Here is a 112276-nt window from a genome sequence, read left to right as displayed (position 1 = left end):
TAGCTTTTTGCTGTCGGATTTTGTCGGCTGCACATGAACTTTTCAGGCTGAAATAAGGAAATGAAAGGGAAATGTTTATGCATTTAATCCTAGAGCAGTTGAGAAGAATTCTTGTGCCATCAGTTTACTAGCGGGCAAGAGAGTTTTGCAGCTGTTTTCTCTTTAAATCACTCACAACCTCATGAGGGTGAAAGGTCCAAACAGCAATGTCACATTTAGAGCATGTCCTGGCATTTTATAGCTGATTAGGAAGGGAAAAATAATCCAAATTTTTCCCCCACTCCAGTTCACTAAAGACTAATGAAAGGACCCAGTGCACTTTAAATTATCTCTGAAGAAAGCACCAGGAATTGTTATCCAGTATTGAAGTGAGGAAAAAATCATTGATCAGAAGGGAAGGCCGACCTGTACTCTTGCCTTGCCACGCATATGTACCCCAAAACCAAATTCAGCACCCTTAAAATTCCCTGGGTGTATATATGCGAAATATTCACAACGATGCACAATCATGCGGTGATGCTATTTAGATACATTTAATTATGGCGTTCCCATAAAGCCTTTAAATAAATATGGGCTTGAAGTGCTGTATAGGATCCATCTGCTTCCTCTGTAGTTACACCCCATGTAATGTATTTGCTGCAACATATATGTCCATGCAGCTTTATAATTTCCCACCCTTTGATTTGATTGCCAAAGTAACGCTAGCGAAGCTTCGCCAGCGTTTGGCGCCCTGGACGCAACTTTGCATTTTAGTGAATTAGCATTGTCCTAGAAAATTTACGTCTGGCGAAGTGTTGAGATCCATGCAAAGCTGTCGCTGGCGAATTTTTGCCAGTTAGTGAATTTGCCCCATAGTATTCATAACCTCGTTCTTTGTTGTGTTTTGGTTCTACTTTAAAGGGATATTGTCACGATTTTTATGCTGTAGTTTTTATTTACAAATGACACTGAAAATAATTCACTCTACAATATAAAATTTCATTCCTGAACCAGCAAGTATATTTTTTTAGTTGTAATATTGGTGTGTAGGTGCATCTCAGGTCATTTTACCTGGTCATTTGCTTTCAAAAAGAGCCAGCACTTTAAGATGGAACTGCTTTCCTACTCAATGCTTTCCTACTCAATGTAACTGAATGTGTACAGCAGTAGAGTGACAGAAGTTTATCAGAGCACATGACCGGGGGCAGCTGGGAAACTGACAATATGTCTAGCCCCATGTCAGATTTCAAAATGAAATCTAAAAAAATCTGTTTGCTCTTTTGAGAAACGGATTTCAGTGCAGAATTCTGCTGGAGCAGCACTATTAACTGATGCGTTTGGAAAAAATTTTTTTCCCATGACAGTTTAAGTAACATCAGCATTAACAGCTGCAAAGCACCAATTATCTGGTTGCAGAAGGGAAGGTTAATTAATAAACCTCAAGGCCTCTTATAGTGCCATTACTGATGTGCAATGCTTTAACCCTTTAAAAACTGCTTTAAAAACGGAACAGACTGCATTAAAATGGATAAATAAGTTACTAATACTTATGGGTAACTGGTAAATCTAGGTTGGATTCAAACAGAGAAAAGGGTTGCCTTGACAACCAAAAAAAAAATAATGTATAGTTGTGTAGAATGAGAAAAGAGACAGTAGAGATTATCGGGACATTGTAGGAGAACACAATCGCATTCCACAAAGGAAGACTTAAAACCCAGCAGATAGTTATTACTGATAGTGGCACAGTTCACACATTCACTTCCAATCAGCCCTTTGATGTAGAGACATAATGATACTTTATTAGTCTTTTCAGAGACGGGTTTTTGGCAACATACTCAGAGTTAGCAAGAACCCACGCTTCTACTGATATTCTAAAATACCAGGGAATATGTTGTATGACAAATATGGTATCATTAGCGGTACGTTTCTTTTGCATGCTAATAATGTTGATAAAGGTCTTAGAGACAGACCGAAACATTATCCGGTTCTGTTTTAATGTAACCAATAAATATGAAGTTTTATTTTTAAAAATATCCTGGTGTGCACGTCTCTTTTTGGATAATATATATATATATATATATATATATATATATATATATCTATATATATATATCTATATATATATCTATATATATATCTATATATATATATATAAATCCAGGGTTGCCAGCACTCTCAATATGCCTGGGTGCAGAACCAAAAAATTATCTGTAACTGCTACAAGAAGATCCGCACTCACAGGGCTTATATAAAAAAAAAAATTTATTATTACATGGGACTTGTCAAGATGAAATCTGATTAGGGTGACAAATTCCATGGAAATCATAATTTTGCCATGCTATTAACAGAACCTGTGCTAATGTTTTATTGGGTTATTTCCTTCAGTAAGCTAAGTAAGGGAAATGAGCTAAAAGCTAAATCCATATGCTATAACAGTTTTTCCCTTTTTTCTAACGAGTTTTATAGTTAGATTTATGTACAGGTATGGAACCCGTTATCCAGAATGTTCAGGACCTGGGGTTTTCAGGATAAGGGATCTTTCCATAATTTGGATCTTCATACCGTAAGTCTACATGAAAATATTTTTAACATTAAATAAACCAAATAGGCTGGTTTTGCTTCCAATAAGGATTAATTAGATAATCATTTGGATCAAGTGCAAGTTACTGTTTTATTATTACAGCGGGAAAGATAAAATGGAGCCTATGGGAGATGGTCTTTCTATAATTCCATAATTCAGAGCTTTCTGGATAACGGGTTTCCGGATAACTTCCTGTCTGTGCTATTACAGCACTGAAAAAAATGTACAGCGTTGCCCATAAAAGCAATGCTAGAAAGTTTTTCCGACATGCGGCTGGGCAGGACCAGAGGAAGAACTATGAGAGCCCTGAAGTTTGGGGCCCCAATTTAAGGCACATCAAGGAATCTTGTAATTCAGGGATGTCTAGCCTGTTACACGGCAAATTAAGATATGCTTAATCCTTATTGGAAGCAAAACCAGCCTATTACTTTTCTAGTAGACTTAAGCTATGAAGATCCAAATAACAAAGATCCAGAAAAACCCAAGTTACGGACATTGTGTATAACAGGTCCCACACCTGTACAATATCCAATATTGTTTATATGATTTTTTTCTAGGTGAAAACACAGACTTCATTGTCATTAAATGTATCAATTTATACCAATGTAATTGTTTATTTTATTCATTCTATCAAATACATTAGTGAAAGATTTCAAACGGTCTAAATATATTTAAAAAAAAAAAATCATAGTTTGGCTATTGTTACAAAATTATGTCAATCAAGGCTTTCAAGTGTATTTTCATCTCCGTCACTTTAGGATCCTTTTGTTTTTCGGATTAATTGTTCTAACATGTCCCACTGATCATTGGTTATCTAGAGAAACAAACAATGAAAAGGATGTTAGAGATATGAAAGACATAGATTAACATATAAATATAGGATTTTTTCATACATTAAAAAGGATAAAACACTGCAACACTTGACTCTTTAGGCATTTATAGGTTAGTCTGAATGTAAAGTCTACAGCCCTTCTCCCCAAAGCCAACATTATGCATTTGATTAAATTAGAGTATCCACTCATTAAATCGGTTGTTCACCTTTGAGTTAACGTTTAGTATGATGTAGAGAGTGATATTCTGAGACAATTTGCAATTGGTTTTCATTTTTTATTATTTGCGGTTTTTGAGTAATTTAGCTTTTTATTTAGCAGCTCTGCAGTTTGAAAATTCAGCAATCTGGTTGCTAGGGTCCAAATTTCCCCAGTAACCATGTATAAGAGACTGGAATATGAATAAAGAGGCCCCGAATAATATAAAATAGCACTTTAAATAGATTTGTAGCTTTACAGAGCATTGTTTTTTTTTAGATGGGGTCAGTGACCCCCATTTGAAAGCTGGAAAGAGTCAGAAGAAGGCAAATAATTTAAAAACCAATAATGATGACCAATTGAAAAGTTGCTTAGAACTTGCCATTCTAAAACATACTAAAAGATGACTTAACTGATTAATTGCAACCGACCTTTAAAATGAAGAAGAGTTTACAGAGATTGGGCAGATTGGGGATCAGCCCTGGCTCACATCTGATGTCCCAATTCACTCTACAGGCACTCGAGTTGAGGTTGATTATTTAGGGTTGAGGTCAGGGCTTTGTATGCCAATTTATTCTACTCCCATCTTAGCAAATCCATACTGTACCACCTTACTTAGTGCATAATGCATTATTGTGCTGAAACTAGAGAGAATCTTCCCCATGTACAAATTAATTACTGCTTTGGCCCCAAGATGTACCTCACATCTTTCCAATTGGCCCTTATCCCTGTGATGTGGATGGGGAGCCCGGTTACCCAAAAATAGATTTTTATGGACCGTTGCAGGCTATCACTCAGAAAAAAAGAAAAGACGCCAGCATTTTTTGGGACCTACAAAAATTTGCACTAAAAACTGGGGAAGTCCTATGCACTCCATTGCACTTTGCCTGGTCTGAGCTGGCGAAGGCAAGTCTGGCAAATGAGGTAACATTCAGTAAATCTGCATCTTAGTGAATTTGCGGAGTTACGTCCTTTCGAAAATTTGGCTGGCGTTAGAGTGGGATGCAACGCTAGCGTTTATGTCCTTCGCTAGCGAAGTTACGCCTGCGCCTGTTCGGGAATCGGCGAAGTTCCGAAATGACGTCACAATGGCGAATTCTCGCTAGCATTAGTGACTTCGCCCTTTAGGGAATCTGCCTCTTAGTATGATGTAGAGAGTGATAATCTCAGACAATTTGCAATTGGTTTTAAATTATTATTTGTGGATTTTGAATTATTTTGTTTTCTATTCAGCAGCTCTCCTTTTCACAATTTCCGAAATCTGGTTGCTAGGGTCTAAATTACCCTAGCAACATGCATTGATTTGAATAAGAGACTGGGATATGAATAGGAGGATCAGTAATGATCAGTAATGAAAAGTAGCAATAACAAATTGATAGCCTTACAGAGCATTTGTTTTTAGATGGGGTCAATGACCCCCATATAAAAGTTGGAAAGCCTTAGAAGAAGAAAACCAATAATTAATGAATGAAGGCCAATTCAAATTGCTTAGAATTGGTCATTCTAAAAGTTTACTTAAAAGTGAACCACCCCTCCCGAGGCAACTGCCCAGATTGACTATGTGTAAATCTGCCATGGCCTTCCCAAACTAGTTGGTCATAAAGAAGGAAGCATAGAACTGTCAATTTATGATGTAGCGCAGGGGTGTCCAAAAGGTGGATCGGGATCTACCTTTAGTTGGTGATCAGTAGATCTCAAGACACTGTCAACAAACAGGTTTACTAAATCACTCTCCTGTTTCATTCTTTTCATTCAGATATTTATTGTTACATAAGAAATCTATGTATATCTAGGGGCCCATTTACTTAGTTCGAGTGAAGGAATAGAATAAAAAAAAAACGTAGAATTTCGAATGTTTTTATGGCTACTTCGACCATCGAATTGGCTACTTCGACCATCGAATTGGCTACTTCGACTACGACTTTAATTAAAAATCGTTTGAATATTTGACCATTCGATAGTCGAAGTACTGTCTCTTTAAAAAAAAACTTCGACCCCCCTAGTTCGCCACCTAAAACCTACCGAAGTCAATGTTAGCCTATGGGGAAGGTCCCCATAGGTTTTGCAATCTTTTTTTGGTCGAAGTATAATCGTTCGATCGATGGATTAAAATCCTTCGAATCGTATGATTCGAAGGATTTAATCGTTCGATCGAACGATTTTTCGTTTTCAATATTCGAAGTCGAAGGATTTAACTTCGACAGTCGAATATCGAGGGTTAATTAACCCTCGATATTCGACCATAAGTAAATTTTTCCCCTAAATATAGAAATATAAATCCTCTCCAAAATCAATATCATATTTAAGTAATATTTTCCATGGAACAGAATGCTAACAATGCTTTTATGAGTAAGTAGATCACACCGGGACAACATTGCTAAAAGTAGACCTCGCATTAGTAAAGTATGGGCACTCCTGATGTAGTGGCACCTGTCGGATGATGGATGTTCCCTAAATAGCCAATTTCAATAATTAAAAGGGATGCCCATGATTTTAGCCATATAGAGTACATTTTTATATCATTTAGGAGGCGAAAGACTTAAAATAATACATTTTAGGTAAACAGGACTGTCAATGGGAAATGAGCTCCCTATAATGCACTGTAGCAAAAATCCCTTAAAAAGTGGAAAACAGATTATCTAGATAAATGGATGAGGGGCTGAGGTCTACCTTTCTTCTCTTGCCGAAACACTAGGGTTTAGATCATTCAATTACCGAGAACATTTTTTCCCTCTCATCTTGAAAATGTATTTGTATACTGATAAACAAACGCTAATCTTGTTTCAGAGCCGTGACTTTTCATTTCGTGTCCCCTAGTCCTTTTCATTGGTTTTGCTTCAAAATGTGAGAATTGCCAATGTGCACATCAGAAAAAAGAAATAAATCCCGCAGCAGAATTACAATTCAATAAGCCGAGCAATAAAATCGGGTTTAAATCTGAATTGATTTCGGGCATGCATTCATAAAGTTATTTTGAATGTAAATAAGTTACTTATTTAGCGCAAGAATCAAGAAGAGTTTTTCTTATTCCGTGTGTTACAAAAAAAAAAAAAAACATGCAATGTGTTAAAGGAACTGTAATCTTGTGGTTGAGCAAATGATTTTATTTAATCCCATCAGAAAACCCAAATGGCTACGCAAAAACATATTTACTCCCTCTCCATTCTGTCCTCCAAAAATCTCATCTTAGCCTGGAGGAGCAATTATAGTATATTATATATTACCTTGAAGGGTTTGTTCACCTTTGAGTTAACTTTTAGTATGAGTGATATTCCGAGACTCTTTGCAATTGGTTTTTATTTTTTATTATTGAAGGTTTTAGAGAACTTTTTTTTTTTTGATCGAATAAAAATCCTTCGATCGATCGCTTAAAATCGATTTTTATTCAATCATTTGATCTAAGCATTTGCACTAAAATCCTTCGAATTCGATATTCGAAGGATTTTACTTCGAGGGTATTTTAACCCTCGAAATTCTACCCTTGATAAATCTGCCACCCAACGTTGTTACGCTCTTTTTATTTTGCTCTGTAATAATCTACATGTATTTTTTTCACCCTTTTCCTTTGTTGGGATTACCTTTGTCAAACTATTAAACTCGCCAGCCATAGACACATATTCACCGCCATCCAGTCGAATGATCTGTAAAACACACCATGAGGCTTGTTATTTGTACAGTAAACAGCAAGGGCTAATTCAGCAAACAGGAATTTAGTTTCATGGGGAAAACAAAAAAAATCACAAATAAGCAAGGGAATTTCCTGTATTCCTTATTATCACACAACTTTATTCATCACTCGTGTGGCTTAATGAAAGTAAAAATATATACAGGTATGGGATCCGTAATCCCGTTATCCAGAAAGCTCTGAATTATGGGAAGGTTGTCTTCCGTAGACTCCATTTTATCCAAATAATCCAAATTTTTGATAGTGCTTCCCTTTTTCTCTCTGTAATAATAAAACAGTAGCTTGTACTTGATCCCAACTAAGTTATAATTAATCCTTATTGGTGGCAAAAACACCCTATTTGGGTTTATTTAATGTTTAAAGGACCAGTAACATCAATTTTTTTTAATTAAAATATTCGTTAGTGTAGAACGAAAAAAAAAATCACAAAGACATATTAAACTTTTAAATCGTTAAGTCTTTATTAAGAAATAACTTACCGAAACTCTACTTGCGCTCCTCTTCAGAAAAGGCGATCCGCCGATCCATCGTGCGGCGCTCGATTTCTCCCTGCCTTCCTTTTAGGAGATAGCCAGGGAGGAGTAATCGAGCATGATGGATCGTCGCTGTGTCCCTAGGGTTGCCACCTTTTCTGGATAAAAAATACTGACCTTCCTATATTTTTATGGTTTTTCCCTATAAATAACATCAAGCAACATTTTTACCGGCCAGGCTGGTAAAATACCGGCCAGGTGGCAACCTGACGTGTCGCCTTTTCTGAAGAGGAGCGCAAGCGGAGTTTTGATAAGTTATTTCTTAATAAAGACTTAGCGATTTAAACGTTTCATTTGTCTTTGCGTTTTTTTTTCATTCTACACAAACAAATTTTTTAATAAAAAAAATTGTTACTGATCCTTTAAAGGATTTCCTAGTAGACTTAAGGACTGACGATCCAAATTATGGAAAGACCTGTTATCTGGAAAACCCCAGGTCCCGAGGCATCTGGATAACAGGTCCCATACCTGTATATAAGACTAAATGACTGTGATAGCAGCACAGACAAGTTATTTTATTCAACTGACAAAGCCATTTTGAAGAGAAAGAGACATGAATGTGGCTAGTGGCCACAGAGTATTAACAGGAAGCACAAAGGGCAGCTGACAGTTGGAGAGCCCTGACCAAAGAAATGTATACATCTTCAGTAATATTGCTTGGAATAAGTAGCCCTCCGTCCTATGCTACTAATGTACTTGAAGGTCAATGGAAAAAAATGACAAATGATAATAAAAATTGCCTTCAGAAAAGACTGAAATATTAACATTATAATAAAGCTGTATCTATAAGAGATGAGAGAGCTGCTGTTTTTATTGAATTGCAGCTGTGATATACACATATGTCCTTGGACTGTGGTGGGTTATTTATTCAATATTCCTGATGTTTAGTGACTGCATTAAATGGAATATAAAATCTAGAGAGTCATAGGAAATACTGGAGAACCATATCTGGAGACTGGTTAAAAATGAGCATAGTCTGCAGAGAAGAAGAGAAGTCAGTGACTTAACCATGCAATCAGGGCCACCATCAGGAGGGCCAGTCTTCCTGGGCCCGGTGGCTTTTGAGTTTTAAGGGGGATGTGGCTGTGCTGCACTTCGCGGATTAGCCCTTGAGTCGATGAAACAGCCGCCAAAAGGAGCAGGAGAAGAGGAGTAAGTGAGGAGAATAAAGACCACCTACCAAACTTTAAAAAAGGTAAGTTCAACTGAACATCAATGGCCCTGGCCACCAAATTTTTTTCTATTTTTACTTTTATGGGGGGTTCAGGCCACCAGTGTGTGTTTTTTTACCAAGAGATTGTTCAGTACAAAAATTAAAACTAGTAAAATAGATAAAGGCTGGAGTGACTGGATGTCTAACATAATAGCCAGAACACTACTTCCTGCTTTTCAGCTCTCTTGGTTTCCTCCACTGATTGGTTACCAGGCAGAAACCAATCAGAGACTTGAGGGGGGCCACATAGATCATAACTGTTGCTTTTGAATCTGAGCTGAATGCAGAGGATTTATTGCAAACTCAATGAACAGTTGTTTCCCATGTCGCCTCCACTTCAAGTCTGCCTGAGTTAGGGAGCTGAAAAGCAGGAAGTTGGGTTCTGTTAGACATTTTTTATTTTGCACAGTCTATCTATTTATCCTATTATTTTTACACTGTTCCTTTAAACCAAATGGTTCTTATTTGTACATTAGAAATGCAGACTCATTTTAAAACTAAGTGCAATTAGGTTAGATGAGGTACCTACTTAACGAGTCTACCTTGAAGTGGAGGCAGGCTTTAACATTGTTTTACTGTTTAAAGAAACAGTACCACCAAAACAGTAGTGTTTTAAAGTAATGAACATATCATGTAGTGTTGCCCTGCACTGGTAAAACAGAAACACTACTATAGTTCATATAAACAAGCTGCTGTGTAGCAATGGCGGAAAACTGAAAAAAAGGCTATATGGCACAGGTTAAATAGTGGATAACAGATAACACCATTATGTTCTACAGAGCTTATCTGCTGTGCAACCTGAGCCTTTTCTCTGTTGAATGGCTGCCCCCATTGCTACACAGCAGCTTATTTATATAAACAATAGTAGTGTTTCTGAAGCAAACACAACGGTTTTACCAGTGCAGGGCCCAGAACATTTTGTTGTACAGGGCCCCATGATTTCTGTTGGCTGCCGTGCACGCGATAAAGAGAACTCACCGCCCCATTGAGCCAGTTAGCATAGTCGCTACAAAGGTATGTGGCAAGATTTGCAATCTCCTCAGTTGTTCCCAGACGTCCACATGGAATCCGTTTCAGCATTTCTGCCTCAAATTTCCCAGTAGGGTCAAGGCGACTGAACGCCCCCTGAATTGAGAAAAAGGGCATGTCATCAAATGCACCCACTGTACGATGTGCAACAGCGATGTATATCTGATAGTTCAGTTTACCTTTGTTCTAATAGGTCCAGGCTGTATCACATTAAATCTCATGCCGTATCTCCCCCACTCAGACGCAAGGGATCTAGACAACAAACAAACAGCATAAAATTTATGTAAAAATAAGCAAAAAGGTAAAACCAATGTTATTACTCAGCAGCCATTGTACAGAACGGCTCTGCATTGAATATTCTCTTTCATTAGGTGCCAGTATCGGACGCTATTCAGTACGGAGTGCTGTGTGTATTAATATTTTTCATTACATCAGGAATAGCAACTAGTACTTTTACATTACCCATGATTAAGTGGTCACTGCAGACTGCTCATGGGGGGAAAAAATTCAATTATCTTTAAACCGCTGGCTTCTATCTTTATGGTAACGTATGGGAAGCAGGCAAAGAGAAATGAAAGCTTTACGTGATACGGGCGATTAATAAGCAAAGTGAATAAATATTAAAACATGAGGATCATTACGTACAATTTTAAAAGATACCCCATTTGTTTCATTGCCAGAGATGAATACAAATATTTATTATTGTTATACTGAACAATTCCTTTAATGGGTGCTTTTCTCCTCTATAAATGCAGCATTTGATAGCACATAAACAAAAAAACAAATGCCATTGATACCCAAGTGCAACTTTACAGCCACCCTTTTGACTCTGTAACAGACTCACTTGCACATGGCTTCCACTCCTGCTTTGGCAGATGCACTCGGTACTACAAAGCCAGAACCACTCTCGGCATATACTGTGGTGATAGCCAGAAAAGCTGCCCCTGGGAGAGAAAATATAAAAATGACAATAACAATGTTTTGTGAATATGATGCATGCTATTGCACAGATTCCACGTTGCTAATTTCTGAATTAATTATCGACTAGTTTAAAGGGGAACTATCGCGAAAATGAAAATTTCATCTAAGCCCCATCATACTGTTGGGTTTTATACATAGTAACATAGTAAGTAAGGTTGAAAAAAGACATGTCCATCGAGTTCAACCTTTTTTTTTTTTTGCTTATTAACTACCTATCTGCCAGTTGATCCAGAGGAAGGCAAAAAACCCCATCTGAAGCCTCTCCAATTTGCCTCAGAGGGGGAAAAATTCCTTCCTGACTCCAAAATGGCAATCGGACTAGTCCCTGGATCAACTTGTACTATGAGCTATCTCCCATAACCCTGTATTCCCTTACTTGCTAAAAAGCCATCCAACCCCTTCTTAAAGCTATCTAATGTATCAGCCTGTACAACTGATTCAGGGAGAGAATTCCACATGTTCACAGCTCTCACTGTAAAAAACCCCTTCCGAATATTTAGGCGGAACCTCTTTTCTTCTAATCGGAATGGGTGACCTCGTGTCAGCTGGAAGGACCTATAAATTCATTAACAGTTAGATCCAATATTTCTTATAGGGGGGGGCTCCTTTTGCCTAGAAGATGTATTAGAGCTCACTCTATTAAAAGCACCAGACATCATGTCTCTCTACATGCAGGATTTGTGCAAAAGGCAGTTATTTTGTTAGATTTTGTTTGTACAAGTATAGGATCCGTTATCCAGAAACCAATTATCCAGAAAGCTCCAAATTACAGAAAGGACGTCTCCCATAGACTACATTTTATCCAAATAATCCAGATTTTTAAAACTGATTTTTTTGTACTTGATCCAAACTAAGATGTAATTAATCTTTATTGGAAGCAAAACCAGCCTATTGGGTTTATTTAATGTTTACATGATTTTCTAGAAGAATTATGGTCAAATTACCAAGATCCATTATCCGGAAAACCCCAGGTCCCAAGCATTCTGGATAACAGGTCCCATACCTTACACCCCACTGCTGCATGAAAAGAGAATGAAGAGAAACAGACAGTGGCGTAACTAGATGTTACTGGGCCCCATAGCAAATTCATTTTATGGCCCCCAACATAACCACAAGTTGCCCTTTTTTACCAATATATTTTGAAATTGCTCATTAATTAGGGCCTCATGGGGCACCTATACCTCCTGGGCCCCCCTGCAGCCGCAGGGTCTGCTTCCTCTGTAGTTACGCCCCTGGAAACAGATGCAGAGAGAGGGATAGTGAAGATAAACTTAATTATTTAAGAAGCAGTACAGAATTTTTTTATTTCGATATGCTGAAACTTATATTAAATTTTCATTATCGCGATAGTTCCTCTTTAATGTCCCAATAAAATGTAGTGTGACATAACCGGAGAAACTCTATTCGATGGAGTCTATGATAGATATTTCACTGATGTGTTTTCCACCTATTCTTGACTTACTCTGTAAAGAGATTAAGTTACACATTACTGGGCTTGGAATTGACTTTACAGCATTTTGATTTCATCACAGTCGGGGATCAGCGGCCATGTACAGTTAATGAGAAACGCAATGCAACAGTAACTGTGGGTTATGTGGGGAACACCCACTGCCCTTACTGAAATGCCAATTTAAATGTCAACACCTCTTCAAAGTATAAGAAATATTCCTTCAATTTCCTTGCAAATTTGTTTCTGGAGATAGAGAGTATATTTATCAAGCTTTTGGGAACAGAGCAGTCAAATGCTGTAGTCCAAAATCTGATGGAAGAACTTTGAAGTCTTAAAAACAATGTAACGGCGCGACAAAGCGGAACCAGAGAATATTACTGGAATAATGTTTCAGACTTTCAGCGCCAAGGAAAAAAAATAATTTTTCATGACTAGGGAAAATAAATTTAGCTAGACAGTAAGCAGCCTTTCCATGGAAATTAGAATACAATCTGCCGTGAAGCAGCTTATTCATTTTTCAACAGCTTTCCACTCCTGCCCTTCCCTAAACTAAATGCATTCACAAACTATTATTGACAGCCCAGCATTTTGAAAAGATTCTCTAGCAGAGACATAAAAATAAAGATGTCCAGCTGCTGATGGGAAGGGCAGATTTCTGATCGATATGCAGTGTGCGGAGGAAATCCAATATCACTCCTAAAATGTCAAATTTCAAGGAATACCCTATAGGCCACAGCCCTGACAATTACAGCCAGGCCAGCTACTGACCAGATCCCAACTACAGACCGATTTCACTCTTATTGGGGCTCATCAGTACAGTGTCCCTATGTGACACAAATGAGTCCAAATAAGTGCAAATCAGTCTGTATTTGGGATTAGTAACTGCCCTCGCTGCACTCTAAAACCCAATGGGTGAGTTTTAGCCAATAGAGTATTCGATTAAAATGTATATTTTAGGCACCATACCGCTTTCTATACATAGGGCAGTTACAGAATAATAAAGGGGGGGGGGTGTGCAAAACTAAGAACAAATCAAAAAATTATATTTTAGGAGTCATACTTGCTTTCCTTTCCAGAATTCCTTTGAATAAAGGTAGATGATCACATTGATATATTATTATGTGAAATAGGTTATATTCTCCAAGATCTGAGTAGTGGGGTGCATTGTAGTCATGACACTGAATACTACAACCTGATTGGTGCATCTATACATAGGGCAGTTACAGAATCTAACAGAGGGGCGAAGCAAAGCTCGAAAACAAATTCTAAGCAAAACAAATCATAAAAATGAATTTAAAATTCTTTTGACCACGGCACATTAAAGTAGGTTTTGTTGAAGCTTAGAATAGCTAGAAAGTTAGAACATATTGTTTGGGCCACTCTTATTGGTGTTCATCAGTACAGTGCATGGTCCCTATGTGACACTACTGAGCCCCAATAAGTGTAAAACCGGGCTGTATTTGGGATTAGTAACTGTCCCGGCTGCACTCTAAAACCCAATGGGTGAGCTTTAATGTATATTTCAGGATCCATTCTCTTCCTTCCCAGAATTCCTGTGTCTAAAGGTAGAAGGTCGCATTCTTAAATTATTATGTGAAATAATTATCTTCTGAAAAATCTTAGGAGTGGGGTGCGTTGTAGTCATGATACTGAATACTACAACCTGATTGGTGCATCTATACATAGGTTACAGAATCTAACAGGGGGGGGGGGAAGCAAAGCCCGAAAAGTTCTAATCAAAACTAAGAACAAATAAACAAAATGTATTAAAAATTCCTTTGACCACGGCACATAAAACAATTGTCTTATTGAGAAAAGTCCTAAAGTAGGTGAAACTTAGAATAGTCACAAATATTGTTATTACTGCTATTTAGGGAAGCACCGAATCCACTATTTTGGATTCAGCCGACCCCCGAATCCTTTGTGAAAGATTCGGCCGAATACCGAACCGAATCCGAACCCTAATTTGCATATGCAAATTAGGGGTGGGAAGGGGAAAACATTTTTTACTTCCTTGTTTTCTGACAAAAAGTCACGTGATTTCCTTCCCGCCCCTAATTTGCATATGCAAATTAGGGTTCGGATTCGGTTCGGCCAGGCAGAAGGATTCGGCCGAATCCTTCTGAAAAAGGCCAAATCCTGGCCGAATCCCGAACCGAATCCTGGATTCGGTGCATCCCTACTGCTATTACCTATGGCAGCTGCTTTCTATTCTGTATCCCATCCATTCTTGAATCATTAATAACAAGAATCACAAAAGCAATTTTAATTAGTCTACCTGCCTAGTAGATAGCCATACAAAATGTAAAAATATATATATGTATAGAGGTGAGAGAGATGCTTCCATCATTGTTTAATAAATGGAGTCATGAAGTATATCTACGTTTACAAGGATATGCCTAGGGGTAAGCTACAATACTGCAAATGAAAAACTGCTGAGATTTATTTTACTCTTGTCATGTCAGAATGTGTTGCAATAATGCTGGAAATAATCATAAGGCAAGGAGGAGCAGTACGTTAGGAAACAAGGAACATAAAACACTGAAATAACCAAAATCTCAGGAGAAATACAAACTAATGTTCCAAGGGCCAAGGCTATGGCACAGCAGGCATAGGAATAATAACATAGATTTTATGTAAGCCTGAGGATGCTCTGATATAATAACAAATAGTCCAAGGTAAATAAATATATGTCTTTCATCTTGTAACTTCACATGGATGTACTTGCTGCATCAGGGTCTAGCATAAAAAGATGTATACTGGAGGGTAGCTGAAAACCACCTTTCAACACTGATCCATCTCACTGCAGGTGATACATGCATATGCCAAGAAACAGCCAGGCCTGAAATTAGCCCATGGCCCAGATTCAATACAGAGTAGCATTATAATGAAATCATTAGTATTACTGAAAAGCAGCAAGTTTGCATGGCATTCACTCACATATGTATAGCGTGCTAGAGTGTGAGTGTTAGAGTGTGAGTGTTAGAGTGTGAGTGTTAGAGTGTGAGTGTTAGAGTGTGAGTGTTAGAGTGTGAGTGTGTCTTTTTTCAATTACTTTCCATTTTTTATTATTTCTTCGAGATATAAGTTTAAAGTTCAATGTCCCTGTCTGGTGTTTGAGTCTGGCACCTCAGTAATTCAGGAGCAGACTCTAAACTGTTACAATTTTGCAACATTTAGTTGATACATTTTCAGCAGCATCTTTGGACTATTAGCAACTATTGTATCAATTCTAACAGCTGCCGTTAATGAAACCCAGAGATTCTGCTCAGCAGGGACAAAGATAAGAAATGTATCAACTAAATGTATCCATTGAGAACAGTTTAGAGGGTCGGCGACCCAACTTTAGAAGGTAAAAAATGACACTTCAATATTAGAAAAACAATCACACACAGAAAATAGAAAGTCATTGGAAAAAGTTTTTATTTCTGTGGATCGGTCTGAAACAAACTGAAAAAAGAAGGTGAACAACCCCTTTAACTCAAGCCCCATGGGTTCCTGCACCAGCGGAAGAATTTGTGGTATGTAAGTTGGGGGGAGAATAATCAGATGCTCCCTATGTCTTGGAATACAGCCAAATTATGGCTGAACAATCCTTAGGACCCATTCCAAAAGGCACAGCAGGCAAAGGTCAAGTCATATGAAGGTTTACGCACATCTTACCTTTTCCAGCCTTAATGAGCTCCTTCCCAACCTCGAGTGTTACATAAGCGGTGCCATTAAGAACAATGTCTGTAATGGTTTTCCAAGCGTTTGCAGACAGTCTTTCGGAGGGAGAAATGAAATTCCCGGCTGCATTGTTTATCACAACCTATGAGATGAAGGCAATTAATTACAGCGGTTGCGGCAACATTTCACAAATGTGATTGAATCTAAATGCAATTATTTTAGCTCTCAAGCAATAAAAAGAAATGCCTGGACTAGGCACATCCTTACTGGCATACTGTACCAGACTGAGGCTCCTGAATGCCTGCCGGAGCTGGGAGCTCTTATATATAACCAACCTGCAGGAAGAAATGCTAAGAAACCACTGGAGATACAAGAAAAAATGTAATAAAAAATAAAATAATCACTACTGCTGGGTACCTAGGCAAAATGCTTTATGTCTTCCCTCAGCTACCTTTGCTACTCATCAGACAGGGTCACATATGAATTATTCAGTAGGTTGGGTGCTCAGCGAAAATGCAAGTAGGCAGCTGCGAGTAGGAGTGAAGGTCTGTGGTTCAGGTCAGGTGTCAGGTCATGATATCTCGTTTAATCACTTCTGGATTAATGGTGCCCCAGGGAAGTGGGTAAGGGTTTCTGATAAAGCTGTTGTGAGTTGCATGGTTATTGGGCCTGAGCAGATAAAATAAATGGGTTGCAAATCTGGTAGGGGTTGCATGTGGGTCTACACCTGTGCTTCCCACACTGTTGGGCTGGCCGCTAATGGGCATCAGAGCCTTGGTTGGAGGTACCAACTTAAAAGCCAGTTAGGAGAGTTAAACTAGCCTTACTTAGGTCAACTTCACCAAATGAGCAATTCTCTCCCCAATATGTCCACCTTGAAGTTAGCGATATCGGCTGTTCAGATCATTAGGCCCTAGGGCCCAATGATCTGATCACAATAAGAAGAATATGGGTGGTCAGATCGAGGGCCACATCAACGAACCGACGCAGTGCTCAATCCAACAGGATTTTTAAAGGAAAACTAAACCCTCCCCCACAAAAGTCCCCATCCACAGCCATCAAATGAGCCCCTCTCTGCTTCCTCCTCGCAGAATCTATTTCAATAACCAGTGCTGTTGACCTCTACAAGCAGAAATGCGCAGTGAAGGTAGCAGGCGCCATCTTCTAAATCTTCATGTTCTTTTTCCTGATTAGTTTAACAATGTGGAGCTTGCTGGCGGGTGCACAGTTGAAGGTAATCCCAGAGTATATTCAATTGCGCATGTGCCAGCAAGCTCTGTGTCGCTGAACTGCGCATTTCTGCTTGTATAGGTCAGCTTTATTATGAGAGACGCTTGTTTATTGAAATAGACCCTGTGGGGAGGGAGCAGAGAGGGGGCTCATTTGATGGCTGTGGATAGGGACTTTTGTTGGGGGGTTTAGTTCTTCTTTAAACCCACCTGATCGACATCTAGCCAATTTATCAATTAGGGAAGCCCTGTGGAGGGCCCCATACACTGGGCAATAAGATGCCGACTGTCATGATAATCTGATAATCTGTCATGCCTTAAATTAGGAGAGCCAGTTTTGGGGAGAATGCCTGTTTGCACTCCTAGATATTCCTGTAGGACCATCTCGGTGGTTAAAGAGATACTGACACCAGAAATGAAACCTTTTTTTACATCTATCATAATATTGTATTTGTAGGCTATCTTTATCTAATTTTACCATAAAAGTATTTACAGATGCTTTTACATTACCCATCTGATCCCCCATGTTCCTCTCTGAGTATGCTGCTATATTTGAGCTTCAGCAGTCTGTTAGCATTAGAAACTCCAACGGACATGTTGTGAAGGGACAGCCAGGATGGCAAAAATCAGGTTTAGGAACTTCAAGTACCAATTGCTTACAAAAGCAGCTCTATCAGTAAAAAACATGAGCTATAGGCAACTTTTGACATACATTAACATTTTGAATAATGATTTTTTAGTGTCAGTATCACTTTAAATAGAGCAATTCTTGAGGTGAACACTTCTGTGATGTCTTAGATATCATTGGAACTATGGCTGCCTTCAATGTTTTTAATTATTTGTAACTTTGTTAATAGCTAAAGGGATCCTTTAATCAGTAGATGTATGTGTTTCAACTTACACACAAATTCAATTTAAGAACAAACCTACAGACCCTATCTCGTACGGAATTCAGGAACTGCATGTACTCCGAAATGAAACTACAGAGAGGATAAAGGAACTTGCTGAACAAATGGTTACACAGTGAGAAGATTTCTGGACGTGGCTGAATAATTTGCAATTTCACTCTGGCTCCAAGTGTCACAATAGGAAGAAAACACTAGCACACGAGGCATATGGTTGCAGGGCAAATAATTTTAATAATGAGGAATGGCAAGGTAAGGGTTTGCCCTGCAACTATATGCCTCGTGTGCCAGTGTTTTCTTCTTATTGACTATATTGGAGGTTGTTGAATCCTCTTTCATTGAGCACTAGGCTGCCTAGTATTAAGTGTATTAAGGGTGTGTGCATAGGCTTCAATTGTTTGAGTATCAATGGGGCAGATTTATCAAAATTTTTTTCAAATTTCGAGTTTTTTTATCGTCGAAACGGTCACATTCGACTAGGGAGTTATTCAAATTCGATTCGAGTTTTTCAAAAAATTTTAATTTGATTTTTGAGATTTATCATACTCTGGCCCTATAAGAACTATTCGTCAACTAAAACCTGTCGAATTGCTGTTTAAGTCAATGGGAGATGTCCAGGGATCAATTTTGTAGTTGTTTGCAGCCTTCCTGACATTTTTTTTCGGAGAAAGAAACTCAAATTGAGCTTTTAAAATTCTAATTGAATTAAATTTTTAGAATAAATTTCGATTGGTCGAATTTTGAGTTCATGAAAAACTCACATGAATTTGAAATTCGACCTTTGATAAATGTGCCTCTAAGTGTCACAATGAAATAAATAAGCGCTAAGTGAAGAACAAATCAACCTGAAAGGCAAAATAAGAAAGCCAATGGGTTGTGGATGATTTACAGTAAATACATTTATGCACATCAATTCTTGCACCTGTCCTTCATGGGGTTAGACCTTAAGCAAATTTAAGCTCCCTTTTTGAAGTCTTAAAGGGGTTGTTCACCTTTGAGTTAACTTTTAGTATGATGTAGAGAGTGATATTCTGAGACAATTTGCTATTGGTTTTAATTTTTTTTCAATATGTGGTTTTTGAGTTATTTAGCTTTTTATTCAGCAGCTCTCCAGTTTGCGGTTTCAGGAATCTGGTTGCTAGGATCCAAATTACCTTAACAACCAGGCATTGATTTGAATAAGAGACTGGAATATGACTAGGAGAGGCCTGAATAGAACGATGAGTAATAGCAAGAAGCAAATTTGTAGCCTTACAGAGCAATTGTTTTTTTAGATGGGGTCAGTGACCGCCATTTGAAAGCTGGAAAGAGTCAGAAGAAGGCGGCAAATAATGAAAAAACTGTAAAAAAAAAAAAAAATAATGAAGCATGATTGAAAAGTTGCTTAAAATTAGCCATTTTATAACATACTAAAAGTTAACTGGCCCCTTTAAGTTTGCCCACATCTAATGACCGATAGCAACCAATGTGAGTTTTCAAACAGCTGAGCAGTAATGCGACACGCTGACAGGTTGCTATGGGTTACTACACATGGATAAACTTTCAGCTTTTTTTATTACATTACAATTAATTGTATTAAATTACCATTATAAAAAATTGAATAGCTGAAAATTTGCCATTTTACTTTTGACTGTTTATTACATTACCCCCAAATTCAGTTGATTGGAGGCAAAGTGTAAGAGCATGGGAAAAGTTGGAGTTTGGGAGCAGGGGGTACTGTTGTACCGGGCCCGGCCTAAAGGGAGGCCCGGTTATTTCTAAAAGTGCAGCACAGTCGAGCCCCCCTTTAACAGCCAAAGTCCCAAACCTGCTAAAAGACCCAAAGCCATGAAAGGAGCCGAAGTTGAAGGCCCAAAGCTGCGACAAGAGCTGAAGTTGAAGTCCTAAAGCTGTGAAAAGGCCGAATATGAAGTCATGAAGTCACGAAAGGGGCCAAAGATGAAGTCCTGAAGCCACGAAAGGAGTCGAATTTGAAGTCCTGAAGAAATGAACATAGGCGAAGATGAAGTCCTGAAAAAACTAAAGGAACCAAAGATGAAGTACTGAAGCCGTCAAAGGACCAGAAGATGAAGTCCTGAAGCCACGAAAGGGGCCGAAGATGAAGTCCTGAAACCGGGAAAGAGCCGAAGATGAAGTCCTAAAGCCTCGAAAGAAGTCAAATTTGAAGACCTGAAGAAATGAACGGAGGCAAAGATGAAGTCCTGAAGAAACTAAAGGAACCAAAGATGAAGTACTGAAGCCGTGAAAGGAGCCGAAGATGAAGTCCCAAAGCAGCTAAAGGAGCCAAGTTGAAAAGTGCGAAAAGACCTGAAGCTACGAAAGAAGCCAAAGTTGAAGTCCTAATGGAATGTAAGGAGTCAAAGTCGAAGTTCTGAAGCCGTGAAAGGAGCTGAATTTGAAGTCCAGAAGAAACAAAAGTAGCCAAAGATGAAGTCCTGAAGTCGCGAAAGACATCGAAGATAAAGTCCTGAAGCCACGAAAGGAGCCAAAGTTCTACTGAACACCAATGTGTTTTTTTTATCATTTATTAAACCCCTGGCCACCAATGTATTATTTTAATACTCTATAGACCCCTGCCACCAATATTTTTTAAAAAAAATATTCTCTGGGGCCCGAATGTTTCTTTTTAACTTGTAAGGGGGGCCCTGGCACCCATGTTTTTAAAAAAAAAAAAAAATTTATGGGGGGGCCCAACAAATTTTGTTGTACGGAGCCCCGTGACTTCTAAAGGCGGCCCTGCATGGCAGTAATAAGATTACAGGTTTAAAACGTGTTGCTCTGTGTCTCGATATCATTTAATCACACAAATCCCTAATTAAAATATTTGCTGTCATGCTGCAGTGAGAGCAGAAAGCGCATATAATCCTATGGATAGAGCTCTGGTTACACTGATGTTAGCAGCCAGGAGATCGCTGGAAATCCAAACTCAAATTCTCATGTAAATGACTGATCCGAGCAACGGTCCCCAGTGGGCGAGTGTCTTTCCTCTGTCTTTACCAATATCACAATTATCACGGCATTTGAATTCCACTTGCACGCTGCAGTCGGGCTCCTGGGAACTCAAATAGATTGGCCTCCAATTATAGACCATAGTCAGTCCTGACCTATTTCCACAGCATTTCTGAAAGTTTACTTAATTATACTCCCAAGGCTTACAGCTAAATGCTATTACAGCAGTCCCATTAAGTTGCAGTTTTTTAATTTAAACACATTCACAATGGATCTAAGTAGAAAAAAAATACCTTAGATTTGATTCTTACTGCTACGCTTTGGTTTAAGCTCTTATGGAAATGGCACACAGGAAGATTCCTGGGGGCAAATTCACTAAAGGACGAAGCGCCTAATGCTAGCGTTAATTCGCTAGAGTATTTTCGTTAATTCGCCGATTCACTAACGGATGCAGGCATAAATTCGCTAGTGTTATTTCGCATGTTTACGCCTGGTGTATTTGCGTAACGGACGTAACTTCGCAAATTCACTGATGCGCGCATTTTTCTGAACGCTACCTTTTAGGCCAGACTTCCTTCGCCACCTCAGACCAGGAGAAGTGCAAAAAAAATTTTTTAGTCCCAAAAAACGCTGGCGTTTTTTCTTTTTTTATGGGTGATAGGCTGAAAAAGATCGAAATTTTTTTGGGGGCTACCCTCCTTCCCCCCTACATTTCCTAACTCATGGCACGTTAACTATACAGTGGGCACATGTGTAGGGCAAAATAAAAATTTTATTTGCTGTTTTGAAGGTTTCCCAGGCTTGTGTAGTGATGCTACATATACCTCCATTGTAACGTCAATTTTGCGCCGTATGCAAATTAAGCATCGCTAGCGTAACTTCGCTTTGCTTGGTGAATTAACGCTATCGCAACTTCGCAACCTTACGCTTCCCCTGAGCACAACTTTGGATTTTAGTGAATTTGCGTAGCGCTGGCGAAAATACGTCTGGCGAAGTGCGGCGAAGCGGACGCTGGCACAACTACGAAATCTTAGTGAATTTGCCCCCTGGTGTTTTGTCCCAAGCTGGAGGTTGGACAGAACGGCAGTTCTGATGAAGGAAGCATCTTCCGACAATTTTCTGCTCAGTTCTTTCCCTATTTTTATACTGAGCAACAGAACTGAGCAGGGACACACGAGAAGATGTGATCTGTAACTTAAAGGGGTTGTTCACCTTTGAGATAACTTTTAGTTTGATGTAGGGAGTGTTATTCTTAGTCACTTTCCAATTTGTTTTCTTTTTTTATTATTTGCGTGCTATTTGTGAGTTATTTCGCTTTTTATTCAGCAGTTCTCCAGTTTGCTATTTCAGCAATCTAGTTGCTAGGGCCCAAATTATGCTACAAACCATGCATTGATATGAACAATGGACTTGAATATGAATAGGGGAGGCCTGGATAGAAAGATGAGTAACAAAAAGCAGCAATAATAAATTTGTAGCCTTACAGAGCGTTTGTTTTTTTAGATGGAGTCAGTGGCCCCCATATGAAAGCTGTAAAGAGGCAGCAGAAAAAGGCAAACAATTTAAAAACTACCGTATATACTCGTGTATAAGCCGACCCGTGTATAAGCCGAGGTACCTAATTTACCTAAGAAAACTGGAAAAATGTATTGACTCGTGTATAAGCCTAGGGGCCCCATGTCAGATTTCAAAATGTGAATGTGACCCAGCCGCAACAATTGGGGGACACTGGGCAGGTACCTGTTACTGTCTGTGACTGACTGTGTCGCCGACCGGATTTCATGTTTGCTTCCCTCTGCCACCCCTATTTCATGTTTGCTTCCCTCTGCCACTTCCCCCCCCATCTGTCGCTCTCCCCACCCTGGCTGCTCTTCCCTCTGTCCTTCCCTCTGTCACCTCTGCTCTTCCCTCTGTCCTTCCCTCTGTCACCTCTGCTCTTCCCTCTGTCCTTCCCTCTGTCACCTCTGCCCCAGCCGGACTGCCTGTGACTGCCTGTGTCGCCGCCCGGAGCAGGTCCAGGAGCTCCGGGCGGCGCGTCCTTCCCTGCCGGCGTTCGCTTTCAAAATGGCGGCGCCCATGGCCGCCACGTGGGTAGCGGCCGGCGCCGCTACCCACGTGGCGGCCATGGGCGCCGCCATTTTGAAAGCGAACGCCGGCAGGGAAGGACGCGCCGCCCGGAGCTCCTGGACCTGCTCCGGGCGGCGACACAGGCAGTCACAGGCAGTCCGGCTGGGGCAGAGGTGACAGAGGGAAGGACAGAGGGAAGAGCAGAGGTATGACCCGCGTATAAGCCGAGTTTGAGTTTTTCAGCACATTTTGGGTGCTGAAAAACTCGGCTTATACGCGAGTATATACGGTATATATATAAAAAAAGAAGTAATGAAGATCATTTGAAAAGATGCCTAGAAATGACCAATCTATAACATCATAAATGGGTGGTTGACCTTTTGGTACAGGTATGGGACCTGTTATCCAGAATGCTCAGGGCCTGGGGTTTTCTGGATAACAGATCTTTCTGTAATTTGGATCTTCACACCTTAAGTCTACTAGAAAATACTGTAAACATTAAATAAACCCAATAGGCTGGTTTTGCCTCCAATTAGGATTAGATTAGAATAAAGGGATTAATTATATTTTAGTTGGGATGAAGTACACGCTACGGTTTTATTATTACAGAGAAAAAGGAAATCTTTTCTAAAAATTTGGATTATTTGGAAAAAAATTGAGTCTGGGAGACTGGGATATGTCGTCTGGGAGACGACATATCCGTAATTCGGAGGTTTCTGGTATGGGTGCACCGATTCGGTTCGGGATTCGGCCTTTTTCAGCAAGAATCGGCCGAATCCTTCTGCCCGGCCAAACCACATCCTAATTTGCATATGCAAATTAGGGGTGGGGAGGACATTTTTTCTTCCCACTGCTAATTTGCAAATGCAAATTAGGAATTAGATTCGGTTCAGCATTCGACCGAATCTTTTGCGAAGGATTCGGTGCATCCCTACTTTCTAGAAAGGGCAACCACCCCCTTTATGATCTGCTGTCCCGTCTGGCTGCCACCACGATATAACAGCAGGAGGCGCGCCTATTAAACAATCAGGATATTAGCAGTGTTCAATTTGAAAAAGGGCTCAGAAGAACAAAGAGCAATTTTACACTTAATGGCAATAGGACCATGGAATAAGATAAGCAATAAAGTTTCATCGTTACTCGTTGAACCATTAAAGGGGTTGTTCACCTTAGTATGATGTAGCGAGCGATATTCTGAGACAATTTTCAATTGGTTTACATTTTTTATTACTTGTGATTTTTTTGAGTTATTTAGCTTTTTATTCAGCAGCACTCCAGTTTGTAATTTCAGGTTGCTAGGGTCCAAATTATCCTAGCAACCATGCATTGATTTGAATAAGAGACTGGAATATGAATAGGAGAGGCCTGAATAGAAAGATAAGTAATAAAAAGTAGCAACAACAATACAATTGTAGCCTTACAGAGCATTTGTTTTCTTAGATGGGGTCAGTCAAGAAAAAGGCAAACAAAAAATAAATAAATAATGAAGGCCAACTGAAACTCTTTCCTGTTTCTTGCCTTGGTTCTTACAGCTTCATAATAGTGTGCAATAAAGGGCAATGAGTAAATATCACTTTATGCACATTCGAATACCTTCCCACTAAAGGATGTAACAGAGATCTTCCAAATAATCCCTTGATTCTCTCCTGTGCTGGTCCCTCCCAGGTGGCCTGACAGCATTTGCCTTATGTACCAGGACGTGTAAGTGTTGTGTTAGCCAATGGCATTTGTCAGGGTATTTATTAGAGCAGATGGCTCGTACCACTACTTAGCCAAGAAATTAGGTTACATTTTGTCTCCTGTTGGGGGGTCGGAGATTTCGCACAGCCGCTAAAGGAAACCTTCATTTGCAGGAACAATGGAAATGTTTTTCAGACACCCCATCCGTTCCACACGGCTGCAGGGAAGCTGGCCATAAATAATAGGAGCCAAATGCCGGCAAGTCACTAACAAAACATACATTCAAGTAAAGCTCTGCGGGTACAACACATTCATCTCTCAGAATTGGAAACCATTTGCAAGTCCATGTACTTCCTTCTTCTGTAGTTATTTAAATATTGTGTTTTGGCACTGGCAGACAATCTGTGGCCCTCCAGAGAGTGCAGAATTACAAGACCCAACCAAGGGCTGATGGAGGGTGCTAAGAGTTTTAGTTTAAAGGAGAACTAAACCCTAAAAAAATGAATATGGCTAAAAATGCCATGTTTTATATACTGAACTTACTGCATCAGCCTAAAGTTTCAGCTTGTCAATAGCAGCAATGATCCAGGACTTCAAACTTGTCACAGGGGGTCACCATCTTGGAAAGTGTCTGTGACACTCACATGCTCAGTGGGCTCTGAGCAGCTGTTGAGAAGCTAAGCTAAGGGGTTGTTAGCAGAAAATGAGATTGGCTTGTAATATAAACTGTTGCTACAGGGCTGATTATTCAATTCTGATGCTAATTGCACTTGTTTCAGTGCTGCCATGTAGTAATTATCTCTATGAAGTATTAATCAGCCTTATATTGTGACAACTCTATTCTGTATATACAGTGTATTGTGAGTGGGTCCCTAAGCTCAGTAAGTGACAGCAGTACAGAGCATGTGCAGTGAATCAGCAGAAAAGAAGATGGGGAGCTACTGGGGCATCTTTGGAGACACAGATCTTTACTGCTAAAATGTTGAGGTTGCATTGGACTGGTATAGAAAAACAATAATTTACAACATTTCTAGCCTACTTCTTTAGTTAGGCTTTAGTTCTCCTTTAAACCGAGAAGCCCATCTCTGTTATTTCTATCCTAGTGGGGAGAAAACAAAGGAAAAACCATACTTTTGAACCCATTTCCTTGGTCACTCTACCACAATATATATTTATTAAGGATAAAAAAAGCAGCCTGATTCTATATACCTAATGTATGCATATGTTTATATTATTCAGCCAATAAAAATAATTGTCATAGAACAGACTTACATCTGGATGTCCGGCAACTTGGACCAACTCTGCTACAGCCTTTTTAACTGACTCGGGATCTCTGACATCACACTGAACTGGATGAACCTGCAGTTATTAAAATGCACAAGATGTAACATTTAATTTTATATTATATATTGTATATTATATATTATATAGAGAGAGAGAGAGAGAGAGAGAGAGAGAGAGAGAGAGAGAGAGAGAGAGAGAGAGAGAGATAATATATATTAATATAATATATATTATAGGCACAGAAGATGCCTACAAAGTGTATTTTCATGAGTGCACTTGTTTTAGTATAGGCTGGACACGATGATATATATTTCCAGGTACCACCCTACTGATTAAGCTACACATGAATGTATTGCATAAAATACATCTGATCTCATTACAAGTTACGGATCATTGATTTACCGTCTCAGCTTTCTATACAGTACACATTCTGTATTGTTAATTCTGAATCATGCCAAATGCACGCCTGGAGCACTGAAGATCCTGTCCCAGAAAATGTTGGCATAGCTCACATTATTCTTTGCTGCTGAATTATATCCCATGCACAGCCCGCCCCAGGCTACTATGGATCAGCTGAGTAAAGGTAAGTGCACTGAATGAACCGAAGTAGAAATCTAAAAAACACGGAGTTGATTAATTGCTAATCTGAGTATATGCGTTTAGAAGCATCGGCCTATGCTGCAGGGTTAATAAATACCTGCTCGGTATATCTGAAATAATATCAGCCCCTCAGCAAGCGATTGTTATAAGTGTTCTGTTTCAGTGGGATATGGTTTTCATATCAGCACTTTTAATCTGGGCACTTGCAACATGCTTATTCTGCATGGCTAATTTATAATTCTTTCACAGAATCTTACTCTGTTTATAAACCTTATAAAGACTTCATAGAAAGCTGAACAAGCTCAAAAAAACATTGCATGTGGTCAACACTCAGGCTTAAAGGGGTTGTTCACCTTAGAGTTAATTTTTAGAATCATGTAGATATCATTCGCAATTGGTTTTCATTTTTTATTTGTGGTTTTTGAGTTATTTCGCTTTTTATTCTCCAGTTTGCAATACCAGCAATCTTGTTGCTAGGGTCCAAATTACCCTAGCAACCATGCCCCGGTTTGAGTGAGAGACTGGAATATGAATAGGAGAGGGCCTGAATAGAAACATGAGTGCTAAAAAGTAGCAATAACCTTAAATGTGTAGCTTTACAGAGCTTTTGTTTTCTAGATGGAGTCAGTGATCCCCCATTTCATAGCTGGAAAGAGTCAGAAGAAGGGAGATAACTATAGAAAATAAATAATGAAGACCAAATGAAAAGTTGCTTAGAACTGACCATTCTATAACATACTAAAAGTTAAATTAAAGGTGACCCACCCCTTTAATAATAATTTTGTTCAGATACACCCTGCATCATCTTCTATGCAGCACACATCTGAAATAAACTGCCATGCAGCACAAATATTTTATAGTTGTTTCTTTTCATAAAGAGGAGATTTGACAATTGAAAGCCTTGTGCAGATTTGCAACCTATATATAATTGCAGACCGTTTCCATACAAAATCAAATAACAGAGGTTGTGAGTGCTTGCATCCACTTTGGATCCACTGGGTTCATTTTCATTTTATTTAACTTTTCAACTAAAGTCCTATTTTTTGGGTCTAATGCTGAATACAGGTGTATACTGTGCATTTAAAAACTTAAAAGGATATTACTTTTGCAAAAGAAAGTATAAGTCACCTTGTTTCCAGTTTCTGTTGTGATCTCAGAGGCCGTTTGCTGTAAAACATCCAATTTTCTAAAATGGGGGAAAAAAAACAGGAAAATTTTTCTGTAAAATACATTGTTTTCTTTAACAAAAATACAAATTAAATTTGCCAGACCATTAGATTTCAGAGTAGAAATCAGTGGTTTCTAGGAATGCAGGTAGGGGGCAGTTATACTGTATACAGATATATTTTGTGAATCAAAACCTTACTGTTTTTTGCAGCAAAAGCCTAGTTTGCAAAGTATCCCTTTCGCTTCCAGTTGTGTTATTAAAGGAGAAGGAAAGGCTAAAATTAAGTAAGTTTTATTAAAAAGGTCTATATAAAATACACCAGTAAACCCTCAAAGTAATATTGCTCTGAGTCTTCTGTCAAAAGAAACAGCACATTTCTTTCCTTCTATTGTGTACTCATGGGCTTCTGTATCAGACTTCCTGTTTTCATCTTAAAGGAGAAGGAAATCTAGTCGGCGCAAAAACCCTCTCCCCCTCCCTCCTCCCCCTGGCCTACCCGTCCCGCTGGGCAAATGCCCCTAACTTGTTACTTACCCTTCTGCGCAGATCCAGTCTATGGAGTTCACCGACGCCATCTTCTTCCAAGCGATCTCCTTCCTGCTTTGACCGGCACATGCGCAGTAGGAGCATTTCGCCTGTACGATCTACTGTGCATGCGCCAAAAGTCACGAAGTGAAATCGGAAAACTTTGTGACTGCGCATGCGCAGTAGATCCGTACCGGCGAAATGCTCCTACTGCGCATGCGCCAAAACGCCGTTCAAAGCAGGATCGCGTGGAAGAAGATGTCGTCTGTGAACTCCGTGGACTGGACCTGCGCAGAAGGGTAAGTAACAAGTTAGGGGCATTTGCCCAGTGGGACGGTTAGGCCAGGGGGGAGGAGGGAGGGTGGGCAACACACGGGAGGGGGGGAGGGTTTTTGCGCCGACTAGGTTTCCTTCTCCTTTAAACCTCCAGGGCTAGGGCTTGAGCATGCTCAGTTTGCTCCTCTCTCCCTGCTGTAATCTGAGCCCAGAGCTGATGCAAACTCAGAGTGAGCATGCAAACTCAGGCAGGAAGTGATATCACACCAAGAAAATATGGCAGCTGCTATCCTAAACAAAGAGCTTCTAGAGCCATTTACTCAGGTATGGTAAAGCATTCTAAGAATAAATAGTGTTATAGTTTGCACTATTGTGGCTAATCTAGTGGCAATAAACTGCTTTGCTACCTTTCCTTCTCCTTTAAAAGGTCAGCAACACCAGGAAATGAAAATGCCCTAAAGCAACATACTGTAGGTCAGCTCCTTTATGGAATCTACAGCCAATCAGTACAAGCTCGGCGGGTTATTGGGAGAAAGCGAAATAAATATGAGTTAATCCAAAGATGAAATTCTCTATTATCAGCCAAAGCAGGAACAACTGGGCCTGGAGAAGGTCAAATGGAGATTTTAAATTAAATGGCAGCAAAGGAGAAGTTATAGTTCAATTGAATCCAAGGAAGCAGGTACTGTATATCTGCCATATCCAAAGCAAGTTCAATTTGTACGAAGGGGGGCTGTGTGATTAAGCAGGCCCTGTAGCTTTGCTCTAGCATGGGCTGGAATTTCGACAGAACAGTAGCGCTGAATAACCACTCAGTATATATTTGACCAGTGACCAATTACCCTTTGATTGATGAGATTTTCAGGATTGTAGGGAAACAAAAACCATAACAAGATTGCATAATATAGATTGTGGCAAACACTGGCATTCTGATGTGACTGACCTCTGGGAATCATTAATAGCCTGCGGCCAAACAGGGAGCGTGGTCTTATTACAAGAAAGAGATTCCATATAGTTCAAGAAGAGATCAAAAGGTAAGCCAATAAATACGACGATGTTCTTGAAGAGGCAGTAAATTGGAAACATAAACCCCTGGCTCTCGTGGGCCTTGCCAGTGGAGATCCGCTCCCTGCCTAAAGCTTTGCCCCTGACCTCCCTCTCTGGCCCCAGAAGTGAAAGATACTAGCCTGGGGGGGTGTTCAACAGAGAGGGGGGCTTGTAGAAAGGCATGTTAAAGGTGTTATTCACCTTTGAATTACTTTTTAGTATGATATAGAGAGTGATATTCTGAGGAAATTTGCAATTGGTTTTCATTTATTTGTATTTTTTGAGTTAATTAAGCTTTTTTTTATTCAACAGCTCTCCAGTTTGCAGTTTCAGCAATCTGGTTGCTAGGGTTCAAATCACCCTAGCAACCATGCATTGATTTGAATGAGAGACTGGAATATGAATAGGAGAGGCCTGAATAGAAAGAGGAGTAATAAAAAGTAGCAATAACAATATAATTTGTAGCCTTACGGAGTATTTGTTATTTTAGATGGGGCCAGTGACCCCCATTTGAAAGCTGGAGTCAAAAGAAAAATGCAAATAATTAACAAACAAAATAAATAATGAAGATCTATTGAAAGGTTGCTTAGAATTGGCCACTCCATAACATACCAATAGTTAATTTAAAGGTAAGTCATCCCTTAAATGATTTATTTTCCATAACATATTTACTGTATGCAATCTTAAAGGTGAACCACCCCTTAAGCTAAGTTGATCTTGTTGGCCAAAGTCATGCATTACAGACATGCATGTATTGTTTTATAAATGCACTATATAGCCAACACTGGTTAAAATGGCTTAACAGCAGTTGCAACATTCACTGATAAATTCTATTTGGTCTCTGGAATCAAAAAATCAGCATAAATATTATTCCTAGTGAGTGTGAGGTTTTTCAGGGGAAGTCTTACGTGTGCAATGCCAATCATTGTCTGGACTGGCAGAAAGGCCACTGGATTCTGGAGGAGTGAAAAACCATCTTATGGATGCTTTGCCAATTCCATACTTTTTTATATTGTGGCAAAACTCCATTACCTCTTTCAGAAAATGATGCCCAAATTGAGGGTCACACAGAATGGGTTTGCTGAGATGGCAATGGAAGAACCTGATTGGCCTGCACAGAACCCTGACCTCAACCCTATGCAACCCCTTTGGGATAAACTGTAACTTTGACTGTGATCCCCAACACCATTAAAGGAACGGTTCAGTGTAAAAATAAAAACTGGATAAATAGATTGCCTGTGCAAAATAAAAAATGTTTCTAATATAGTTAGTTAGCCAAAAATGTAATGTATAAAGGCTGGAGTGACTGGATATGTAACATAATAGCCAGAACACTACTTCCTGCTTTTCAGCTCTATAACTCTGAGTTAGTAAGTGAGTTTAAGGGGGGCCACATGGGACATAACTGTTCAGTGAGTTTGCAATTGATCCTCAGCATTCAGCTCAGATTCAAAAGCAACAGATATGACCCATGTGCCCCCCCCCTCAAGTCTCTTGATTACTGCCTGGTAACCAATCAGTGGAAACCAAGAGAGCTGAAAAGCAGGAAGTAGTGTTCTGGCTATTATGTTACAGCCTCAGTCACTCTAGCCTTTATACATTACATATTTGGCTAACTAACTATATTACAAACATTTTTTTGTTTTGTACAGCCTATTTACCCAATTTTTATAGTGAACTGTTCCTTTAATGCTTTGATTTCGGAATGGAACCTATTCACACCAACAATACTGATGCTGCAAATCCCAGATCTATCCCAGCTCTTAGTATAGTATTAGTGCGTATTACCTGCTGGAGATAACACACTCGGCTCCTAATCGGGAGAGGGTGGTGGTCATTCCTCTTCCCAGGCCAGTGCCACCCCCTGTAATGAAGGCCACTTTTCCTTTGAACGTGTCAGGTGGTAACATGGCTGTCTGTAAAGGAGGGAAGAATTTTGCTTGGGGGAGTTCTTTGTTCTCGCTTGATAATGATGCTGTTCCATGGCTAAATGCCTGTGGGAAAGAATGGCAGAGTTTTAAAATGTACACAAGTTCAAGTTTCGGGAAACATAAGGACAACCCCCCCCCCCCAAGAAGATTGATTATCAATATCAATCAATATCCCACAATATTCCACTGTAATTATATACAGGTATTTACTAAAATTGGGTGCAGATCCCTCTAGGAGCCTCTGGGCTTCTGTCAGGATAAACCCTATGGTAACCCACAACTGTGCCCCTTTGTTTAACATTTGCATACGGCCCTGCTATCTGATAAAATGATGGATGTGAGTCTTAACATAAAGATAAAAGTAGCCCTTTCCTAAAGAAGTTTTCTACACATGCCAATGCTGAGGCCACAAAGGCTTACATACCAAACAGCCATGTAAAAAGTGGCTTCAATCATTGTGTCCCACAGACACCAACATGTTTGGCAAGATTTAATAAGTGGAGTGGGATTAATTCTGCAAGCTGACCTGTGCCCTGATCAAAACAGAACACCAGCACTGCAAGATTGCCTCAGAAGTCACTGGGTATATACTCTGACCAGCCAAGCAGCGAGATCTGCTTGATTCACAAAGGGCAGTAATAGCAAAGCTTCTGGGAAACGTATGCCAAACCCTTATCGCAGTAAGCAGATATTCTTTTTAAAATAAAAATGCTACTTTGCAGGTGGGACTTTCTTGCATTGCATGTCATCATGCTGAAAGGCATCACTGCCCCCTAGTGGAAATAGCGGTCATAGTATTTGGTAAGACTAGAATATGTACTTGTAACTATATTATGTATTTAGTTCTGGGTTTGGGACCAGTTATCCAGAATGCTCTGGACCGGGGGGCTTTCAGATAATGGATCTTTCAATAATTTGGATCTTCATACCTTGAGTCTACTAGAAAACCATTTATACATTAAATAAACCCAATTTTGCTGGTTTTGCTTCCAATAAGGATTAATTATATCTTAGTTTGGATCAATAACAAGCTACTGTTTTATTATTACAGAGAAAAAGGAAATCTTTTTTTTTCACATTTTAATTATTTGGATAAAATGGAGTCTATGGGAGACGGCCTTTCTGGATAACATCTTTCATGCTCTGTTGAACAATAGCCGATACAGGAATAAAAAACTAAAATATGACATTCAAGATTATAAGGAGATCTCCGTTCCATAGAGATTATAATCTAATATAAAGATAACTAATATGATACATATTGTAAACTCAATTTACTAAAAAATAGGTGTGGCTGCAGACTCTTCAGTTAATTCTACATCATATGTACTGCAGAACTTGCTGGTACTATAAAGAATAATGTGTATATAATATGTATATTCCCAGAGGCCAAGCATAGAAATGATGATAAATTGTATAGTATATTTAGTATATGGTAAGGAAACACTGGAGAGAAAGCAGAGAAGTTTCATTTTACAATGAGAGAATATTCCCCTCTGTTATGATGAATGTGGAATCTCTCTGAACCTCTAGACCAATGTACCTTCCAGACCAGCTATAACAAGCCCATGCTAGATGCACAAAATAAAGATGTGGGTTTCTTTTTTTTTTTTTTTATTACTGTATTGCTCTATCATGATCATAAAATTGAACCTGTTGAGTAGACCAGAGCCAAACCTGAAGCCCCTGGAATCCAGAACTGTGTCCATAACTGCTCTAGACTGAATTTAACTAATGTAATGCAGAAATTAATTTCATTCCCATAAAGGAATCTTTAGAATGTGAAATTATTCAGAGAGCTCTTCTGAGAACTTTTGCAATGTACATGAATTTATGTTTAGATTAGATTTTTTTTATACACTACTCAAATGATAAATGTGTAAACTGGGTGCCCCCTGCTGTTTGGTTAAGTAAATGATACACAAACAGCAACAACTTATATAGAAGGGAAGCAGCAAGAGACTTTATCTGTTTCAGTAGTATAAGCTTTTGCCGTTCTGCACGTCCCTCACCAGTGACTGAAAAGCAAGGGGTGCTCAGGTTACACCTTCATAATTAATGTTAAATTGCCTTTTACATTGCCAGTTTTACATAGACAAGCAGTACCTCAAGCAGAGAGGCAGTTTAATAAATGTTCTAGTTTAGATTATATTGACAATTAGTGCATGGACTTATGATCGTTTTAAGGCATCCGGGTCCCCAAAACCTGAACCATCCCTGGACAAGAAAATAAAAAAATATGTTGGGAATTTATCAGGGATATTCAGTCACCCAAAAAAAGGCCCAATACACACAGACTCTACACAGATGTGTAAGAAGGTTTTCTTTCTTCCTGGCCAAGACTAAGGATGTCACCTTTTCCAGAAAAAAATACTGGCCTTCCTATATATATGTAAATTTTTTCCCTATTAATAACATTGGGATCAAACATCATTTAAATACAGTAAAATACCGACCAGGTGGCAACCTGAGCCTTGACACACAAAACGTTTTCAAAATGGGCAACTAGATGCCAGGATCTGCAGCAATGTCACTACATAGCAGTGCAACTCCCAGCAATTGCTAGCTGCTTGTTAGGGATGCACCGAATCCACTATTTTGGATTTGGCCGAACCCATCGCAAAAGATTCGGCTGAATACCGAACCTGAACCCTAATTTGCATATGCTAATTAGGGGTGGGAATGGGAAAACATTTTTTACTTCCTTGTTTTGTGACTAAAAGTCACGCGATTTCCCGCTTTGCATATCCTAATCTGGAATATGCGTGACTTTTACTCACTTCCTTGTTTTGTGACTAAAAATCACGCATATTCCAGATTAGGATATGCAAATTAGGATTCGGTTCGGCTGGGTAGAAGGATTCGGCCGAATCCAAATCCTGCTGAAAAAGGCCGAATCCCAAACCGAATCCTGGATTCGGTGCATCCCTACTGCTTGTGTGACCAGTGTCAGAGACACCCACTCCTACACAAAACGAATATGTAGCAGTCACAGAACATAGGCAGCACCTTCACACTGTTTGTCTGTACTTGTTAAACATCTGTTCCTAACCCTATCACCTGCCTGAGGTTACACGGTACTCACAGCTCAAACATTCAGCACAACCCGGACACATGTCCATTAGTCTGGGCCAATGTTGAATAATAAGCAGACCTGTCACCCGGTCGGTTAAAAATGGTGCTTGATCCCAGTGTTACGAAATATAAATAAATTGGAAGGCCAGTATTTTCTTCCAGGTGGCAACAGAACAGTAAGGGCCCTATATCACCGCAGATATGTTTCTAGTTAAAGGAGTGGTTCATCTTTAAGTTAACTTTTAGTATGGTATAGAATGGCTAATGCTAAGCAACTTTTCAATTGTTCTTCGTGATTTCTTTTTTATAGTTTCTGAATTATTTGACTTCATCTTCTGACTCTTTCCATTGGCGGTCCATCTAAAAACAAATGCCCTGTAAGGCGACACATTGTCATTGCTACTTTTTATTACTCATCTTTATATTCAGACCCTCTCCTATTATATTCTCATTCAATGCATGGTTGCTAAATCACAAACTATACAATAAACTGCTAAATAAAAAGCTAAATAACTAAAAGGTGAACAACATTCCACGACCCCCATATGCTGCAACGAATGTATTTGCCCTGAGCAGAATGAGGTGCATCACAATAGTGAGACCATCAAGGTGAGGGGGGGGGGGTCACACAGTAAGAAGAATCCTGGAAACTCCATGAGTTCCTTCCTGCCAACAGGTTTGATTGAGGAAAAGGAGGCAGATAAGCCTGGCTGTCACCATAAGTGGGGCGTACACATTGGTGTATAAAAGAGTTACTGTTTACAACTTTATTTTATCCCCTGAGACCTACTACTTTCTAGACAACGTTACTTGTGTCAGGGGCATGGTGGGAGTTGTAGTCCAAGCTGTCCAAGTAGAATACCCCCCTACTAAGCACTCAGCAGAGCCCGAAAGGAACCACCTTACCCTGTGCCCTTGCACGGCCCGGCAGCGGCTCAGAAATGACAAACGCAGCGCCATCTCTGGAACGTACCGATTCAAACACACGCAACTTTATTCAACGCAGCGCAACATGTTGGAACGCAGAGTACTATGTTGGAACGCATCACACCATGTTGGAACGCATCGCTTCAAACGCCATAACTTTATTCAACTCGGTAGGCGGCGACAACTGGACAAACCAATGTAGCCGGATGTCAACTTTACCTCATTTATAAAGTGCAAACAAAAATATTTTGTTTAGGAGAATATTGCCTTTTATGTACGCCGCTGTTGGCTTATTCGCCTTCTGGCAGCGAAACGTAGAAGAACGAACACGTCGGATCTCCCAGACTTGGTCACGGGGTGGCGCTGCTTTCGCACGGACAGAATCTCTGCATTAGACTTGCTCCTGGGTCTCGGCCCGTGGTGATGACGGTCTGAGTATGCGCAGAGTGTACAGCGCCAATAACAAGCAGCGCAATGTGGAGGCTGGTGGCAGAGAACGCTGCAGGTAATATACTGACTATGGACGCACCCGGGATCAACTGGATGGACTACAGGTCCCGGCATTCCCTGAGGAATGGGGATTGGATATGGCAGCAGTGAGGAGCCTTCCCTTATGTTTAAATGGGTGGTTTACCTTTAAGTTGCCTTTTAGTATGTTATTCAATGACAAATTCTAAGCAACTTTTCAATTGGCCTTCATTTTTTATAGATTTTGAATTATATGCCTTCTTGTGACTTTCCAGCTTTCTAATGGGGGTCGCTGACCCCATTTAAAAAAATAAATGCTCTCTAAGGCTTCCCATTTATTGTGATTGCTTTTTATTATTTATCTTTCTATTCAGGCCTCTCCTATTCATATTCCATAGTCTCTTGTTCAAATCAATGCATGGTTGCTAGGGTAATTTGGGCCCTAGCAACCAGACTGCTGAAATTGCAAACTGGAGAGCTGCTAAATAACTCAAAAACCACACATAATAAAAAATGAAAACCAGTTTAAAATTGTCTTGGAATATCTCTCTCTACATCATACTAAAAGTTTGTTTAAAGGTGAACAACCCCTTTAATAAAAACACTACATGTGCAGCCAAAGGAATTTCAAGTTTTGTTTCAGGCCCAGTTTGTGTGAAGAATGGGGAATAGACTGTAGGGAATATGGCTGAGCTACTGTTGCAACATTATTATAATTGGCCTATTTCTGCAACCTTCTTATGGGGCCCTTATGAATGTAGGGTGTCCATTGGGGGTGATGAAAAATGAAATATCTGCTGTACACGAGAAGCAAGTTTCAGTACTGTTTCAGGGTGGGGGTTTAGGCTGGAACATTCGTCTTGGTAGCCCAGCATTACAGGAGTGCTATGGTGGGGCAAATACCCCTAGAAATACACAGGACTTATTTTATTGTGTAGTAATTGTTATTGTTAGTATAGGTATAGGATCTATTATCCGGAAAACCATTATCCAGAAAGCTCTGAATTACAGAAAGGCCGTCTCCCATAGACTCCATTTTATCCAAATAATCTATATTTTTTAAAATGATTTCCTTTTTCTCTGTAATAATAAAACAGTAGCTTGTACTTGATCCCAACTAAGATATAATTAATCCTTATTGGAGGCAAACCCAGCCTATTGGATTTATTTAATGTTTGCATGATTTTCTAGTAGACTTACAGAGTGGAGATCCAAATTACAGAAAGATACATTATCTGGAAAACCCAATGTCCCCAGCAGTTTCTACATGGAGTGGCTACATGTAGAACTGGGTATCTCTAACCTACAGATGATAAAGTCACAAAGATAAGAATTGCCAATGAGATGTATTAGCTGCCGAGTATTAATCCACGAGGAATGCCAGTTGTGGGGCAGTGCCCCTTGGGCCTATGATGATGCTCCTGTGCCTGACATGACTGAGGATGTGGGGGATCATATAAACTAGAAGGCGTGATTGGAGATATTTGGGGCTGCTTTTCCTAACGATCAGTACAGCAGCCCCCCTGCATTAGGACTATTAGTATAAATCAAACTTGTTATACAGAGGGCCGGCTAGAGCGGGACAGAGGGTCTGCCGAGTGGAACAGAAAGTCTGCTAAGCACACGTGTGTTTGATGGTATTATCTGTAACTGTATTTCTGTTACTGACAGGGCTGCCCATCTTCTCTCTACCTGCAGGAGGCACGTATCATTTTCTCACTGGCACCGATTATGTTGTGGGGCGCAAGAACTGTGCTATTTTAATTCCAGAAGATCAGTCCATTAGTAGGTGCCATGCTACGTTGTCTGTTAGCCACCCAAGTGCCAATCTGGTAAGTGCTCTTTAAGTGATCATGTCCTGTTGAGATTAGTGCTGAGTGAGTGCTGAGCAAGTGGTGAGCGAGTGCTGGGTGAGTGCTGAGTGAGTGCCAGGGCACACTGCTGGGCACATTTTCAAATTTTCAAATAAGAAGTATTTTAAGTTCTTCTAAAATTGACTTGGGTTTTCCTGCAGGGTAACAAATGGAGCATATGGTTTTGGAGTTCTTATTAATATTTCACACTCCTTATTATCAATCTTTCTTATTAACACTTGTGTTTGGTTCTTCAGTTGGCCATGTGCATTTGCCAGAGACATTTCTAATAGAAAATGCCCAGTAAGAAGCTCTGAGGAGCTAGCGGTGTGTGTTGGACTGCTAAAGAAGAATCAGAACCAATGTTTTTACTATTTATTTTTCTATTCAGGCCCTCTCCTATTCATATACCAGCCTCTAATTCGAATCACTCCCTGGTTGCTCTGGCAATTTGAATCTTGCATAAAAAAAGGCATCAACTCAAGGGATGAAAACATAATTCTGCCTCTTTATAGGTCCCTGGTAAGGCCTCATGTGGAGTATGCAGTGCAGTTTTGGACTCCAGTCCTTAAGAGGGATATAAATGAGCTGGAGAGAGTGCAGAGACTAAGTGCAACTAAACTGGTTAGAGGGAGGGAAGACTTAAATTATGAGGGTAGATTGTCAAGGTTGGGGTTGTTTTCTCTGGAAAAAAGGCACTTGCGAGGGGACATGATTGCACTTTACAAGTACATTAGAGGATATTATATACAAATAGCAGGGGACCTTTTTACCCATAAAGTAGATCACCGTACCAGAGGCCATCCCTTTAGACTAGAAGAAAAGAACTTTCAAGTGAAGCAACGTAGGGTGTTCTTCACAGTCAGGACAGTGAGGTTGTGGAATGCACTGCCGGGTGATGTTGTGATGCTGATTCAGTTAATGCCTTTAAAGGAGAAGGAAACCTCTGGGCACAAAAATCCCTCCCCCTCCCCTGTGTTGCCCACCCTCCCTCCTCCACCCTGTCCGGGCAAATGCCCCTAACTTGTTACTCACCTCTCTGCGCAAGTCCTGTCCACAATGCTCACAGGCGCCATCTTCTCCCAAGCGGTCTTCTTCCTGGATTAATCGTCATCTTCTGGCGCATGTGCAGTAGGAGCATTTACTGGTACGGATCTACTGCACATGCGCCGAATGTCACACACATGTGACATACACGCCTAACGTGTTTCGGGATTGTATCCCTTAATCATAGGCTCTGATTAAGGGATACAATCCCGAAACGCCTTAGGCGGAATACAGCAGCCTTTTTCCTAATAAATTCATCCAGAAGTGCCGTCTGCCTGCGAAGTGTTTGTTATTACAGTAAATAGACTTATTATTATTATACTATTATGACATTTCCTTGGGAACCGAGTGTTTCAAGCTGGGCAGCATAAATATCCATCCTAGGCCGCATGCAGGTCCTGGGGCCGCAGTTTGGACACCGCTGTTATAGAGTGTCCTTTCTTGGAAGCTTTTCAGCAGGTCTTTATTTTTTTTTTATTTTTCACAGTTTTTGAATTCTAAAGCCCAAATACATTGTGTTGCTTCAATTTTATTGTTATTGTTCTTTTTTTTATTATATTCTATTCAGGTGAAATGTCATGGTACATCTGTATCTGAACAGAGTGATTACGTTTTTTTTTCATTATTTTTATTTTTTTAGGGCCAAACAAATGCCGCTTCAGTCCTATCGATAAAAGACTCATCAAAGTATGGCACAACCGTCAATGGAGACAAGATGAATCCTGCGGTTCCAAGGAATTTGAAATCAGGAGATAAGGTCACATTCGGTGTTTTTAATAGCAAGTATAGGCAAGTGCCACGTTTTTGTCATTGGTGTGTGAACCATGGATTTATCAAAATCTTTTTCACCTCTCTCCCAGTTCCAGGTTACATTATTAATTGACAATAATCCAAGGTCAGGGTTTTCAAAAATCACACTGTCAATGTAACTAGGGGTCGGCTGATTGCCACATTTTCAAGGGCTAATAGCCCAATCCCTGAGTGCTCCTGCAGTCTCATCATGATTACCTTGATACATGAGTCATGTCCAGCATTTTTATGTCTATGTGCCCTTGCTCTAACATTGCCCTCAGTCATATGATAATCCTTCAGCAATTGGACATATTCTGCACATCATTTTTGTACATATGTAAGGACAGTGCCCCACATCTATTAACACTGATTTATTGTCCAAGTGCCCACATTTAGGGGCAGATTTAGCAAAATGTGAGTTTGGAATTTAATAAATAAAAACTCGCCCACGTTCTATTCATTCCTGTGGCATTTTTAGAATTGTATTTATTAAGGACTCACCATTCGATAAATACGGTTCTAAAAATCCCATAGGAATAAATAGAATGTGGGTGAGTTTTTATTTATTATAGGATTGGTTCACCTTTACGTTAACTTCTACTCCCATATGTAATAAAAGGCATTACATTTGCCCAGGGGCTGTAACTAATAGCAACCAATAGGATGTTTGCTTTTAAACAGGTGACCAATAAAGGCTACCTGCTGATTGGTTGCTTACATAACCCCCTTAGTATGTTCTAGAATAGCTTATTATAACCCCATCTAAAAACGAATTCTTCGTTAAGCTACACATCTATTTATTGTTATGGCTACTTTTTTATCCGTCTTTGTATTCAGGCCCTCTTCTCTCCTTCAACTAAATGCATGGTTGCTAGGGTAATCTGGACCCTAGCAGCCAGATGCTTCCAAAGAAAAAGCAAAATAACTTCGAAGCCACAAATAATATAGAATGAAAATCAATTGCAAATTGTCTCAGTATATCACGCTCTACATCATACTAAAAGTTAATTTAAAGGTGAACAACCCCCTTTAAGCTATAAACTCACCTTTTAATAAATCTGCCTCTAAGTAATTTGAAAAAACCTTGTGTACTTATTCTCTACTTATCATTGGGGAAGTGAAATACTTATCCTTTGGAAATCCAACTAACCATAGAAAACCCACAAAGTGTTGCCAACAGCCATCTTTTATTAAAGGACACCAATTATATCTGCCTAAACTTTATTTAGAGGTGATTTCCAAAAAGCTATCAGAAGATCTCAGTGAGTTCTGTTTACTTAGTTAGCATATCAAATCATATAAAAATTAAGGATGCACTGAATCCACTATTTGGGATTCGGCCGAATACAGAAACAAATCTGAATCCTAATTTGCATACGCGAACCAACGCTAGCGCAACTTCGCAACCTTACGCTACCCCTGAGCGCAACTTCGGATTTTAGTGAATTCGCAAAGCGCTGGCGAAACTACGCCTGGCGAAGTGCGGCGAAGTTACGCCTGGCGCAACTACGAATCTTAGTGAATGTCCCACTATGTGCTGGTCACTTTCTGTACCAGATGGGAGTCAGGAGGCCCATTGACCACAAGTTATTCTCTGCTGTTCGGGGGACTTTTCTGGCAGCAAATAAGGCACAAACCTGAACCAGATGGAGACATAATGTAAAAAATACTATGCACAATTTTTTTAGCATAAATAAACCCAGACTATGCATGTAATTGATTTGTTTTGCTTCATATCTTCCTGTCTAGGGTGGAATACGAGCCCTTAGTGGTCTGTTCTTCCTGTTTAGATAACTCGGTTAAGAATTCTTTAAACCAGAACCTCATACATTTAGGCGGCCATGTGTTGAATAACTGGACAGAGAAGAGCACTCACCTTGTTATGACTTCTATTAAAGTAACTATCAAGGTAGGCAAATTACATGTCCGGTTGCGTGTTTGTTTAAATGCACATAGACGTGGATATTTATTTATAACCATATTGTTGTGGCACTGAATAGTAGCGAACAGCCATGCTGAGTGTACTGTCTTTACTATTCTATAGTGCATGAAAGGAGTATTGTAAAATATTATGTTGAGGTTTCATACGTCGCTTTGGGCCTGATATTGGCTCTGTTAAAGGAGTTGTTCATCTTCAATCAACTAGATAGATCACCAGAAATAATGACTTTTGCCAATGACTTTCTATTTTTTATGTGTCACTGTTTTTCTAGTATTGAAGCAGCTATGGGAGGGGGGGTCGCCGACCCTGTAAATTGTTCTAAATGGATACATTTAGTTGATACATTTCTTATCTTTGTCCCTGCTGAGCAAAATCTCTGGGTTTCATTACAGGCAGCTGTTAGAATTGATAGTTAGTTGCTAATACTCCAGAGATGCTGCTGAGGAATGTATTGACTCAATGTTGCAAAATTGTAGCAGTTTAGAGTCTGCACCTGAATTACTGAGCTGCCAGACTCAAACACCAGAGACACAGACATTCAACTTTAAAAACATTAAAAAATAAATAATGGAAAGTAATTGAAAAAAGTATTTATTTCTAGGGAACTATCTAAAACAACTGAATTGAAAAAAAGTGTTGGGAAGGTGAACAACTCCTTTAATGTAGAAAGTTGAAACAGACTAGGACATAGGCAGTGCTTTTGTCTGCAATAACCCTTAATTGGTGCTAAATCACGATGTGTTTCGGGAATAGATCCCTTTTTCAAAAAAAAAGTTTAGAGTTTTTTCTATCTTGAATGAACCAACAACCTGATAACCCCTAAGAGACGGAACATGTACTGTAATAAAATGCATATTGGCGGCTTGAATGAAGGAAAATCAGGGTGCACTACTCAGCAGATATACAGTGGAGACTTTACGCCCTATAGGTTTCTCCCTCCTCCTGCAAAGCAGCTGAAACTATAACACAGCGACAGCCTGTATACACAGGAGAGATAATGATAATATACTTTTTATGAGTAGTGTCAGCCTGCGGCCTCCAGATGTCACTGAACTGCAGCTTTCCACCTACAGCCAAAGGCTGCCATTGGATCCTGGGAGATGTAGCTCTGCTAGAATAATTGTAATTCAGCTTTAGTAGAACAAATCAGTCTGCTGTAGGTAGAATAATGAAAGCAAATATGTGAGTGGCTGCTGAAGTACTACAGATTTGCTCAGTGATAGTAAATGAGCCCCGTTCTGTATTTATATATTTTGATTTTTTTTTTCTGCTTAACAAACACAATTTTTTCTTTGTTAGACTATATGTGCACTCATTTGCTGCAAACCAATCATAAAACCAGACTACTTCTGTGAGCTGCTTCGTGCCATTCAGGAGAAAAGACCATTGCCTGATTATAGAAGGTAATAAACTGGATTGTGTTTCCTTTTGCCTCAAGCTTAAAGGAGAACTAAACCCTAAAAATGTATATGACTAAAAATGCCATATTTTATATATTGAACTTCTTGCACCAGCCTAAAGTTTCAGCTTGTCAATAGCAGCAATGATCCAGGACTTCAAACTTGTCACAGGGGTTTACCTTCTTGGAAATCCCAGTAGCGCTCTGAAGTTGATGCTAAATTCTTTAGTGAGTTATTTAGCCCATATACATACAAAACAAGGGCAATGTTTCGGCCCTACTGGACCCTTTATCAAGCCTAGACTTATCTGTATTAATAACTAATTAGCCTTATATTGTGACATTCATATTCTATGTGTACTGTATATTGTGAGTGGGTCCCTAAGCTCAGTAAGTGACAGCAGCACAGAGCATGTGCAGTGAATCAGCAGAGAGGAAGAGTGGGAGCTACTGGGGCATCTTTGGAGACACATCTTTACTGCTAAAGGGCTGTGGTTGCCTTGGGCTGGTACAGAAGCCCAAAACATAATGTACAACAATTCCAGCTACTTCTTTAGTTAAGCTTTAGTTCTCCTTTAAATGCACTATTTGCAGAGCACATGTATCAGGTATCATATATATAATAAATGGTGTTAAAGCATAGCTGTTTTGTTTTCTTTCAGTTTTATACCTTCTGTAGATGAGCCATCACTTACACCCGAATCACTAGATCTTTCCGAAAATGTGAAACGCAAATCCATATTCAAGGATAAAGTATTCCTATTTCTCAATGCGAAACAGGTAAATGAAATGTATTATCTTGCTACACAACTAATTGTGCCACCCCAAAAAGTATTGGGTCTTTTGTGTGAGGGTTTCTTATATTTTGCAATTGGTACAGCTACCTGTAATCTAGAATGCTTGGCATCTGGAGCTTTCCAGATAACAGATCTTTCTGTAATTTGAATCTTCATACCTCACGTCTACTAATATTAAACCCAAAAGGCTGGTTTTGCTGCCAATGATGGTTCATTTTATTTTAGTTTGGATACTGGAGTACAATGTGCTATCGTATTATTACAGAGAGAGGATTTTTTTTTAAATTTTTTTTGGATTATTTGGATAAAATGGAGTCTATGGGAGATGGCCATCCTGTAATTCTGAGCCAGCTCCAGCCAGTAGCCTATGCAGGAATATCTCATAAAACTATATGAGCATTAGTATCATCCTGTACTAATAATAAGCATATTAAACACATGGTGCAAAAGAAACCTTTAGTCCTTTAGTGCCAGCAGCATATTTTGTTGTAAATGTTCCCATTGCAGTGCAGTGGGTTAATTATCTGATATATTGAGTGCTGCTAGGCTTGTACGCTAAGTTACATTGTTTGGGGCCCTGAAATATCCTCATCTGGCCCCAAGCCTACAGGTCACAGCTCAGAAATGAATCTTATTTCTATGCACTCTGTAAAAAGAAAATTCTCTATTCATACAGTGTATGAGACAATGAAAATGCACATAATTTTGAATAATGAAATCATCTGTGCAGCTGGGTACATACATAGGTTGCACTTGTGTTTTTCGTGTGTCCATTACTGTTCACTTTTATTTATTTGTCTTAAATTTTTTAAAAAGAATCAGTAGTTTAACTGTAAAATACTGATTCTGCAGGTAGATTTAAAAATGATATATCTGTATTTGTTTTTTCCAGTATAAGAAGCTGAGCCCAGCAGTTCTGTTTGGTGGGGGAAAGACAGATCTGCTGATGGGGGAACTGAAAGACGCATCAGTACTGGATAATCCGGCAACATGTGTTATTGACGTGGCCATGACTGAATCTCAGCTCTCCGAATCCCAGTCTACACAGCCCTGGATCACTTCTACACTGGATTTACTGCAAAGGTTAACATTTTTCCCTCTGTCATGTTATAAACTCTGTCCTTCCAAGGAAAGGGATGTTTACAAAAAAACCAACTATTTATAAGTGAATGTATTGGTGAATAAAAGAGTATGCAGTATGTACACAACAATAGTTTTATTTAGGTTAGTCTCATAACGACCAATTTCTATGTGATGATTAAAAAAAAACCAAAAAGTCCTCACTCAGTTCTGTAGGGCTCATTCACGAGCCCAGGTGCAGTGTGCAAAGTGCAAGTTACCCACAATGCAGCTGGTTTATTTTCATAATTCCAAATACGGAAAATGCACCTGCCACAATTTTGCCTCGTGTCATAACGCATACAAAAAAACGCATGAAAAAGCCAGGATTTTTTCACACCCAGTGCTTGGTGTCAGTGTGGCATCTGCCAGTGATTCTTTAAAGGAACAGTTCAGTGTAAAAATAAAAACTGGGTAAATAGACAGGCTGTGCAAAATAAAAAATGTTTCTAATCTAGTTAGTTAGCCAAAAATGTAATGTATAAAGGCTGGAGTGACTGGATGTGTAACATAATAGCCAGAACACTACTTCCTGCTTTTCAGCTCTTTAACTCTGAGTTAGTCAGCGACTTGAAGGGGGGCCACATGGGACATAACTGTTCAGTGAGTTTGCAATTGATCCTCAGCATTCAGCTCAGATTCAAAAGCAACAGTAATGACCCATGTGGCCCCCCTCAAGTCTCTGATTGGTCCTGCCTGGTAACCAATCAGTGGAAACCAAGAGAGCTGGAAGTAGTGTTCTGGCTATTATATTAGACATCCAGTCACTCCAGCCTTTATACATGAAGTTTTTGGCTAAATAACTATATTAAAAACATTTTTTATTCTGCACAGCCTATCTAGTTACCCAGTTTTTATTTTTATACTGAACAATTCCTTTAGACACAAGTATTCTATGTGTATTGGCGCAGGCTGCTTAGAAACTCTGGAACTAATACCACCTTCTGTTGTAAATGGAATCATGGCTATTGCAGTATTGTATTTCTCCTTAAAAATTTTGGGAAACTGTTGGATAATATCCAGGTCTGCTTATGTAAGCGCCTGGCTTGTCTCTACTAGCTGGTGAACAGTGCTGGAGGCGATACAGGTGGAGGTTAAAAAAAAAACATGTACAATTTGCCTACACAATTAGACTTTAGAATCGAATCACCACCTAAATGATACAAAAGATGGGGATTGTCACGTTACACTATAAATCTGGGTTGGACTTTAAAGCAGTTGTTTCTTTACTTCAGCCCTTGAAGTGTAGAGTGCAGACTTGTTTTTTTTACTCAAATATTTTTCTTTCTTTGTATTTAACATCTAGCACTGCCATTAGTGTAACAACAGGGTTTTCTTGCAGGTACAAAAGGTGAGGAAGGCCCTATGCATAGGCATACAGTCTAAAGGGTATGGAGTAATACACAAGGTATGGGAGTGGGCAAGATCGAATTAAGTGGGTGAGAAATGTGGTATTGTATGTGGTGTTGCGTTTGGTAGTTAAGCAGAGTGAGGGTAGGCTTCTCGAAAGAAATGCGTTTTAAGAGATTTCTTGAAAGCAGAAAGGTTAGGAGAAAGTCGGACAGACCGTGGGAGAGCGTTCCAGAGGAGGGGTGCAGCCCTTGCAAAGTCTTGAATGCGACCATGTGAGAAGGTAATGAGAGAAGAGTTGAGTAGCAGGTCAGTAGAGGAGCATAGTAAGCGATTGGGTGAGTATATAAAGATGAGTTCAGAGATTTAGGGTGGGGCAGAGTTATGAAGTGCTTTGAAAGTCAGTCATTAATTTGAATTTGATTCTGAAAGGTAATGGAAGCCAGTGCAGGGATTGACAGAATGACGAGGCAGAGGAGGAGCGGTTGCTGAGGTGTATGAGCCTCGCAGCAGTGTTCATTATGGACTGGAGAGGTGACAGTCTCTGGAGGGGGAGGCCAATTAAAAGAGAGTTACAGTAGTCTAGACGCGATATGACGAGAGAGTGAATAAGAATTTTGGCAGCATCTTGGCTGATAAATGATCGTATTTTGGATATGTTCCTTAGGTGGAAGTGACATGATTTAATAAGTGACTGGATATGAGGAGTGAATGACAGGGCAGAATCTAGGATAACCCCAAGGCACCGGGCCTGGGGAGAGGGGGTGATAGTGGAATTGTTAACTATGATGGATACTTCGGGGATGTTACTGATGTTAGTTGGAGGAAAGAGAACCATTTCAGTTTTAGAGAGGTTTAATTTAAGGTAGCGTTGCGACATCCAGGTAGAGATAACGGACAGGCAGGAGGAGACGCGAGTTAGGAGTTCTGGGTTGAGATCAGGAGATGAGAGATAGATCTGAGTATCGTCAACATAGAGGTGGTAGTGGAAACCATACGAGTTGATTAATTTGCAACCGCAAAGGATCTGTCAACCGCAGGGTCTTCTCCTGTTAGTACATCCCTAATGTGCGATTCAATGAACTGGACCTCTTTAACTTCCAGGTCACTTCAAGGAGAAGGAAAGGTAAAAATCTCTGGGTATTGTGCCCTGGGCTGGTGCTCCTCTTCTTCTAAAAAACACAGCAGCCAAGAGTACTACTTCCAGAGTAAGCTATATATTGTGCATATGCCTACCTAAATGAAAGCAGATGCTTGGAGGAGTAGAATAAGAGGAGCAGGCTGGTGCATTATATGAAGAAGAGAAGCACTAGCTATGTGTAACAGGTAACTGACTAGAATCACTTTGCGCCACCCCCCTTAATTTTAACTTTCTGCGTCCCTCCAGTAAAGGTACTTGACCTTTAATTAAAGGAGTAGTGTTTGTCTTTTAAATTTTAGTATGATGTAGCTGTGTAGATTAGTGATGTGGGCGCCAGCCTGATACCTGCGGGACCTGACTTACACACACATTTTGCGGGTTGTGGGCACGTTTTAGGTTGAGCTCTTCTGCCGATCTCCCTGCCCATGACCTTACTCTGCTGGCTTTTAGCTCCGGCAGCCCTGCCCCCTTTTGTGACATCAGACATGGGTTGGTCTTTGCAAGTCTATAAATGGAGGTGCTGGCTGGGTTTGAGTTGGATTAGGGTCGGGTGTGGGTTGAAATTTTGTTGGCCCATATATCACTAGTGGAGATATACTGAGACATATGCAGTTGTGCTTCATTTTTTGTGGTTTTTAATTTTTCATTTTGGAGCAGTTCTCTAATTTTGAATTTCAACAGTTGTCTGGTTGCTATGGTCCAATTTACTCTAGCAACCAGGCAGTGGTTTGAATGAGAGACTGGAAGATTAATAGGAGAGGGCCAGAATTATGGACAAGTGATACATAGTAACACTATAACATTTTAATATTATTATTTGGTTGCCAGGGTTGGTGACCTCCATTAGAAAGCTGAAAAGAGTCAGAAGGAGGCAGATGATTTAAAAACTATTAATGAAAATGAAGACTCAGTGCCCAGTGTTGATAAATGAACCTTTGCGAATCGTTAAAATGCACTCATTTACCTTCTCTCATTATCATTGTTTTTATGCTGAAATGATTTTCCCCTGAATCTTAGAGGTGACATTGAAATACACTAAATACAGCCCTTAAATATGAATAAAAACATTAGAAACATTTGTGTTAGCATCAAAACAAATAGCATGTGCCTTTAAGTATTAATGGGTTTGGGTTTCTTTTCCAAAATATATTACAACAGACCTGCACATGCATAAACCAAAATAACAAATGTTAATTACAGCTCAGAAAAGGCTCGTTTGTTTCATTGTCTGACTGTGTCTGCACTGCGTTTAATTCTGTATATAAAGAGGCTTGGTTTCATTGTGTTGGGAGAAATAACCAACATAACTCTTCTTCTTCTACAGTAAAGGTCTGAGAACAATTCCAGAAGCAGAAATTGGTTTGGCTGTTATCAATGTGTCAACAGAAATTTATTGCAATCCTCGAAGACGTGCAGCAAGTGGAACTGAGGCGGGTATGGCAACACTTAATCTCTTTTCGGCATCAAAAGAAGAATGTTTGGGGTTTTTTTTTTTTTGGACATCCATAAATCATCAAAACTTGCCCAATTCTGTGCATTTTATAAACTCGTTTGGATTCACTAAGTGTATATTGAAAATGTCAGGAAAGAGTGCACTGTTTCCAAAATCTTTATTGTTTGTAAGGGACAAAGAAAGGCATAATCACTGACGTGGTGCCAAAATGTTAGATAACCTCATTTGATTAGAATCGCTAGGTATTTTCCCTGGGCCAGTGCTCCTTTTAAGGAGAATTCAACCTGTAATAAAAAAAAAACCCTGCCCCCTACCCTGGGTAGACACCCCCAACCTACCTGCTTCTCCCGGGCCAATGCCCCTAATTTTTACTCATCCCTCCGTGCAGATTCTGGCCTCTGAATTCAGGGCAGCCAAATTAAACATGAAATCGAATTTCTATTTTTTATTTAAGCATTCATAGCTGTTGTAAGCTCATTTAAAAATCTCAGCTGTCAATCAAATATTGCCTGCTCCTCTTCTATGCCTTAGGCAGACAATTACTTTCACTTTCCATTCAGCACTTACTAGATGGTATTGTTCTTCACATATTCCCCCAGTTCTCTTCACTGTTTAATTGTGTAACCAGTGCATGGGGATGGACATCAGGTCCCCCATTCTGGTGCACAAACAAGTTTCTGAGATGATACAAGGCTTGTCTTAATAACAGTGTCCACAAAATGGCTGCTGCCTACTTGCTATAATTATGAATTCCCATAATGAAGGAAACAAGATTCAAAGCATTTATATAGTGGAATTAAAGGGGAAGGAAACCTAGTCAGCGCAAACCCCCCACCCCCCCTCCCGTTTGTTGCCCTCCCTCCTCCCCCTGGCCTACCCGTCCCGCTGTTACTTGTTACTTCCCTTCTGCGCAGGTCCAGTCCAGGGAGTTCACCGACGACATCTTCTTCCACGCGATCTTCTTCCTGCTTTGAACGGCGCATGCGCAGTAGGATCATTTCGCCGGTACGATCTACTGCGCATGCGCGTGACTTTTGGCGCATGCGCAGTAGATCCGTACTGGCGAAATGATCCTACTGCGCATGCGCCAAAACGCCGTTCACAGCAGGAAGAAGATCGCGTGGAAGAAGATGTCGTCGGTGAACTCCCTGGACTGGACCTGCGCAGAAGGGTAAGTAACAAGTTAGGGGCATTTGCCCAGCGGGACGGGTAGGCCAGGGGGGAGGAGGGAGGGTGGGCAACAAATGGGAGGAGGGGGTTTGCGCTGACTAGGTTTCCTTCCCCTTTAAAGTTCATTTCGCTTGACTAATGTGATAAAATATGATTTTGAATAATTTGTATGGGTGATGGGTCCCCTTTAACATTGGGATTTTAATAAATAACTTCCTACATTTTTGTTTTACATGGGGTAAAGTATATATTTTTTTTTTTTTCCCTTAATCGCCTCCTGTAACCTACCCCAGCGCACCTGTGGGCCACCCATATAATCCGTACATCAAGTATAATCCGGCCAAGACCTGCTTTGCGAGTATTCTGCTGGTACCTGACACACTGCAGGACTCTACCTGAGGCGGCTGCTAACCTTTTAACCCTGCCCTTTCTGTTACCAATGCATTTTTACAGATCCTTGCTATATAATTCATTTGCATCACAAGCAGAGAATTGCCCAGAGCTGAGTTGGCAGGGGTTAAACCTCAGTATTGTAATGATTATGCCTGTATATATAAATATATATATATTTGGTATGTAATCAGCAGAAAAACTGAAAAAAACCCTATTATTTTCATTTCCTCTTTTCGCCTTAGTCATAAGTCACATTTCTTAGGAAATGATTACTTCAGTTTTTCCCAAAGCCACAGCCACATGTTTGCCCCTTTTTACTAGTTATTTATTTTTGGTGTTGGGAGTGGTTGGACATTTTTATTGCTTTTCACAATGGATTTTTTTTTTTTTGTAACAGTAGTGCATTTTCTGTACTTCTTGCACCTTTAGGGGAAGAAGGGCTAAGGGCTCATGGTGGCCTGAAACGTTCTGCAGGAGTCTGTACCAATGGCATTTTAAGATATTATGGGGTTATGTAATAAAAGGAACAAAGTTTGCTTCAGGTATAATCACCTATAGCAGGGGTCCCCAACATTTTTTTACCCATGAGCCACATTCAAATGTAAAAAGAGTTCTGGAGCAACACAAGCATGAAAAAAGTTCCTGGGTGTGCTGAATAAAAGGATATGATTGAGTATTTAGTAGCCCCTATGTAGACCGGCAGTCTAAAGGAGGCTCTACTTGACCGTACACCTGGGTTATTATGCAACCAAAATAAGCACCTGCTTTTAGACCACTGGGAGCAACATCCAAGGGGTTGGTGTTACTCGTGAGCCACTGGTTGGGGTATCACTGACCTATAGCAAACAATAAAAAGGTAGCATTTAATTGTCATCTGTTTAAAATCAGAAGTCAGAAGTGCTACTAGTTTCTCTAAATTGTACCAGTCATGTGGTTTGTTCATGGCTGATGTATAACAAAGCTTTTTCTAAATTATATCTTTTTACTTCACCAGGAACATCGAAGAAAATGAATGTCCTGAGTTCTACCCTTTGTCAAGGTATTGCTGTTGATGAGACCATATTACCTGCTCCAACATTTGATATAACGGCTTATGCTGCCAATACAGAACCGCAAGATCAGACAGGTACATGGTAAGTAATAGTAATCCTTGCTTTCTCTTTTTTTTTTTTTTTTTTGCAGGATGCACTTATAAGAAAACTATACCCCCAAAATGAATACCTAAGCAACAGATAGTTATTTAAGATAAGATATATCAAATTAAGTGGATTATTACAGAATCTTACCAAACTGGAATATATATTTAAGTAAATATTGCCCTTTTACATCTCTTGCCTTGAGCCCCATTTTGTGATGGTCTGTGTGCTGCCTCAGAGATCACCTGACCAGAGATACTGCAGCTCTAACTGGAAGAATTGTGGAAGCAAAAGACACAACTCTCTCTGTTAATTGGCTCATGTGACCTAACATGTATGGTTTGTTTGTGTGCACCTAGAGTTTCCACCTGGCCGGTATTTTACCGGCCTAGCCGGTAAAACACCTGCCAAGGCCTGGGGCCGGTATTACAAATTTACCGGCAATGCAGTTGCCAGTAATTTGTAATACCCTTTAAAAAAAGCCCCTGGCCTGCCCCCAATTCGCACAGAACTTACCTTTTTTCCAGTGCTGTGTACATCTCTGCGATGTTGCTCCGGCCCTTTTTGCGGTACAACACGTAGCTCCGCCCTCTTTTTGCTTCACGGACCCCCCCCTTTTGGTGCCCTCCCCCCACTGGCCGGTAATATTTTTTAGTAAAGATGGCAACCCTATGTGCACCATGAATCTTGGGTTGCCACCCGGCCGGTATTTTACCGGCCTAGCCAGTAAAACACCTGCCAAGGCCTGGCCGGTATTACAAATTTACCGGCAATGTAGCAGTCGGTAAATTTGTAATACCCTTAAAAAGCCCCCTCGGCCTGCCCCCAATCCCCTGTAAAACTTAACTGAAATCCGTCCCGTTTTGACATCATGCCTCGCCCCTTTTTGTTCCTGCCCCCCACCAGCCGGTAATACATTTAGGAAAAGGTGGCAACCCTACATGAATCCTAGGACCCCAAGGGGCGGCCCCCAAAGGAGAATTCAACCCGTAGTTTAAAAAAACCCTCCCCCCCTACCCTGGATAGACTCCCTCCCTCCCCCCCAGCCTACCTGCACCCCAAATGCCCCTAATTTTTTACTCACCCCTCAGTGCAGTTTCTGGCCTCGAAGTTCACGGTAGCCATCTTCTCTCTTCGGTCTTTTTCGGAAGTTTCGGCGCATGCGCAGTTGGAGTAAATTTCCGGTCCAGAACCACTGTGCATGTGGCGAAAGTCACGAAAAATTTTCGGAAATTTACGTGACTTTCGCAGCATGCGCAATTGTTCTGGACTGGCAATTTACTCCAACAGCATATGCGGCGAAAATGCCGTCAGTACACAAAGATTTCCGGAGAAGAAGAAGATGGCTGCCATGAACTCAGAGGCCTGAATCTGACGCGAGGGGTGAGTAAAAAATTAGGGGCATTTGTCTGGGGGGCTGACTGGGGAAGAGGGAGGGGGTTCTACCCAGGGTAGGGGGGAGGGTTTTTTTAAACTACGGGTTGAATTCTCCTTTAAATTGGCAATTTTCTATTCATGATTACCCAATGGCACATACTACTAAAAAAGTACATTATTATGAAAATGGTTTATTTACATGAAGCAGGCTTTTATATATGAGCTGTTTTATGCAATATATTTTTATAGAGACCTACATTGTTCCGGGGGATATTTGTCCTTTATGAACAATATCATTCAAGTTCGTTTTGGAGATTTTATCCACCATGTTTTTTAGTAGGCCACATAGTTTTGGCCAATCGCCCCCCAGCTATCCCTATTGGTGCTTGTCAAGCATTTGTCATTTCTAAAACTGAAAGATGAAAATTGCTGCTACAGATTTTTCTCTCTGGGTTCAACAAGAGGCAATTTTTGTATTCGGTGTGATACTAAACTGTTAATGTGACATGTAGACATAAAAATCCTTATCCTAAATCTCAAGAGCCATTATTGAAATTAGCAGCAAGATATTTGTGTTATGAAGTAACACTGTATCAATCATAAGCACAAGACAACTTGGGCTTCTTGATTAGACTAGGCTTCCCTGCTCTTGTGCTGATGATTGGGATCAGACCATGCCTATTGGCCAAGCCAATCAGATTGCCTTGACACTTATTAAAGGGGAACTATCGCGAAAATGAAAATGTAATATAAGCTTCATCATACTGCAACTAGAAACTTTTCTGAATATAATCAATTAAAAGTTCTGCGTCATTTCTGAAATAATCAAGTTTATCTTTACTGTTCCTCTCTCAGCATCTGTTTCTCTTCATTCTGTCTTCATGCAGCAGTTGGGTGTCAGATAGTCATTGACTGTTAAGCTGGCCATAGATGTTGAGATTTTAAACCTGGCCAATCAATTTCCTGACAGATGTCAGCCGAAAAATCGTAAGATGTTCGATCGTTCGAATCCCACTAACCGCGCGATAATTCCGGAGGATTGGTCAGACTTCGCTAAAATCGGTTGTTCGGCAAGAGAAATCTTTGCGTCTATGGGGACCTTTAGAATGATCATATATATCTTATAGGGGGGACTTCCTTTCACAGCAGATGATTTAGAGCTCACTCAAATAACTGATTCCAGTACAAATCTAATAAAATAACTGCATTTTGCACAAATTCTGCATGTAGAGCAGGGGGTGCCCAAACTTTTTTTGCAACGAGGGCCAGACTTGGTCTGGTGAAAATGTGTGGGGGCCGACCATTCAGCCCGACATTCTTTGAACCATTAACATTAAATTACAGGAATCGAGTAATCGTAGCAGTAATATTTTGGGCACATTATAGAAATGATCTGCCACTTGGTCTATACTGCTGCCTGTGTGCTGAAGGTGTTAGTAATAGACACGTACTGGCACGTAGTGACGCCGTAATTACGGCTAGGCGATTCCTGATTGCACTGTGCTGGGGGGGCTTATTATTATTCATTTCATGACGGAGGCTGAGGGCCGGTGTTAATTTTAATACGGGACACAATTGGCCCCCGGGCCGCACTTTGGACATGCCTGATGTAAAGAGACATGATAATTGGTGATTTTAATAGAGTGAGCTGTAATACATTTTCTAGGCAAAAGGAGCCCCCCTATAAGATATAGAGGGGCAAATTCACTAAGATGCGAAGTTGCGCCATGCGCAACTTCGCCGCCGCCGCACTTCGCCAGGCGTAGTTTCGCCAGCGCTTCGCAAATTCACTAAAATCCGAAGTTGCGCACAGGGGTAGCATAAGGTTGCGGAATTGCGCTAGCGTTGTTTCGCTATATAAAGCGAAGTTGCGCTAGCGAAGGCTAATTTGCATACGGCGCGAAATTCAAATTTCAATGGAGGAACACGTATCTGCACTACAAATGCCTAGAAAACCTTCAAATCTGCAAATAAAATTTTTATTTTGCCCTACACATGTGCCCACTGTCTAGGTAAGTTGCCATGAGTCAGGAAAAGTAGGGGGGAGGAAGGGGAGCCCCAAAAAATATTCGATCTTTTTCAGCCATCATGTAGAAAACACGCCAGCGTTTTTGGGACTTAGAAAAAATTTTGACTTTTTTTGAAACAATCCCTATCTACTCAATTGCGCTTCGCCAGGTCTGAGGTGGCGAAGGAAGTCTAGCGTAAAAGGTAGCGTTCGCTACACTGCGCAAGTTAGTGAATTTGCGTAGTTTCGTCGCTAGCGAAGATTCGCCTGGCGTAAGGTTGCGAAGTAACACTAGCGAAACTACGCCAGCGTTCGTTAGTGAATTTGCGCAGTAGCGAAAATGCCAAACGCTAGCGAATTAACGCTAGCGTTCGGCCCTTCGCGCGTTAGTGAATTTGCCCCATTGGATCTAACTGTCAATGATTATCTGACACCCAACTGCTGCAAGAAGAGAAAATGAAGAGAAACAGATGTTGAGAGAGGAATAGTGAAGATAAACTTGATTATTTCAGAAACCGTACAGAATATTTAATTGATTGTATTTGGAAAGTTTCTTATTTCAATATGCTGAAGCTTATATTAAATTTTCATTTTCGCGATAGTTCCCCTTTAAGCAACTGCAAGCTATGAATCATATATGGCTGTTTCATCACAACTGCAATAGCAACTCCTTCAAACCCTTGCCATTGTATCAGTAGCAGATTCACTATGATGTAACACTATTCCACTTTCCATAGAGTTAATGAGTGCGATCTAATTAGATGAACCCATTCAATTATACTGACCCTAGTTAACAACCCGAAAAATTGAGTTTTCGGACAAAACCCTCTGAAAAAAACTGGAACTTCATGAAGGCTATTAACATCTTCAAATGGTTCAAGGGACCTCTGCCATTGATTTCTACATGACCTCAACAAGTTGTAAATGGTGTATTTTCTAGGGATGCACCGAATCCAGGATTCGGTTCGGGATTTGGCCAGGATTCGGCCTTTTTCAGCAGGATTCGGATTCGGCTGAATCCTTCTGCCCAGCCGATCCGAATCCTAATTTGCATATGCAAATTAGGGGCGGGAGGGAAATTGCATGACTTTTTGTCAGAAAACAAGGAAGTAAAAAATGTTTTCCCCTTCCCACCCCTAATTTGCATATGCAAATTATGGTTCAGGTTCGGTATTCGGCCGAATCTTTCACGAAGGATTCGGGGGTTCGACCGAATCCAAAAAAGTGGATTCGGTGCATCCCTAGTATTTTCGGATTCAAGCTATTTCCAGGGTAGGATTATAATAAATCTCGAAAAATTCAAGTTTTTTTTTTTTTTAAAAAAAAATTTGAGGTTTTTTAACCCGAACAATTGATTTTTTACCAAAAAAAACAACCTTAAAAACTAGAAATTTCATGGAAAACACAACTTGATCCTTAATAAATCTGCTAATAAATATATAAAAACATATTCATGAGCATTTGAGAAATGCAGTTTTTTTTATACCCTAATTAAGTTTTGGATTTTTTTTTTGTCTCGCTCATCTTTTAAGACACTGGCATACAGAACAAAGCTTTCTATTTCTGTATTTTTACTTACTTATAATTAGCAATGCACCGAATCCACTATTTTGGATTCGTGCCGAACCCCCGAATCCTTTGTGAAAGATTTGGCCGAACCCGAATCCGAGTGGGAGGGAAAGACAGGGAAATTTTTTTTTTTAACTTCCTTGTTTTGTGACGAAAAGTCACATAATTTTAAGGATTCGGTTCGGCCAGGCACAAGGATTCGGCCAAATCCGTCTGGATTCGGTCGAATCCTGGCTGAATACCGAACTGAATCCTGGATTCGGTGCATCCCTACTTATAATATTCAGAGCATTTCAGTCCAGCGGAAAAGCAAATGGAAATCCAGTAAGTGCTGCATATTACGAGGAAAGAATGTTAATGCTCCGTGTATATGTCCCACACCCAGGATGAACATCAGCGGTGTTCGTGAAGTGAAAGAAACCCCGGGTAACAGTAGCAGCCACAGTAGATCCAAAGGTTACCTACAGAAGGATCCAAAAAGTGGCAGCAGCAGCAATGATCTCAGACAGACTTTATTCCGAGAGGATGAGACCGACACCAGGAAGAATACTCCATCGCTCTTACCCACAAAATCTTCTGCTCGAGATGTGACGAAGACTTCCCAAAAACTGCAGCCAACTAAAAAAATTGACAGTTACTTTCAATCGTTGGCCAAGAAAAGGTAAGATCTATAATCAATAGACAGCGTTCTATTTGCTGTATTATATATACAATTGTCTATGGTGCATTCTGGAATATTGAGTTAGCACCAATTATTTAACATCCCTGCGAATGCTGACTAAATTTAATTAAATTTTTTGTATGTTAGAATAGCGAATTCTAAGCAACTTTTCAGTTGGCCTTTGTTTTGTAGTTTTTGCCTTCTTCTTCCGAGTCCTTCCAGCTTTTAAATGGGGGTCACTGATCCCATCTAAAAAAACAAATGCTCTGTAGGCTACACATTTAGGGGGTTATTTATCAAAGTCCGAATTTATCTCAATATTTTCTGAAAAAAACTCAGACCAAATTCGCATAGTTTTTTAGGGCTTATTTATTAATATACTTTACCGAAAAAAAATCGTGAAAAATCTGTTTTTCACGATCTTTTCGGATTTTTCATCAGATTTTCAAGTTTTTTTCACCCGAAAACTCAGAATTTTGCAAGAGACCCAGTGCACATCAAAAAATCATTGGGACTTCTCCCACTGACTTATATGATTGTAGATTGATCCAAGAAATTGTAATGCAAAAGATATTTCCTTTGAGCTAAAAAGAGAATACCTTCACGCCCTAGGCTGGACAAGGTAGAAAATGGCTGCCACTCTGTAGGGTGCCCTCACTAAGATCACATGACTCACTTCAGTGACACGAGTCGGGTGTAAGCTAGCACGTTAAACATGATGCAATAAGGAATGTAAACTCGATGGCTATAAGTGTAGAATACGCAACAGAAATGTAAATACTGTTCAGATATGGGACCCGTTATCCAGAAAGTTCAGAATTACAGAAATGCCACCTCTCATAAACTCCATTTTATCCAAATAATCCACATTTTTTAATATTATTTTGTTTTTCTAGGAAATAATAAAACAGTAGCTTGTACTTGATCTCAACTAAGATATAATTAATCCTTATTGGAAGCAAAACCATCCTGTTGGGTTTATTTAATGTTTACATGATTTTCTAGTAGACTTAAGGTATGAAGATCCAAATGACGGAAAGATACGTAATCCGGAAAACCCCTGGTCCCGAGCATTCTGGATAACCGATCCCATACACTGTTTTCTTTTTTTTAGAGACCGGGCTGAAGATGAAAAGGAAGCATCTTCATCAAAGTTGCCACGGGTGGAAACCCTTTCATCCCAAACTTTAGAGGAGAAATTCCCGCCAGTTACACAAACACTTGAGGAAGAGAATTTTGACTCCGATCTGGATATGGAATTGGCAATGTCATGTGATCAGATACTAAATGATTCCATGGGGAGCAAAGCAGCGATGCCAGAAGATTCAACGGTGAAAAAAAGAAAGGTGCCCGATGATCATGTAGTGGAAGAGTCTGACGTCGATAGCGATGAAGGAATCCGTGCGAATGCAGAGCAGAATGATACTAAAAGTGATATAAATGTGACAAAAAGAAGAAAAGTTGATTCTGAAATAGAAGGCACCAAAGAGCCCACTATAAAGCCACGTGAGATAGGAACAAAGGCACAAGTAAGTGAAACTTTTGTTTATTGCCTACGGTTGTCCTCAAGACTTGCTAACAGTCTAGATTTATATTGAAACTACTGGTCAAAATGAAAATATAATACACAAGAGCCATAAGTATTCTGTATATCATTATAAACGCTGTGATGTCATCAGTTGTAATAAGTGCTTAGTGATGTCATCAGTTGTAATAAGTGCTTAGTGATGTCATCAGTTGTAATAAGTGCTTAGTGATGTCATCAGTTGTAATTAGGGATGCACCGAATCCACTATATCCCCCGAATCCTTTGTGAAAGATTCGGCCGAATACCGAACCGAATCCAAATCCTTATTTGCATATGCAAATTAGGGATGGGAAGGGGAAAACATTTACTTCCTTGTTTTGTGACAAAAAGTCATACGATTTCTCTCCTCGTCCCTAATTTGCATATGCCAATTCGGATTCGGTTTGGTGGGGCAGAAGGATTCGTCGAATCTTGCTGAAAAAGGCAGAATCCTGAACCGAATCTTGGATTTGGTTCATCCCTAGTTGTAATCCGTGTTTAGTCATGTAATATGTATCACATGACTGAAATCATAAAATATAATGTGCTCCTGTTGTATACTTCTATGTAAAATATGAGAATGTTAGAAGTCACCTTGGAGTTTCATGACTTGCATAAACGTGTTGGTGACTGCTGACAATTCTTAAATGTAATAATAGTGGGTACATTATACCCTATATGACCTATATCTGACTTACTTACTCTGGTATCTGATGAGTACAGCTTTTGTTAAACTTTTCGTATTTTATAGAATGGCTAATTCTAAGCAACTTTTCAGTTGACCTTCATTTTTTTTTTTAATTTTTATAGTTTTTGAATGATTTGCATTCTACCTCTGACTGTTTCCAGCTTTCAAAAGGGGTCACTGACCCCATCTAAAAAAACAAATGATCTCTAAAGCTCCCCATAGACGCGACGATTCTTCTTGCCGAACGACCGATTTTAGGGAAGTCCGACCAATCCTTCGAAATTATCGTGCGGTTAGTGGGATTCGAACAATAGTACATCTTACGATTTTTCGGCCGACATCTGTCAGATAGATTGTACTGGGACCGACAAAGATTTTTTGACCTGGCCGATCAATTTCCTATGTTTGCAGGGCCAAGCAGGCAGCTCCCCTTTGTTTTCCTGGCAAATTGGTCTTTTTAGTTGATGGTCAATTCGTACGATTGTACGATCGTTCCGAGAAAATCGTGGTCTCACGATGAGGATCTGATCTTTTAAAAATCTCAACATCTATGGCCAGCTTTAGGCTACACATTTATTGATACTTTTTAATATTCATCTTTCTACTCAGGCCTCTCCTATTCCTATTCCAATCTCTTATTCAAATCAATGCATGGTTGCTAGGGTAATTTGGACCCTAGCAACCAGACTTCTGAAATGACAAACTGGAGAGCTGCTCAATAAAAAGCTAAATAAGTCAAAAACCATAAATAATAAAAAATTGAAAACCAAGTGCAAATTGTCGCAGAAGATGACTGTCTACATCATTCTAGAAGTTTATTTAAAGGTGAACAACCCCTTTAAATGCTACACACTCCGTTTCAATGTTCATCGACTTTCTGATTTTGTATGCAAGCATGATTTGTATAGAGACTGACCAGCAGGCCCGGACTGGCAATCTGTGGGTTCTGGCAAATGCCAGAGGGGCTGATATAAGGTCCCATAGAAAGTCAGTATTTAGTGGGCTGTTTGGGCCTCTGTGTACCCAGCGCCGGATTTCAATGAGGCGCGCCCCTAGGCCGCGCGGTCCGACCAGGCGGCCGCGCAGTCCTAGCGCCCACCTCACCTCCCCTTCCCAGCGCGCCGGCGAAAAAACGCTGGCGCAGCTGCTTTAAATGAATGGGGACGCACGCGTCCCCATAATGCGGCTGGGCGGCATGCCGCCCCTATCTTTTTTTCCGCCCTAGGCCCGGGCCTATGCGGCCTTGCCGCAAATCCGGGCCTGTGTGTAACTGAAATGCCTGGGCCTATTTCCTCGTGAGGCGACTTCGGAATACAAAGAAACACATGTGCCATGCAGCAGGCGATTTTTCATTTTAGCTGGCGCAAGACAGAGGTAAGGCATTTGGGGACATTGGTCGCCTCAAAGACGAGGCTATTAGTCGCCAGGCGACTAAATCTCCCCAAATCGCCCAGTGTGACCCTTACAGTGATAAGTTTGAAGTCATTGGACTCTGGAATCTTGCCACTTAGCTTCTTCAGATCAACTGAACAATTTATTAAAGGTCGAGTTGATTTTTACCCGAAAATTTTAGTTTTTTAAGGTTATTTTTCAGTAAATTTTTCGGGTTAAAAACTCAAATTTTTCTTTTTCTTTGTTTTTCAAACTAGAATTTTTTTCAGATTTATTATACCCTGAAGCTGGAAATCGATTGAATCCGCGAGTTATGTAGAAGTCAATGGCAGAGGTCCCTTGAACCATTTGAAGATGTTTGTAGCCTTCACAATGTTTGGGTTTTTCGGTGGGCTTCACTCGAAAACTTGATTAATTTGAGCAATTCTAGTTTTTTTTCCCTCCATAAGCTCAATCAATTCGAGTTTTTCACCCCAAATTCACTGATTCAACTTTTTATCATTTGAGTTTCTTCATAAATTAGAAAACTTCTGAGTTGTGAGTTTATTTGCAGTATAAAAAAAAAAAAACCTTTGATAAATAACTCCCTTAGCATGGCAACAGATATGCTGATAAATAAGGCTCCCCATAAGAATAACAACAGCTACACTAAGGGGTCTATTTATCATGTCCTGTAAAAAGTGGAGTGAAACAATAATGGTGATGTTGCTCATAGCAGCCAACAGGGTCGGACTGGGGGGCCCGGGGCCCATCGGGACTGCTGTGCACGGCCCCCCGCTACCTACTGTTAGGTGAAGTGCTACTGGGCAATACTTGCCCAGGTGGCGCATCGTGCATGCGCAAAGATCGCTAGGCGCGCATGAGCAAACGACGCCGAAAAATATTTCTATTTTTTAAACAAAAAACTGTTTGGAAGAGGGGGTCTGGCCCGGCGGGGGCCCACCGGGTATTTTCCCGGTGTCCCGCCAGCCAGTCCGACACTGGCAACCAATCCAAACTTTGCTTTTGCTTTCTAACTGTTGATATCTAATTGCAGATTGGTTTCTCCGGGCAGCATCGCCAGTAACGCTTCACTCCACTTTTTACACACCATGATAAATAGGCCCCTAACTCTCACTAAAAGTTTACTGGGTGCAGAGCTTTATTCATGTTGTGTTTATTGTATCAGTGGGGTGTGTAAGTAATGATAATGTTATTATAACAGAACAGAAAAACAGGTTGCACAGTATTGTATTGTGAGAAGTTGCTGTTTATTATCCTAAGGCAGGGTCATCATATGGGTGACAGCTGTGATTGGTTGTCACCTTTGGGTTATACACAAACTTGTTTCTGCTCCCGACTCTCATGGGTTTCCGCCTCCAGAAAGAATTCCAGAAAACACTTTTCCAATCAGGGAGAATTTACAGTGATTCTTTGGCAGAAGCCATCGCTTCTCGTTTCTAACCTTACGGCCATATTGCTTGTGTCTGACATTTCGCCTGCCCATCACCCCAACACAATATTGCTTTTACTTTTTATCCCCTAATTGATATTTGTCTTCTTAAGCTCTCCTCTTCCTCCACTGATTTCTGCAGGAATTTGGCCCACCTGCCGATCTATCATTCCCTTAAAGGAAAACTATACACCCAAAATGAATACTTAAAGGAACAGTAACACCAACAAATGAAAGTGTTTTAAAGTAATGAAAATATCATGTAGTGTTACCTGCACTGGTAAAACTGCTGTGTTTGCTTCAGAAACACTACTATAGTTCATATAAACAAGCTGCTGTGTAGCAATGGTGGAAATTGAAAAAAGTCTATATGACACAGGTTAAATAGTGGATAACAGATAACACCATTATGTTCTACAGAGCTTATCTGCTGTGTAAACTGAGCCTTTTCTCCTTTGAATGGCTGCCCCCATTGCTACACAGCAGCTTATTTATATAAACAATAGTAATGTTTCTGACGCAAACACATCAGTTTTACCAGTGCAGGGCAACACTGCATTATATTTTTATTACTTTAAAACACTTTTATTTTTTGATGTTACTGTTCCTTTAAGCAACAGATTGTTTCAATCACATTAAGTGACATATTAAAGAATCTTACCCAACTAGAATATCTATTTAAGTAAATATTGCCCTTTTACATCTCTTGCCTTGAGCCACCATTTTGTGATGGTCTGTGTGTTGCCTCAGAGATCACCTGACCAGAGATACTTCAACTCTAAGGGGCACATTTACTATGGGTCGAATATCGAGGGTTAATTAACCCTCGATATTCGACCGTCAAAGTAAAATCAAAGTAAATAATAAAAAGTAAAAGAAGTAAAATCCTTCGACTTCGAGCATCAAAGTCGAAGGATTTACCGCATTTCGTTCGATCGATCGTAGGAAAATTCGAAGGATTTTAATCCATCGATCGAACGATTTTCCTTCGATCAGAAAATTGTTAGAAAGCCTATGGGGACCTTCCCCATAGGCTAACATTGATGTTCGGTAGGTTTTAGTTGGCGAAGTAGGGGGTCAAAGTTTTTTTTTTAAAGAGACAGTACTTTGACGATCGAATAGTCGAACGATTTTTAGTTCGAATCGTTCGATTCTTAGTCGAAGTCGTAGTCGAAATAGCCAAAAAAAACATTCGAAATTTTAAACTATTTTTTATTCTATTCATTCACTCGAGCTGAGTATATGTGCCCCTAACTGTAACAGGAAGAAGTGAGGAAGCAAAAAACACAACTCTGTCTGTTTATTGGCTCATGTGACCTAAGAAGTATAGTTTGTTTGTGTGCACCGTGAATCCTACGATTCCCTTATTTTTTTAAAATGGCAGTTTTATATTTATGATTTATGGCACATACTGCTAAAAAAGTATATTATTATGAAAATGGCTAATTTGCATGAATCAGGGTTTTACACATGAGCTGTTTTATGCAATATCTTTTTAAAGAGACCTACGTTGTTGGGGGGGGTATCGTTTCCTTTAAGGGATTCTGTAAAAAAAAATATGTAAAAAGGGCTTTGATTCTTGCGTTAAAGGGCTTTAACTGTTGGGGGATTAGCGGTTGGGTGACTTATTGAGGGTGCCCCAAAGCTATAAATAGCAGCAATAACAGTTGATAGTTACCTACATTTGATATAGTGACAGGGGAGGGTGTTTTTTCACCTCCCACTTACCGTATGTTTAAAAAGTGAAAAGTTTCTGCTTGTTTCTCATCTAGAAGATAACGTAACAGAAGTAGACCAAAGTATTCCATTTTGTAGCTTTAAGGTTCATTTTCAAACTTTTACTTGTGTTTCCTCTCGCTGAGCTGCTTTATTGTGTTTGGAGGAGGCATGGAGTTTTATCTTGTGCATCAGTGCGTATCACAGAACATAAAACCAAATTCTTCTACTTATCACACGACCTCTTCCTAAGGAAAGAAACATTTCAAGTCTGTTGAAAGAGCTCAGACTTTCTTGAACTCTTATGATCTGATGCATATATTTTCAGTTTGTAACCCTTGCAAGTAGTTTCTTGGGATGCATCAAATACACTTATTTTGGATTTGGCCAAACCCTGAATCCTTCGCGAAAGATTCGGCCGAATACCAAACGGAATCCTAATTTACGTATGCCAATTAGGGGTGGGAAGTGGAAAACATCTTTTACTTCCTTTTTTTTGTTACAGAAAGTCATACGATTTCCCTCCCTGTCCCTAATTTGCATATGCAAATCAGGATTCGGTTTGGCCAGGCAGAAGGATTCGGCTGAATCCGAATCCTGCTGAAAAATACCAAATCCCAAACCTGGATTAGGTGCATCCCTAGTAGCTTCACCTCTAGTACCCAGTATTCCAAAGATGGCACTTACTGTTGTTCAAAACTATTTCATTTGGGGATTAAAACATCCTGAATATACAGGTCCAACTGCTAATGGAGCTCCTAAAGTCAGGTTGATGCTAGTTCTTCCATTTGGGAGCAACCCAACTGTATGAAGCACTTGAGTTTTGGTCAAGACTTACGCTGGCCATAGATGCAAAGATCCGATCGTACGAATCATCGTACGATCGGACTTTCCCATTTCCCGACCCGCCACTAACCATTCAGATCAAAGTCTTACCAGTCAGATTAGTAAAAGAACAGATCAGCAATGTTCTGCCCCTGACAGCAATCGTACGATATCTATGTCCAACCAAAGCTAGTGACAGTCTCCCACTGAAAATCGTACGATCGGCAATACACGCAGAGATATTATCGGCAGCCGACAGAAATGTTCTAACCTGTCCCATCGACCAAACGACCGATCTCCGCCGGACGAAAAATGTTGGGACTCTCCACACACGGTTCAAGAATCGAGGATTCGTACGATCAGATTTTTGCGTCTATGGCCAGCTTAAGGGCAGAATATCAGCACCTTGAGATTGCACTTACAGTGGCTGCTAGTGGGATCAGCCTAATTTGACCGAGCACATCCCAAAATGAGCCGATCACAACGTGTATGGCCAGCTTCATGTTTTCTAACTGAATACTCCATATTCATCTACCTCCATTGCTTCATTTAAGACCAGAAATTTAAACACATATCTATGTAATATTTTAGGTGAAGACGAATTCTCCAGAGATGGCTCCGGCAATAAGGAAAGAGATTGAGGTCAATAAAGAGTTGGATATCAAGAAAGAGCCTAAATCTCAATGGGAAGAATCTAAGGTAATAAACTGTTCCTTAAATCACAGGCACTGATTCTAAGGCATCAGTCCCCAGGTATTCTCGAATCTTACGAGTCCAAACACTATGGGGCAGATTTATAAAGGATCAAGGGTATTTTTGAGACAAAAATTGATTTACGGGTTAAAAATAAATAAATCTAATTTTTCAAAATGTATTATACCCCGACCCTGGAAATAGCTCGAATACGAAAATACAACTTCTCAAACCTGTCAAGGTCACATAGAAGTCAATGGAAGTCCCTTGAGCCATTTGAAGATGTTAATAGCCTTCATGATGTTCAAGTTTGTTTCAGTGGTTTTGCTGCAACTCGATCAATCTGAGTTTTTTTCCGCCAAAAACTCAATCAATTTGAGTTTTTAGGTTGTTACCCCCAAATTCCCTTATTCGTGTTTTTCTGAAATTAGAAACCATTCGAGTTGTGAGTTCATTTGAGGTCTAAAAAAGCTCACATAGCTCTAAAATATTACCTTTGATAAATAACCCCATATATGTCAACCTAGGACACTGTACGGGCATATCGGTGTCCTAGTTTGACATATAGAGGCCCATTTATCAGTGGTCCAATTTTGAATGCATGTGATTTTTTTTTATTTTGAATTCAATTCAACTGGGAGTGTATTTGAGAAAAAAAATGAATGGCTAATATTTGATCGAATGGTTCTGACCCGAAAATTTTAATCGTATTCGATACATATTTGATTCGTACTAATCGAGTTTTTCCCCCCAAAAAAAACACAACTGTCAGTAAGGCTATTAACATCTCCAAATGGCTCAACAGCCCGCTGCCATTGACTTGTACATGCACTCGGCAGGTTTTAGGTGCGAATATTCGAATTAAGACTGTTTCCATGGTCGAGCTGTGATAAATCGCACAATCATATTTACATTTGAATAGGGGAATTAAAATTTGAATGTATGAATTTTGACATTCGAAAACTCAAATTTACTATTCATCCCTTGATAAATCTGTCCATAGTGTTTGGACTCGTAAGATTAAATAATACCTGGACGCTGATGCCTTGGAATCAGTGCCCACAGTTTTATCAGGCTTTGCTTATCCCCGTAGGCCAGTGTTATTATATATATATATATATATGTTAGTAGATTAGTATAGTGTGATCTCTATTGTTTTTCAGTTTGTTCCTGATCTCCAAGGGGAAACTGATGCGCTGCCCAGCAGACTCTTACTTACTGAGTTTAAGTCATTGGTGGTGAGCCGGCCAGTCAGGAACAATAACACCACAAGCAATAGTAGCAACGGAAAGTGCCATAACTTTAAGAAATTCAAAAAGGTAAAGTAACACTTTTTTTTAGTTATATGTTGCTCTGATGCATATGGACCTTTTCATTACAAAAATTTTACATCCCCTATTTTTAAGTTTCCCCTCATTTTACATTGTTGTTTTGTGGTCCCATCTATATTTTATACATAATACATTTTCCTGGATTTGACACCATTTTTTTTCTGGTCCCCTGGAAAACCTAAAATGGGGATTCAACCACGTTCTTACTAGAACACGCCTTTTATAAACTCATTGAATGAGGCATCTTGTAAAGACTTTCTAAGGACTATAGCACAGTTCAGCTTCTGGCTGAGAGCAGCAGTGTGAAATGCAGAGCAGTATAGTTGGGTTGGTGTTCGCCATGTTTGGCTTTGGCCGGTTTTATAGCTGCGTGCCTGCTAGCCCCGCCCATTTTGTGACATCAATGTCGGTGCAGGTCTATAAAAGGAACCCGTAAGTTGGGCGCAGGTGGAGGTCGGGTGCAGGGCGGGTAAAACCCAACCCGCACGACTACTATAATGTTCTAACCCTGATTGGTGCTTCTGTATAATTAAAATGGTCCTCGATGAAGTATTTGTACAACCTTTTCTTTGACGTGTCTGTTACTAGGTAGCGTACCCAGGCGCTGGAAGCTTTCCCAATATTATTGGAGGGTCTGATTTAATTGCGCATGATAGAAAGAAAAATGCAGAGCTGGAACAGTGGCTTCGCCAGGAAGTGGAGGTAAGCAGGAAATAACATTGGCACAAAGCACAGAAAACCTCATTACTGGGGTTGTTCACCTTTAAATTAACTTTTAGTATGATATAGAAAATGATATTCTGGGACAATTTGCAATTGGTTTTCATTTTTTATTATTTGTGGTTTTTGAGGTATTTAGCTTTTTTTATTCAGCAGCTCTCCAGTTTTTAGCAGTCTGGTTTCTAGGGTCCAAATTACCCTAGCAACCATGAACTGATTTGAATAAGAGACTGGAATATGAATTGGAGAGGCCTGAACAGAAAGATGAGTAAAAAAAAAAGTAGCAAGAACAATACATTTGTAGCCTGACAGAGCATTTGTTTTTAGATGGGGTCAGTGACCCCTATTTGAAAGCTGGACAGCAGAAAAAGGCAAATAATTAAAAAAAAAACTATAAAAAATAAATAATGAAGACCAATAGAAAAAAAGCTTTGAATTAACCATTCTATAACATACTAAAAGTTAACTTGAAGGTGAACCACCCCTTTAAATCTGCTAGCCAGGCAAGCAAAGCTGGACAGGGCTTATTGATAAGAGCTGGTTTAACACTGTAATTGCCAATAGAGTATTTAAAGGGATACTGTCATGGGAAACCCATCACTTAAACTGTCAACCCAAAACCCATCACTTAATAGTGCTGCTCCAGCAGAATTCTGCACTGAAATCCATTTTTCAAAAGAGAAAACAGATTTTGTTATATTCAATTTTGAAATCTGACATGGGGCTAGATATTTTGTCAATTTCCCAGCTGCCCCTGGTCATGTGAAGTGTGCTCTGATAAACTTCAATCACTCTTTACTGCTGTACTGCAAGTTGGAGTGATATCACCCCCCCCCCCCCCAGCAGCCAAACAACAGAACAATGGGAAGGTAACAGCTCCCTAACACAAGATTACAGCTGCCTGGTAGATCTAAGAAACGCACTTAATAGTAAAAGCCAAGTCCAACTGAGACTGATTCAATTACATTGAGTAGGAGAAACAACAGCTTGCCAGAAAGTTTATTTTACTGTAATCAGAAGTTGCAGATAGAGCCACGCTTGTACCCATGGGACATACTGTATACCAGGGAGCTGCTACTCTGCAGAGTTGTGATGTTTGTGTGAATGTTAGACAGGAGCTAATAACGTGACATGCTCTGATCCTGTGCCTGCAGGAACAAACGCAACAAGTCAGAGAAGAGTCACTTGCTGAGGATTTGTTCAGGTAAGTGGTACTCGCGTGCTTGTGAAAGGTCTAAACCAACATAACTAGACAAATTAATTGTTGGGCTTTTGTTTTTTCAAGTCCCCCTTGATGCAACCACTGGTCAGTTTGGTTTATAACAAGGTGACGGATATAGCGACACGCGGGTGTATCAGTCATTTTTTTTTTTGTCAAAACGCATCAGTTAATAGTGCTGCTCCAGCAGAATTCTGCACTGAAATCCATTTCTCAAAAGAGCAAACAGATTTTTTTATATTTAATTTATATATGAAATCTGACATGGGGCTAGACATATTGTCAGTTTCCCAGCTGCCCCCAGTCATGTGACTTGTGCTCTGATAAACTTCAGTCACACTTTACTGCTGTACTGCAAGTTGGAGTGATATCACCCCCTTCCTTTCCCCCCAGCAGCCAAACAAAAGAACAATGGGAAGGTAACCAGATAACCGCTCCCTAACACAAGATAACAGCTGCCTGGTAGATCTAAGAACAGCACTCAATAGTAAAATCCAGGTCTGTCTGCAATACATTCAGTTACATTGAGTAGGAGAAACAGATCCAAATTACAAAAAAAACTCATTATACGGAAAACCCTAGGTATTCATATTATTTGATGGAAGTATTTGTCTGCTTTTTAAGTAGGAAAAGCTGTAGTTTCTCTAAACAGGGCGAACAGAGGCCCTAGAGAAAGTAGTTTTCATTTCTCAGTTTCCCTCGTGAGCAATTGTGGGAGAAGCCGAAGGTAGTTTGAGATATCCATTGCAATGAGAGAATTTCCAATAAGCCAGAGACAAGCACAACAGATGGTGTTGTTTATACAGAGCTCATGATCTCTATATACATTGCGAGAGGGATACCAATGAAGAAAATGTGAAAACAAAACAATGATCCAATAACCTGAATACAGAATATATACACTTTTTAAAAAAAAAAATGAAAAGAATAGGCTGAATATATTTTCAGCATAAATGTTGTGTTTTGCTATTGTTGCAAAAAAGGTGTCTCTAGTCTTATACTGTGCTGCTTGTAATACATAATCATAGAAACAATTTACCTTTGGGGTGTATGTTATCTTATAGTGAGAACAGTGCACAGGTCCTATACCAGGGGTTACATATAAATTAAAGACCTGCACAAAATCTCACTTGAAACATTTATTTGGGCAATTCATCCATAGTAAAATTCAGATGTATACACCCAAACAACGCTTTTTTTAGCATAACAAACCACAATGCAGTGTCTCCCCCCAGTCTGCCTACTTCATGTCAGCCACTCACTCCTGATGCGTTTCGCGCTATTGGGCGCTTCATCAGAGGTCTGATGAAGTGCCCAATATAACCGCGGGATACTGGGCGGATTTGTGCCGACCTCATACTCCTCTTCGCGGGTGGCGCAGGTTGAGCTCTTCTCCTGCTTTCCCCGACCCGCCACCTTCAACTGCTGACTACTGGCTTTATAGCCTCGCCTGCTCACCCCGCCCCTTTTGTGACATCATCGGTGGGACGGGTCTATAAAAGGAAGCCAGTTGCGGGCAGGTGGAGGGAGGTCGGGCTTCGGGCGGGTCTGGAAAAACCCAACCCGCACGTCACTAGTATCATTGTGAATTTAACTATGGATGAATTCCACAAATAAATGTTTAAAGTGAGATATGTGCATGTCTTTAATTTATATGTAATACATAATCATGTTGTGAATGGCCTCTATAAAGTAAGTAAATGTATGTAAATAACGTGCTTTGTTATGCAGAATTTTCAAAACGTTTACATGCATATAGGGTATTTGTATTTTCTGCTAATTGCTCTTTAGGTGGAGATTCAGGAATATTCAGTCGCCTGTCGACAAATTGGCTCCTCTTCGGGCGACTAATCTCCCTGAACTGCCTTCTCACCGGCTAGAATTTAAAACGCGGGCGGGATGGCACTCAGAGCGAGGAAACCTCGGGTGACTTTGGAAATCAAAGCCTTTCCGAGTGCCATCCCGCCGACGATTTAGATTTTAGCCGGAGGGAAGGCAGTTTGGGGAGTTTAGTCGCCCGAAGAAGAGGCGATTTGTTGCCAGGCGACTAAATCTCCCGAATCTCCACGTGTGCCTCTGCCCTTAAATCCTTAAATCTTTTTCTTTAACACCATCATTTTGCTTTTATAAAAAGGCTACTTTGTTTCTGTATATTTTTCAATTGACATTTATAATGCATACAAGCTTCCTACAGTACAAAGCAATAGATAGATTGCATTGGGTGATTTCTTTCACACTGGCTTGTACTGTATAACTACCATACAATAGAACGTGCAGAAGATATCATTCAGAGTAACTTTTGGGAAATAACGTGAGTGATTACAGAAAGTTACAGAACACTTGTATTCTGTTCCAAAATAAGATCCTGGTGTGCCCTAAGCATTCCATTATATTCATGTTATTTGCTACACCCTGGTAGGATGAATCTCACAAGTGGATGTGCCAGCGTTCCTTACATGCACAAACCTGTATAGATACTAACAATAATTATTTCTGCTGTCCAGCTAATCTGCTTGCTTGAGTTTTCACTCTGTATCCCAAAGTCTTATGTACTTTGCTCTCAATGATACATCCTACTAGTAAAGGCTGATTAAAGGAGTTGTTCACCTATGTAGAGAGTGATATTCTGAGACAATTTGCAATTGGTTGTCATTTTTTATTATTTGTGGTTTTTAAGCTTTTTATTCAGCAGCTCTCCAGTTTGCTGTTTCAGCCATCTGGTTGCTAGGGTCCTAATTAACTTAGCAACCATGCATTGCATTCACTGGAAGTGAATGAGGCGAATGGTTTTTCTCCCAGTGTTGTCTGTATATGGGCAAGTTCCAGTAATTCCAAATCTATTTATTTGGCTTGTCAGAAATTATATAATTACAGTCACAGAGTGTGCAGACTTTCTGTTCCTGGCAGGGTTAATATACACGTGGCATTTTCATCTTGAACCCCTCCTGCTCCTCAGCCCTCACCAAGTTCAAACAAGATTTACTTAATGGGGTGGTTCACCTTCAAGTTAAAGGAGAAGTAAAACTACAGAGGCATTTTATTGCCAATTGATTAGCTGCATTAGTGCAAGCTAGAATGCTACATTTATTCTGTAGAATGTTTTACCATACCTGAGTAGAAGCTCTCTGTTTAGGATAGCAGCTGCAGTATTAGCTTGATGTGACATCACTTCCTGCCTGAGTCTCTCCTTGCTCACTTAAAGCTCTGGGCTCAGAAGCGGGGCAAGGAGGTTTAAGCTGAAAACAGAAAGTCTGATACAGAAGCCCATGTGTACACAATAGAAGGAAAGAAATGCAGTGTTTTCTTTTGACTCAGAGCAGCATTACTTTGAGGGTTTACTGGTGTATTTATATAGACCTTTCTGATAAGGCTTACTCAGTTTTAACCTTTACTTCTCCTTTAACGGGGGACTCCAACTATTTAGAAACCTAAGAAAAAAAATAAAAAATGTAATGTAACACACTTTTTCAGTGTAGGTTACAATGCCTTGCATGTTCTGCAATTAAAGGGGCTGTTCAGTTCCCAAAAAAAAATTTTCAGTGCAGTTGTTTTCAGATTGTTAACCAGAAATAGACATTTTTCCAAATGCTTTCCATCATTTATTTATTTTTTTTACCATTTTTCCAAAAATTGAAGTTTAGAGTTTAATGTTTGAGTCTGGCAGCTCAGTAATTCAGGAGCAGACTCTGAACTGTTACAATTTATACAATTGGTGGATACATTTCTCAGCAGCATCTCTGGAGTATTAGCAACTGTTGTATTAATTCTAACAGCTGCCTGTAATGAAACCCAGAGATTCTGCTCAGCAGGGACAAAGATAATGTATCAACTAAATGTATCAATTTAGATCAGTTTACAGGGTCGGTGACCCCCACCCTGAGCTGCTTCCGAAAGACACGTGAAAATTTACACTTCAATATTAGAAAATAGAAAGTAATTGATACAAATCTTTATTTCTGGTGATCAATCGGTAAACAACTGAACTAAGAAATGTGTAGGAAGCTGAACAACCCCTTTAACAGGCCTATAAAGAAAGAGAGAACCCCATAAGCATGCACGGCATATTGGGAATTATTGATTATTGCTACACTGTTTCAGTGGTACATGTAGTCAGAACAAGCAGTGCAGGGAGAGATATAACGTAAGAGCAGCAAGACGGGGATGATAGAGGGAGCCAGTTCTTTTCAAGTGACGGATAATCAGGTGTTGCTTAGTAACAGCCGAGCCGGCAATTATAGCCTTAGCTCAGGGATGATGCAATGTGGCATTTATCTTGGCAAATAGGATTTATAGGGAGTGAAAATGCCTAATCTCTTTTGTGTCTGTAAGGTTTTCTTTATACAGCTTTTATGGGGGTGGGGATCATAAATATACACTTTGCAAGAAAATGATGAAATGCTCTACACATATAAAAGGCCAAACAATTGATAAAAGGGGCTGAGTTGCCCAGTGTGGCCCTGTGTGCAGCAGGTAGGTAGCCAATGGCATCCTAGAAATGCTTGCTGTCATAGTCTGTAGTGATAATCATCACCCATCAACCCAGTGTCCGGTTCTGCCTATAGGCAACCTTTGTGTTCCCCCTCTGAAGGGAAAGGGCTGGTAATTGGGGTTCTCAGATGAAATTACATCTGTGCTTTAGGCATGACTAGTGAAGGGCCAATCTGACCTGTTTGGCTTTGCAAAAAAACTTGTGAAACTGTAAATTCTAAACAGTGAAAATTCGCCAGAATTCATTGAAGTCCATAACTTTCAAATTGACAATTTTTTTCGCCCATTGGATTCCATGTGCTGAGAAACATTTTGCTCATTACTAGACATTAGCATATCACCCTACAAGTAATACCACGCATAGACTTGTTTTTAGCACCTCTATCTATCTATGGTCTATATCTATCTATCGCTCGCTATATCTATCTATCTTTTATCTCTCTCCTGTAGGGATGCATCGAATACACTATTTTGGATTTGGCCGAACCCCTGAATCCTTCCCGAAAGATTTGGCCGAAAACTGAACCAAATGCAAATCCCAATTTGCATATGCAAATTAGGGATGGGAAGGGGAAAACATTTTACTCCCTTGTTTTGTGACAAAAAGTCACGTGTTTTCCCTCACCGCCCCTAATTTGTATATGCAAATTAAGATTCGGATTTGGTTCTGCCGAGTAGAAGGATTCGGTCAAATCTGAATCCTATATCTATGCAGCTTAAAGGAAAATAGGAAACATCCACAAATGCTAGAAAATGGAAGATTCCAGTGCTTAACCATACCTGATTAACTGGCTCTGGTTGTTTAGGATAGCAGCTACCATGTTTGCTTGGTGTGACATCACTTCCTGCCTGAGTCTCTCACTGTTTTGAAAACAGTCTGATACAGAAGCCCATGTGTACACAATAGAATAAAATAAATGTGGTGTTTCTTTTGACTCAGAGCAGCATTACTTTGAGGGTTTACTAGTGTATTTATGTAGACTTTTCTGATAAAGAAAATCATGTAAACATTAAATAAACCCAATAGGCTGGCTTTGCTTCCAATAAGGATTAATTACATCTTAGTTGGGATCAAGTACAAGCTGCTGTTTTAATATTAGAGGCAAGGGAAATCAGTTTTGGGTTATTTGGATAAAATGGGAGTCTGTGGGAGGCCTTTCTATAGGTCAAAGCTTTCTGGATAATGGGTTTCCAGATCGGTTATGATGTATATCGGGTTGGTGCATACATTTTGTTACCCTATGTACACGATATGGTTTCAAACAGGTTTACCATCTGCTTTTCTTTTTTACAGGTACAATCCCAAACCTAGCAAAAGAAGACGCTGAAAAAAAGGTGGTTATCTGCTCTTCAATAGTTTTTGTTCTGTTTCAATGACTGCATTCTGTAAATAAATGAAAGATTTATGATGGAAAAGAACAAAGCAACTGCTTATTACAACGTGGGAGAGGTTACTAAGGCTAAACTTTCACCCGTAAGCAGCAGGTACAGGTGACAGACGCTTATAGTGTATACTATACCTACCATGGTGGTACATTTTTATTTTACTCTTTCCTTAAAAGGATACTGTTTTGGGAAAACATGCTTTTTTTCCCCAATACACATCAGTTAATAGTGCTGCTCCAGCAGAATTCTGCACTAAAATCCGTTTCTCAAAAGAGCAAACATTTTTTTAATATGTAGTTTTGAAATCTGACATGGGGCTAGACATATTGTCAGTTTCACAGGTGCCCCCAGTAATGTGACTTGTGCTCTGATAAACTTCATTCACTCTTTACTACTGTACTGCAAGTTGGAGTGATATCACCTCCTCCCCCCAGCAGCCTAACAACAGAGCAATGGGAAGGTAACCAGATAGCAGCTCCCTAACACAAGATAACAGCTGCCTGGTAGATCTAAGTACAGCACTCAATAGTATAAATCCAGGTTCCACTGTGACACATTCAGTTACAGGAGAAACAACAGCCTGCCAGAAAGCAGTTCCATCCTAAAGTGCTTGCTCTTTCTGAAAGCACATGACCAGGCAAAATGACTTGAGATGCACCTACACACCAATATTACAACTAAAAATAAGATGCACTTATTAGTTTAGGAATTACATTTTATGTCGTAGAGGGAATTGTTTTCAGTGTAAACAGTGTAATTTAGAAATAAAAACACCACAAAAAGCCTGCACAGAAGAAAGAAAAAATTTAAACAGAATTTTTGGGAGAAAAAAAAAACTAGAAAATCAGCTTTCAGGCATTTAAAACAACACAGAGGATTACTCACTTTCAGGCCAGAGACACACGCTCAGATTCGTGGATAAATCGCCTCTTCCTTGGGGCAACTAATCTCCCCGAACTTCCTCCCGCCAGCTACAATCTAAATCGCCGGCGGGATGGTACTTGTAATGCTTTGTTTTACGCCCAAAGCTTCCTCGCGAGAATGTAAATTTCCGGCGGGAGGCAGTTCGGGGAGATTAATCGCCTCGAAGAAGAGATTTGTTGCTGGGCGACTAATCCCCCGAAATCAGGGTGTGTCTCTGCTCTTAGAATGTCTGAAAATCTGGTTTAAGGCATTTAATATAACACAGACAATTACACACTTTCATAATGGTTTTATTTTTCATATAAAATATGTATATGGCATAATAAAAATTTGCATCAAAGATTTGCACAGCAAATTGTCATGTTCAGCATTTGAAGCATAAGATGGGTAACAAAGCAAGTGCCTGGTACTGGGAAGACATGGCTGAAGGTTTGACTATGAGGAAATACGCTTGCGGCTGAACAAATAGAAGCAAAACCTGCAACTTCAGCATCACCAACAGCTGTTAAAAGTAGTGGATTACTGTTACAAACATCTCCAGCCATTAATATCCCACTTACCTGGGAATCTGAACATGGCATCCAATGTATATATATTTATATTTTTTTTACAAACGTTCTACAAATGCTCATGTGCAAGGAACTATGTCAAGAACTCAATTAAGGGAGAACTAAAACCTAAAACTGAATATGGCTAGAAATGCTGTTTATATATGTAAATTACTATACAAGCAGAGAGGTCCTATTACAGCAAGGGGTAAGCAGGCCTAAAGAGAAGTTCATCTTTAATTTAACTTTTAGTATGATGTAGACAGTGTCATTCTGAGACAAGTTGCAGTTGGTCTTAATTGTTTGTTTTAGGGTAAGGCCAGACGAGGAGATTCGGGGAGATTTTGTCGCCACGTCTTTTGCGCGACTATCTCCCCGAACTGCCTCAGCGTCTTTTCCCCATAGGCCACAGTGCAAAATCGCCTGCGCTAATGCACACGCGGCGATTCGTTTTCAATAGTCGCCCAAAGTTATGGCTATTTAGCTTTTTGTTCAGTAGTTCCCCAGTTTCAGATTTCAGCAGCTATATTGTTGCTAGGGACGAATTTAAAGAAGCAAACAGGCACTGGATTGAACGAGAGATTGAAAGATTAAAAGGAAAGGACCTGAAGATAACAAATTTAAATTACAATAAAATTATAGGCTCACAGAGAAATAGGTCTTTGGCTGAAAGGGTCAGTGCCCCCATCTGAAAGCTGTAGAGTTATAATAAAAAGGCAAAAATTTTAAAAAAATAAATAAAAACTATGAAAGACAAAAAATGAAGAGCAACTGAAAAGTTGATAAGAATGGGACATTCTATAACAGTTAACTTAAAGGTTATCCAAAAGAGCTCAACATTTTGGATCTTAGAAATCGTTCCAGGAAAGGATATCATTCTAGGCAATCAAGAATCAGCAAGCACAAAATTAAGTTTGTCTATAATAGAAGTCAATTCTACAGGCCCCATTATTATTTCTAATCCAAATACACAAGTATCTGAGTTGCCTTGTAAAAGGCAAAAATAGGTCATGGAACTCCGAGGTGACTTCTAATATCCTCATATCTTCCAACAAGGGGTACTTTATTTGCTATAATGCACATGTTTCAGTGAGTCATGTGACAGAAATGACATCACTAGTCACCATTAATAAGGATATCATTTACAAGATATTCATAGCTTTTGTGTATTAAATAAAATATATATATTTATATTAGGGATGCACTGAATCCACTATTTTGGATTTGGCCGAACCCCCAAATCCTTAGCGCAAGATTTGTCCGAATACCGAATTGGAATCCTTATTTGCATATGCAAATTAGGGGTGGGAAGGGGAAACCATTTTTTACTTCCTTGTTTTGCGACAAAAAGTCACACAATTTCCTTCCCCGCCCCTAATTTGCATATGCAAATTTGGATTCGGTTCAGCCGGGCAGAAGGATTCGGCTGAATCTGAATCCTGCAGAATCCAGAACAGAATACCTAATATATACACATGCAAATTTACTAACCTCCGTAAATTCGCCAGCGACGGCTTCGCTCACATCGTAACACTTCACCAGGCGTAGATTTGCCAGGACAATGCTAATTCACTTTAGTCCAGGGCGCGAACCCTGGCGAAGTTGCGCTAGCGCTGGCTAATTTGCATACGGCGGGAAGTTAAAGTTGAATGGACGTAAATGTTTCAGCAAATACATTCCATTACACAAGCCCAGGGAAGTTTAAAAAAATAAAATTGAGTTGTTATAATGCCCTACATTTACATTTATAGCCTAGTTCTTTTTTAAAGATGTAGTGCTCCTTTAAAGTTTTTATAACCAGCATTCTTGCAGTGATCCTTACAACTGAATATCTGACCTGTGCCATTTGTTTTCTTTTAAGTCAAGGAAAGGGCTTAAAGGCATCTCCTAAGTTAGAAGAAATCCATCAATGGCTCCGCAATGTTGACAGGTCAATCTATCATAATAAAAAAAATATATATCTGTACTCAAGACAGACAATGTATAAAATGAAGTGCAAGGACAAGACGTATGAATGTCTCAAAGAGGGATATAATTACACCAGTGTAGGGCACAAGGTTATTGTACTCGTTTTGTAGAGATATGATCATCAGTATATGAATTCCACAGTTCCTGCAATATACAGGCTTCCAATAGCTAAAGAAAGACTACTATAAAAAAAATGCAGTAGTTGCTGGGGTAGTAGTAGTAGGAGGAGGAGGAGGCTGGGGAGCAACTAAAAGGAGACATTTTCCTTTCAAATTATTCATGAATGCTCAACGCTGGACCAGCGAAGCATTCATAAATCAAGGGGACACTTGATTAGCTTGTATCAGCGTACCAAAATACAATCGCTGAAAGCCTAAACAACACACCTTAGTGGTTTACAGTCAGCAATATATTATATATTTTACCCATTGGAAGGACAACTGAAAGGAGCAAACCGGCAGTGTGTTTACCTATTAGACGTCGTTACTCTGATCACTGTGGTTTAAGCTTATAAACAAGCTGCGCAGGACCTACACCGAGAGCTTTAGCTAAAAATCCCTGTGAAATCAACAGAGAAGGAACCAACCGATTTCTAAAATACATGAAAGTAATGTCGCAAGAGCCCCGCAGACCAAGGGTGGAGGACCCACTCGGCAGAATTTGAGTTTGCACAATCTGTCTTATCCTTCTTCAAATGTATTATTAGATCCTTACAGTGGAAGGCACAGACAAAGCCGCCATTTGTTCCATTCCTGTAACCCATAGCCATCAGAGAGACGTAAATAATAAAGAAAACATAGATAACAACGGAGGCCGGCTGTGCCTGAATTTATCTGTAAACTATTATATAATTCTGCCTTTAAAATTGTTGACTTCCATCTCTAACTAGAGGTTTCTGATTTATAAAATGATTTACTTTAAGATTTCTGGAGAGCACTTTGATTGAAAACATTCCATAAACGAATGAACTCTTCGATGAAACACGTAATTACATAATTCTAGTAAACATTAGCAACAGGAGTTGATTTCTTTGTTAGAAATTAGGGAGGCGCTAAATTCACTTATTTCTTTGGGTCTGGCCAAATCGGAACCCTATATTTGCATATGCAAATTCGAGAAATCCTTCCCAAACAAATGGCACCTTTCATTTTTACGCGATTTGAATTCACGTGATTTTAAGGGTTCCGATTTCACAGATTCCTGACAAAAAAGGCCCAGATTCACACAAATCCGGGATTCTGCACATCCCTATTAGCAATACATCTTTTAAGACGTGTAAAAGAGTATTTTTTTTTGTAGTGTTCGATTTTGAACCAAAATAATGTAAAATAATATACAGATAACAATATTGGCAGTAAAAAAAAAGCATTCAAATTCAGCAGCCAATGAGAGAGAGAGCAATACATAAAAGTTACTTTAAAATCTATATACATTATGTGCATACTTCTATTAATTCAGCGACATGTCTAGAAAACAGTCTGTATTAACTGTAGATATTTGTACAAAGAGCAGCACTTTTTTTCCCCACAGGGTCATGATCATTATGTTTCATTGTGCCCAGACACATACCGAAAATATCTGCAAACTTGCAGATTTTGCTTTAAAGGAGAACTAAACCCTAAAAATGAATATGGTTAAAAATGTAATTTTATATACTGAACTTATTGCACCAGCCTAAAGTTTCAGCTTGTCAATAGCAGCAATGATCCAGGACTTCAAACTTGTCACAGGGGGTCACCATCTTGGAAAGTGTCTGTGACACTCACATGCTCAGTGGGCTCTGAGCAGCTTTTGAGAAGCTAAGCTTAGGGGTCGTCACTAATTATCCAGCAGAAAATGAGCTTCCCCTGTAATATAAGCTGATGCTACAGGGCTGATTATTAAATTCTGATGCTAATTGCACAGTTTCTGTGCTGCCATGTAGTAATTATCTGTATTAATTACTAATCAGCCTTATATTGTGACATTTCAATTCTATGTGTACTGTATATTGTGAGTGGGTCCCTAAGCTCAGTAAGTGACAGCAGCACAGAGCATGTGCAGTGAATCAGCAGAAAAGAAGATGGGGAGCTACTGGGGCATCTTTGGAGACACAGATCTTTACTGCTAAAGGGCTGTGGTTGCCTCCGGCTGGTACAGAAAACCAACACATAATGTACAACATTTCTAGCTACTTCTTTACTTAGGCTTTAGTTCTCCTCTAAATATGGGGCAGTGTTTTAAGGGGCTACTTTAAGTTTTAGCCCGCCCCGTCATTACTGGCACTTTCATCTTGTTGATTCTTATTTTTAAGTCGCATTTCCAGGCATCGCGTTATGGCAAGCGCCCCACCTTTTAGGAACCTAATAAAATTGTCGCCCACCAGTGGTCCCAATGCAAAAAGGTTAGGCTCCTTGGAGACTTCATAAGTGTAAGGGTTTATCTCCACTGGATTACCCTTGCATGTGATGGGCTGATTAGGGTGGTGACCAAGACTTCGGCCTTGCTCTTTTAAGAAAAAAAGGTTGGGGTGAGAACCTATTAGAACCAAGGCCTTGGATATTTTGAATACTTTCTTCAGTCCAGAGGGACTCTGCAGAACACACTTCATATCTGAGTTAAAAGTAAGCACACAGTGCTCAGGAAAGCTGGTATACCTTGGATGAAGGGAAGGTGTTCCGTATGACTGGGTACACATCATGTGGTACACTTTGTGATATTCTGGGTACAGTTTTTTGGGCAACTGCTTGAAAATCAAACTTGGATCATGAAGTCGTCTACGGAAAACATGTATGACTGGAATTTTGTGGTTGTGGGCACAAAGGACAGCGTCAGCAGCTGTCAGTCCTGCTCCTACAATAAGCACCGGGTCTGTTGTTCCCCTGAATTTTCCTTTACAGACGGCTGCCTCAAACTCCGACAAAGAGTGAGAAACATAAGGCAAGTCTTCTCCATTCACTTCCAGTCGTGCCGGTGCATCAAATGTTCCTGTAGCAAGGACCACCGTCTCCGCAAAGAGACAAAAAGGCTCGCGTAACCCATCAGCTGCTCTTCGGTAGCCTTGAATTTCCCAGTTTTTCAAATACACATCATTTTGTTCATTTTGCGGCTGTTCTGATGAAATCCGTTTAGTCTCTTCGTCTGTAGACTCTTCCGCTTCTCTGTAAGCCTTGGCCACGTAGGTAACGTAGGAATTGTCAATGAAGTTCCTTTTGAGGCCCATTGACTTGATGTAGTGCTTGTAATAAGAAGCCACATCTGCTGGCGTAGCGCGATTATTTTTTGAATTTCTGTTTGAAGGAATAAGGACAAAAAAGCTCAGAAAAGAGGCACTTTCATATAAAAGTAGGACATACCAAGGAGAAGATGCTCCAAGTAGGTTCTCTGGAAACACATTGTCCATCAGAATCTAACTCACATATTAAATGTTATTCTCCCATGACCTTTACTCTTACTGACCCATAGCACAAGCTCAGACTAACTTTATAAGAAATATGTAGATATGATGAATTGCAAAACTGCAACCCTTTGGCTGTTTCGGAGCTTTAAAGGAATTGTTCAGTGTAAAAATAAAAACTGGGTAAATAAAAAATGTTTCTAATATAGTTAGTTAGCCAAAAATGTAATGTATAAAGGCTGGAGTGGATGGATGTCTAACATAATAGCCAGAACACTACTTCCTGCTTTGTAGCTTCCTTGACTGATTGGTTACAAGCATTCCACAATTGCAGGAAGTCTGAATCTTTAAGTTATGGGATAAGCTTACCGCTTGCTCAGGCCTCAGACCTTCAACAAACGGGAGTACCTCACAAAAATTCAATAGTACGCAGGCATCAATCCGGAACACCATAAAGTATAATTAAGGCGCCCAAAATTCAAAAAATACAAAAAGTTTTTATTTTACATTATGTTTAAAATGAAACAGCTTTCGTGTCATCCAAGGACACTTAATCATAGGCTATGTAATGAATATTTTTTGAATTTTGGGCTCCTGAATTATACTTTGTGCTGTTCCGGATTGATGCCTGCCTACTGTTGAATTGTTGTGATTGGTTACCAGACAGTAACAAATCAGTGACTTGAGGGGGAGTCACATGGGTCATAACTGTTGCTTTTGAATCTGAGCTGCATGCTAAGCAAACTCACTGAACAGTTATGTCCCATGTGGCCCCCTTTAAAGGGCATGTAAAGTCTAAAATAGAATAAGGCTAGAAATGCTGTATTTTGTACACTAAATATAGACATGAACTTACTGCACCACAAGCCTAATCAAACAAATAATGGCTGGGAAGTAAGTATGATTCATAAGTATGATTGTTTCCCTGCTCAGCAGTTAGGGACCGTCTGACAATTCCTACCCACAGCAGTAAATGAAGGGAGAATTTCACTGCATACAGTCAGGTTTCTTATAAAAACGGTACACATTTTTTAATTAAAGTATATTGGAGATAGGTTTCTTTTTCATTTTTGCCTTTACATGCCCTTTAAAGTCAGTAACTAACTCAGAATTAGAGAGCTGAAAAGCAGGAAGTAGTGTTCTGGCTATTATATTAGACATCCAGTTGCTCCAGCCTTTATACATTACATTTTTGGCTAACTAACTACATTAGAAACATTTTTTATTTTGCACAGCCTATCTATTTAGCCAGTTTTTATTTTTACACTGAACTGTTCCTTTAAGACCAATCAGCGGCAACAGCCAAAAACTGGTTTTACCAATTAATATTCTTAAAGCTGCTTAATAATACGGGGGCTGTTCCCAAATCATTATTTAGTATGTTGTGTATTTTGGGAACAGAATCCTTTTCTAAATATAACTAATAAGGCCTGAAATTCTTCATGGTTATTAATAGGAACGGGTCAATCAGCATCTCTTCTGCCAGTCTTTGTGTTTTACTTCCACATGGGATTCTTGTCAATACAACATACAGTACTAGGCTGATCTTCCTGGTCGTTAAGTGTCTTTATTCTCATCTCTTTCCCTTTTGTCAACACTAATTGATTTTACAGCAGCCCAAAGCAGGTTCAGTGTATCAGCAGAAAATAGATGTGAACTACTCGCCCAGAAAATAACATGTCTAGCATAATACTCTGTTGACCTTCAGAAAATACAATCTGTTTCTAATAGTGCTTAGCATCTCTCTACTCAGATCAGTAAAGTGTGAAATGCAACTGCTTTTGCTTGAGGTAACTGCTGCATTTTCCTTAGACCTTAGAATATGATGCAATAGGAAATATATACTGCACTGTTGTATGACATCACAAAAAGAATTAGCCTTTGCAATTTCTATGCAGCCCCACTTAGTAAATAGTTAGGGCAGTGCACTTACAATGCTATCCTTTACTGCCTTAAAGGGGAAGGAAAGTAATCCTGCACTTGGGGGTGCCAAATGTTAGGCACCTCCAAGTAATTGTATTGATTTACCTGAAACCCCGGGCCGGTGCTCCTATCAGCAGAAAACTGCACTGGCCCGGGGTTATACCAGTGAGCACCACAGAGCGATTCTCTTCCGTCCAGCCCTGGGTTTCAGGTAAGTAAATACAATCACTTGGGGTGCCTAACATATGGCACCCCCAAGTGCAGGATGAATTTCCTTCTCCTTTAAGGGAAATTGAATGGTTAATTATGGTTATCTGGTGACTTAGGGGCCTATTTATTATGCTTCATACAACATCACTGGCGTTGTTGCCCTTTGCAACCAATCAGATCTTTGCTTTCGTTTTTTTAAATTGCAGGGGACTGCTGAAATCGAATTGCCGGTCGGTTGCTATGGTCAACATCACTGGTGATGCTTTTCTCCAATGTTTTACACAGCATGATAGTTTTGTCATGTAATATGTCTTACAAACTATAGAAAAATAGAAAATACATGATCTTACCTTCTATTACACAATGCCCAGTCTTTAAATTTAAGTCCAGGCAATTCCATCCAGTCCCCTAAGCTAAGAGTCAGCATGGATCCTTCCATGTCCTAAATAGGGGCAAAAGAAGATCAAGAAAATCTTAAATATGCTGAAAGCTGTTGTCCTGCAGTGACTGGAAGTCTACACTTTGTTAGTTTTGATAATAATTTACATATATACAAATCACCAAATATGAAGAACTTGCATTGCAGTTGATTAAATATTCAGTATCGTGACTGGTGGTGCAGAGATATACCACGGTGCAATAAAGAAACCAGAAATGTACACTCCGGTTTCAATGCAATCAAATGTATCGTGCACATAAAAGCACTGGCACACCCATATAACCCATTGCCAATAGGGAAAGGATAAAAAGTCCGTCAGCATATTAAGTTTAAAAGTTGAATAGGAGAATGAATCATTCAAGGTATGATGGAAACACAATGGCTTATCTACTTTAGGGAAGAGACACAGAGAGGGATATGAATACTTTATTATAACACACCCAGCATTGGTACAAAAAGATCTTTGGAAAATTCCCCTCCAGGGCTGGAATGTTCCTTCACATGGACACACAACTAAACACAGAGCGAGACTGAAAGTGTCATTTGCGCTGTCATGGGACACTGCGTTACAAAGTCATTCACTGTTGTTTATAAGTATGGGCTGTAAAAGCCATTTTTGGTGCAATCATTTTTTTCTGTCTCTAAAAGTGAAATTGGAACTTGATCTGTAATACTTTTCTCATGTGTCTTCATTTGTTTACTGCAGGGAGAATATAAAATAAGGTTCAGACATCCCTGATTTATGTAGAGTATTCTTTCATTTTAAGTTGGGAGCTCCTGTCTTGGCCCAGTTCTCTATAAGGGTAAGGCCACACGAGGAGATTCGGGGAGATTTTGTCGCCTGGCGACTAATCGCCTCGACTTTTGCGCGACTATCTCCCCGAACTGCCTCTGCGTTTTCCCCCATAGGCTAGAATGAAAAGTCGCCTGCGCTAATGCACACGCGGCGATGCGTTTTCTATAGTCGCCTGAAGTTGCCTCACTGAGGCAACTTTGGGCGACTATTGAAAACGCATATTGAAACTTCCAGAGCTCCACTGGATGCCCCTGTGCAGCCATCCACATCCAACTCAAATTGGATTTAGACGCCTAAGGGACATGTGAGCTATGTCTCAAAATAGAAACCTCTATGTTTTTGTGGCTCAGCAAAATTTTATAGCTATAATGGAAAAAGATAGCCCGGCACTGAGCTGCCATGACGGATAAACTCTTCAGTTTCATACATTTATAGTGTATCCGATAATCATGCTAATTCCCCTTTACATAAATAAATAAGTATGTGTCATCATAAAGAAAATGATGTGAGCGCAGTCAATAGCTGACACTTTACTACATGCATCAAAGCACTAATGTCAGAATTTGGAGCAATACTCACGTTCCAGGCGCCACCAGGCGGTCCTTTGCCGAGCACCAAATGGGGAATATGATGTTCTGATTCCAATTTCCACTGCAGAACAGATGGGTAATCATCATACCCAAAGTCTGCGTTAGGATGAAGAAGGGTGTCAAACAAAACTGCAACTGGATTAGATGAGCGACCTTCAAGACCTTCAGATAAGTATTCTAAATCCTAAAACATTAAAGTGAGGAATTCTTATTAAGATATTTGTGTAAGTAGAAGACCATAAAAGACCAAACCGCAATCCACAGCTCACTCCAAGGCACTGAGGCTGAATGTCACATAAAACGTAATATTTATTAGGGATGTACTGAATCCACTATTTTGGATTTGGCTGAATCCCCGAATCCATCTTGGAAGATTTGGCCGAATACCGAACCAAATCCTAATTTGCATATGCAAATTAGGAGTGGGAAAGGAAAAAGTGGAAAAAATTGGTTTACTTCCTTGTTTTGTAACAAAGAGTCACGGGAAATCCCTCCCTCCCCACAATTTGCATATGCAAATTAGGATTCGGTTCGGCCAGGCACAAGGATTCGGCTGAATCCGAACCCTGCTGAAAAAGGCCGAATCTTGGCTGAATCCCGAACCGAATCCTGGATTCGTTGCATCCCTATTTATTGAATCCATATTCCATAAATCCAATATGATTAAAGGGGAGGTTGACCGTTAAGTTAACTTTTAGTATGTTCTAGAATGGCCAATTCTAAGCTACTTTTCAATTGGTCTTCATTATTTATTAATTTTAACAAATGGGGGTCACTGACCCCATCTAAAAATCAAATGCTCTGTAAGACTACAAATGTATTATTATTTCTACTTTTTATTACTCATGTTTCTATTCAGGCCTCGCCTGTTCATATTCCAGTCTCTTATTCAAATCAGTGCATGGTTGCTAGGGTGATTTGGACCCTAGCAACCAACTGCAATGCCTTGGAGTACGACAACCCACTTCTGTTTGGCATCACACAAAAGCTATGAGCTCGGGCCTTACACACCAGGTCCACTGACCTCAACCTGTGATCTTCTTTTATTATGTATAACATTAAGTATCTCAGGTTTTGAAAGTTAAAGTGTGAAAACAACTGGTGAAGGGCTGTGGTCTCACTAACATTACAATTAAAAAAAAACACACAAAACACAGGCTAATGAAAGTTATATAAAAGGTATAGGATACCTCTATACTGCTGAAGTGATTCTCCTAAGTAAACCAATGATACTGGTCCACAACAACAGGCTTCTCTCTTTTATTTGTTCTTTAAGTTCCTAATCATATATTATAATAGTGGTTTTTTTTTACAGATAATACATCTTTTGACTTCACACATATATCTGAATGATGTACGACTTAACAACTCTGGCACACTCTGTGTGTTAAATCATGGCCTAGATGCAAGGCCTTTGTCTGTCTGTTATCAGCATGCATGCCAGAAATCAGGAAATTTGCCAAATGATAAAAAATAGAAATATTAAACTAGTTCATCCACTTATCAGCACATTTTTGTGCTTTTGAAGGAAAGTGGGTCAACCACATGACCCATACACAAGGAGAGGATGCAGGGAGCAGAGAGAGAAATATGGAACATGAAGAAGGAAACGTATCCAGCTCTATTAACGCCACAAAAAACAGGTGAAAAAAAGCATATTTTAACCTTTTGCAGGCAAGAAAAAATAAGCTCCATCTTATTATGCTTGTTACCCCTTTTACTCTAGTAATGCAGTTTATTATTACATTTTCCTCCAAATATTTTATTTACAGTCAACCCTTTCCTGTATATTAAACATGACTGGAAGGTGTCTTGTTTACTGTATCAGGTGAGGTGGAGTTTTGCAACTGCAATTTATGACCAAATGCATCAGCCAAAGCAAGAAATAAAGTAGCACCAACTTACCCACTATATATAAATGCAAACATCCAGCTAAGGAAGCACATTTTCCTTTAAAACATTTATATATAGGGATGCACCAAATCCAGGATTCAGCTCATCTTTTTTCAGCAGGATTCAGATACGGATAAATCCTTGTGCCTGGCCGAACCAAATTCAAATCCTAATTTTCATATGCAAATTAGGGCGGAGAGGGAAAGTGTGTGACTTTTTGTCACAAAACAGGGAAGTAAAAAATGCTTTCCCCTTCCCACCCTTAGTTTGCATATGCAAATTAGTATTCGGATTCGGTTCGGTATTCCGCCAAATCTTTCGCAAAGGATTCCTGGGTTAGGGCCGAATCCAAAATAGTGGATTTGGGGCATCCCTTTTATATATATATATATATATATATATATATATATATATATATATATATATATATATATATATATATATATATATATATATATATATATATATATATATATATATATATATATATTATAAAAGTTATTATACAGCATTGATTACTGAACTGAACATAATATCTAAAGGCTACACCAGTTTTAATGTTCTCTATCTGTAACCAAACCAAAGTGTCAGTGCTGTTATCCCTATTTATACTGTGGAAAATGTGGCTTGAAACCTTCAAACCTACCTGCTCTGGAATAGAGAGGTGTCTCGCTTCCTCCAGCTTGCTCTGAAGGATTGGATTAGGGTGCATAGCATCTGAACAAAGGTATGGCCTGTATCCTGACAGCATATATGACAAACAGATCCCTGAAGGTCCATTGCCTGTGGGGGAAAAAAAAAAGTACATTTTGCTATGATAATTATTATCGCAAATGTATATTTTTAAACTGCGACGAGCTATTGTATACGCAGAGCTGTACCTTGAAACAATACAATAACAAAACATAAATATGTAGTATATATAATACAAAGCTGGAATAAGTCTTAAGGTGGCCATACACTGTCTGCGATGAACGATCGTATCATTAAACGATCGTCTGACGATTGTTTTACCATATGATATGCCATCCACAGAGAACAATTATATGAACAGATATCATCATATCGTTTGCCGAAAGAACGAAAGATTATACATCAACGTACGATACGATATAAACTTGTGGCAGAAGCTGGATGTACAGCATACATAAAGTGATATAAAACATTAATCAGTGGAAGGTTTGTGGCCGAAAGTTCCTTCGTGTATGGACGAATGTTGTTCAACAAACGATCTACCGGCGAACAACAAACGATTTGTGTAAATGCTTTGTTTATGTATTCAAAGCAAAGAGCAAATTATTTCTTGACATAGTTCATATGGTTATAAATGAAGCTTTCAGCAAAGAACGTTCGGGTCCTTCCGTATATGTTCGTTGGCTTGTGCTACAATTCTGTCTGTAATTCACACCCACTGCCCGATTTTATACCTGAACGACCAAAATTTTTAAACTCATCTGATCAATTTTGCGAACGATAATGTCGAGCTGATTGTTCGTCCGAAGATCATTCGTACACTTTAACCATACGTTAAGTTAACGATATTATCAGAACGTTCTTGAATTGGTGGTTTGGAAGTAAAAAATCTGCCCGTGTATGGCTGGCTTTAGATCTCTTCCCATTATAGTCACTTGCAATTAGCTGTGTTTATGGCAACTGCATTTCCTGAATTAAGATTTTACGTGTCTTCGAATCACAGTAGATTATGTGTGCCAAACATGATGCCTTTGATATTGTATTTAAAGCTATGAAATGTATAATTTTTTATGGTAAAAATTAGGACACCGAAGTAAAGGATAATACAATCCCAAACAATTGACGAAATGGTCAATTGCAAAATCCAAGGCTGTGGTGTGATACATTATGGTAGCCATGTTTATTTACACTGAATAGCCAGGAAAGATACATGTTGGCAGAGGTTACACTGTACAAAATGTGTATGTAGGTATAGGAGTAAATTTAAAAAAAAAAATAGTTTTATTTGAGAACACGTACAAAGGCAACAGGGTGTCACCAGTCAGTTGACAGAAATAATATGGTGTTTGGACTCCCTTTCAGGTCAAGTAACAATCACCTGATTGTCATACTGCTGCCATATATTAGAGAGATGTACAGCTCAGTGTTCTCTTCCTTCCAATAGTAGAAATCATTACAGTTTTAAACAGGAAGAACAGATCGGAAAAGATGGGGAATCTTACCTATAACAACCATCGGCACAGTCCGAGGGGGGTCATCTAGTACAGCTGTCTCTTCTGCCAAAGGCATAATTGCCGGTTGCAATATTACTGCGATACTGCTGGGTAAGAATCTGCTGTTCTTCCGTGTTAAGTATTCTGCAGAAAACAAAAAATTTCAATACAAATATTTTATATAAATACCAAAAATGCCAAAGAAATAAAAGAGCAAAACAGACTCATTTGCACATAATGAAGATAGACATCTGGGGCAGCACATTATTTAGCAGTGTAATACTTATCACTATGATCATAAAGAACAGAGAGGTGAATAAAAGTTGTAAAAATTATGTTGAAAAGGAAGACTTTGGGAGAAATATGATCATTTGAGTAAATACACAATGGCCGACACAGAACACTCTGGATATCTACTGCCCAACATGCTTTTACAGAGTACAAATGGGAAGTAGGTTTCATGTACTGAAAACTGTAGAATGTTCTGGGGGGGAAGTTATATTGGCAGATGCAGTAGGCTTGGTTTTAAGAAAAGGTTGGATGCATCTCATCCTTGCAGAAAATACAAGACTACTAGTATGGGAACATTATGCTGTGTGTTGATCCAAGGATTAGGCCCAATGCCATTTTGGAGCCATGAAAGAATTTTTCCTCTTGGAGTTTGTTGTAGTGAACTTTTTTTTGGCATTCCTCTGCGTCAATGAAACAGGAATTATAAATTACAGAGAATGCAGGTCATAAATGGATGGGCAAAACTGTATCAATATTACAAGTTACACAATAAAAAAGAAAGTGTAATTTTAGCTGATATAGGGCAAGCCTTCCAGAGAACATTTTGTTGCTAGAGACTATATACATATGGTTAGGAAAGAAACTGCACCCTTTGTTATTCCTGTGCAGTTTGTCTCAGCTAGTGCCAACAGGACTAGATTACCGACAGTATACCCCAATCATTTTGAACATTGGTTATACCCATGACATTCCCATGCACAATATGGCTCCAACAGGGCACAAGGCAGTGTCTGCAGCCTACCAGCAAACAATGCAACATCTGGCCAATGAGAGTATTAAGACTCCCAGGAAAAAAAAGTCATAGAATAAGGCTACAATGGTCCATAATTGCTACTAAACACAGCGCTCCCCTGGATTGACAAGAGACCTCTTTAGACTTTGGCTTCTTACAGCAGCCTTGCCCCACCAACATGAGGTTATTCTTCTAAGTATCTGGTACCAGTAGTGGCCACAAGCTAAAAATAGGCAAGACAGACCCATTCCCAACCTTCCTAAAAGTAGCCATGACGTAACAATTACGATCTTTCTTGGAAAACATCTTTCCAAGAAAAATCGTTTGTTTCAATACACACGTGTAGAGTTGAATCGTCAGATATACAGATAGAAACGATTCAGCACTAACAATGGCCAATGTTTGGGTGCCAAAATTTTCCATACTGCCCGATCGATGAGCCGACTGATATCCAAGTCTTCTGCCGATATCGGTCGGCTATTTTCCCACCATACACACACCAAATACTGTACGAAAATTTGTTTCGTACGATATTATCTGTGCATCTATAGCCACCTTAAGTGATGGGTGTATTAGATCCAGAATAACTTTTACCAAGTATTTAGATGACATTTTAACTAATATGAAATTGCTAATCAACAGAAGACTACGAAAACAGGTGATCAGACACTGAATAATATAACAAAATTATTTCAATCCACTATTTCCATAAAATACAGTTTTGTGGAACAGTTACCTTGCAATAAAGCTATGGAAAAGCCACGCTGGTGAATGGAACTATTACTTTTAATCACTTGTATATTCCACCATCTTTGTCTATTACAATTGTGATGCGTGTTTGGTTAGTATCCAGCAGCTACACACTTGCACATCATTTCCAATAAGCAGAATGAATTCACAGAGGCTGTCCCTATTCTATATGTTTTTACACAAAGGTGCCAAGACTATCACTGCACCCGTGCAGACATCAAACGAAAAGAGATGCTTTCTATGTCCTATGAGGATTAAAAAAAATGGTGCCCCAAGGATTGAGAAAGTGATAAACCAAGCAAATTCAACTTTAATATGACATTATGGGCACTTTCCCTGCAGACTATGGATGAGATCCTCATTTACTTGTGAAAATAAATAGTCAGAAAATGAATGAAAGAGAAAGACCAAATCAAGCACATGCATGACACGCATTAGTTGTAAGTGGCACAGAGGAACGTACACCAATTTTTAAAGAAACATAAAGTGCTCCAGTTATGAATCACTCCATGCTGATTAAATAATACTGCTCACTCTCCTAAATATTGAAATATAATGATAGGAGAAAAACACATTTTTGACAAGCCAACCAGCTTACGAGTATGCTGAGAAGGCACAGCTGAAAAGGTGCTTGGTACATTATCAACCTTGACAGATAGTAATTCTATTGTTTGTCGGGTGGTCCCTCACTCCAAAGGCATCAAGGCTCTATCAGACAGAGTCAGTGGCACCGTCCAAGCCACACAATATCCAAGGTAAAAGCAAAGTTCACTCTGGAGAGCCAAATTAGATTCAGTGTACTTTATTCAAACACAATAATGTACACTGAATCTAATTTGGCTCTCCAGAGTGAACTTTGCTTTTACCTTGACAGATAGTAGACTGTAAAGGTTGGGGTTGTTTTCTCTGGAAAAAAAGGCACTTGTGAGGGGACATGATTACATTTTAGATTGGAGGACATTATAGACAACTAGCAGGGGACCTTTTTACCCATAAAGAGGATCACCGCACCAGAGGCCTCCCCTTCAGACTAGAAGAAAAGAACTTTCATTTGAAGCAGTGTAGGTGGTTCTTCAGAGAGGGGTTGTTGAATGCACTGCCGGATGATGTTGTGATGCTGATTCTGTTAATGCTTTTAGGAGGGACTTGGGTGATTTTTTGGACAAGCGTGTGTATGAATGCTGGGTTTCATGTTGAACTTGATGACCTTGTCTTTTTTCAACCCGATTTAACTATGTAACTATATAATTTTTTATTTAGGCTATGGGTACACAGGCTGAAGGCTTCGGCTTTTGTCAGCCGGCGTATTTTTGCAGGCTGAGAGAAGCAGATCTGCTCGATCATTCTATGTGCTCTTGCACAGTGGAGCTGAAGCTGAGGTCAGCCTGGAGATGGCTCCTTTCATGTATTTGGCTGATCTCAGCCTGTGTGTGAGCACAAACAGGCTGATCAGATTCAAATGATATGGGGCACTGAGCAGGTCTGCTTCTCTCAGTCTGCAAAAATACGCAGGCTGACAATAGCTGGTGCCTTCAGCCTGTGTACCTACAGCCTTAGGGCGAGGTTAAACATGCCATTTTTAAAAACGAGTGGTCACCAAAAATACACCATTGAACCACAAACGCATGATAATATGTGTTTTTCAGGCTGTAGTTTTCTTTTTCCAACATGCATTTCTGTGTTTTCCCTTTCCCCACAATTCCACTCGGAAGAAAAAAAAAAAGCCAAGCGGAATATGGCGTTTCCTTGGTGTATTGACGTTTCTGCTGAAACACGCAAACTGACGTTACATGACGGATGTTGGCTCACGAGTGCCCCATGGGAATTGCTGTAGTGCGTATTCCATTATTTTCAATAGGGCTTCATTTTGCACGTATTCGCGCTCGGCTGCATGTTTTTAAAAACGCAACATAAAAATGCCACGCATGACCTCGCCCTTATGATGTGTCCATCCTCTCCAATGGATATTAGCTATAGACACCCACTTTCACAGATGCCACTCAACAACTGGAGGGCTGCAGCCAGGACATCCTCTATGTTCGGTGAGAATGTAACAAACTGATACCTATAGATGGAGTATCTTTATTTAAACATTTTCCATTGCTCATCATGTCACTGTATTCAAACTATTTGCTACTGCAGCAAATCATTCCCAGAGAATGATTGCTCTGACATTCTGCGGAAAGTCAAAACAATGTCTGCTCCATCTGTTGTTTTAAGCCCTCTACACGAGCACATCTGCTACCGTTCAACCACTGGCAAGTACAAGACACACAGGGTGTGCCAACATGGCTATTACAGGAAACAGATTGGTGCTAACCTAAATGGCTGGACCAGACAAGCGAGATATGTTCTCCAGTTGGCTAATAACCCCACACTTGCATCATTACAAGCTCCCAAATGGATGTATCAACATGTTTTTAATAATCTGTTCTTTTTTTCCCAAACATGTTTTTAATAATCTGTTCTTTTTTTCCCAAACCAAGTGTATAATTAGTTGTCTGCCACTTTGTTTGAAAACTGGCTCTGCTTGTACCCAGCTTTAGCTTATTCCTACAGAACGGATTGCCTGGCACTGGAACCACTACAGCTTTTGTAACATAAATCTTTTTGTGAGCTTCACTCCCAAAGTTTGGAATACACATCCGCCAACTACCCTGGAAGCTGAAAAGTAATTAGCAGCATCTGTGACAGGTAAGGAATGTTCTCCTGCCAAAGGCTGAAAGTTGCTGACAAAGGAATCAAACCCAGGATTCTGCCGAGGTTTAGCTCACAGCACCAAACTATATTATCTGCCAATTCACACAAAACACAATAAATACATACATATAATTTTATTGAACTGGACTAAGGACTAACTTTGTTTTCTTACAATTTTTTTAATTTTTATTACAATAAATACAATATATGTGTTTATTTACCTGTCACAGGAAAACTACTTTGGCTACTTTAAAGGGATTCTGTCATGATTTTTATGATGTAGTTTTTATTTCTAAATTACAATGTTTACACTGAAAATAATTCACTCCACATTATACAATTGCATTCCTGAACCACCAAGTGTATTTTTGTTTAGTTGTAATATTGGTGTGTAGGCACCATCTCAGGTCATTTTGCCTGGTCATGTGCTTTCAGAAAGAGCCAGCACTTTAGGATGGAACTGCTTTCTTGCAGGCTGTTGTTTCTCCTACTCAATGTAACTGAATGTGTCGCAGTGGGACCTGGATTTATCTATTGAATGCTGTTCTTAGATCTACCAAGCAGCTGTTATCTTGTGTTATGGAGCTGATATCTGGTTATCTTCCCATTGTTCTGTTGTTAGGCTGCTGGGGGGGAAAGGAAAGAGTGACTGGGGGCAGCTGGGAAACTGACAATATGTCTAGCCTAGCCCCATGTCAGATTTCAAAATTAAATATAAAAAAATCTGTTTGCTCTTTTGAGAAATGTATTTCAGGGCAGAATTCTGCTGGAGCAGCACTATTAACTGATGCGTTTTGAAAAAAACATTTTCTCCCATGACAGGATTCCTTTAATGTCAATGAAGCACTCCCATTATAGCAGCAAATGTTGCTAATTCCCTCCCCACCCCTAATTTGCATATGCAAATAAGGATTCAGATTCGGTTCGGCAGCGCAGAAGGATTCGGCCGAATCCTTCTGAAAAAGCCAGAATCCAGGCCGAATCCCCAACCGAATCCTGGATTCGTTGCATCCCTAGTTAATAGTGACGTTTCAGGCCACAACTGGCCTTTTATCAAGCAGACAGGCTTTAGTTCCCTTATCAGGTTAGCCTAGCTGCTGATTGGTTCCTATCCTACAGTTGAGTGAGCTGAGTACTGCCGGCTCCCCTACACAGCCTGGGAAAGGAGGCAGCAGGAAGTGGAAGAGATGGGCGGGACTAGAAGGGTTTTTGCTGAAATTCTCAATAAAGAAACCAGAAACATTACTATTTGGCAAAGCCCAGTTCCCACGCATTCCAGTTAACAGTATAACACTCTAGGCAAATGCAAAGATCGATGAAAATGAGTCAGCTGTTATTGTCAGACGTTCATTTATAATGTTGGTAACTTTTGTGGAACCTGCAAGTGGCACATATTTATGCATCTATATGGGGAAACATGAAGGAGGAATCTGTGACACGAATAGCTGACACTGTGAATAAATCACTTCTGCGTATTTATTCCATTCCCATTCTCAATGTTGCTTTCATGCTCTGAACAGGCTCCAAGAGGTTACGTGAACAGAAAGGGAGAATGGGCTCCCGCTGACAATGTTATAAAAAGGAGGAAACAAATAAACTATGTGACTGTCTTACTGCACCAGTCAGTCTTTCTGTTTTCACTTTCCGAATGCTGCCTGCAAAGCAAGACCTCAGCTGCTGACTGTGACATCTGGAGATCTGGCTGAGCCAGCAGAAGTGCGCAGCAGGAGGAAATACCCTTCAGTCAGGGAGCGTAATGGATTGCAAGCTCTTCTATTCACTGGGAGAAAAATGCACCTTACGTCTACTACTCATGTGTCAGGCATCCCATTGGAGGAAATTCCAAATAATCGCTGTACACCTCAAACAAATTATTGAAGGGGAAAAAAACAGAAAAAAATAATATAGTGTAGTAATTCTTAATTAATATCTCACCAAACACGTGTTTAGTGTTAAGTAAATTAGTGCATCAGTTAAATTAGTGGTCTCTTAGCAACAATTATGTCTGCAAACTGGAGACTGTGTTTACGAACAAGATGGATAATGTTTTTATAATTCAAGTACATGGGCAATAAAGAGGAACGATCCGGAGGAGACGTCACTGCTCTTGGAGGAAGCCTGAACGGCGAAACGCGTCAGTGGTGATGAGGAAGTGTGGAGGAATGCCTTTTGTGAAGCGTAGAACTCTAACAAACGTTGGAGAGATGCAAGAGAGACACTGAACCAGTGTCAGACTGGCCAGGCCAGAACCCCTCTCCCGATCTCAAGGACCTAAAAAAAAAAAAATTGCGGCACCGCGCGGCTCCGGACGTGAATGCACGCCGTGCGGCTCTGTGCACGCATGCGTGCCCTGCGGCTCCATGCGCACATGCGAGCGAGTCACAGATGGGGGACAAGGGGGTCCGGAGGGGGGCCCTGGACAGCAGTCCCGGTGGGCCCCAGGCCCCCAGTCCGATCCTGCACTGAACCGCTACAAAGCTGCTACCTATGAATTTTATGCGGATTTTAATGCAAACCAAAACCACATGCTTGTGCAATTTTATTTATTTATTAAAGGGTATTTTACACTTCTGCACATGTTGATTTTTATTGCCCACGAAGGAGAAATGGAAGGTCGGAACTATGGACGGAACACCTCTATCTGAGACGTGCTTTAACTAATTGCTGCCTGTGAGTATAATAGACCACCGGGAACACCACAGATCATAGTGTGGGTATTTAATATACCCCATCCTACTTCATCACCTTAACAAACTACACAATTGATGTGCTCTTCTTTTACACTTTCTTATCACAGTTAAAGATATCTTTGGGGTGCACTAATTTACTTAACACTAAACATGTGTTTGATGAGATATTAATTAAGAATTACTACACTATTTTATTTTTTTCAGTTTTTTCCCCTTCAATAATTTCTTTGAGGTGTACAGCGATTATTTGGAATTTACTTTTTTTGTGGGCAGAAGAGAGCCTGTCAATTGCTGGACTGGGAACATGCTGTGTTTGGGACTCACGTTGTTTTTCAAAAAATCCCATTGGAGGAAATAACTTTATGCTTTTATGTTTTTCAAGCATCAACCAGATCACATCACATGCAGAGGTGCTGCACATCTAACTGTATGCCATCATATAGCTTGGGGAACTGGGCTATGAATCCAAGTGTAACCCCTCCAAATGATGTCAAACTATAATAAATATCTGTAGTAGTACAGGTATGGGACCTGTTAACCAGAATGCACCAGAATGGTTTTCCAGGTAATGGGTCTTTCTGTAATTTGGAACTTCCTACCTTAACATACTGTACCTCCCAACATTTAGGAAACAGAAAGAGGGACAAAACAATTTGGCCACACCCATTTTTGTGGCCATACCCCCCAATTACCGTTTTCATTATACATATTTTGGCAGGTTTTGAAAGTTTGAACACGTTTCTGTGGTTTTTATATGTTATTACAGTTTTGCAAATGAAGGTGAATTGCCCTTTAGGGTAGGGGCACACTGGGCGATTTGGGGAGATTTTTCATTATAGTCGGTGCAAGACAGAGGTAAGGCGTTCGGGGAGATTGGTCACCACAAAGATGAGGCGATTAGTCGCCAGGCGACTATCTCCCCAAATCGCCCCTTCCCTTAAGCTGTGAGTCTAAGTTCTTATCTTATCAAACTGTTACAAAAGTATGTCACGTATGTATTCTAGGCCTTCTGCCAAGACACAATTAAGTTAGACTGTTTCTGGCTGTTTAGTGCAGCAGATCAAAGAGAAACCAGGGACATATCAGTACAAATCCGTGACAGCGGGTTGAGCTGTAAAAAGCGGGACTGTCCCGCTCCAAACGGGACAGTTGGGATGTATGACCTTAAGTCTACTAGAAAATCATATAAACATTAAATAAACCCAATAGGCTGGTTTTGCTTCCAATAAGGATTAATTATATCTTAGTTGGGATCAAGTACAAGCTACTGTTTTATTATGACTGAGAAAAAGGAAATTATTTTAAAAAATTTGGACTATTTAGATAAAATGGAGTCTATGGGAGACGGGCTTTCCGTAATTTGGATCTTTCTGGATAAAGGGTTTCCAGATAACGGATCCCATACCTGTAGTAGTAGAAATGTGATGGCACCCCACCAGGTGTCTCACAAGCTCATTATATAGCTGTGGCCTCCCTGCCGGGCACCTCCAAGTATAGCTGGGGGGTGGCCCTACCTCTAACCCCTGAACTACAACTCACAGCTGGGAAGAGAGATAAGAATACCATGTCAAGCACACCCAAGCTACATGGCACCACCATAAAGTAGAGATGAGACAGCACCCTGTCACCTTATCATACAGCTGAGAGTATATCTATAGGAATAAGTCAAATCAACTGGAACTTGCATATTTTCTTTTTCCTTGAATACGTTTTGCCAAGTGAATAAGAAACAACTGTAAGCTTTCGGAGCACAGAGACTTGCAATTGTTACTTATTCAGTTAGCCAATAAAAGGTATCACCAAACTTTACATTTTCTGCATTGTTTCAATGGTTAACACGGTACTACATCTTACTTTTAGTATGATGTAGAGAGTGATATTGCAATTGGTTTTCATGTTTTATCATTTGTGGTTCTTGAGTTATTTAGCCTTTTATTCAGCAGCTCTCCAGTTTGCAGTTTCAGTAATCTGGTTGCTAGGGTCCGACTTACCCTAGCAACCATTCACTGGTTTGAATAGGGGAGGACCAGAATAGAAAGTAATGAGTGATTAAAAAAAGAGCAATAATAAAACGTTTGTAGCTTTACAGAGCATTTGTTTTTTAAATGGGGGTCAGTGACCCCCATTTGAAAACTGGAAAGAATCAGAAGAAAACTGCAAATAATTAAAAAAAACTATAAAAATAAATAATTAAGACCAATTGCAAATTTGCTTAGAATTAACCGTACCAAAAGTTAGCTGAAAGGTGAAGCACCCCTTTAAAACTACGTTTCCCCAGTCATCCCACTGGCTTTCTCCATTCAGAATGAACTGCACAAAGATATTAGTGGTTATTTAACATGACATCTTAGTCCAATCAGCTGACAGACCCTGCCAGGCACCTCCAATGTACATGACGTAAGTGGGAGGAAGAGAGCAGAGCCCAGTCAGTGTCCCCTAAAGTCAGACTCCCCTAACTCTCCTCATACAGCTCAGCAGAAGCAGCGAAGGAGCCAGTACTGTACCTTGTGCAGCCAATCCCCGTGCGCAGACAGAGCAGACACCTGCGCAGCTTTGCGCTCATCCTCTGCTTATACAACAGCAACACGCCACGCCCACTCACATAGCCCACGCCCCCTGCCCATTCATCCTCCTCACTCAGCAGGCTGCTGCCAGGGCCTTCGCTCCGCCTCCTTTTCCCTGGTGCCCAATCAGCCATCTCACCCTCCGCGCCGGCAGCTATATAGCAGGTGGAATCACACAGAGAGCCCACTCTTAGTTCCAGTGTCCCTGTCCATTCATCCCTCTCCCACTCACCAGCAGGCTAGCAGGTCCCGGGCAGCAGAGTGGCGCTTCCACTTCCTCTTCTCAGCGAGTGCAGAGCCGGGAGAGGCTGCCGGTGATGCTGCTGCAGTGCAGGGAGCGGGGAAGTGCCAAGGAGACGGTCCCACTCTCACTTTCTCTTGCGACAAGACAGCCGCTCCAGAGGAAGGTCTATGCGACTGAAAGGCCGGCTCTAAAGGTTCCTCACAGATGAAGGCGGCCTGAGGCGCAGAGCTGCCGGTCTGTCACTGGCTGAGCAAGAGGAGAATGTCATTGAGAGGGAATGGGAGGAGCCAGAGCAGGGGCAGGGTTGGGGAAGATTATGACGCTCCCTGAGGCAGCGGAGAATCAAGTTGAGGGCGTGCAAGTGAAAGGGGGGGGCGGGGTTTAGAATGATGCCTCGTAAAATAATGAATGTCCGCGGCCAATATAATCTCCGCTCCGAGTCCGCCCACCCCCACTATCAGTCCCGCCCAGTACAACGCGAAGCTTCTTCCTCCCCAAACCACACCCCATTCTTTCGCGCTACACAGCGTGATTGGCTGTTATCTTGTAACAGACTATGCGAGGATTGGCTAGTGCTGTTCATTGGGCGGGATGTAATCAGGGGAAACGTTTGATCGGGGTTGTGAGAAGAAGGAATACATACCTCCCAACATTTTGGAAGTAAAAAGAGGGACAAAAAATTTTTTTCCGCATGTAGCGCAGCAATTTTTTGACCACACCCCTTTCTGTGGCCACACCCCCTAATTACCGTGTTTGTTTTACAAAATTTGGCAGGTTATGAACGTTTGAATATATTTCTCCTTATCTAAACTGTGTTTTTGTGCCTCAAAATTGTTACAAAGTATCTTATTTGCACCTGTTAGTTGTTCTGGGCTCTCTGCTAAAAGCCAATTAAGTGAGAAACTTTGTTTCTTTTCCTGGCTGTTCAGTGCAGAGAAAAGAGGGACTTTCCAGTACAAATGAGGGACTGCGGGTTGAGCTGTCAAAAGAGGGAAAAGGGACAGTTGGGAGGTATGGGAATGTGTCCCTGATTAATGGAGTTCTGACACCCGAAATTGGGAAGGGGGTTGTGGATGGAGTATAAAGGGGAATATGATGAGGCAGGTTCCAGGGCATGCGGAGGGTTAATATAACTGTAGCTCTTAATGTACGAGAGGAGGGAGGGAAAACTGACCGGGGGTGCACGTGACGTAGTAATGGACCATAAATAATGAGCCAATGGTTTGTATGAGGGGTGCCAGTGTATTCAGGGGACTGGACGAGCTTTTCCACAGGATTCTGAGGATGGACTCTGCCATTGGAACTGGGGGGGTCGAGCTGCGCCAATGGATACTGGGGGGATACAATGTGTTTATGCTGTACCACTGGATGCTATGGGGTTATACAGTGTAACGGGCTGCAGGAGAGGGGACACTCTGCCACTTAATGCTGGGGGAGGGGTTACACTTTTCTACTTTGGGGTGGGGGTCTATACTGGTCCCCTTAATGCTGAGGGGAACAAGCTGTGGAATTAATAGTGAATGGAGGGCACACCAAAACTTTCAAAAAGTAATAAGAGGTGCAGGAACAAATGTTACCCCTACTGAAGGTAACCTATACCAATGAATTTTATCCATATGTTCGCACACTCAAAACAGACACAATTTAGAGAAAGAGTGGTTCAAAAAAATGGTTTTTACTCTTATCCAGAGAAAAGTATTTTACATGAACAACGCCATACAACACGTGGCATAATTTATACAATATTAAAAATAGCATACAATATCAACCACCCATTGATTATACATAGCAAGCATGATATCAACAAGGAGCGGATACACCTACCAGAAAAATGAGAATGGCCCCAACGTTTCGGCACCAAGGCCTTTGTCAAGGGGATTCTGTTTATAGACATGGGAACAAGCTGTGTCCCAGATGCAAGAAGTGAACAATGTGCCACTTAGTCCTGGGGGAGGTGGAATTCACTGTGTCATTTAGTGCTGGGGAGACAAGATACACTTTTCCACTTGATCATGGGGTCGGGGATACAATATGCCAGTTAATGCTTGGGGGATATGCTGTGCCACTTGGTAATGTGGGATCATGGTATAATCTAAACTGCCAAATAAAGAGACGTGAAAATGGCGGAGCTCAGCCCAATCTGTCAGCCTCACCTCTTCCGCTGCGGCAACTTCCACCGAAGACTTAGATTGACAGGCAATACTTTACCCGCTATCAGCGCTGGCCAACCTATCACCGGGAGGCAACAGTAATAATATCATCAAGGCGGCTTTATTGTGGCACACTTAGTGGTAAATTCTGTAGTCGGTGTGCAAAAACGAACATGTTTCGAGTCCCTATAACCGGACACCTCCTCAGAGTTCCTTGGTGTACACTGTGCCACTTGGTGCCACTTTCATGATATAATCCCCAAAGTTTTTCTGTCTCTGTAGGTATAAATGGGTTCCAGCTGAAGAAACTGATCTGGAGGGAGCAGTAAGATAACTAGATGATACTGGGCTACACAACAAATTCATTTTAGGGCCCCACAACTAGTGTTGCCACCTGGCCGGTATTTTACAGGCCTGGCTGGTAAAAATGATGGTTGATCCCAATGTTATTAATAGGGAAAAAACATAAATATACATGAAGGCCGGTATTTTTTTGGAGAAAAGGTGGCAACCCTACCCACAACATTTTAACAATATTTGTTGAAATGACTAATTAATTAGGGCCTCATGGGCCCCCTGCTTCCTCTGTAGTTATGCCCCTTGGACTGGGTCTACCATTCTGTTTGGACAAAGCTGGGTCAGTGCATGGGGGGTACAATGTGAAACAACTGTTTAAATCTGCCTGTATATGGCTACCTTTAGACTTAATGTTTCTGGAGGGGGGGGCGGTTCATAAATAAGACACACCTGGAAGTCATTACCATACTATGGCCCATATGTAAAAAGCACTGGAAAGCTACATACGTTCTATGAAACAGCCAAGACCTAAAAGATATTATCACTTTTGCAAAGCCTCCTAAAAATAACAGGCCTTCTATGAATGAGTAACTTCATGTTCCAGTGGTAGAGTCACTGTGAATCCATTTCAGACGGCATGAATTAGCGAAGACGTGTGACACTGTTCCTTGTTCCAAGGTTTGGAATAGGGCAGCCTTATCTAAATAAAAATCAGTTTGGTGCGACAGCACATCAAGCAGAAAGAACCCAGCTAGACTGATCAAATTACACAGATTATGAATGATTAATAGTCCACAAGGTTAGTCCATGTGCCGTGTAGATACAACAGCTCCTGCTTTTATGTTTTGTATATAAGCATAAACAGTATATATTACTGGGAACCCTCTCCAGCCACTACAGGCATGGAACCTGTTATCCAAAATGCTCGGGACCTGGGGTATTCTGGGTAATGGATATTTCTGTGATTTAAATCTTCATACCGTAAGTCTACTAGAAAATCATGTAAACATTAAATAAATACATATAAACAATAAATATATATTAAATAAACTCAATGGTTTTACTTCCAATAAGGATTTATTATATCTTAGTTTGAAGTACAAGCTACTGTTTTATTATAATTACAGAGAAAAAGGGGCATTTAAAAAAATTTAAAGTATTTGGATAAAATGGAATCTATGGGAGACAGCCGTTCCATAATTTGGAGCTTTCTGTATAACAAGTTCCCATACCTGTACTATATTGTAGTTAGTAGAAAAGTGACAGTATAGCGTAATCATATTTATTTATTAATTTATTGCTTGGAAAGCAAAGAGAGAGAAAGAATAAAGTGATTTAATCCAAGGATTTATTGAAGCAGATAGATACAGAAGGGATCATTTACAACCACAAATGCAAGTGTGGTTGCGATAAAGTGCAAACAAATTCATTATGTCCAAACATGCTTCTTGTTTGTAGTTGCGCCTCAGTCCCACCTCTTCTGAATCATATACAAGTGTCCCTTTTGACACATGGGGAACCTGGAGGTGATGGTAATTCCTGGCCTTCCATAATTGATTATACTGCTTAATGGATTATTCAAGGGTTATTGAATGTTCACAACTCCAGGTGCAGATTCTTCATATACTGGTACAGGTATGGGATCTGTTATCTGAAAACCCGTTATCCACAATGCACCCAATTACGGGAAGGCTGTCCCCTATAGACTCCATTTAATCCAAATAATCAAAATGTTTAAAAATGTTTTCCTTTTTCTCTGTAATAAAAACAGTACATTGTACTTGATCCAAACTAAGATATAATTAATCCTTATTGGAAGCATAACCAGCTTATTGAGTTTTCATTTAATTTTTAAAGGAGAAGTAAACCCATATTAAAAAAAACCCTACCCCCCCAGCCTACATAGAGCCCCTCCCCCCAGCCTAGCTGCTACCCTGGGCAAATGCCCCTAACGTTTTACTTTCCCCTCGGTGCAGATTCAAGCATCAGAGTTCACGGCATCCATCTTCTTCGGGAAGTAAGTGCTGTATCGGCGCATGCGCAGTTGGAGCAGTCTTCGGGTTTATTACAACTTTGCATGCGTGGAAAGTCACGAGAATTGGCAAAGCGCTGCAAGAAGACCCAGAGATTACCTAATAATAAGAAGATGGCTGCTGTGAACTCCGATGCCTGAATTCGGGCTCGGATTTACATAGTGGGTGCCCCTAGGCCCACTGCCGTTCATCGCCCCTGTCCCCTCCCCTTTATTCATGCAAATTTTCATCATCTGGACCGGAGCAATGGGGATTGGCGCATAGGAAATTTAAAAAAAATATTGAATCCAGTGTTTTTGAACCAATGAGGGTGTGGTTGGGCAGCATGCCATCCCCCTAAAATCCTGCCGCCTTTCCATAAATCCGGGCCTGGTTGAATCTGCACAGAGGGGTACGTAAAGACTTAGGGGCATTTGCCCGGGGTAGCAGCTAGGCTGGGGGGAGGGAGGGTGGTCTATGTAGGGTTTTTTTTATAAGGGGTTTACTTCTCCTTTAAATGATGTATAGTTAAATTATGTTAAGTCATAAGGTATGAATATCCAGATTACAGAAAGACCCCTTATCTGGAAAACCCCAAGTCCCGAGCATACTGGATAACAGGTCCCATACATGTGCAGGCCCAGGAAAACTGCATTTAATTTTCCCTACATACGGAGTATGTATTCACAGGCAATATCATAGTCAGAAATTATACTATTTATCTGATTTGCTTTCTACTGTATATTTACTAAAGAACAAAGCTGCCAAGGAAAATGTGTTGCTTCTATTGGGTGGCATTTGAAAACTCTTCAAAAGAACCATAAAATATATGTTTGTAGCTTTTTCATAAAAGCTAATACTATTCATGATAGTAATGAATTCGAAAATGGCAAGAAACGTTGGCAAATAATTGTTGCAGGCTTTGCCACACCTGGTGAGAAGTTGAGGTTTATTTATTAACTGCAAAAGAAATATATTCAATGAGACTGAATTAACATGATGCATGTGCTGCTTGCCCACTATAATCTTTTAACTCAGAAGTCTCTGAATTTCACAGGTTACTGTGCAGTTTTATTTTTATAATTGTAAATTAAATCTTTTATTTTTAATTTTCCCTTTAAATGTGTCTACCTGGTATATTCATAGGTAAAGTTGGTACAGGAATGAGATCTGCTATCCAGAAAGCTCCCAATTACTGAAAGAATGCCTCCCCATGACTCCATTTTATTCAAATAATCCAATTTTTAAGCAATTATTTGTATTTGATCCCAACTAAGATATAATTAATGCGTATTGAAAGCAAAACCAGCCTATTGGGTTTATTTAATGTTTACATGATTTTCTAGTAGACTTAGGGATTTACTTAAAGGGCATGTAAAGGCAAAAAAATAAAATCCCATTTTTACTTTCTTTAATGAAAAAGAAACCTATCTCCAATATACTTTAAATTAAAAAATCTGTATAGTTTTTATAAGAAACCTGACTGTATGCAGTGAAATTCTCCCTTCATTTACTGCTGTGGATAGGAATTGTCAGACGGTCCCTAACTGCTGAGCAGGGAAACAATCATACTTCTGAACAGCAGGGGGAGCCCCCGCCTTACTTCCCAGCCATGCAGAACTCAAGCAGCTTTGTTTATGACAATCCCTAAGCAGCCCAGACCACACTGAGCATGTGCACAGTCTTAGTCTTGCAAAGATGTTTAACAAAGTTACAAGATGGTGACCCCCCTGTAGCCAACTTTGAAAGCATAAATTATATTTTTGATTAGGCTTGTGGTGCAGTAAGTTCATGTTTATATTTAGTATACAAAATACAGCATTTCTAGCCTTATTCTATTTTAGACTTTACATGCCCTTTAAAGGTCGAGTTGTATTTTCCTGAAAAATTCGAGTTTGTTTGTCTCATAATGTAAAATTCAATGGCCTTTAACCATTTGTAGGTGTTTTTTGCCTTCATGATTTTCAGTATTTTGCAATGGTTTGCGGTCCCTGATTGCATTCAATCGAGTTTTTTTACAATCTGATTTTTTCAGAAAACATTCGAGTTGTGAGTTTATACGTGGTTAAAAAATAAAAAAACTCACAAAATCGACAGTTAATAAACAACGCCCTTAAAGTTTGAAGATTTGCGGAAAGATTCAAATTGCGTTATCCAGCATTCTGGATAACAGGTCCCAACCCTGTACAAATCAATCGGCAGGACATCTGTCTTAAAACCATTTTCATTGTACCTAGATAAAATAATTTTATTTATACTTTTCCACCCTGACTTTTGTACTTCTGCCAGACTGCTGAATTGTGCTCTGTTTATAGCAACCTGTTTTAATTGGCAATAAAAGAGAAATGTGCCCAACTGCTGAATAGTTCTCATAATACTTCATAATCTGAGCATAATTATGCTGAAAAGAAAATATTCTTGGTTTACTGGAGCTTAGTTCAACAGACTGGTCTTAATGAACACAAATGCAGGGAGTCACAACAAAATATACGTGTGTATAATGACTCTATTTTTCTTAGATAAATGTAAGTAATTAATGTAAGTAATAAAGGGAACTTATATGTGCAACAACCAACAAGATATATTGAATATTAAAAAACAGCCACTTTGGAATTAGTTCCATTTTAGTTGTGTATAACTGTGATTTTTCATAACATTTTCCCTGGTGCAATTTACTTAGTTGTACTTTCTCTTTCCATGCCTGAGGAGCACACAGTAGGTTATTACAGAGGAATGAATGCCAATCCATGTGAATGCCAATTTCTTTCTCCCTTTTCATGATTTTTTTGCTGCAGGCAAAATACAGTTTGCATTCTCTTAGAGTGCTGATATATATATATTCAGCCCAAACAGAACATACAGTATTTCTTTGTATAGCCAGTTTTATGAAATGATTTATTATATGTATAACAGATCACTTACTACAATTAAAATCAAACTGCATGTATCCATTCATTGGTGTATATTTATTAAAGAGTGAAGTTAGAGATCACCACAGTCCTCTAGTGTGAAATTCCGCCACTCTCCATTCATTTCTATGGGATTTTTACAGGCATATTTATCAAATGGTGAACTTTCACCCATTGATAAATACTCTTTTAAAAATACCATAGAAATGAATGTAGAGTGGCGGAATATCACTCTAGAGGACTGTGGTGATCTCTAACTTCGCAAAACTGTATTCCAGCACGCATGCGCAAAGCTGCGTTCCACCGCGCATGCGCAAAGCTGCATTCTAGCATGCATGCGCAAAGCTTCATTCCAGCGTGCATGCGCAGAAACACATTTACACAATGAATAGAAGCAGCAGTTGGGTAGAGACGGGGCCGAACATGGGGTAGGTGACTGAGCAGGTACGTGCCTGGTGCCCCCCCAGCTTTGCGTCCTAGGCACGTGCCTACTCTACCTACCCCTAGTTCCGGCCCTGTTCTTCTGATCTCAACCCAGACTTTCCTTATTGCTACACCATTAAAATCCTAACCATTGTTAGAATTTCATTGCAAAGTAAGAAAAATTCATAATTTATAATAACTCATAACGTCCATAGTTTTAGCTCAACAATTACCTTTCTGTCAGTACCTAACTAAGTAGCTTCTACCTCTCAGATTCCTGAGAGCTGATAGCATATCTTTGGGGACAAAAACCAAGTGAAAATCTTACTATCTGCTCAGTCTGTGTATTTCAATCTGTACATTATATTATACTTTTACATAATTACTATGACGTATATTAAATCACCTGGTAAGATTTTAATGATACGTGGGTAGAATTGTTCCATAATATCAGCAAAGGATGTTTCATTCAGAAATTAATCTTTCTGTCTATATCAATGTCCTTGGTAAAGTGTAACTGAGGATTTATTCAATAATAAATTGATTGACTCAAACCATTTTTGTGCCTCTATCTCATGTTTTGGAAAGAAGGCTGTGTTTTCTACCCCACTTCTGTCTCAATAAATATTGGAGTTTCCTAGGTACTTTGTAAGGTCTTTGCATGTAATTCCAGCAATGGCAAAATAGAAATAGCACAAACTTAATTTTACTGGTAAGCATTTTATATAGCTATGCATATGACTTAGGTCAGTTAAGAAATTGTGGGCAATGGTATCCTAGGTGTTTGGGTTACAACAGAGAAGGAACCAGATCTTTCACTGAGGTCTACATAGGACTTCAAATGCAAGCAGACTAACATTGTAGCATTTTTCCTATAATCCCAGCTTCATTGCAGTCATGAAGGGGAAATACCTATGATGCTATTGGTCAACGTTGTTTAATGATCTCATTTGAAGTGGTGGCAGACTGCAGTGGGTGGTGATAAGCTCACTTACATGTTCTTGCTATAAATAGCACCAGCAAATAGTTTAAGAGAAAATTAAAAAGAAAGAATAAATAATAAATAGCCTGGGTGCCAGTCCAGAAGAAATATGCGTCCCTGACGAAAGTTCCATGATGGAACGGAAATGTTGGACACAATAAATCTTTATAATTTTTTGCATTAGACAAATTCTTCCTGTTGATTTCTCCTCGGAGTGTTGTCATCCTTGCTGACTTATATATATATTGAAACCTATTAACTTTAAAAAGGCAGAGGAGGTTATTGAGATCCATGAAGGCTGAGATCCCTCATTTGTCATTGAAGTAAATATCCCAAATTAATCTGTGCCTAACAACCTTTCTATCAATATTCCCCTCTGTCCCTGACCCTAAAGGCAAATACATGCAAATGCCTGACTTATTTTATACACAATTTTTTCATTTTACAGATAAGAACTAAAAATAACACTGAGATCTGAACAAAACCGAATGAAAAGCAAGTCATCCAAGCAATAAATCTTTTATTTACTCAAACGGGATGTTATTCCCAGAAGCAAGGCAGAGAAAATAATGGTGGCTAATCACTAAATATCTGGTTCTGTTCTGAACAAAACAAAGTTAATACCAAAGTCTGGAGCTGTCAGTTACGAGCTGCACGCTACATAAGAGCTTTGTGTCTGCAATCTACTAATGATCTCTGTGCCGCTGGTTCAGTCCTGGGGCTGATGTACTTGTTTACTTGTTCTATTAGCCAAATCAGCACATTTCTGGGGTCCCGCTATAAACGTCTGGTCTGTGAGAGAAACATTGATTTTAATTGCACGGCAATATTGTACCTTGTGATCTAATGCCATGAGGATCCAGCAAAGTGATGATATTAAAGCCTTTTCGAAAGAAGTTGCAAAGTATATTAGGTTTTTTGTTCTGCAGCACTCTCGTTCCTAGGGTTTATTACTCTAGAAACAAGAGCAATTTGTGATACACAATGGAAGATGAATAATAGTGGGCCTGATTAAAACTTTGTTGGATGGGAGGGAAGTTGGATTTTGAACACTTTGGGGCAGCTAATGTGAGCTTTCAAGAGGTGGAACAGAGCTGGGTTGGGGGTGCAATTAGGAGCATAGTGGGCATTACAGAGCATGAGCAAGATTCATCGAAATGGATATTTTGGGCCAGATTCACTTCAAAAAAAGAGAAAAGGGTTTATCACATGAAAAGTAATGGACAAGATTCAATTTGGGATGCAATTTAATTCAGGAAAACATATGTCACGGTTTATCATGTGAAAACTCTATTGAAGTCTATGGGAAAAAACTGGAACTGATTTAGAAGAAAAGTTTTTTCGAATTGAATCTTGTCCATGACTTTTTATGCGATAGACCATGAGATAACTTTTTCTCACTGAATTACATCTGGCCCAATTTGCCAAGAGCAACTTTCTGCCATTGTGTTATTCACCTCAGTAACACAAACAACACTAACTGGTAACAGACCAAAGAGGAGCTATGGGGAGCGCCAGAAAAGGTGTGACTAACCTTTTTGGCTCAGTTTGAAATCAGGCAGCTTATATTATTCATAATTTTCAACAAAGATAGTTACATAGTTACATAGTTAAATTGGGTTGAAAAAAGACAAAGTCCATCAAGTTCAACCCCTCCAAATGAAAACCCAGCATCCATACACACACCCCTCCCTACTTTTAATTAAAATTCTATATACCCATACCTATATTAACTATAGAGTTTAGTATCACAATAGCCTTTAATATTATGTCTGTCCAAAAAATCATCCAAGCCATTCTTAAAGGCATTAACTGAATCAGCCATCACAACATCACCCGGCAGTGCATTCCACAACCTCACTGTCCTGACTGTGAAGAACCCTCTACGTTGCTTCAAATGAAAGTTCTTTTCTTCTAGTCTAAAGGGGTGGCCTCTGGTACGGTGATCCACTTTATGGGTAAAAAGGTCCCCTGCCATTTGTCTATAATGTCCTCTAATGTACTTGTAAAGTGTAATCATGTCCCCTCGCAAGCGCCTTTTTTCCAGAGAAAACAACCCCAACCTTGACAGTCTACCCTCATAATTTAAGTCTTCCGTCCCTCTAACCAATTTAGTTGCACGTCTCTGCACTCTCTCCAGCTCATTTATATCCCTCTTAAGGACTGGAGTCCAAAACTGAACTGCATACTCCAGATGAGGCCTTACCAGGGACCTATAAAGAGGCATAATTATGTTTTCATCCCTTGAGTTAATGCCCTTTTTTATGCAAGACAGAACTTTATTTGCTTTAGTAGCCACAGAATGACACTGCCCAGAATTAGACAACGTGTTATCTACAAAGACCCCTAGATCCTTTTCATTTAAGGAAACTCCCAACACATTGCCATTTAGTGTATAACTTGCATTTATATTATTTTTGCCAAAGTGCATAACCTTGCATTTATCAACATTGAACCTCATTTTCCAGTTTGCTGCCCAGTTTTCCAGTTTAGACAGATCACTTTGCAAAGTGGCAGCATCCTGCATGGAACCTATAGTTCTGCACAATTTAGTATCATCTGCAAAAATAGAAACAGTACTTTCAATGCCCACCTCCAGGTCATTAATAAACAAGTTGAAAAGCAAGGGACCTAGTACAGAGCCCTGCGGTACTCCACTAACAACACTGGTCCAATTAGAAAATGTTCCATTTACCACCACTCTTTGTAGTCTATCTTTTAGCCAGTTCGCTATCCAGGTACAAATACTATGTTCCAGGCCAACATTCCTTAATTTAACCAGTAACCTTTTGTGTGGCACTGTATCAAATGCTTTAGCAAAGTCTAAGTAAATCACATCCACTGCCATCCCAGAATCGAGGTCTCTACTTACATTCTCGTAAAAAGAAATTAAGTTAGTCTGGCAAGATCTATTACGCATAAAACCATGCTGGCACAAACTCATAGTATTATGATTTGCTATGAAGTCCAGTATCTTATCCTTTATTAACCCTTCGAAAAGCTTTCCTAATACTGACGTCAGACTAACTGGCCTATAGTTTTGAGGCTGAGAACGGGATCCTTTTTTGAATAGAGGCACCACATTAGCAATTCGCCAGTCTCTTGGCACAATACCAGATCTCAATGAATCCTGAAAAATTAAGTAAAGAGGTTTGGCAATCACAGAGCTAAGATCGCTAATTACCCTGGGATGAATACCATCTGGCCCTGGACCTTTGTTAATCTTAACCTGTTCAAGTCTCTTTTGAATTTCTTCTTGTGTGAACCATGCATCATTAGTTGTATTACTAGAATTGGGAGTGTTAAGAAGGAAACCTTCACTTACTGGTTCTTCATTTGTGTAAACAGATGAAAAATACGAGTTCAGAATCTGCGCTTTTATTTTGTTTTCATCAACCAGCTGATCCCCCTCTGATAGTAAGGGTCCCACCCCTTCCTGCTTCATTTTTTTACTATTGACATATTTAAAAGATGCTAATCTATAAAACAGCTTTAGCTGCAAATCTAATAGAATTTTCAAATTTTGCATCGGGTAACTTTGGGCAACCATTTTAAACCATTGTTTAAGAATAAAAATCTGATTTGCTACTAGGGGTCCAAAACCTGGTATATACTATGTGTCTTTCATTATCTATTATGTATATCCGGTTGTGGATATCTAATCAATTGGCATAAAACATATCAAGAAGTATTTCTGTTTTACATCTTTTGTCTTAAGCCACTACATTGTAATGT

At 39.8% G+C, this 112276-nt stretch overlaps 3 protein-coding genes across 4 annotated transcripts; 1 reads left to right on the top strand and 2 right to left on the bottom strand.

The window, feature by feature from the left end:
• Positions 1-3150: 3150 nt before the first annotated feature.
• decr1.L (2,4-dienoyl-CoA reductase 1 L homeolog) lies at positions 3151-35946 on the bottom strand. The gene is made up of 10 exons (XM_018268116.2): positions 35791-35946; positions 31667-31872; positions 27991-28048; positions 26251-26337; positions 16143-16290; positions 10893-10992; positions 10228-10300; positions 9998-10144; positions 7167-7229; positions 3151-3374 (listed from the first exon to the last, which is right to left on the bottom strand). Exons 1-10 carry the CDS (start codon positions 35842-35844, stop codon positions 3315-3317), a joined length of 996 nt encoding a protein of 331 aa, XP_018123605.1. The 5' UTR covers positions 35845-35946; the 3' UTR covers positions 3151-3314.
• Positions 35947-36221: 275 nt separating this feature from the next.
• On the top strand, positions 36222-74972 carry nbn.L (nibrin L homeolog). Its single transcript, NM_001090951.1, is given in 16 exon segments — positions 36222-36316; positions 37978-38111; positions 39820-39968; positions 41721-41880; positions 43213-43316; positions 43975-44092; positions 45002-45192; positions 49044-49153; positions 51730-51868; positions 57211-57486; positions 58601-59015; positions 65698-65805; positions 66963-67118; positions 67719-67832; positions 69005-69054; positions 74852-74972. Coding segments are annotated over 16 exon segments (2289 nt in total). The 5' UTR covers positions 36222-36285; the 3' UTR covers positions 74886-74972.
• Positions 74973-80475: 5503 nt separating this feature from the next.
• On the bottom strand, positions 80476-100067 carry osgin2.L (oxidative stress induced growth inhibitor family member 2 L homeolog). Of its 2 annotated transcripts, none has more exons than XM_018268115.2 (6): positions 99465-100067; positions 89806-89940; positions 88257-88393; positions 85707-85901; positions 84243-84334; positions 80476-81652 (listed from the first exon to the last, which is right to left on the bottom strand). In XM_018268115.2, the coding sequence occupies exons 2-6, from the start codon at positions 89870-89872 to the stop codon at positions 80623-80625; spliced, it is 1521 nt and encodes a 506-aa protein (XP_018123604.1). In that variant the 5' UTR covers positions 89873-89940; positions 99465-100067; the 3' UTR covers positions 80476-80622. The 2 variants fall into 2 exon arrangements, with proteins under 2 accessions (XP_018123604.1, XP_018123603.1); XM_018268114.2 differs by having other exon boundaries at positions 99757-100067.
• Between the last annotated feature and the right edge of the window lie 12209 nt (positions 100068-112276).

Source organism: Xenopus laevis, chromosome 6L (assembly GCF_017654675.1).
Source record: "Xenopus laevis strain J_2021 chromosome 6L, Xenopus_laevis_v10.1, whole genome shotgun sequence".
Taxonomy (NCBI): Eukaryota; Metazoa; Chordata; class Amphibia; order Anura; family Pipidae; genus Xenopus; species Xenopus laevis.
The sequence above is the reverse complement of the archived record's forward strand: the minus strand, read 5'-3'. Positions and strand labels throughout refer to the sequence as shown.

Coding starts and splice junctions, on each gene's coding strand:
- decr1.L (XM_018268116.2), bottom strand. CDS start 35,844: ATGGCGCTGCGTTTGTCATTTCTGAGCCGCTGCCGGGCCGTGCAAGGG. Junction 26,338..27,990: donor CAACAGAAACTGGAAACAAG/GTGACTTATACT, acceptor TAATAACTGCAG/GTTCATCCAGTTCAGTGTGA. Junction 3,375..7,166: donor AGTTTAATAGTTTGACAAAG/GTAATCCCAACA, acceptor TTGTTTCTCTAG/ATAACCAATGATCAGTGGGA.
- osgin2.L (XM_018268115.2), bottom strand. CDS start 89,872: ATGCCTTTGGCAGAAGAGACAGCTGTACTAGATGACCCCCCTCGGACT. Junction 88,394..89,805: donor TGTGCCGATGGTTGTTATAG/GTAAGATTCCCC, acceptor TTTCCCCCACAG/GCAATGGACCTTCAGGGATC. Junction 84,335..85,706: donor CGCCTGGTGGCGCCTGGAAC/GTGAGTATTGCT, acceptor GCCCCTATTTAG/GACATGGAAGGATCCATGCT.